At 35.9% G+C, this 144,179-nt stretch overlaps 2 protein-coding genes and 1 long non-coding RNA gene across 15 annotated transcripts; 2 read left to right on the top strand and 1 right to left on the bottom strand.

Moving 5' to 3' along the window:
* Nucleotides 1–4,546: 4,546 nt before the first annotated feature.
* On the top strand, nt 4,547–22,924 carry LOC5565118 (alpha-aminoadipic semialdehyde synthase, mitochondrial). The gene is made up of 6 exons (XM_001649414.3): nt 4,547–4,814; nt 5,115–5,261; nt 19,995–20,324; nt 20,389–22,339; nt 22,400–22,585; nt 22,649–22,924. Exons 1-6 carry the CDS (start codon nt 4,752–4,754, stop codon nt 22,762–22,764), a joined length of 2,793 nt encoding a protein of 930 aa, XP_001649464.1. The 5' UTR covers nt 4,547–4,751; the 3' UTR covers nt 22,765–22,924.
* A 25,278-nt stretch (nt 22,925–48,202) lies between these two features.
* Nucleotides 48,203–128,152, top strand: LOC5568233 (ethanolaminephosphotransferase 1). Of its 13 annotated transcripts, none has more exons than XR_002500702.1 (9): nt 48,221–48,409; nt 57,626–58,355; nt 104,637–104,889; nt 114,156–114,412; nt 114,482–114,636; nt 114,699–114,879; nt 115,582–115,830; nt 126,117–126,294; nt 127,899–128,152. XR_002500702.1 is itself a non-coding variant. In XM_021845914.1 (9 exons), the coding sequence occupies exons 2-8, from the start codon at nt 58,299–58,301 to the stop codon at nt 127,807–127,809; spliced, it is 1,215 nt and encodes a 404-aa protein (XP_021701606.1). In that variant the 5' UTR covers nt 48,221–48,409; nt 57,626–58,298; the 3' UTR covers nt 127,810–127,817; nt 127,899–128,152. The 13 variants fall into 13 exon arrangements, 12 of the variants coding, with proteins under 12 accessions (XP_021701600.1, XP_021701598.1, XP_021701605.1 ...); XM_021845914.1 differs by lacking the exon at nt 126,117–126,294 and adding an exon at nt 127,747–127,817; XM_001657873.2 differs by lacking the exon at nt 126,117–126,294.
* Nucleotides 108,802–110,382, bottom strand: LOC110676767. The gene is made up of 2 exons (XR_002500703.1): nt 109,278–110,382; nt 108,802–109,215 (listed from the first exon to the last, which is right to left on the bottom strand). It is a non-coding gene; the product is annotated as an uncharacterized LOC110676767 (long non-coding RNA).
* Nucleotides 128,153–144,179: the final 16,027 nt, after the last annotated feature.

The following is a 144,179-nucleotide window of genomic DNA, read 5'->3' as shown; positions in this document are numbered from 1 at the left end:
TCACATTAAGGGCATTTAACCCAAATGTAACAAATATGTAAAATGTCTATATCGTCTTATTAATAGAAAATCAAAACTTTGCCTTAAGAATAAGCTTTCGATATTCAAACAATTTTTCAGGCCAGCCATGTTGTATGCTGTACCAATGGAAATGTCGACACCGAAGTAGACAAATTCCATTCAATTATTCAACAAATCATTAATGAAACTGTGCCAACAAGAAGAAGAAGACATATACAGAATAACAAATTACCTGTGTGGTTTAGCCCACAACTAAAAAACCTAAAGAACAAGAAACAGAAAGCACATAAATTATACAAAAAAGAAAATTCTGCCACGAACTTACAAAATTATCATGACATATGTAACCAACTCAACTCAGCCGTTAACTCCGCACATGAAGAATATAATCGTAAGGTCGAATCCGAAGTCAAATCATGTCCTAAAAACTTTTTCAATTATGTAAACACTAAATTAAAAAGTAGCAATTTCCCTTCGCGAATGCATTTTGACGGAAACGTAGGTGAAAACTCTTCCGATATCTGCAACCTCTTTGCAGATTTCTTCCAAGAAGTGTATACCACCTACTCCGAAGAAGACCGCGACCGCAATTTCTTTTCTTTTTTCCCAGAAATTTCTAATAATATATCTATTGCAAAACTATCACAACAAGAAATCTTATCGGCACTAAAAAACTTGGACGCGTCAAAGGGAGCAGGACCGGATGGCATTGCACCCGTGTTCTTCAAACATCTCTCAGAAGAACTTACCATTCCCTTAGAACGCCTTTTCAACATGTCTCTAAATAATGGAAAATTCCCAGAAGCGTGGAAATCCTCGTATTTGGTGCCTGTTTTCAAATCAGGTACAAAATCTGACATACGGAACTATCGCGGAATTGCCATTATCTCCTGTATCCCCAAACTCTTCGAATCTCTCGTGAACGACAAAATTTTCCAGCAAGTAAAAAACCAAATTACTTGTAGGCAGCATGGCTTTTTTAAAGGCCGCTCAACATCTTCCAATCTGCTAGAATTTGTATCTTTCATTCTCAACGCAATGGACAATGGCAAGCACGTAGAAGCCCTCTACACTGACTTCAGTAAGGCATTTGACCGAATCGACATACCATTATTAATCTTCAAATTGCAAAAAATAGGAATGGAGCCAGGACTCTTGAGTTGGATCCAGTCATATCTATCAGATCGGAAACAAATAGTGCGCTTTCAAAATAAATTATCAGCACCCATTTCTGTAACCTCTGGAGTACCCCAAGGTTCTCATTTAGGCCCACTTCTTTTTATTTTGTATGTAAACGACATTTCCTTTTTACTTAGAAAAATAAAATTTCTTATATATGCAGACGACATGAAGCTCTTCATGGAAGTAAGTAATTCTAGCGAAGCAGAAGAATTCCAGAATGACATTAACTTATTCTTCACTTGGTGCAAAAAAAGTCTACTCCAACTCAATATCAAAAAATGTAATTCAATAGCATTCAGTCGAAAATATGTCACACCTCCAATCGAAGTATTTTTAGGAAATCAAGTAGTGCAGAAGTGTAAAATTATAAGGGATTTGGGCGTAATCCTAGACTCTAAACTCACTTTTGTAGAACATTATAATTCCATAATAAACAAAGCAAACAGCATGCTTGGCTTCATTAAGAGGTTCAGTAACAATTTTCAAGACCCATATACTATTAAACTATTGTATATTACATATGTAAGACCAATTCTGGAATATTGTCACCTAGTATGGAACCCGTACCATGTCGTACACGAAGAACGCATAGAATCAGTACAGAAGCAATTCCTTTTATACGCCCTTCGGAAATTGAATTGGACTGTACTGCCACTTCCGTCGTATGAAGCACGCTGCATGCTCATCAACTTGGAAACACTTAAGCAACGCCGGGAGTTCGCAATGATTCTCTTTATAAACAACATTATTTCAAACCGTGTAGACTCTGCTGCACTTCTTTCTCAACTTAACTTCTACACACCCTCTCGGCATTTAAGAACAAGAAAATTATTTTCAGAAAAATCATGCAGGACGCATTATGCTCAAAACGGACCAATAAACCGTATGATGCGTCAGTATAATGTACATTGCGAATTCATTGGCATTACTATGTCCAAAGAGCAGTTTAAAACACGATTAAAAAACAATAGAAGTAATCCATAGCATGTAAGAAAGTATTGTAATTATTGTATGTAGTCTACCTATGCTTGACGAAATAAATAAATAAATAAATATGGACTAGCTGTTGCAATACCAGAAAGAAAGCTCTACAGAGAATTTAAAATAAAATTTTGAAAATAATGTTATATTTGAAATGATATTTACTAATAAATAATAAAAAAAAAACCTTAAAAAGCATTGTGTAAAAAATCATGTTCGGCTTCATTGTGCCTTATACAGCCAAAATTTACCATATGCATACATATACAGCACATAACTGCATATTTGTCACATTGGACATTTTTGACGATTTCAGATTGATACCGTGGAACGTCTTCAAAACAACAATACTTCCGGCCAACTTAATAAAATCTGTGAGATTGTTCTAGAAAGAAAAATACCAAATTGTTTGTCGCATTGCTAAATATAATCGCATAACAGTCACATTGAGATTATACATGTACCTCATAATTTCTATCACATTTATTTTCAATTTGCGATATGAGCTGTACAAAATTTCAAATAAGTATTGTTAAGCTCTCGGTATTTTTTAGAAATTTTAGTTTCTTCGCATACTGGCAAAAAATACATACTTGGTTTTCCTTTACTGCCGTGAATCGCAAGTCAGTCCCATCTGCAAAAAGTAGGCATTGAGAAAACTGCCCATAACTGCATATTTGTAACATTCGACAAAAGTAGGCATTGAGTAAATGGAACACCAAGTGTGCATTTTATGGCAGTATGGGAGGACACTAAAATTTCTAAAAAATTACCAGGAACTCAAAAGTGCTTATTTGAGGCTGATATTTTGTACAACTCATATCGCATACTAGGTGAATTGTCAGAAAATAATTCTGATAGAAATTTCATTTCTATCACTTTACGAGGCCCATTTATAATCTCAATGTGACTGTTATGCGGTTATAATTACCAATGTGACAAAACAACTTGGTATTTTTTTCGGATTTTCTAAAACAATCTCACAGATTTCAGTAAGTTGATCGAAAGTATTTATCATTTGATGACTCTCCATGGTATTAACTCCATTTTGTCAAAAATGTCGAATGTGACTGTTTTGCAGTTATGGGCAGAAAACAGGTTGTGAAGTATCCAAACTCATTTTCCATACAAATATTCTAAAAATTTCAGACGAATAGAACATGTTCAAATCTAAATGAAACATTCAAAATTTGCTTTTCACTATGATATCTTTCCGAGAAAAATATAAAGATGATCAAAACACGGTTCATTTATGTGTCAAACGGTGCGGAAATCTGTAGTGGCACTGATATGTGGATATTTGCATTATAAGACAATTTGACTTGAAGTTTTTTTCCTAATTTTTTTTTGATTTGTTCATCTTATCTCATTAGTGCAGTTAAAAAAGTATTGAAAGATATGCAGAAAACTGAACTCAACTCAATTTTGACGAAAATGCAGATTCACGGCAGTTTAACTCAATGCCTACATTTGTTGAATGTTACAAATATTTATGCTGTTATGGGCATACGAGATAAGTTGAGAAAGTTGTCTTTACGTTTTGTCCGTTACTGTATGGACTGCACTTGAGCGAGAGAAGGCTAAAAAGGTAGTATTTTTCCATCGCTTCCCTTTTTTCGCACGGATTCTTTTTGTTCATGCTTATCACAGTTTGCGATCGTCACCATGGCTCGAAAAAAAAAGGAACCGATGGTGCCTTGCGTTGGCGGATGGCATTATCGAATGCGTATTTGTAGTATTAGCTCTCATATGAAGCTCTATCGATCTTCATAAACGAGTTTGACATCATATCACATCATTGTGTGCCGTGTCGATTTATGATTTCTGCTAGAATATCCCAGTCAATGGCATTTGAGCGGAGATCCATGCTCTCCTCATTAGAGGTTGTCCTTATAAAAGAAAGAGTCTAATGAAAATGTTATCTCGTAAATCATTTTATCATTTTGTTTGAACTAAACTTGACAAACCCTGTGCAATCAAGGACTTTGCAAACGAGCCCTCGGAAAATCGAACGGCATGGAATAACAAACATGTACAACGCAGCGTCACACAAATCGAGCTGCGCTGCAGCAGCTCTCGTAGGGTAGGTGTACAGGTATTTGCCACACTAAGGAAAACTAGTGATCTTGGATCGATCAAAAGATTTTCGAAAACTGTCAATATGTTTAAGCCTATTTGCACCATCAAACAGCATATAATCTCGGGTGACGAATACCGATGAATTTACCCTATAGGAGATAAGAAAAATCCGATTGAAAGCCATCGTCATCCTGTAGAACTGTGCAAAGGCATCGACTGGATCTCCTTATCTCCGTATTGCTCGGCGAAATGAAGGAAAGGGAAACGAGAAACACTTGCAGAACCGTTCGAGCAGAAGCCTATGGGTCGATCCTGGCGAGTACGATTACATACCTGCCATCGAAGTGCCTTACTGATAGCGCTCTCGCAAGCCATGCCAACCATCGAAACCAGTTCCCAGGCCGTGTCGTAGGAGATCTTCTCGAGTCCATACGCGGTGTGCCCACAGTTCACAGAGTCAGTTGTGCTGCAGCACTTGAACCGTTAACATGTTTCGAATTTTGAAGTACAGTGATACCGCATCTCTTCGGGTATTTTCCCGATCCAAACATGTGAGTGGAACTATTAATTGGGAAATATTCCCAAATTAGTTTGGAAGTGGTGTTGTTTTCGTGGTGATAGTGACTTTTTCATTTTGGTAAACATGTGATGAAGGATTCATTGACTTGGGACGTTTGAATACTTCAGGACATGCTGAACGCCACGTAGGCAGTTACTCACTGATTACGAATCCTGAGAACATAAGCAAAGTTATTATAGGTCAATTATTTAAGAACAGCAAGCAATCATCTCGTGATTGCAGTCCACGTGTTTCCAAGAAATCTAACAATCCATAAATCGTACTTTCGCAGACGGGCACAGTGATAGCGATTCGTCGCGAAGATCAATCAGTATGGGAACGACGAGCCTCCTTCAGTCCGGCAGGCGTAAAGAAGCTTATCAAACAGGGCGTAAAGGTGATAGTTCAGCCGTCCAACCGTCGGGCCTATCCGATGCAGGTGAGTTAAGTCAGAAACTATAAGCACGATTATTCTCAAGGTGTCATGTGGTCGGACTTGCGGGGGATCTGCTCGCGCCTGTTGATAAGTGTTTGGCTAATTGTATCAGTTCAAGTGTTCAACATTACTGTGGCGAGCGATAAGGCAGAATAATATGTTTTCTTCTTCCACGTTCCGCCATCACCGCCCCGAGGGCCAATAAAAGTGTCTGGGACGACAATACTGTTGGTTGTTGTTGTTGTTGTTATGTCATATGAAGGAAGAGCCATGGAAGCATTGCCTCCTGATAGGAGCATGATTTTTTTTTCTTATTAAAAGCAGCACTTGATGCGCAAAACAAGTTCACGTGTTTGCAAATTATTTCCATGCTCGCCAAGGCTACTCAGTAGAACCTGTTCACACACTTGCACTGCAGGACTCGAAAATGCAGAGCAATAGGCGTGAATGGAATGCATGTAGATTGGGAACATGAATTAAGTGTACAGTATTTTAACCAGTTGTAATTGAAAAAAGTTGTTCGAAATCTTGATCACTAAAGTTATTTCACAAATTTCACAAAAAATATCATTTTTATCATTGTTGGGTTGATTGACATAAAAGATTAAAGATCTAAGGAAAATGTCAAATTTTGTTCTTCGAACTTCTGAACCTTAGCAAAATTTGATTTCTCTAGATCTAATGAATTGCTTGATGTTATTAGTTAGATCTTACAAATGCTAAATATGATATTCCAATGATCTTTCAGGAGTAAATTTTAGATATCATTTCCAGATATTTTATCTCTTATATCTATCAAGTCAATATAACTATTAGCTAGCCATATAAAAATTGAATATTACTTAGCTCTTTCAATCTACTTGGGATGTGACCTGAATTTCTCTCGATATAAGTATACATTTTTTTAGATAATGTTCTCGCAAGTATCTTTGCAAATATTCCCACTCAAATAACGGATAAGGTACAGTGGGGTAAGTGGATCATTTGTCCATATTAAGCATAAATTCTTGAATATATTCTCACGTCCACACTGATACCACTGCAAAACTAGCACTACACGTGCACTAATACAAGCAAACTTGTTAGCCGCAAAATCAATTAATTTCAAAATTGTTTTCTGTCAAGCAAAAATCTATTATAACTCTGCCTAAAATCGAATAGTATTAGTTTTTTCAACACATACTAAAAATTTCAGTTCTAATTGACTGAATCACAATGAAAACAAATTATACATAAATACAGATATATTGGACATGGTACACTTTCCCAAGCTTTTTAACGGGATGGGGTAAGAGGATCAAGTATTATCATTATATCGTCCCCTTAATGCTACAACTAGAGAACTCGACCTATAGATTTTAGAGTTCAATTTGTCGAAACATAAATCTTGATTGAATCTGCCAGATATTCACAGATCATAGGCGTGTGATTCGAAGTAAACAAGTCAAAGATTACGTTTCAATCATATTACCTGTGATAATGTGAAACGGTCAAACTTTCAATGTTGAATAGTTCGAAGTTTGGATTTTTGAGTTATCTAGTTGTACCATCAAGGGGACGATATATTGGTAGACCGTTTACGCGAATTTGAAATAGTTTTAATATCCTCAAATGTTGTTTCCCTTTGACTTTTTCTATTCCCAGCTAAAATTTGTCAAATTGACCACATAAAATTTTAATTATCCACCCAAAAGTTTTTTACAGTCTTTCTGGTATGAAAAATAAAAAAAATAAATATTGTAAAATCCAAACTAAATATTTTTAGGTTTAGCTCAATTGAGAGGTTATTATTGTACGTTATTATTATTTTGAGTGCTCCTAATATCGATTAATCGGAACAAAAAAAATCGATTCAAAATCGCCCATCGCTCACTCTAAAAAAGTCTGCTTCTCAGTTTACCCGGGTAGAAGAGAATCGGAAATGAATATCAATTAAATATTAGAATATTTAGAATATTTGAATGTTAACATTTGTTTGTTTGAAATAAGAGTTACAATAACAAAAATAATAAATCAGGTAATATGGCAAAGAAGCTGAAAAAAACTCGTTTTGCTAAAAAACCAAAAACATAGTGAAGCTTTGTGCATAACTCTAGGCGGAAGTTGCAGAAAAATGTTAAGAAGGGATTTTGACAATGCCATTGAAGGAAATTTAATCATAAAAATCAGAGAGAGAGAGAGAGAGAGAGAGAGAGAGAGAGAGAGAGAGAGAGAGAGAGAGAGAGAGAGAGAGAGAGAGAGAGAGAGAGAGAGAGAGAGAGAGAGAGAGAGAGAGAGAGAGAGAGAGAGAGAGAGAGAGAGAGAGAGAGAGAGAGAGAGAGAGAGAGAGAGAGAGAGAGAGAGAGAGAGAGAGAGAGAGAGAGAGAGAGAGAGAGAGAGAGAGAGAGAGAGAGAGAGAGAGAGAGAGAGAGAGAGAGAGAGAGAGAGAGAGAGAGAGAGAGAGAGAGAGAGAGAGAGAGAGAGAGAGAGAGAGAGAGAGAGAGAGAGAGAGAGAGAGAGAGAGAGACAACGTTATTTTGAACTGCAAGATAATTCCAGCTTGCCAGCAACAATCAAGGCAGGCTTCGAGAAAATCGGTAGTTTCCTTTTGTTGTGCACCTTCGTTCTTTCCTGACAAACATGAAAAAAGGGCCACAGTTTTCTATGCACTAAATATTCATTTTCATTGGAAAAAGTAGAACGATGCGTTTTTCAATGCTTTATGTTCAATCAGATTAAATGGTGCTCACGAGACATTACTTGCGTTATGTGCATGAATTGATTTTCATTCGATTTTTATCACTTTTGAAGAAATACAAAAATGTGTTTTAATCAGTTACGCACTTTTTTCATGTTAGTCCAATGTTTGAGATCTGGGCTCACAGTGACAGTTCGTGACAGCGGAATCTCGGCTCACTATGACGTACAGAAATTTTGTATTGGTTTCTCCCTCCCAGGTTTTTATAACATAACGTGTTATAATTTTGACTGTTTAGTAGATAAAATAACAAAAAGTATAACACAATTAAACACAAAAAAATATAATTTAAACAAAAAAGTATCTTACAATGTTTCAAATGGAATAACATTTTAATTCATTCTGTTGTTTTCCGTAATTGCATTACAACAAAATTTGTTGTTTTCTTTACATAAATAATAGCGCAATTGAGTTATAATTCCCCCCATAAACTTAAGAACTCATAACAAAAATGAAACAAAATTTGTTATGTGTAGCGAATCTTGATATAATTGTGATACATTTTTGTTGTAATCCACTGATATGGCTTTATTTAAAGGTGCTCATTTGCAGTGCTGTGAAAAACTCAAACTCCCATTTCTCACGCTTGAGATTTTTCATGCTTGAGTTGTCAATCATTGCCTCGTATTTCCACATTATACTCGCACACGGCAATGATGTTTTCTTATTAGTCTGGTAGAATAACAGTAATCCTTTTTAACGTAACCACAACATTCGGGTTTCACGATTTTTTGACGGGTTTAATTAATGAAACATTTTTGATGGTTTGATTGTGATTGAGTGCATCAAAATCTCAAGCATGAGTTTCGAGAAGCAGATGTCTAATGAGTTTGCTCTCACGGGAGAGCTCACTGATTGAGATTTGAGTGTAAGTCTATCAACACTACACATTTGCACTACAGAACATTCACAAATGTGTACAACAAGTGTGCTGTTCAGATGGTGCTTGTACCTAGTACACGATGTTCCTGCTCATAGATTAAAAGGTGAATTGAAGGAGGCTTCCATTCCATTTGTAGTAGTTGTCTTGCTTTTTCTGAATCTTTGAAAGATTACAATAATAAAAACATAAGCTTTTGAAAATTCCCGAACTTGGCAACATCCCAGATTTGTCGAAATTAAATTCACGTCTTGTTGCCGAAACCGTATTATGTGGCAAGTACAATGTTACTTTATGCTCAGGAAAGCCAAGCAAATTCCCATTACGAAAAGATCCTAAACGGTCTGGAAATCGAACTCAGACATATTCAGGATGACTTCGCTTTGTAGCCATGGACGTTATCATTAGGTAAAGGAAGGCTCCTTAAAATATCTAGGAATGGATTGCATGCATTCAAAACAAAAGAATGTTTTGTTGACTTGGCATAGGCATAGCGTCTGGAACAAAGAATGTAATGAAGCTTTGGGAACTTGTTTCCTGCATTATTTTATTCGTCGAAACATTCAACTAGGAATTACTCTAGAGCCACATTTAGGTATTCTTCTAGAAAGTCATCGTTTTGTTGACGAATAGATTCTCATGCACATTTTCAACGTGGGGAAATAAATACTCACCCGTCAGTTTGTATGGCAGTCTAGTAGAAGCACGCACCTTGCATTCAATGCACAATCCAACAGTGTGCGTTACATGTGTGTTACTTAACCAACATAAGTTAGCTACGACGCAAATGTGGTGTCAAAATTATTTAGGTGTGAGTCTACTGGAAGGCAAAATCCTCAATAATAGTTACTATAACGATATATTAGAGAACATTTCTTGGGATACCTTGAAGAGATCGTCTTGGAACCACTAGTATATTATGTTTACAATTAGTATAATCGAATTCATTCTGAATCAAAACCAGCCACTTCTAGATTAATTTTTCTTCATAAAGCTTTGAAGGTTCCTCCAGGAGGACTCTTAACTCCTCAACTGCTTTCTGGAAGAATGCGTGGAGGTAATTCTGGAGGAGTCTTCCTACGAATCTCCAGAGCTCGTATGTAAAGTACTGGGAATCATATGAAAAAATCTGACAGAAATCCACAGATATTGGATCAACATTTTTTGAAGGATTCCTAGTATTTGAAGTATTTGAAATTAGTCTAAAAAAATCATGGTTGAGCTTCTGAAAAAAAAATCACAGGGCGACTTCAGCATGGAGCTTGTGTACAATTTTGTATACAAAAGTATTTTATGTAAAATTAAAATAAATGTAACATAAATTTACAATTTCTAATATTTACGTTAGGATCAGATGGAAGAATTTTCAGAGGACTACTTGGAGAAAAATGTGGTGGAATCGCTAGGGAATCCAATCTCTAGCGTAGCGGTTTTTATATCGTGCTCTGCGAAGTTCATCCGCGACAGTTTTGAAAATTTATATCAATACCTCGAAATAGCTCAATTTTTTGTTTGATTGATCGAATTTTCATTGTCTTTTTTTCTATTTTACTGTTCTTGAAAATTAAGAGGTGGTTTTGATTCTTCCTCACCATGTGATGTTTTTGACGTTATGGTGATGACACACACTGTATCTCGATCATTATTAAATTTTCAAGTAACTCGGATATTTTTACGAAAACGTAATGTTTTGGGCTAAGATTTTGTAATTAAAAATTCAAAATACTCTGTCAGGGAAATTTTTTCCATGCATTTAGTTTGGAACTATTATTCCAACCAAATGTGCTTCTTTCTACATGATTATGTACTTCACTAGGGTGATTCAAAAAAAAATGTTCGAAATCCAATCTGTTATACATTCTTTGCAAATCCCTTTTGAGCTAATTTTGTTTGGGATTTTTGTAGATGTTCGCAGGCTTTCAATCCCATATAAAGCTGAATACTACTGAACAAACTCATGAATATCTCTTCTCCTATCCGTCGGAGTGAATTGCTCTTCATTTCAGCTTTTTTTTATTATGGTTTGAAGAATGTTTTCCCACTATGGGATGATAAGTTGGTAATTACATTACAGTACTAACGTGTTTGAAACATTTTCCAATATTTCTCCATAGTAATTTTCATATAAATCTTCATCGTTTTTGGGCCACCTTTAAATCACCTCCTAGAAAGCGGAAAAAAATACAGAATACTATTTTTATAAATAAATTAAAAACCAAATTTAGTAGGTACTATACCATTTAACTCCACTAGAGTTTGTTTCATTTGACAGATACGCGTATTTCGACCTCAACTGTATAAAAATTGTAATTAGTTTGTAAAAATTGTATATGTGTAAAAATTGTATTTAGTTTCTTAATTGAACCCAGAATTATATCGTATGTTTTAAAGAATACAGTGGGATTCCGTTTTTGGCATGCTCCGTTTTTGGCATGCTCCATTTTTGGCACCTCCCGATTTTGGCAACAAAATGGATCCGTTTTTGGCAACATTTTTGAATACCATTAAAATTTGTAATTTTTTGTAAATATTATCGTGTCTGTTGCTTTATTTATCTGAATGGCAGGTCAACTACACACCGATTACATTCCAGATCTTCATTTTCGTTGATATTCCCCCAAATCTCATTAACTACTAAGGGCTCCCGTACGCGCTTATTTACTTCAGGATGGTCATTTGTCATGCATTCGCAACGTTTCATAAGGCCATTCATCTCCACCACAATCTCAACTAAAGATCAATCTCTTAGGCATTCCTATTAAGTGTCCAGCCCACTTGGGCAATATAGCAGCAATATTCTTAGCAAGATGCTTCGGAACCTTAGCGTTTTCCTGTAGATTACTTACGAGCACCTGAAGAATCCTATCAGGTTCTTGAGGGTTCATAACATGGATATATGTAAATATATGTTTTATATGTTTATATGTTTAGCTAAATAAAAACTCACTTCAAGTAAAAATAATAAAAGTTGTATGTGTATTCTACAAAATTACGAGTTGCATTTATGGATCATGAGATGTAGTTGTTTATGTTTGGTCTTTTGCCTGCAGTCAATCATTCATTATGAAATGCTTTACTTTATCAGAAACATTAATTAGGAATGTATTCTAAACTTACCGAATTTTGTAAAATTTTACGCTAAAGCCTAAAGTTGAACTGATTTTTGATGTTTTTCAATACCCAGGGCTTTTGATTTGTACTTAAAAACGTCTTTGTATGAATACAGTAACACATTTAATTTTTTTCGTATTCTTACACAGTTTTAGGAAAATGTTCAGTTCTTGTATAAAAGCCACTTTTGCGATTATTAATTTTACATGGCCCACTCATACAAATAGTGTACATAATACTTCTAAAAATCATTAAAGACGTTGAGGTGTAAAAAGCATGGATGTAGACCGTTTGCCACAATTAACATTTCGGCGCTATAGATCCATAGCATAGTACAATATTACGGAAAACTGCTTCGAAGTAAACCGTTCAGAAGTCTTTATGCCATATGGTTCTATAAGGATGATGTAATAACATTCTAATTATGTTTTTAAAACCAGTAGTTGAAAAATAAAATTTAAAATAAGGGTTCCGATTTTGGCACGGTTTCGTTTTTGGCAACTGAAAATTTCGACTTTGTTGCCAAAAACGGAATCCCACTGTACTAATGAACAAAACTAACAATAATTTCAATTCTCAAAGGTTATCTAATTTTTGAAGCTTTATAAGAGTAACATTCGTAAAGATTTAGCTGTTGGGTATACCGGTAATAATGTTTATTTAATTAGTTTTAGTATTGTTTCCACGTAAACCCAGGCCGAAATCAACCAAAAATGTGTGGGCCTTCCTTAGCCAGGTGTTAACGTCCACGGCTACAAAGAAAAGCCATGTCTTGGTTCGATTTCCGACCGGTCCAGGATCTCCTCATAATGGGCATTAGAGTATCATCGTATCTGCCACACGATAAACGAATGCAAAAAGGGAAATTTTGGCAAAGCAAGCACTAGGCTTGGAAGTGCTCTTAGAAGCTGAGAATTAGACATTATCTCAGAAGGGAAATAATGCCAAGCAGAAGAAGAAGATTGCAAGAGAAAAAATAGCACAAGAGGAATCCGACTAAGAAATTTCCGAACGTCTCAGTATTAAATACATCCAAGGATTTTGTACGCCATTTCTTAAAAATGTCGAGAGGTACCTGCTATTGAACTAGACAGAAATCTTACAAGCAATTCTCCAGGAGTGTTCCTATGATCGCTTTAGAAGTCCGGCAATAATCATATAAGAATAAGATAATAATCTGCACGAAGTTTTCAGAAGTCTTACTTAAATTACACCACGTGAAATTAGCGGTTCAGAAACATCTTTTTAGATTTCTCTTGTTGTTCTAGAATTCAATACTTATCCCCCAAATATATTTTTTCTCAAATATACACAGTTTCCGAGAAGCACCCTAAGGTTCTCCAACATACTGAACGCGTTAAAAATTGCCAGTTTTATGGAAAGTAGCACATTATCCCAATGCTACATGGAACTCAACACATTGATCGATAAAGACAAAAACTTATAATAATATTACTTATTCATATTTTTTCTGGTATCTCTATTGACGGATATCATGCAAATACTAAACCACGATAATCCTCTTCATCCCTTCAAACGATTATCGTTCATCGATAATGATCCATTTATCAGGGATTACTGCTCAACTTTCGTCGTACAAATTTCACCTTTTGAAGCACCTTATCGCAGAGAACAACTCACTTATCAGCTACTTCGAGGTGCTTGTCAACGCCTAACGACCAGGCCCATTTTCCCAAAAAGAAAAAGATAAGCATACTTACCTATTACTACGCGTTTTTTTTTCTTTCAAACAATCAGACAGATGAATGGTTGTATCCTAGCCGTAAGAAGAAGGAATGTCGAGACCGATGGCGATAAGAGCAGACCACTCTTCACTTTATTGCCCTTGACAGTTGCAGTACTTGGACCATTAAGAAATCGCATGCTTGAGTTTGTTTTTTCCTTCTTCTCTGTCATTGACACAGTGGAAAATTTTTGCCTATCTCGGAATCTCACGTGGTTCTTCTTCTTCTGTCGGGTGTGGGATCACTGCGTCCATTTTTTAGGACTATTGTGATATACCCTATTACTCTATGTACACAATGTTTTCCAGTAGCAAATGTGCCTCCGGAATACTTTGCGCATTTGACTGAACTTTGAACCATCTGCCATTGATGGGCAGAAGTCCTAGGTTGCAGTGTTGTAGTTCCCCCAATCTGGCGTGATCAGCCTAATAAAGCTAACCACCTCCCTGGGGGATGCGTTCCAAATATCAGCTGGCTGTAAGTAGTGCTTGCCAAATATTTTGAACCTACGATGGATGTGTGCACTGCAAGAGCAGAGAAGGTGTTGTGAGGTTTCGTCCGTCTCGTCACAGAAACGGCAATTTGTGTTTTGGACGACACCGATCTTGTATAAGTGGTATCTGCTTGGGCAGTGACCAGTTATTAGACCGATGTATGTTCTGAGATCCCTTTTGTTGAGACCTATAAGTTTTTGTGTTTGTGTCGTGTTTATTGTTACGAACCTTTTGGACTGATTCGCATTGGAAACTGTATTCCAATTTGATTGAATTTGATCGAACAACCAGTTGTTCAATTCCGTGTTTAGTGCAGAGTTTGAAATGCCAAGGAATGGCTCTGGACCAATGAACATATTGGTTGATCCATTCCTTGCTAGCTGATCGGCAATTTCGTTACCCTCTAGACCCGTATGTCCTGGGATCCAATATAGTTTAACTCGATTGCGTTCAGCTAGGGATTTCAGTGCAAGAATGCATTCCCACACAAGTTTTGAGTTGCAAGTGAAAGCCTTCAAAGATTGAAGCGCTGCTTGACTATCAGAGAAAATACATATGGTGGCATGTCTGTAATTTCTTTTCAGACACAGCTGCGCACATTCCTTGATTGCATAGACTTCTGCTTGAAATACTGTAGGCCACTGTCCAAGAGAGACAGAGATTTTGGTTTTCGGTCCGTATACTCCAGACCCTGTCAAATTATTCATTTTTGAACCATCTGTGTAGAATTTAATAGATCCCGGTGAAATGGTGGGTCCACCTCCTTCCCATTCCTCACGAGAAGGAAAGACCACCGTGAATGGCGAGTCATAGTTTACCACTTTTTCCATCCAGTCACTACATTTTTCAACAATAGGATTTATCGAAAATTCGTTTAATATACTGAGGTGACCTGTTAAGTCCCCTGACAGTAGGACTGTTGATCGTTTTAGCCGAAGAGCACTTTTCTCAGCATCCAGCTTTATGAATTGATCCAGCCGGGGCAGATTGAGTATAGCATCTAGGGCAAACGAGGGGGTACTACGAACTGCACCGGTTATGGCAATACAGGCAGTACGTTGAATTTTGTTCAGCTTAGCTCTAGCCGTAGCTTCCTTTGTCTTAGGCCACCAAACAAGGGACGCATAGGTTATTCTAGGCCGAACGATTGTTTTATAGATCCACATGATCATACTGGGTTTTAGACCCCATGTTTTACCACAGGTCTTTGAGCAAACCCAGAGTGAATTGAGACCTTTATTTATGATTGTTTGAAGATGGGTGTTCCAATTTAGTTTTGCGTCAAGTGTGATGCCAAGATACTTGACCTCATTTGAGTAAACTAATTGTATTTGGTTCAAGAAAAGAGGGTGGAGTTGTACCTTTCGTCTTTTTGTGAACGGTACAATTGTTGTTTTTGAAGGGTTTATTCCTAGTTTCTCTTTTTGACACCAGGAGAGTGTGTGATTGAGAGCAATTTGCATCCTTGATGAAATAACGCTGTCAAATTTGCCTCGTACAATAATGACTACGTCATCTGCGTATCCAACAACTTCAAAACCCCTTCTTTCTAAGCAATCTAGCAGTTCGTCCACCACTAATGACCACAATAAGGGAGATAGTACTCCCCCTTGAGGGCATCCCCTTGTAGCCATTACAGTAATGCGCGAATCACTCAGCTCAGATGAGATCTGTCGATTTGCTAGCATAGCATGTACCCAGGTTGCAATGCATGGGTCGAAGTTTCTCCTCAACATTGCCGAACCTATAGACGAATAAGAAGCGTTATCGAACGCGCCCTCAATATCAAGAAATGCTATAAGAGCGATTTCTTTTGCATTAAAGGTTTTCTCGATCTTGTTCACTAGCGTGTGCAGTGCTGAGACCGTTGATTTTCCGCTTTGATAAGCAAATTGGGATTTAGAAAGAGGCATAGTTTTCATAAATTTAGAATCTATATACTCGCATAATACCTTCTCCATGATTTTAAGCATTACCGAGGATAGGCTTATCGGTCGGAATGCTTTAGGGTTGGTTTTGTCCTTTTTTCCTGCTTTTGGAATAAAGACAACTCGAACTTGACGCCAATCATTTGGAATGTGTCCCAGAACTAAACTTGCCTTAAAAATCTCTACCATGTGTGGAATCAGTGTCTCTTCCTCTTTTTGGATAAGCGCTGGGAAGATTCCATCCATGCCAGCAGATTTGAATGGCTCGAAAGATCTCACTGCCCTAACAACCCTATCGCGAGTAAAAGCTTCTTTGGCAACCTTTATTGCGTCCCTTTTTGCTCCTGAGTCCCCTGATAGGAACCCGTGTGGAACTGAGACGTCAAGTCTGGCACCTTCAGCATTTAGACTCGTTTGTGGGATTGAATCAGGAAAGTGAACTCTTAGCATTTCACTCAGTGTTTCACGAGGTTCCACAGTGAGTGAACCGTCAGTCCTTTGAAGACTTCCCAAACCATTGGAGTGATCCTTCGAAAGAGTTTTATGAAGTCGAGCAGCTACGGGAGTTTTCTCAATGCTTTCACACATGAGAACCCATGATTTCCGTTTTGCTCGTCTCATTTCTTTGTTATACTCTGTCAGAGCCTTTCGGTATAGACTCCAATCAGAAGTGCGTTTGGCTCGGTTGAATTCCTTCCGAGCAGTTTTCCTGAGTTTATCAAGGTTGAAGTTCCACCATGGAACATCTCTGTTCGAACTAACTGTTTTGATCGGACAGCTCTCTTGATAAGCATTTAGAATTTTGTTTTTAATAGAATCCGAAGCTGCTTCTAACTGTATAATTGTCTGAATATTCGGCTCTATTATATAGTCTTCAGAACGGAGAATAGCTGAGTAGGTTTCCCAATCAGTTTTCTTGGGATCTTTAAACGACTTTTGAATCATTAGACCCCCTTCCCACTCGAAGACTATATGTTTATGGTCTGACATAGATATTTCATTAGAAACATGCCAGTTTTTTATTTTATCCGAGATGGATTGACTGCATAAAGTCAGATCAAGGACTTCTTGTCGTAAGATGTTTTCAAATGTAGGCTTATCACCGACATTGCATATGTCAATATTTTTGGAGGAAAGAAACTGCAAAAGATGCTCACCTCTGATATTTGTGTTTGTGCTTCCCCATACAAGGTGATGAGCATTGGCGTCACAACCGATGACGAAGGGGATGTTGTGTTTTTGACTGTAAGAGACAAGAGCAGCCATCTCTGGAGGAGGAATGTCTTCTGCGTCGCCAGGGAAATACGCCGAAACCATAATGATCTCAGTACTGCCCCTAGCAGTAGAAACCTCCATCCTGACCGCTACGATGTCCCTTTTGATGAATTCTGTAATTGGAAAACATTTAGTATCATTGCGTATTAGAATAGCTGCTCTGGGAGAGAGCTGGCTGTCATCATATACCAACCTACACGAGTTTAGTTGAATACCTTGTATTCGAGTTTTGTTGACCCATGGCTCTTGAATCAGTGCCACGGAAAGGTGTTCTTTTGTGAATCTCCTGCAAAGCACATCTGTTGCGCACTGAGCATGATGGAGATTCACTTGGAGGATTTTAATCATTGCTGAGGCGTTCCGCATTTTCCGGACGTTTGCCGTCCTTCTTTGGATGTTGCGGATCATCAACTTTTGATTTTGGGGGATGTCTTAGATTTTGGTTTTTGTCCTTTCCCTTACCTAGGCCTGCTGGCTTATCCCCTGTGGTCAATTTTACACTTTTGACATTTCCACTGCCCTTATTGGGAGCCATTGAGGTGACACCACTTGGGCCAGGAAGTGAGGTCAAATATGCATCTTTTCCATCAGAGGAAGACAAGCTAGTCTGTATGGTGGGAGTTGGTTGTGGGATGCTTCTAGAGGCCTCCTCAGATTTCTCTTGGGTCGGCTGTCCAGTTGGATTGTCATTGGAGTTTGGGGTTGTGCTCTTTACTTTCCTCAACTGTATTTCTCCAAAGCGGAAGTTGAGGATGAACTTGGATTGAATGAGTTTTTCCATGGACGGTCCATCTACATTAAAGACCCACACCACATGCTTGTTGTTAGGAGTGAGCCGTTGCATGACACGCCAGTTGTTGGTTATCAGATCGTTCTGACTCTCGATGAGAGCTTTGATACGATCATCGGTGTATTGTGCGCTTTGAGGGAAGAAGGCTCGAATCAGTTCTGGACGTTGAATCTTATCCTCATCCATTGCAACCACCTCAACGCCTTCCAGGGGATTTAATGCAGGTGTTATCTCCTTTACCCATTCCGCAGTCTCCTGATCCTTACAAATAAGAACCATATGGCCAGACTTGTAGATAAGGTTAGAGAACTTGGGCTTCATTGTCGCGTTCCGTTGTTGTTCAACCCGAAGCAGCAGTGCCTCCTGGAGAACGTCCAGCTGAGTCGTTGAAAGTTGGGTCGTGGGGAAGTCTTTTGGGATTATTCCGACTCTCCTGCGACTGGTAATTTCACCGTAGCTTAGACTAGTCTGTTTTTTATCTTCTGGTGGGGGTTTGTTGATCGTCGAGGCTGTTGAGCTGTTGGTTTCCTGTTGCCCAACGCGCTTTCTCGGATTCAGGTGTTGTTTCATCCGTTTCTGCTTATGTTCTTCTTCAGCATTTGTAGACTTGTCAAGGTCCTGCCGAGTGCGTTTCGAAGGAGTTGACACCATAGTCTCACCCCCCGTGATTCTGGATAGGGCCTCAGGGCGGCTTAAGCCACTTTGTCGGAGTGCTTCTAGCTGCTTCCTTTGGCTCCGAGTGATCTTTTTGGTGCCAGTAGGTTTTTGTTTGTTCGCGTCATCTGTTGGATGTTGATCGGTCTTCCCATCAATAGGACCCGAGGTGACGTTCGATCCTGTGATTGATGGCTGCGATCCTGACAAGTTTATTGTGACTGTAATTCCATCCTCTTCGTCGTCCATTGGTTCAACCGAAGGATGGAGTCCTGGGTCGTTCGGGAGTGTCAGAGGGAGGTCGGTTTCCATGTTTTCATGCGAACTACTGAGAAGCTCATCTTCGGTCAGTCCAAGCTTACCAAAAGCATTCTCTGTTTCCGTTTCGTCCGACTGGGAGAGGCAGTCGTCACCTTTTTCGAACTGAGGGAGGCAGTCGACACCTTTTATTTTGGTTTGATTATTTGCACTCATTTTTTGGTCCCACGAGTCGCTGGGGAAAGACGGTCCGCTGCATCATTGCCCCGCCCTAATGCAGTAAGAGCTACATACTGGAGAGTTCGCCCTGGTGCTCTCCAGGCTCCGTTAGCGATTGAGCATATTTTAAACCCCCTCAACCATTCATCCATCAGCACGGGTCGCATCACACCTTGGGATTGGGGTTACCTGATTAGTAGATTTTTACTACAGGATCAGGCAATCCGTAGTGTTATTCTTAGCCAGTTGAGACAACCACTACCGACACTACACGGCTATCTAGGCTGCTTGGGAAAGAAGATAACATTGAATATTAACTTCTATGAACGACCAAGCAGCCATCACGTGGTTCCAATTTGGCGCAAATTCTCTCGATTGGACGAAGGATGGGAGAAAAACATTTACCTACCGAGGTTCACTTCCTTCGTCTGTATGGTATGAGTGGTGTGTTTTTGAGTTGACTGATATGAAAGGATCACGAGGGAAGCTTATATCTAAGATAATGAACGGTGAAGGTGAAAGTTGCGGAATGAAGCGGATAAGAATATACTTTGCATGACACATTATCAACAAGGCTGATAACCGACTTTCACAGATTGCGGAAATCAAAGCTAGAGATTCACAGAGATTTCATTCTGATTGCAGGCTTATCTCAATGCTGGCGCCACTGTCCAGGAAGATATCAGCGAGGCGTCCGTTATCTTCGGCGTTAAGCAGGTTCCCGTGGACGCACTTATCCCGCAGAAGACCTACTGCTTCTTCTCGCATACCATCAAGGCACAGGAGTCCAATATGCCGCTCCTGGATGCCTGTTTGGAGAAGAACATCCGCCTCGTCGACTACGAGAAGCTGATGGACCGAAACGGGCAGCGATTGGTTGCCTTCGGAAAATACGCCGGAGTTGCCGGAATGGTGAACATTCTGCATGGACTTGGCCTGCGCTTGTTGGCGCTGGGTCATCACACTCCTTTCATGGTAATACTTTGTAGATAATTAAATATTAGAACCTTTGAATACATTATCGATTTTCCTATTCGAGCACGTTGGACCAGCGCACAACTACCGCAATTCTTCTATGGCTCGTCAAGCTGTTCGTGATTGTGGTTACGAGATCGCGCTTGGCATGATGCCCAAATCAATCGGACCGTTGACCTTCATCTTCACTGGATCTGGCAACGTTTCGCAAGGAGCACAGGAAGTTTTCCAAGAACTGCCCATCGAATACGTTCCACCGGAAAGCTTACGCAAGGTCGCAGAGCATGGCAGCCAGAACAAGCTGTACGCTTGCGAAATCAGCCGATCCGATCATCTGGAACGACGAGACGGCGGAGGGTTCGACCCCGTTGAGTACGATCAGTACCCAGAGCGATACATTTCAACCTTCAGTACAAACATTGCACCCTACGCTTCGGTGATCGTGAACGGCATCTACTGGGCAGTTGGTGCTCCAAAGCTCATCACCATTCCAGATGCCAAGAACCTGCTCAGACCTGCAAATACTCCATGGCTACCGACAAGTCGGGGAGCTCCGGCACTGCCACACCGCATGCTGGCCATCTGTGATATCTCCGCTGATCCGGGCGGTTCCATAGAGTTCATGAACGAGTGCACTACCATCGATAATCCATTCTGTTTGTACGACGCCGATCGCAATAAGGATCAGAAGAGCTTCAAGGGACCCGGCGTCCTAGTCTGCTCGATTGACAACATGCCCACTCAGCTCCCAAGAGAAGCCACCGACTTCTTCGGAGACCTACTTTACCCGTACGCTTTGGATATATTGCAGAGTGACGCATCGAAGCCCCTATCAGAGCACAACTTCTGCCAACCCGTTGAAGGAGCCATCATCTGCAGCAATGGAAAGCTCACTCCCGGCTATGAATACATCAACGAACTGCGCGAGGCAAACTACCGATCGCGCCATAAGACGGAAGGATCGTCCCTCGGTAAAAAGCGAGTCTTGGTCTTGGGAGCTGGCTTTGTGTCGGCCCCTTTGGTGGAATACCTTCATCGTGAGTCTAACGTCAGTATCAAAGTAGGATCCCAGATCAAGGAAGAAGCCGATCGACTAGCCCATCGCTACCAGGGAATCGAGTCAGTCTACATTAACGTTGAAGATGAAAGTACCAATCTTCAGAACTTGTGCGAGGAAAGTGATGTCGTGGTGTCACTTTTGCCTTACTCGTTACATGGACTGATTGCGAAGCATTGCGTTGCTGGTAGAACTCATTTGGTAACCGCCAGTTATTTGAATGACGAAATCAAGGCATTGGATGAAAGTGCCAAGGAAGCTGGAGTGACTCTGATGAACGAAGTTGGTTTGGATCCTGGTATCGATCACTTGTTAGCCCTGGAATGCATACAGGAAGTACAAGAAAAGGGAGGTCTAGTTGAATCCTTCGTGAGCTTCTGCGGAGGATTACCCGCACCAGAGCATTCGGATAACCCTCTCCGATACAAATTCTCGTGGTCACCTCGAGGTGTTCTGCTGAACACGCTTTCTGCCGCCAAGTACCTCAGCAAAGGACAAGTTGTTGAAATTTCCGGAGGTGGTGACCTGATGACGGCACCTCGTGACTTGAACTTCCTTCCTGGCTTCGCGCTGGAAGGCTTCCCCAATCGTGACTCCACCAAGTACCAAGACTTGTACGGTCTCGCCGGAGTCCATACTCTCATTCGAGGAACTATCCGCTACAAGGGCTTCTCGGACAGTATCAAACCAATGCAGCTGCTAGGACTGATTGATCCCAACCCCCATCCAATGCTGCATCCCCATGGACCAGAAATCACCTGGAGACAACTTATCATCAACTTCCTCGGACTGCAGGATGCCGACATGTTCTACGAAAACTTGAAGCACAGATTGGCCGAACGGGTGGGCAATACAGATGGCATTGAACAGCTAGGATTACTGGAGGACATCAAGGTCGTCAAAATGGGAACTCCTTTGGATACGCTGAGTCATTATCTGTCCGGAAAGCTTGCTTTTGGTAAGGTATTTGAATTTCAACTCTAATTCATTAAAGCTAATCGAACATTTCTTCAATCAGGTCCAACGGAACGCGATTTGGTGGTCCTAAGGCATGACGTGGGCATTCGCTGGAACGACGGTCGACGGGAGCACCGAGGAATCAATTTTGTAGCATACGGTCAACCTTCCATCAACGGAGGACACTCGGCAATGGCAGTAACGGTCGGATTCCCGGCTGCGATTGCGGCGAAGATGATTTTGGATGGTAAGGATCAACGATTCTTGTTGTAAAAATTCATAAATAACCATGTTCGATTATCATTTTCAGGTGAAATTCAACAGCGCGGCGTTGTACTGCCCTTCACATCGGATATCTACCGAACGATGCTGGCACGGTTGGAAAATGAAGGACTGGTTGCACATACGACGTCCAAATTTCTTTGAATTGGATGAATGAATATGGAATATCTCAGTATCGGTAACCCGTTTGGGTCATTGTTGTTCCCGGAATGATGATGAGTGGAAAGAAGTATGCATGCAAATGTATGTAATTGTAAATAAGTAAGTTGAATCTTTGAGATGAATAAAGAGTTATAAGATGGAACAGGTTATGCTCAGTTATTACTGTTACATGTAGTTCGGGTTCAGGTTAGGTGCGTGTGTTTCCAATTGAACTCGAGAACAAAGTACATAAGTAATAAGCGCATGTACATACCCAACGTGTTAGATGTTCGTTTGGGAAGGCTGCTTTGGCTTAGCAAATTCTTGTTTTAAAGAAGTAATATCTGTCTCAAAAAAAGTAATCACGATTTTCTCAAATTTCATAATTTGCATAGATTTTATTTGTTTGTGATTTTATTTCAAATCGCTGCACATAAAAGATACTTGTAAATTTCAATTTTCACTAAGAAAAGTATTCATTTCTTGTCTAATCCAACAATCAAAAAAATTCTTCAAAAATTCTCCCAAAGAACTCACGAGAAATACCCCTTGTAATTCTTAAATGAAAATTTCAGGTATTCAATCATGTGCTTTTAAACTTTCCTCTGAGAATTCATATTGGTATGAATTATTTCCAAACTTGTTTAGTGCTTCCTTCAAGAGTTCATTATCAGTTTATACTAAGTTCCACCTAAGATTCGCATCGAAAATCATTCCCGGGATTTGTAGTCATTATTCTATAGATTTTTTCTGAAATTTTTCTAGGTTTTCTAATCTTACCAGAAAATTTCTCAAAGATTCTCTGTCAAATTGCTTAAAAATTCTTTCAAAGAATCCCACCAAAGAATGCTTCATAAACTATTTTAAACAAATTCCAATTTTTATTTAAAAAACATCAGTTTGTTTAGGATTTTCTGGAACTACTTCAAATTTTCTCCAAGATATATTATAAAAAATGCTAGCAGTATCAACTTTGTCTTCAAGATCACCAAACAAGTATTCTTTCCACAAATTTATCAGTGAGTTCGATAACAGTTTTACCAACTTTGTCTTTAAGATTCTTTTTAAAGTTTCTCTTTAGATTCCTTCAACAGATCTATCCAAAAATCTCCAAAAATTATCCAAAACTTCCGGCAATATAAAAAAAAGATTCTTCCAGGTGTTGCTCTAAGGATTCGCCTTTATGTTCCACAAGATTTTCACAAGCAGTTACACAAGAATTAATTTGGCAAATGTTCTTAATGACTTTTTTTTGGAGAAATTATCCGCATAACTATCTGCATTTTTTGACAGAAAATTTTCTTCTTCATATTTCACTTCAAAAAAAATGTCTCGAGAAATTCCTGATGATATATCTCACATAAGAGCTTGAGTGCTCGTTTTTTTCGTATTTTGTAAAAGACAATGATTGGCAGTAAAACAGATGGATTTTTTACTGAAGGTATTTGTATCTAATGTCTAATGTTACGTCCTAACTGGGACAAAGCCTGCACCGCAGTGTTCTTATGAGCACTTCCACAGTTATTAACTGATAGCTTTCTTTTCCGATTGACCATTTTTGCATGTGTATATCGTGTGGCAAGTACGAAGATATTCTATGCCCTGGGAATCGAGAAAATTTCCTTTACGAAAAGATCCTCGACCAGCGGGATTCGAACCCATTTGTAGATGCTTATCTCAAAAATGTTGGAAGTATTTTTTAAATAATATTTTAAAGTCTTATGGTAAAATTCGTAATGTAAGATTTTACAGAATTTTAATCGTGGAGGAATTTTTTGCAATAGCAGGGTGGCCACAAAATATTCATTTTGAAATTCCCGCTTTTTTCCCGGTACAAATTTTATTATTTTCCCGGTGTTTTATTGAGGGGCTCAAACTGAAAAAAAAATCTACTTCAAGCTTTTCAATGGCATTTTAAGGAAATTTTTACGACCAATCGGAAAAATAATATTATTTGTAGAAGATTGGCTTGTTTTTGGCTTCCACACAATTAGTATAAAATGGAAAATAACTGAAAAAAACTTAAGTCTTTTTTCTCAAAACTAGGTTTCTGTCACTTATACCCTCATTTAGCTCAATTGTGCTATTCTATTCTTGGCACTTTTAATTCACTTTGACAGGGTTTTGTTTTAAAAGTTACCAAGCCCATGTTCCATGTTTACCAACAACTAGTTGTCCCGGCATACCTTGCATTGTCCAGTACCCAGTCAACATTTTGGTTGGTATAACTTTTGTTATATATCATTCTATATGAACTAATTGAATCGTATAGAATGCATGAAAAGACTATATACCTACCAAAGTGGAGGCTATATGCGTACTTGGCATGACTTTTTCAGACTTTCTGTGATCAAATATACGATGCCACAAAATTTGGATGAAAAAAAAAAAAGATTCCATCGAGTCTCGAACACGGGACCTTTGGATCAGGAATCGGGCACCTTACCACTATCCCACTAAGGGTTACATATCAGACGGGTGATTATTTGCCAATATTAATACATGTTTCATGTACAGCGACACATACTTTGTTGTTCTTTAAGGCCCATCGTCATCAGATACAAAGTTTGGGTGGTAATTTTTGCTAAGTTAGTGCGATTTTATACGATGCTTTCTGGATTGATATATGATCTGTCAGTTTAAATAACATAACGCGATTCTATTTTCCACTATTTACGAAATGTTTTGTTGTCAACACAGATGGTCGTTTATGAATCGTATTGGGGATTTAAATACAACTTGTATTAACATTGATAACGCTTTGTCTGGCATCTTGTGCGATTCTGATTTTGGACGCATGCATATGTGATTTTAGATGCACATTCTTATACGATACGTGGTTCACTGGGTAGGCCGTACAGCAGGCGTTCAAAAAAAAACCCTAAATTTGTGTCAAATTTATAGTATTCGTTTTCTCAACTTTCTCGGAGGATTTTGAGAAATATTATTCCACACGAAAACGTCCAACCCCTTGAGGAAAACAAAAGTGAAAGAATTGTTTAAATCGATCGTCTTGTACTCAAGCCAATTCGTGACATAAAAACACCATTCCATTTTCATTTATATAGATATGCCTGTTTTGTGCATCTTACTACAATGTTTAAAAGTATTTCAATACATAATCTTTTTTTTTATCTTCATAGAAATGAAGAGTTTAAGGTAAGGATCAAATAAAGCAAACAAAGCCAACGGTGTTGAATCATGTATCTCGACTTGTTTATACAACTTTTGGTCAATTAAGTAATGAATGACACATTAGAAGCTCTTATGAATGATTTTCAAGAACATTTGGATTTATTGATTTATTTAAAGCAACTAAAAAAAATTTTTGAGTGCTTAAACTGTCTGAAAGTAGTTTTCAAACTCTGATTCAAAACTTCGAGTCAGATAAGTTAGAGAAAAATCAAGTCAATAGTAAGAGGAAAAAAAATCATAAAAACCCAAGTAACACAACTTGTCATATAACTGTTTGAAATGCACGTTTTATACATGTTCGATTGTTATTTTCTAGTATTACTGACTTAATATCGTTCGCTTGTATAGCTCAAACAGCGCAAAAAATGGCGGCTTATATAACATCTTACTTATGCCCCGTAGTCAAAACAGAGCACGTATAATTATGTTCAATGGACGATTTATAGACGTATTTTTAACATAATAGAAGTATCGACTGAATCTCAAACAGCAGTTAGTTATATTAAGGAATCCTGTAAGCAATACATGCTAACAAAAGATGTGAATTTGGCAGCTACTTTCATTTGTTGTAATCAAGCTGATTTCAAGCAATATAACTTGCAAAGCCCATTTATATGACAGCAAGGTGTATCAGTTGCAATGTAGCTGTTTGCTAGTGATTGTACTTGCAGAAAGCATTTATATAACAAAACTTCTTATCATCAAGTTCAATAACGTGGAAATCAAAATAGATTGTACACATAAATAAAAAAAACATTTCTGGTTATACTTAGCCATCTTTTCCCAAAAAGTTATTTCTAAGTAATGATGTCGATGATTTTTTATTATTTGGTTTTATTATTTAAGAATGCATTATTTTCATTAATATGAGTCATGTTTCCAATGCGGTTCAAGATATACGGTGCAGTTTTTAATTTGACTCTCAGAAAAATCATGCGCCTTTGATGTAATGAAATAATGGAATACAAAATTATTGAAATTGCAGTTTTTTGTCAGACTAGTTTTGACTCACAAAAAAAAACAATATGGCACAAAGCTTATAGTGCTGTTTGAAAATGTTTGGAATACGTATGAAATATGAATTAGTATTACATTTCAATAACTGGATATCGAATCGGTCATATTAATTTCATATGATAATGTTTCTAATTTACAAAAAAAACACATCTGGATCACATAACCTAATGGAATTCAGATCCCTTATCTAAAGTTTGGAGTTTATCTTCTTAGCTATCATAGTTGCATATTTTTAATCGGTACTTTGATGTGCATTTTTTCTGATTCAACAAATCTTGCTTCAATAGTGGTCTCTGCGCTCGTGTACATACACGTTACATGTCACCAACACTACTTAAAGAGTGCTGGTGGAAAATATAAACAAAGATCAGCTGTTCCCAGCAAAATCAAACGGCGGTATTTTTCATCAACAAATTTGCGCACGTGTTCGTGACACCGTTCGGCGAGAGCTCAATTAAGATGTTGACATTACGTTCAATATATGTCTTGATGACAGCTTAACAACAGGTATGCGAAAACTCTTATAATATACGTTATTAAAACATCTTAAGAGCAAGTTCAAAAAATATTCTCGAATAAGCTATTATTTTGTTTTTGCGATAGTCATTATAACATCCAATTAACTTAATTATAGCTTCTTTTTCAAAACCAAATAAAACGTCAAAATATTATTTGTTTGTAAACAATGCAGTAATAATGATGGAGGTAAACAACACAAAAGCTTCCATTTCATCAAAAAAATATTCTTCGATTTTAAACCAATTTCGGGACTTTCAAAAATGGTAGAAATGTATTCGAACGGGAGTGTAGCGGGCTGTTGGTGAAAAAGTGGAAACAGTGATACGGCATAAGCAATAGTGTATGTTCTAGAGTAAAACTCGAGACGAGACTGTACGGTACCAGATTAAAAAACCATTAATGGAGCAAAACGCCTTTAAAACATTTTCACTTGTGTAGTACACCATTGTTTCCAGGATGCTACAGTATTTCAGTAAATAATTCCAACCTAACGAGGCTGTTGACCTGGCACATGTGAAAATACTACGAAAAGTGAGTTGTTTCTGTCGTGTCGTCTTTGAAGCTTTTACCAGCTGATCTTCCATTGCTATGGCGAGACAGGACTATCACAATTTGGGAAGAAAACACTGGCAGACGGGATTGGGTAAAAAATGATGCAGGTCAATTTGAACAATTATCTGAAGGCAATTCACTTTTATGTTTATGCATTCGGTAACCAAACAATCAAAAACAAAAATCTTTGAAGCTTATTTTTGTCAATGGTAATAAGTACTTATGAAGTTATAATAACGCTCATAGAACATTATTTTTACCAAGGCAATTGGTCACTTCTTGATTTAATGTGATTATAATATGCCTTAGGAAAACTATTTTCTAGCTTAAATATTACAAAAGTTGTCATGGATTTCATTTATAAACCTCTTATATAACATCATCTTCTACCTGCCACCTATAAAGATGTTTTTGGTGTTACTTGGGAATATGTTTTGTGAAATATTTCAGCTAATAACGCTGATATTACCTAAATTAATAATTTATATGTTAGGGAACATATTATTACACAGTAGTTTTTGTTTACTACATCAATAAACTTGCATGTTGAAACTAGATAAAATTTACAACATTAAATTTCTCCTGTACAAAGTATCACGCATGTACTCTAGCCTCTATCGTTGTATTAGTAGAATGTTGAAAGTCTTTTCATTACACATCACAGGTATTTTCCGGAATCTGTTTGATTTTCCCACAAAAAAATCATTTTTTTCGGTACGATGTCTAAAACATTGAAAATGGGGGTGAGATTGGGTCAAGCAAGAACAATAGTAAATGAAATTCCAAGTCCACTTTTTTGACATTCTACGGTGCCGGGTGTTCTCTTTTTTCATTAAGAATTGTTTATTCTTTCTAAATACAGCATCTCTGAAACATCAAACAAGTCTACTTGAGTATTCCGTGCATTGAATAACAATACAACGCATTTTGACAACTTCTCAAACCATCAATTGTGTTTCGTGCGCAGCAACATCGTAAATTTTTATCAAAAGGGTGTTTTTTTTTCTAAATTTGATTATTTGTCAGTATTTTCATATTATAGAAACATCTCATGGAAGTACAAATGAGTTGGATTGCTGAAATACTGGGATTATGACGTCAACTTCTGCCTGAAATTTATTGATCGTGGAATGTCGCACCGAAATTTAACTATTTGCGAAGGTTTAAAATAATCACTGTTTCAGTACACCTTTGGGGAAACTAAATGAGCCTCATAGCAATGGGGTGAGACTTTGAAGACAATTTGAGGGAAACACCAAAAAAATTTATGTAAACTTGACGATAAATGTTGGGTTTACATATTTTTTCTCATAGCTCTTCAATTTTCAGTATAATCTTTCTTTTAAGTGGGTTTATCATACTTGTGAAACATCTTAGATATCTTTTTGTCTTGTTTGCATCGTTTTTTATCAATATTTTTCAGTTGTGAATGGTTTTGAAATCATATTCTCAAAAACAAGTTATTTCAATTACAGTGACCCAATGTCACCCCCTCTATGGGGTGAGATTGGGTCATTTTTCATTCAGTTGTGGTGCCGCTGTGAATAAATATTTGTCTTAAATTTTTTGAACAGTTGTTAATGTACCATCAAAGTACATACACACCAAATTTGAAGTTAATTGGAGTTAAATTGCGATAGTTATTCAAAAAATAAATCGCACATACCGTTTTGTCTTAAATTCCGAACAGACTCATATTCCGAACACTCTGTTTTTGTATGGCGATTTGGTTGAAATGTTTCGCTGAAATATGTCACCAAATAACAAGGAAATAGCAGTCAATTGCACTTTCATTTTAACGTCTCCAATCTAATTTTTACCGCGGGAATAGTGATGATTCTCTAGTTTGAGACCAGTAGAACAAGCTCAGAGAAATTTATTTGCGAAATTATTCATTTGAACACGATTTATTCGTACTGTTCGGAATTTGAATCAAGGTGTTCGGAATATGAGACAGAATAAACACAGTGTTCGGCATTTGAATCAAAATGTTGTTCTACACTTTAACGTAAAAATGATACTAAAACTAATTAAATCAACATTATTATTGGTACACCCAACAGCTAACAGTTAGACTTTGCAAAGAAATTAAAATTTACACAAATATCAGCCAATTTATGCCAATCAGATGCATTTGAAGTCACTGTTGGCCTTAAGTGTTCGGAATATGAGTCAAAATGGTACCGTTTTGTCTCAAATTCCGAACAGACTCATATTCCGAACACTCAGTTTTTGTATGGCGGTTTGGTTGAAATGTTTCGCTGAAATATGTCACCAAATAACAAGGAAATGACAGTCAATTGCAATTCAATTTTAACGTCTTCAATATAATTTATACCGCGGCAGTAGTGATGATTCTCTAGTTTGAGACCAGTAGAACAAGCTCAGATGAATTTATTTGCGAAATTATCCATTTGGATACGATTTATTCGTGCTGTTCGGAATTTGAATCAAGGTGTTCGGAATATGAGACAGAATGAATACAGTGTTCGGCATTTGAATCGAAAAGTTGTTTTATTTTTTTCCGCAGATACGATACTAAACAAGTTTAAATTAACATTTTTATCAGCACACCCAATAGCTAACAGTTGCACATCGCGAAGAAATTTAAATTTTCACAAATATCAGCTAATTTATGCCCACCAGATGCATTTGAAGTCACTGTTGGCCTTAAGTGTTCGGAATATGAGTCAAAACGGTACCCCTTTTTGACCCATTGTCACCCCCAACGACGGTAATCAATGAGTGAAGTGAAACAGTTCTAAGAAGTATAGTGTAGCAAAGTAGATTATTTGTACAAGAAATTGAATCATTATTGTTTAAAAGTTATTTATGCATAATTGAATATGTTTAATGGCGTTATCATCAACCGTAACAACTTTCTACGACTAATTTTGTAGATTTAGAGCTTTAAGATTTTCATTCGAAATTATTTTCCCGGTGATCATCTAAAATTTCCGGTTTTTTCCCGTCTTTTTCCCGATGGATTCAAATTCCCGTATTTTTCCCGCTTTTCCCGTTTTTCCCGGTTTGGTGGCCACCCTGCAATAGGGTAAAAGCTCCGGTTTTGGCCAGTCTAAGAGAAAATGTCAATAAAAGTTATATGGAAAGCCGTATTTCTACTACAAATACGTCAAATGCAAGCTTTCAATCCCTATTATGTGTGTAAATAGAAAAACTGAGCTAAAACCATCGTTTCGCATCGAAAATACCACTGGTCAGTATAGGACACCAGAACCAGTTTTGGCCAGAGACCTAACTTCGGTTCCTAAATTGGCAAATCACATTGATTTCTCATGAGAGTGGCCAAATTAGGAGTACCCTGGCCAAATTAGGTGTATGAGAGTTAAAACTATAAGGAAAATGAATTGTTTTTCTTATGTTTTGAATCATGGACGATTAAATGAATGTAGCTCTATCATGTGAAAGTGATCTACTGAACACATAAGGTTTCATGCTGATTGGCTATGTAAAATTGTGTATAATCCACTATGGCTACAACTGGCGTATGGCCAAAACCGATGCTTCTACCTCATTTCATTTCATTTCATTTATTTAGTTAACATCTACACAGATAACACTGAATCAACAATTTCACGCCACAATACTCGGTTCGTGGCCGCATCTCTCCATCCTCGGTTCTGCCCCACGCTCGCCAAATCGATACGCACTTGATCCGCCCACCTAGCTCGCTGCGCTCCACGCCTTCTTGTACCAACCGGATCCGAAGCGAATACCATCTTTGCAGGGTTGCTGTCCGGCATTCTTGCAACATGCCCTGCCCATCGTATCCTTCCAGCTTTGGCCACATTCTGGATACTGGGTTCGCCGTAGAGTTGGACGGGCTCGTGGTCATCCTTCGCCGCCACACACCGTTCTTCTGCACACCGCCGAAGATCGTCCTAAGCACCCGACGTTCGAAGACTCCAAGTGCTTGCAAGTCCTCCTCGAGCATCGTCCACGTTTCATGCCCGTAGAGGACTACCGGCCTTATGAGCGTTTTGTACATGGTACATTTGGTGCGGGCGTGAATCTTTTTTGATCGCAGCTTCTTTTGGAGGCCATAGTAGGCCCGACTTCCACTGATGATGCGCCTCCGTATTTCACGGCTAACGTTATTGTCAGCCGTCAGCAAGGATCCAAGGTAGACGAACTCGTCGACCACCTCGAAAGTATCCCCGTCTATCGTAACACTGCTACCTAGGCGAGCCCTGTCGCGCTCGGCCCCACCAGCTAGCATGTACTTTGTCTTGGCCGCATTCACTACCAGTCCAACTTTTGCTGCCTCGCGTTTCAGGCGGGTGTACAGGTCTGCCACCTTTTCAAATGTTCGGCCGACGATGTCCATATCATCCGCGAAGCAAACAAATTGACTGGATCTCGTAAAAATCGTACCCCGGCTGTTAAGCCCGGCTCTCCGCATAACACCTTCTAGCGCAATATTGAACAACAGGAACGAAAGTCCATCACCTTGTCGTAGTCCCCGGTGGGATCCAAACGAACTGGAGTGTTCGCCTGAAACCTTCACACAATTTTGCACACCTTCCATCGTCGCTCTTATCAGTCTCGTGAGCTTCCCGGGAAAGCTGTTCTCGTCCATGATTTTCCATAGCTCTACGCGGTCGATACTGTCGTATGCCGCCTTGAAATCGATGAAAAGGTGATGCGTTGGGACCTGGTATTCACGACACGATGCTTCTACCCTACTCTGTAAATTTGTTGCGCAATTCCTGATGGACTTTAAGAAATCAGGAACCATACGTCCATAGTCAGCTCTCCATAGCTCGATATTGAAGGGACCATCGAGTTACAGAACACAAAATCAGTGCAAGTGCGATCCAAGGGACTACAAGGTAGCCATAAAAACCAACTTTTGCTAGGTTGTGTTGCTATAGGGGATTTTTTTTTATTACCGTACGGGTTTGGGCCGAAGGGTCTCAGATTTTCATGAATTTTATTCCACAGGCAGGGCTCATGGATATATGAATAAAAAAAATTGAGAAAAATTCAGGGTCGCCTATTTTTCTGGAAAACTCAGGTGGAAATTTTTTGTTTTCCCTTGACACTACTTACTTTGAAAAATCATAACTCAAGAACGAAGCATCGTAGAAACAAAGTTTTTATATGAAAATTTAAGCAAATTTTCTCAAAAAACTAAAAAAAATATGAACTGGAAAAAGTTTTCCACAAAATTTTCCACCGTTGGGAAAATTTGTAAAGAAAAGCCGGAAAAACTTCAATTCTAGTAACTTTTAGGATGTACTTTTTTTGTTCCTGAGTTATGGTCAATTTTGTGAAAAATGACCATATTAGCCTTTTCTTTGAAAACCCATATTTCAATCGAAGTATCAGAAAAACAAGGTTTTTTTTATCAAAGCAATTGCAAATTTTCTAAAAGATCTGAAAGAAACGATATGGGATTGGTTTTAATGAAGTATAAGTCGGATTGGATTATATTAATGTGGTAAAATCTTAAATTGCGTTTTTTTCGGTTGTATATTTTGGATCATGGGATAATTATGCGTATAACGGTAGTTACAATAGTCGTTTGTGTATAATTCACCAGCCGGTGAAGAGAATACTAGTTTCACTTAAACTTTACTGTGGAATTAGGTGAAGTTAAAACACCTGTCTTTGAAGTAATTGGTGGGAAACTTTTAACACTTGGGTTTTTTTAGGGAAGCACAACTGATCAGTCTAAGGTGTAAAACAGAAGAGAACCTCTTTGGGCTTGTTTATTCTTGATATGAACTTTGACAGCAGTGTTGCCAGTTTCTGCTGACTGTTTTATGGGGTGCTGAATACACTCCTAAATGTATTCAGATAAAGAACAAAATTAAGATCAGTTTGAAATATTAGAATACCGTATTACGGGGTAACATTGATAATATTTCTTGGATTTCAAATTAAATGTTTGAGAATTCATTTAATCTGATAATGCATATGTTGCAAGTTTTTATTTTTAAAACAATTACTGGCACCCATCGCTCGTGGCTATATACTGTATTGTTTTCTGAGAGATTTAATCACGTTTAAAAAAAATTTAGACGATTTTCTGATTTAGCTAGTATGGGGTAACATTGATCACCCATGTAAACAACGTTCGGTAATATGAAGGTCAAACTCTCACACTTTTAAAGTAATTTTAAAATAAAAAAAACGCTCTGTATTGTGGAATACGCCTAAAGGTAGGCAATTTCTTAAGAAAATTCAACATACTTTAGGGTAATTTGTTAATTTTGCTTTACTGAATATGCTCATGGAAGTTTTTACAAAGTAACCGTTTTCGGCGATGCCATGTTAAGTAACAACCGCATTTTCTCTGTTGATTATTGCTCTCGCATAACTTATGATCTCGCCCTAAAAGCCATTGATAGCCATGTGTGTAGCTTGTTATTTCTGAGGATTTGAATAGATTTACTCGTTTTTTAACAACTCTATGGTAAAGATAGGATCATTATCTACCTGCCAGTGGTATTGGTTTGGATGTTTATACATTCATTTGCTCAGAAACAACGTGCTACACACGTGGTTACCAATGGCTTTTAGGGCGTTATCCCAGATTATGCGAGAACTCATGTGGGACATAAATCTTTGGTAGTGACATTCATAATCATGGAAATCATTGTTTCGAAATATTGGAATACTTACGCATGAACAAAACTCAATTTTCGCAAAAACCACATTTTTTATTAGCTCAATAATAGACGGAAACAAGCACCATTCATGCATTGAAAATTATACATCGTATTTCAATACTAGCTAAGAGATTCCATATTTTGGTGGGTAAGAAGTGTATCGAAAAGTAGTCGCAAACATTCAAAACGGTATATCTCAGAGTATAGTTCATCTTTTTAAAAGCTTTTTTCACGCAAATCTTCATCATGTCATCAAATATTGAAGCAATATTGAAAAATATACAGTCTCAATATAAATACAACAAGGTTTATAAAGCATGGAAAATAAAATCTTGCACAAAATTACATTTTTGAAGTGTCTTCTGGAGATTCGATGGTTTGTATTGAACAAAATGTATATCAAACAAAATAGGATGAAAAGCTTATTCTATCGGAAAATATGTTAACTTCACACAGCACTTAAAAAGAAGTTCAAAAAATAAATTATTGCTCTTAAAAAGCTCAATTATTGGAACAAGGTCGGTTTTATAAAGTCACTTTTGTTTAATAAACTTTTGAAGCTCTGTCGTATACATCGGTAATTATATTGAGTGGTTCTCCGACATTACCCGGAAAACCATTACCCGGAATGCAATTTACCGGAAGACCATTAACCGGAAAACCATTTACCGGAATGAACCATTTACCGGAAAACCATTACCCGGAAGGACCATTTACCGGAAAATTATTTCTATTTCTCGTCTTTTTCATTAACGTCCTATTAACCGTTTTGCGGTCATTCAGGTCAGTATTTTGACTTGAAATATTTAAAATGATCACCAACGATAATGGACAGGGGACGTCTTCCTTCAAAATACATAAGCATCGAAGAGGGGTCTAAGATATCTTCATACTTGATCATGTCAATATGCACCATCTTCATATATTTGCATTTCATGGATAACACTGCGGAACACGTTTTTGTCTCAAGTACCAAAATACCGTTATTAACTAAGTTAAGAGTTGCTGAGTCCATTGCCGTTTTCAGAAATATCATAGCACGTCTAGTTGTCGAGATATTGACTGTTGAAAATGCAAAATTTGACTGTTTCATCCAACTTGCATGCAAATTTGCCAGCTTGTACGGCAATTTATTTGCTTAATTTGTTACATAACTCAAACTTCATGTATAAAACAATAATTATCAACAAAGTTCATAATATTTTCGATGGTAAAATGTTATTTTTGGTGGTTCAGAATAGTGTTGTATTTTGCCATATAAGAGAAACGAAGAAGTTTATATGCAGACTGCAAGCTTGTTGAAAAAAATCGATTTAAACTAAATTGTATCATGAAATTTCAACTAAATTGTATCTAAATTGAAAGTTTAAGTCCTATTTAGAATGTTTGGTAGATTATATTACAGAAAAGTTTCATAAATCATACCTTAAATTTCATGTAAACATCAATAAAACCAGTGTTTTATACAACTTTGGCGACCTGTAGCTAAAAATTGTGACGTGCTGGAACATTTCTGAGAACGGCATCTGATTAAGGGACCCAAATTCTACTAGAGACACATTATTTGATCCTTGAGACACGCAAAAATGTCATTTTTGTTATGCTGTGTAGTTCACCCTTCTTTTAAAAATAAACTGTTCTTTCAACTTATATTTGCAGCTTGTCTTGGCTGAACTGGTTAAATTTGGTTACAATTATGTAACTTTACTTTTGACATTCGACCGTCGGTTCTCCAAGTGTTCAAATGTTAATTAATAAGCAATGATTAGATTTTTTAACACGAATGGTTGTGTTACTTTTCGCCGAGTGTCAATTCACCGAATGTCGTTTCTGTAAACGTCAACCAACCGGATGCAAATCCTTTGTATATCCCTTTTTCTAGAATGACCAATTTCGGGTCATCTGATATTCACCCTTCTTTATTTGGTTGGCGATTCTTTCGAGTTCCACCGATCTCGGCATTTTGAGCAAAATGTGATAGTCGAAAATGACCAAATATCTTCTTCTAATGATTGCTTACTGTTCTTTCTAGTATATTATCCTGGCATTGGATTCGGGGTACAGGCATTCAGAGTTATGACATTCGTAGAAAAATAGCACAATCAAGCAACTTCAAAGGAAAGGTAGATCTATTGAGGTTCAATACTTCGGAATCCATAGACTGACGTCACAATGGCGTATAGTGTCCCTACTCTCAATCACCAAGACACTCTTAGTTTCGTCTAGATTTTTTAGATTTCCTCAAACTATAAAGGCTCCCCTAAATCAAAGCGATTTTTTTACAATGGCAGCGACATGCACATTCGATGCATGCACTTTTTTCATTTTTTGATATAAATATTCAAATTTGATTCTAAACTGTTATTTGAAGGGTATAAGAAAACCATCATAAATCTAAGCATTTTCAAATGCTGATATGTTCCATTTACTACAATGCACCCAACCTTAACCGTTAGGCGATTTTTACGACTTATATTGACCTCGTTAATATTTGACATCAAATATACATAACAAACATTCTTTCTATCTTTGCCTGTAATGTTTAGTTTTATAGCCTAAACATGAAGACATAGTTTTTCGATCTATAGGGAGCCGGATCCTATTTTTGGCACTTTTGTTTCACTTCGACAGTGGGGTTTTTTGAAAGCTACTAAGTTCATATTTGGCCACAATGTGCGTCGTACTGTAGTGCCTCTTTTTGCAAAATTTAAGATAATTTGGCTGAGAAAAACCTGTGGAAGTGCCCAAGTAAGTCTGCATCCTATCAGGCGATTCTTTTCTAATAAAATCCCAAATAAAAGACATGTGCAATTAAATTTTGGTATCGTAATATTCGTTGCGGCAAAGTGAAGCTATTCAGAAAGATCAAGCAGAGGTTGGTAGAATTGAATACCGCCGGCTCAAAATTATTTCTAGTTGGCAAATTTGACGACGTTTCAGAGCTAGAGTACTTACATACTTGTCAAACGAATGCAAAAGTGGTCGATTTACATAAGCTCTCAGCTATTAACAGTGTAAATGCTACTAGAATAGCTTTGTCCCAGTTGACTCGTAAAGCCGGCAAGAAGAACAACATATTTGGTCCATAGCTGTTTGAAGATGCCTTTTGAAAAAGTGTTTATAGAAACCGAGGAAGTCAAGAATGTCCATGTCGATAATGGAAGATTTGGCTTTCCGGGTAATGGTGCATTCCGGTAAATGGTACATTCCGGTAAATGGGTTTTCCGGGTAATGGTACATTCCGGTAAGTGGAATTCCGGTAAATTGCATTCCGGGTAATGGTATTCCGGGTAATGGTATAGAATTATATAGAGTAACATTTTTTACTTACGTTACTTCATAAATATGCAAAGAAACTTTTCCAATCAAAAAACAATTTTTTATTCGTTACAATCGTTCGATATTACCATTAACGTGTAGAAAGAAAAAATCAATAAACGAGGTCCATAAAAATCGACTTTTTTTGATTTTTGTATTTGCTCTCAAATGATGTTAATGAATTTTTCAATATATTTTTTACACTATGTCATAAGAGTTGTGGCACAGAATATATTTGCATAAACAAAAACCATTTTTTCCTAAAATTTAACACATTCATTAACATATCAATTTTTACAGAGGTGTGCAAGATTTTCATCGACATCTGTTAATAATTTGCAAAATTATCATGCAAAATGCCATTTTATTGAAACAATATCACCGCATCATAATTTTTAAATACATTGTAGACCATTCTTATCAAAAAATTGTTTGTAGGTTCAACCCATTATTTTTGAGACTGTTTTGAATGTTGGCGACTACTCGAGTTGCAATGAGTACTATGAGTAGGTTAAGTACAATTGTTGCAGTATAGGAAGGTAACAACTTGTAATGAAATTCAAAAGAGTGAAAAGCAGCTCCGTAATTTTATTTACACGATAGAGCATGAAATAAACCAACTAGATAAAAGTATGAAAAACTCATTGAAAAAGCCGCTAGAGTTCAATCACTATCGTTGTACTAAGCATCCATCAAGAATCGACATTGAAACTATCATCAAGTTTTCTGAAATCCACGTGCAAACAGTTGATTTCACTTGAGAGTTGGTCTTTAACCTTAGTAAGGACCTTGGGTCTTTTTCGACCCATTTCAAAATTCAAATCAATGTAACTTTTGATTGAAATAACCTAGCAATTTGAAACTTTCTGACAATTATTTTTTTGTGGGAAATTTTGTTTTTGCGGAAACAAAAGTTTTGAATGACCCCTAGGGGAGCTTCCATAAAAAAAGTTACAAATTGTGACTTAGGGTCGTTTTCGACCCGAAAATTCAAACAGCTCGCAAAAATCAGTGTGTTGACCGAATTTAGTTCTGTTGGGCTCAAATGAAAGGCACACATGTTTAGTTTCAGAAACCCTCCCGGAGATCCGGATTTGGTCACTGTGGCCACCGGGAACCTGCTACATATGAAAAAAGTCCCTTTAGAGACCCTTACTTTGACGACCTGTAGTTTCGTAACTAAACAAGTAATCTGGACCGTCCTCATATTGTTGAACAGGTATTCACGTGGACTGTGAATAGAGATTCTCAAATCGCTTAGTTATTCATACCCGGTTCCGGAAACCGGAACATCCGAAAAGTAAGCTTCTATCGCAGTTCTGTATATGTAATTCACATCGGTGCTATTCGGTTGATGGATATTTTGGCATAATTTTTTTCTGTAATAAGGAACCAATTGCCGGCGCACATTCACTGAAAAATTCGGTCCAGTAAGGTTAATGCGGGGGCCCACATAGCCGTAGCGGTAAACGCGCAGCTATTCAGCATGACCATGCTGAGGGTCGTGGGTTCGAATCCCGCTGGTCGAGGATCTTTTCGTAAAGGAAATTTTCTCGATTCCCAGGGCATAGAGTATCTTCGTACCTGCCACACGATTATACACATGCAAAAATGGTCAATCGGCAAAGAAAGCTCTCAGTTAATAACTGTGGAAGTGCTCATAAAGAACACTAATCTGAGAAGCAGGCTTTGTCCCAGTTGGGACGTAACACCAGATAGAAGAAGAAGGTTAATGCGGAACCGGTTCCTGGAGTCCCGGGCGGTGGCCAATCTGGACAATTCGTTGAAATTACTCAGGTTTGAACCTCAAAACCAAATGAATTGTGTCCAATTCTTTACGATTTTTTATGTTTGGATGTATTTTGCCGAAAGAATGAATGAATGGTTATTCTGGTCCTTTTGGAGCACCGGAATGGCCACCGGGAAACCTGTAATATGGGACCACAAAGTTTTAGCACCAAAAGTAGGCATGCGACGGCTCAATCTTCATAATTTTGCATTCCTGTGACTCTGCTAGTTCAATTATTGATGAATTACCACTTTGGTTCTTCTGGCCCAGCGAAATAACCCAGGAATGGCCACCGGAAATACCCGAATTGTGGGACATTTCAGTTTTTGTACCAAAACTAGGCATGCGATGGCTCAATCTTCATGATTTTGAATACCTGCCACTCTGCTGGTTCGATTATTGATGAATGACCACTTTGGTTCTTCTAGCCCAGCGAAATAACCCAGGAATGGCCACCGGAATTACCCATATTGTGGGACATTCCCGTTTTTGCACCAAAACTAGGCATGCGGCAGCTCAATCTTCATGATTTTGTATACTTGTTACTTTGTTAGTTCAATTATTGATGAATGACCACTTTGGTTCTTTTGGCCCAGCGAAATTACCCAGGAATGGCCACCGGAAATACTCATATTGTGGGACATTCCCGTTTTTGCACCAAAACTGCATGCGACGGCTCAATCTTCATGATTTTGAATACCTGTGTCTTTGCTAGTTCAATTATTGATAAATGACCACTTTGGTTCTTCTGGCCCAGCGAAATAACCCAGGAATGGCCACCGGAAATACTCATATTGTGGGACATTCCCGTTTTTGCACCAAAACTAGGCATGATCTTCATGATTTTGAATACCTGTCACGCTGCTGGTTCAATTATTGATGAATGACCACTTTGGTTCTTCATCAATTGTGTGGGACATTTCAGTTTTTGTACCGTATTGTGGGACATTTCAGTTTTTGTACCAAAACTAGGCATGTGACGGCTCAATCTTCATGATTTTGCATCCCTGTGACACTTCTATTTCAATTTTTGATGAATGACCACTTTGGTTCCTCTGGCCCATCGAAATAACCCAGGAATGGCCACCGGAAATACCCATATTGTGGGACATTCCCGTTTTTGCACCAAAACTGCATGCGACGGCTCAATCTTCATGATTTTGAATACCTGTCACGCTGCTGGTTCAATTATTGATGAATAACCACTTTGGTTCTTCTAGCCCAGCGAAATAACCCAGGAATGGCCACCGGAAATACTTATATTGTGGGACATTCCCGTTTTTGCACCAACACTAGGCATGCGACAGCTCAATCTTCATGATTTTGTATACTTGTTACTTTGTTAGTTCAATTATTGATGAATGACCACTTTGGTTCTTTTGGCCCAGCGAAATAACCCAGGAATGGCCACCGGAAATACCCGTATTGTGGGACATTTCAGTTTTTGTACCAAAACTAGGCATGTGACGGCTCAATCTTCATGATTTTGCATCCCTGTGACACTTCTATTTCAATTATTGATGAATGACCACTTTGGTTCCTCTGGCCCATCGAAATAACCCAGGAATGGCCACCGGAAATACCCATATTGTGGGACATTCCCGTTTTTGCACCAAAACTAGGCATGCGACGGCTCAATCTTCATGATTTTGAATACCTGTCACGCTGCTGGTTCTATTATTGATGAATGACCACTTTGGTTCTTCTAGCCCAGCGAAATAACCCAGGAATGGCCACTGGAAATACTTATATTGTAGGACATTCCCGTTTTTGCACCAAAACTAGACATGCGACGGCTCAATCTTCATGATTTTGAATACCTGTCACTCTGCTGGTTCAATTATTGATGAATAACCACTTTGGTTCTTCTGGCCCAGCGAAATTACCCAGTAATGGCCACCGGAAATACCAATATTGGTGGGAAATTCCCGTTTTTGCACCAAAACTGCATGCGACGGCTCAATCTTCATGATTTTGAATACCTGGGTCTTTGCTAGTTCAATTATTGATAAATGACCACTTTGGTTCTTCTGGCCCAGCGAAATAACCCAGGAATGGCCACCGGAAATACCCATATTGTGGGACATTCCCGTTTTTGCACCAAAACTAGGCATGCGACGGCTCAATCTTCATGATTTTGAATACCTGTCACGCTGCTGGTTCAATTATTGATGAATGACCACTTTGGTTCTTCTAGCCCAGCGAAATAACCCAGGAATGGCCACCGGAAATCACGTGCTTAGAAAATTAGAAAAATTGAGCCGTAACATGTCTAGTTTTGGAACAAAATCTGAAATATCCCACAGTAGAGATAACACCAATGGTCATTCTTGGGGTTTTCCTGTGGTAATAATGAGCCAGAGTGGTCATTCACTTATAATTTAACTAGAAGAATCACAAGTATTATAAATCATGAAGAATGAGCTATTGTATGCCTAGTTTCGGTACAACTATTTAAATATTGCATAGTACGGGTATCTAAGGTGTAATTCTTGGGTTATTTTGGTAGTACAGAAGAAGCAAAGTGGTAATTTATCTATAATTGAACTAAAAATGTCACAGGTATTCAAAGTTATGAAGATTGAGCCTTCGTATACCTAGTTTTGGTACAAAACTGAAATGTCCCACAATACGGGTATCTTCATTGGCCATTCCTGAATAATTTAGGTGGTCTCGAAGAGCCAGTGCCAGGGATTGAATCCTGAGAAAATTGAGAGAATCGCTCACGTATCGCTCTCTGTTACTATCATAACATGCTGCACATTATGAGAGACTGTTTATCGTATACTGCTACAACTTTGATCAGATTGGGGGGATAGTAGTGTATGATAAAACCCCTCTAAACATGCTCCAAGCCTGGGGGACACTATTGCTATTGGAAGTTCGTGGATTGTTTATCGTGCCAGTAAAGAAAAATACCTATCCCCAACGGTAAACAAGCGAGTAAAATGGGTTTTATCATTGCTCTCTCTTTGGGGCTCTCGCTCGCTGCTTCCATTTATCAGACTTGTTACACCTTGCGATACAATGACGATCGTGGACCGCAACAGATGGGATGTTTTTCTTTGCTTGCTTTGATCGTGCTTCATACTCAAATGAGAGCGAATTCTGCAAAGCCTGGCCAGTGCTCATTCAGCTATAATTGAATAAGAAGAGTTACAGGTACTCAAAATCATGAAGAATTAGCCGTCGCATACCTAGTTTTGGCACAAACAATTAAAAATTCCACAATACGGGTATCTCCAGTGGTCATTCCTGGGTTATTTCGGTGGTCCAGAAGAACCAAAGTGGTCATTCATCAATAATTGAAATAGAAAAGTCACTGGTATTCAAAATCATGAAGAATGAGCCATCGCATGCCTAGTTTTGGTACATAATCCTAGATATCGCACAACACGGTTATTTCCGCTGGCCATTCCTGTGTTATTTCGTGGTAACAATGAGCCGGAGTGATCATTCATCAATAATTGAACTAGAAGTGTCACAGGTATTCAAAATCATGAAGATTGAGCCGTCACATGGCTAGTTTTAGAAAAAAACTGAAATGACCTACATTACGAGCATCTCCGGTGGCCATTCCTGGGTTATTTTGCTGGGCCAGAAGAACCAAAGTGGTCATTCATCAATAATTGAACTAGAAGTGTCACAGGTATTCAAAATCATGCAAATTGAGCCGTCACATGCCTAGTTTTAGAAAAAAAAAACTGAAATGACCTACATTACGGGCATCTCCGGTGGCCATTTCTGGGTTATTTTGGTGGCCCAGAAGAAGCCAAGTGGCCTTTTATCTATAACTAATGGTCCCGGCAAACTTCGTCTTGCCATCAAGTAGACTGTTGAAATACGCTATGGATCGTCCCATACAAAATGACAGTTCCGTTCACGCTCGTTTTTTCGACTTTTTTGTGATTTTTATACACACAAACACGTCGGAACCCTTAACGAACAAAACGGAGAAAAAATCATTCAAATCCGTTTACCCGTTCGGAAGCCATTTCGTGACATACAAACACCACTCCATTTTTATTTATATAGATTAAACTAGAAGAGTGACAAGTATTCAAAATCATGAAGATTGAGCCGTCGCATGCCTAGTTTTGGTACAAAAACTGAAATGTCCCACAATACAGGTATTTCCGGTGGCTATTCCTGGGTTATCTCGATGAGCCAGAAGAACCAAAGTGGTCATTCGTCAATAATTGAACTAGCAAAGACACAGCTATTCAAAATCATGAAGATTGAGCCGTCGCATGCCTAGTTTTGGTACAAAAACTGAAATGTCCCACAATATGGGTATTTCCGGTGGCCATTCCTGGGTTATTTCGATGGACCAAAAGAACCAAAGTGGTCATTCATCTAAAATTGAACTAGAAGTGTCACAGGTATTCAAAATCACGAAGAATGAACCGCCACATGCCTGGTTTTGGTACATAAACTTATATGTTCCACAATACGGGCATCTCCGGTGGTCACTCCTGGGTTATTTCGGAAGACTAGAAGAACCAAAGTGGTCATTCATCAATAATTGAACCAGCAGAGTAACAGGTATTTAAAATCATGAAGATTGAGCCGTCGCATGCCTAGTTTTGGTGGAAAAACTGAAATGTCCCACAATATGGGTATTTCCGGTGACCATTCCTGGGTTATTTCGCTGGGCCAGAAGAACCAAAGTGGTCATTCATCAATAATCGAATTAGAAGTGTCACAGGGATGCGAAATCATGAAGATTGAGCCGTCGCATGCCTAGTTTTGGTACATAAACTGAAATGTCCCACAATACGGGTATTTCCGGTGGCCATTCCTGGGTTATTTCGATGGGCCAAAGGAACCAAAGTGATCATTCATCAATAATTAAACAAGCAAAGTTACAGGTATTCAAAATCATGAAGATTGAGCCGACGCATGCCTAGTTTTGGTACAAAAACTGAAATGTCCCACAATATGGGTATTTCCGGTGGCCATTCCTGGGTTATTTCGATGGACCAAAAGACCCAAAGTGGTCATTCATCTAAAATTGAACTAGAAGTGTCACAGGTATTCAAAATCACGAAGAATGAACCGCCACATGCCTGGTTTTGGTACATAAACTTATATGTTCCACAATGAGGGGCATCTCCGGTGGTCACTCCTGGGTTATTTCGGAAGACTAGAAGAACCAAAGTGGTTTTTCATCAATAATTGAACCAGCAGAGTAACAGGTATTTAAAATCATGAAGATTGAGCCGTCGCATGCCTAGTTTTGGTGGAAAAACTGGAATGTCCCACAATATGGGTATTTCCGGTGGCCATTCCTGGGTTATTTCGCTGGGCCAGAAGAACCAAAGTGGTCATTCATCAATAATCGAATTAGAAGTGTCACAGGGATGCGAAATCACGAAGAATGAACCGCCACATGCCTGGTTTTGGTACATAAACTTATATGTTCCACAATACGGGCATCTCCGGTGGTCACTCCTGGGTTATTTCGGAAGACTAGAAGAACCAAAGTGGTCTTTCATCAATAATTGAACCAGCAGAGTAACAGGTATTTAAAATCATGAAGATTGAGCCGTCGCATGCCTAGTTTTGGTGGAAAAACTGGAATTTCCCACAATATGGGTATTTCCGGTGGCCATTCCTGGGTTATTTCGCTGGGCCAGAAGAACCAAAGTGGTCATTCATCAATAATCGAATTAGAAGTGTCACAGGGATGCGAAATCATGAAGATTGAGCCGTCGCATGGCTAGTGTTGGTACAAAAACTGAAATGTCCCACAATATGGGTATTTCCGTTGGCCATTCCTGGGTTATTTCGATGGACCAAAAGACCCAAAGTGGTTATTCATCTAAAATTGAACTAGAAGTGTCACAGGTATTCAAAATCACGAAGAATGAACCGTCACATGCCTAGTTTTGGTACATAAACTTATATGTCCCACAATACGGGCATCTCCGGTGGTCACTCCTGGGTTATTTCGGAAGGCTTGAAGAACCAAAGTGATCTTTCATCAATAATTGAACCAGCAGAGTCACAGGTATTCCGAATCATGAAAATTGAGCCGTCGCATGCCTAGTTTTGGTACAAAAAACTGAAATGTCCCACGATACGGGTATTTCCGGTGGCCATTCCTGGGTTATTTCGCTGGGCCAGAAGAACCAAAGTGGTCATTCATCAATAATTGAACTAGCAGAGTCACAGGTATTCAAAATCATGAAGATTGAGCCGTCGTATGCCTAGTTTTGGTGCGAAAACTGGAGTGTCCCACAATATGGGTATTTCCGGTGGCCATTCCTGGGTTATTTCGATGAGCCAAAAGAACCAGAGTGGTCATTTATCAATAAACGAACTAGAAGAGTGACAGGTATTCAAAATCATGAAGATTAAGCCGTCGCATGCCGAGTTTTGGTACATAAACTGATATGTCCCACAATACGGGTATTTCCGGTGGCCATTCCTGAGTTATTTCGGTGGGTCAGAAGAACCAAAGTGGTAATTCATCAATAATTGAACTAGCAGAGTCACAGGGATGCAAAATCATGAAGATTGAGCCGTCGCATGCCTACTTTTGGTGCCAAAACTTTGTGGTCCCATATTACAGGTTTCCCGGTGGCCATTCCGGTGCTCCAAAAGGACCAGAATAACCATTCATTCATTTTTTCGGCAAAATACATCCAAACATAAAAAATCGTAAAGAATTGGACACAATTCATTTGGTTTTGAGGTTCAAACCTGGGTAATTTCATCGAAATGTACAGATTGGCCTCCTCCCGGGACTCCTGGAACCGGTTCCGCGTTGACATTACTGGACCGAATTTTTCAGGGAATGTGCGCCGGCAATTGGTTCCTTATTACAGAAAAAAATTATGCCAAAATATCCATCAACCGAATAGCACCGATGTGAATTACATATACAAAACTGCGATAGAAGCTTACTTTTCGGATGTTCCGGGTTTCCGGAACCGGGTATGAATAACTAAGCGATTTGAGAATCTCTATTCACAGTCCACGTGAATACCTGTTCAACAATATGAGGACGGTCCAGATTACTTGTTTAGTTACGAAACTACAGGTCGTCAAAGTAAGGGTCTCTAAAGGGACTTTTTTCATATGTAGCAGGTTCCCGGTGGCCACAGTGACCACCGGGAGGGTTTCTGAAACTAGACATGTGTGCCCTTCATTTAAGCCCAACAGAACTAAATTCGGTCAACACACTGATTTTTACGAGCTGTTTGAATTTTCGGGTCGAAAACGACCCTAAGTTACAATTTGTAATTTTTTGTTAGGGACTAAGGAAGGTTAAAATAAGTCTTCCAGCGATCGCTATTTAAAAGAACGTCCATCAATCTTTCCAGTTGCTAGCTGAATCCTATACCTAAAAAGCCAAACTGCACTATAAATAGACCTTTGATAAATGTGCAGAGGGGTTTGAATGTCGTAAACATCTCGTAGCATATTAAAACTACTAAATCATTCCCAACTATTAGTGGTCGTTGAATTTGACGCTATTTTGTGTCTCCGTGCTCGGTGTGTTTCCTCCAATTTTAAAGGACGGTATACACGACAGACATATGCCGAATGAACTCCATTTCCGACGTAAATGCTGTTTGAATAGTTGCACACAAGCAAATACTCCTTATCAAATGATAATAGAGACACAGCCTACGGACACAGCGGAAACTGTGGCACATCTGCTAGATAGACTGTCCAGTTCATCATCGTAGGGGAAGATGAAGAGAGAGAATGAGACCTAACACAGCGCAGGAACTTATAAATGTTATGTGTGCGTCTCTAGAACAGAAGTTCCCAACTTTTCTGAAATGATTTGTTCTTGAAATCGAAGTTTATGGGAACAAAGTAATCTGCTATATTATAAACATTGAATCAGAGGAACTCAGGTTCTAGGTCATGATCCACTCGGAAAGTTCGAGTCTTCAGCAAAGTTGTTCAGAAGCTTGAAAGCAAGTTGAAGTATGTGGCTCTATTTGATTGGCAATTTTGCGAAATACGGTGCTAACTTATTGGTTTTTAAAAGAATAGGAAGATTTTAATTGAAACTAAAAGATTCAGATGAAATTTACTACTGCCCAGAATAGACAATATTTGTTTGTTATAATATGTAAATTGTAAATGGTTTTTGATTTCAAATTTCAGACATTTTATGTGAAAAAGAATTCATTAATGTTATATTAATTGTTTTCAATTTCCCACCTCCTCCCCTAATTCGGGGGCCTGGGGCATTTGCCTCCATTGTCTTTTCATCGAATCCGGGCCTCTTTACAATCGCTTCGCGTCCCCCAAAGAGAAGTCCTCATGAACTCCTGGAGGCCCGCCGACCACCGATTGAGAAACCCTGCTCTAGAACGTATGATGGTTGACCTATACACCATACAATACACACAGCAAGGCTTATAAGTCGGAAAAGTGCGCTTCCAAACTTTGAACTTGGGAAGCAGGCAAACATTTGCCGCCGGTCAGTCGATTCAGTTTCTCGAGAACTCCACAACCGAATGGGTCGTTTGAACGCTTGGTAAAAGGTGAAAACTGTTGAATTCGATCCGGGGTGTTGAATGGAAACAGGAGTGCGGAATTCGCTTCGTGGAAAGTGCCAGTGTTGACTGGATAGTTGAATTTAAACAATTGGGTAATTTGTTACGTCTAGGCGTATAAGTTCGTGGGAGAGAAGACTGGGAGACGCGTCGCGCCAAATGACGAGCATTGCATTTCGTATCGTCTAGTTAATCAGATTATCGGGTGAAGCGCGTGTGTGTATACAAACAATACCCAGTGTTGGATCTATTAGTTAGTGGAGAATGAAAACGACAGGGAATACTATAAATAGGAAACAGGGAAACCTTACCTAGATGGAAAGCAAAGTGTGATAAATATTACGTTCGCGTCAAAGCAAGTGTCTAGTAGAGATGTGATGTTAGAATGGTGCTACCTAGCATGAGATGTTTGATAGACAGTGGACAGGAGTCGTTAACAGGGAAAACTTTTTTTCACTATTGGGATATAGAAGACTTCTCATCTAGTTGAACAACAACATGATGACTTGCTTATATTCTGAAAGTATTCTGGACTTTAAATGGTTCACTTTATTATATGAAACATCCCACGTCAAAACTTTGGAGCTGGCTAATCAGAAGGGCTTCTGTTTAAAATCTGAATCGACATCAATTTACAATTCCTTAACATTTAACCCCTATATCGACTGCATCATTTATTTACCATAAACATATTTAGATCGCGGTAACTTTTTTTTCCAATATGATTGCACTTTTTTTTTTTGAATCTGTGCTGATTTTGATAATTCATCATTTAGTTCCAGAAATATTTAGAAATTCCTTAGCGGACCTACACGTGGTTATAACCTATGTAAAATCTCAGGCGCAAGAAGTTTTCTCATAGTTGGTAACTCACTTTTTAGAACAATACTTTGAATAGAGAAAGTTGTGAAATAATGGAGTTAATTTGTGAAACTTTTTTTGAGTAATGAACATTTATGTTTATAATATCTCTGGCCGTATAAAAGTAATACATTTTTTTTTTTCAAAATATGAAAAATGTCACTTGGTTCACTCTGACTTAAGGCGAAGTAGGCCGTCAATGAAATTTGTACGCGTTGTTGATGATTGTTGCTAATTCATCTCACGATTTTGAATCAAAGAAAATCGGTTGGTTTGGCACTGTCACAGCTGAAAAAGTATCAGCATACTTTATGCATGTTAGCGCGTACAGTGATACTGTTTCAAGTCAATATAAACTATCAAGACTGAGTTTTATCACTTTAAAATGCAAGATGATAAGTCATCATTGTTGCCAAAACGAATGACGGGCTACTTAGCCTTAATGTCGACCAATTCAAATGAATACGCCTCAAAATGTGACTGATTTGTAGCTGCCGAACAGATTTGCCTGCAGTTCTTATAGGAAAGCTGTCGAAGAGAATGAGGCTGTCGACAATAGTCACACTGACAAGAGTTGTTAGAAGCATTGTAAGAACGTTTCCAAGAAACTTTTAACAAGTCTGTCGGTGTAAATCGATAGAAGATTAAGCAGCGCATAAATGTAAACAGACAAACACGTAATTTGTCTGTTGATGTCGTACACACTCAATCACGATTTGCTTGTTCGGTATTTTTTTTATACTGGGTACGAATTGTAAGTCATAAAAATACCGAATTTTCAGCTTTATGATCGAAAACTTCTGAGGTTCAGTAATAATTTTAACTTTTTACTGAACTACGGTAGCTGTCAGACCCAATTTTGCGGCGAGCCTCGTTGGATAAATGTACAACTCGTGGTGAAAAAGTCATCATTTTGTAACTTATTGCATTGATAACTATTGTCTAATCAGTTTACTTGGATCAAAAAGAGTTTCTTAAAAAAGGGGCTTACATCATCAAAAAATAATGTTATTTATGATGTTGTCTAAAAATGAGGCAAAATTCGTTTTACGAACATTCGTTTCGCGATGCAACATGGATCAAGTAAGCATAAAACCGCAGATAAACAGACGTCACACTTAAAACAAATTTCATTAAAATTCATCGCCTAGTTTACATCATCATCATCTGGTAAACATGTTGCACGAAACACTGTTTTGTGCAACAAGATCTGCAGATGGCGGTAATGTGAAACGTGAAACATGAAGAAAAACTATGCGCGCGCCTCTGGATGTGAGGTTTGAAACATAGCAAATTTGAAATCATCGTTAAATAAGTGATCAATGAAAATTTCTTTAGTGTTACGTACACTCCCTTGCAAAAATTTGGGTTCACCTCCTCAAAAACATACAAAAGTGTTCTGTCCATATCTCTGTGATTACACGTTCAATTGAAACTCTCTAAGCCGCATTAGAAAGACAAAAAGTTATTCTTACTTCGTATGTATTTTTCCAAAAACATTTTAAGAATTTTGTATACCGTAATCCGGGGTAACATTGATAAGTTTTTGGGATATTTCTCAATTTTTTCCTTTGAAAATGCAAATGTCGCAAGTTTTATATTTTTAAAACAAGTACTGGCACCCACCGCTCGTGACTTCATACTTTATTTTGGTTTCCGAAAGGTTGAAGTTTGTTTAAATAAATGTTTTAAGTCATTTTTTTATTTAGCTGATATGGGGTAACATTGATTAGAGTTTTCAATTTTCCCGGGATTTGACTTCCCGGGAAACGGGAAATAAAATTGTCATTTCCCGGGAAATCCTTAAAACCTGTAAATTAAGCTAATTTGATGCAGTTCTTTGAATTTTTTATATTTAATGTATATTATGGGCTTAACTCTACTTATGACCAATTAGCTTATTGTGACTTCCAGCTCAAAAACATTCCTCAAACAAATATATGACTTTGCTGTCGGTGTTGATGACATTGGGTGCATTACAGAGTTTGCGATAGAAGCTTTGAATAAGTGAACAAGCAAATTGTATTTATTCTATGTATCGGGTAGAGGAAGACGAGTAACTAGATATGCTAACTGTATAAAGATTGTTGGTAAAAATGCGGATACTTGTTTCAATTATTCAATCACTCTGTGTATTAGCGACAAAATGCTACTCTCGACGATAATGACACTGAACGTAAAACTTTGCTTCCATACTGTACAGATTCGACCACATGTTCTTTCCACGAAATGTCGGTTCTATCAAATGTCTTATGTTTTCTCATGAAATTAAACCTTTTCGACCAAATGTACATTCGACGAAATGCCCGTTCGACCAAATGTACTTTCGACCAAACTTCATTCGAATAAATGTCATTCGACCAAATGTTATAGATTCGTTCAGGTGAACCCAAACTTTTGCACGATACACCACTTTTCATATTTTTTCGCCAAAACTTCGTGAGTGATCTTCAAAAACTATGAGATTACGACACTTTGATTTAACATTTTGGTCGATCCAATGCAGAGGAAATTAAATATGATTTTTCAGTGTGTTTTTTTAAAAAATGTCACAACTTTAAGTAAAAATTTAGTATACAAAATTCAAACAATGTTTTTGTAAAAACACATACGAAGTAAGAAAAACTCATTGCTTTTTGAATGCGGCTTAGAGAGTTTTAATTGGATGTGTAATCACAGAGATGTGGACTTTTTTGACCCATTCTCACCCCCAACGTCGGTATAGTATTTTTGTATGAATTGAAGATCTTCTGCTACAATTATTGAACTGCTCTGCAGGCATCACTGGATAAATACAGTAAAATTGTTTGTACTATCTCTCAAGCTAGATGCAGCAATGTTGCCTGTTCAGAAAATGAGAAATGTTGAAGAATTTTCGATTGAGTATAAATTAATGACAAATTTTGAAACGTCCAATTTGAATTCGGTCTTGCGCAAAGTTGTAGCTGATGAATGTATCTAACAGTATCAGATAAATACTCAATACACCTCAAGAGCACATAAGCAAATACTATGACCGATTAAATAAATTGCTTGCCTGTCCCATAGTAATTCCTTCAAAACATTGAACGGCTTGGGAGAACTCTCAAAATTTGAACTAGACTCTAATGAGCGATGCGAAGTAAAAACGATATTTTGAACCACCCTTTTTAGTATTGCACTTTTATGAGGATCTACACTGTTTTGATTTTGTATGGGATTTTGACGTTTACTGGCCTTGTCATCCAGTAATTTTATGGAAGAGTGGAATAGAGGGATTGATTTTTGTGCAGAGCCCCATAATCGAGAAAGAGTGTCATCAGAAAAAAAAAACCGTTTTGCGGAACTACAAATCCTACAGGTGAGGTACACTGAGGCAAGTTAAAATGGCTGAGGTTAGATGAAATGGAATGGTATCATAGTGAAGTTTTGTTATGATGAGAAAGCCAACTACATAAAAAATAGGTAACAAATGAAACAATATTTATAGGGAAAAATAATATTATCATTATTTAATCTTGCTCCACCCGTTTTACTAGCCCCAGTGTACCTTACCTTAATCTGTTAACATTTTTAAGGCAAATTATAAATTCATGTAAGGTAATTAACAAACTGAGGTCATATAGCACAAGTTATATCGATGCTGGTGCTCCATTTGTAAGAAATGCAATCTTGAGGCACAAAGATCAATTTCACCTGATTTGACAGAACATGGAAAAATGTTGAATTCGTTTTTATAGACAATCGCAGTATTCTTCAAAGAAAGTGCCCAAATTGTGTAGAAAAGTTGTTTAAAACTATCCAAAAGTTCATCTAAATTGTGTTATGTTTCAAAAGCTATACTATTCGACAGTTAAAGTTAGCCATAACCCTAGACACAAAGTGAATTAACATTTTTCCCATTTGGAATATCTTGTGGGAGAAATCGAACATTTTTGTATGAATTCGTAAAGGATGCTTAAATGAATTTGAAGAGCAGTTCAGAGTAAAACAAGTGAGAGTTTTAAGAAAGTTTTTTTTTTTCAAATTAATCTTCGGAGAATTTCCTAACGGAATTTTGGAACATTTATTGTAATAATTTTCAAGGAATTCCAGTATTTTGTTGTTAACATATTTGAAGTAGATCCTGCAGAACTTTTATTGAGAAATTCCTGGAAATATCGTTCCAGTATTCCGTTTGTAAATTTAGGAAAATGTTAGGGATATTCTTGAAATGATTCCTTGCATCCGAGACAGATTAGTTTGAGGAATTTTATTTGAAGATTTTGGAAATATTCTTAGAGTTTTTTTTATCACTCTTGAGAAGGCATTGATAGACGAATTTCTTGAGAAATTTGAATAAAACTAATTTCATCCTTGGAGTTCCTTGAATGCAAGTTTTGTTGGAAACCCAAAAACAAATCTTAGAAAAATTCCAACAGGGATCACTGATTTGAGTCCTGGATGAATATGTAGTAACATTTGGTCAAAAATAGATTAAATTCCTGAAAAAATATTGAAATAAAGTTAGTAACAAAAGTAAGTAGTCAAATACTGTTTTACCATACAAAATGCTCAAGTTTAGGGATCTTTTTCTCAGCTTATACTGGTGCGAATCGGCAGAAGGGCGATCTGCAACAAATTCATTCTATTGCTGTGATATTTAAAAAAAATACAAAAGACAAATGAGAGATTTTCAAACTTAATTTAAAAACTGGTTTGAGGGTCTTAACGTAGTGGTTAAGTTTGTGTCTACAAAGCAAAGCAATTCTGAAGGTATCTGGGTTTGATTCCCGGTCAATGCAGAATCTTTTCTTTGACTTCCCTGGAAAAAGAGCTTCATCGTGCTTGACACATGCTATAAGGTAAAAAGGTGTAATACGCCCCCCCTTAAGGAAAAACTGATCTAGCAGTAGCAAATGCATCACTCCTAAAGTTGTTTATGTCAATGCGTTGCTTATTTAGTTAGTCAAGCTCTGCATGCAACTTTCTCTTTTCAGGTTGCATCTAAAAAGTGTACTAGATGTTTTTTGTAAACCGTACCAATGTTTACATTTCAAAACAACCCGGACAATATGCCCCTCCCATAGACAAAAGGTCCACAGCGTTGTAGAAATGTTCCCAAGGAGAATTCCACAACTTGCTAAGCATAAAGGGGTCCATTAGGAGTCGTCTTCCGGTAAAAGTTGTTGTAATAAGTACAATAGTAAAGGAAGGGCTTCATTAACGGCAAGGCTTGCTTATCGGACGCATAATTTTACGCCAAAAACCTGATATTCGAGATTTTTAGAATTTCTATTGACTGTTTATACTTCTCAAAGAACATATATGTGCAACATCATTTATTCGCGAACAGTTAAGAAATGTAATCATATTTACGTGTAAAAGAAGCCTCAATTCCGTGAAACTTCAGAGGGGCGTATTGCCCCGGTGGGACGTATTACACCGAGTTACCCTAAGAATACGAAAATGACAGCTTTTTGCAGAGTAAGCTCTCAGTTAATAGCTGTAGAACTTCTCTAAGAACACTAATCTGAGAAGCAGGCTTTGCCCAGTTGGTACGTTAATGCCAAGAAAAGAATAAGAATAAGAAGTTAAGTTTATTCTGAAAAGTTATGTTACTTTTGAAAATCATTAACTTTGCTGAACACACCAATCTCCTAAAATTTACATTTTAAAATTAAATCTCTTACTTCTGACTACAGACGAAGGATCATTCGATAAAATTTTAGCAAATACGTGCTACTAGAGGCTAAGGGAATTCTGAATGTAACTCCTGGACAAATATCAAAAGGAATACCTGAAGAGATTTTACAAAGAGTGTCTGGCAGTTTTCTTGCAGATTGAAATCTCATGAATACAGTCGGACTCGATTATCCGGAGTATCGATATTTTTTCACTCCGAATAATCGAATCCTCCGGATAATCGAATCACTAAAAGAAAATAAAATCTTCGATAAAAGAACTCAAATATTATCTGTTTTTGTTGTTAATTTATATGATGCAGGGACGTAGCCAGAAATTATTTATAGGAACATTAGGGGTCTTGAGAAGGAAAAAAGCATACACAAAAAAAAACCTTTTTCAAACCCCCCTTTTCTTACCTTCGTCCAAAACTGATAAACCATTCATATCAAAATACTAAATTATCTCAATTTTATACATTAAAACTGAAAAACAAGAATATCAAAAAACATTTTCCGGATAATCGAGTCTAAAATTCCGGATAATCGAGTCTAAAATTCCGGATAATCGAATCCCGGTTAATTGAGTCGCCGGATAATCGAATCCGACCTGTATTCGGAGAAATTGTTAAACCAATTCATAGTATGCTTAAAGGGAAGAAGCAAGAATTCCTGTAATAAGGCGAAAGTATTCTATAATCATTCCTTGCAGAATTCTTCGAAGAATTCCTAAATGATTTTTTTTTCGGATGCAGCTTTGCTGGCATGATCCTTTGCAGAAATATAGTTTTAAAACAGATTTTTGGCGGTTTTCCTATAAGATGTTTCATATTGCCTGTTTTTTGAAAGATTCTGAGATGTTCCTAGTATTTTTATGACGAAATTATGATTAAAAGGCTGGAGACAATCCAAAAGATTAATCCAAGCCAGGCTTCTTTCACTATTCTGGATACGTCCATGGTAGTTTCATGAAATAAGAGGTCCAGTTGTCACATAGAAAGATACCTTTGAGTTTTAGCTATAAGCAAATATTTCACTTGAATTTAGATGAAACTTATATTTTGATTGATTGATTATATACGATTGAACATTTTTTTGGTTTTCTTTTTCTTTCTGACTTTAAGTCCCAACTGGGACAAAGCCTGTTTCTCAGCTAGTTTTCTCTTACGAGCACTTTCACAGTTATTAACTGAGAGCTCTTTTGTCAATTAGGCGGCATCCATTTATTACGTAACGCTAAAATTGGAAATTTTCGACCCCCTCCCCCCTCCCTCCGTAACGCTTTTTGTATGGATTTTTTGAAAATTTTGTATGAGTCGTAACGCTCGAGCCCTTGCCGCCTTAATCGTTTTTGCATTCGTATATCGTGTGGCATGTACAAAGATACTCTATGTCCTCGAAAGTCGGGATAATTTCCATTGCGAGAACATCCACCGGTGGGATTCGAACCCACAACCATCAGCTTGGTCTTGCTGCATAGCTGCGTAGCGCGTTTACCGCTACGGCTATCTGGGCATCTCTGGTCTCTCGATATGGAATGGCACTAATTCTCAATTAATCCCTTCCAATACTGGACCCATATTGCTATACGTTTTCGTTAAAAATTCTCACTCATCACATCCCACACTTTGCCACTTGATTCGATAACAGAGCGGTTATCGTTCCAGAAGGCTATTAAATAATGATTATGCGGCGATAATTACAAGATACGAACCGCACGCGTTACGCTTCCGAGCGAGTCACTGCCGTGTTTTCCCAAGCTGCATCAAACGTTCGATCGATTCGAAATAAATCATACGATTTGTTTATCAAAAATGTATGGCTATCCGACTGAAGTTTTCTGTATTGGTTCTAGATCTGTGCGCCAACGTCGATCAGCATCGCACCGCTATCAGCTACAAAAATAACATTTTTTAAAATTCTTTATTAGTATCATTCCAATTCCATTAATTTATTATATCTAGGTGTTCTGTGTTAGGAAACACGATTTTTGTCTCAAATTATTAATAATTTTATTCGACATTTGTTCCAATGTTTCAACATTGGATATTCTGTATAACTTAATAGTACTATACCTAGGAGGGAGCTTCAAAATCATTTTCAAAATTTTATTTATTTTTAGATTTTCTGTTAATAAGTGGATACAGATTTTTTATATATTTTTAACATTTGGCTTGAATGCCCTCTATGTGATTTAAGAAAGTTTATTTTTTCACCTAGCTTAACTTTATCTGAACAATTTATTGGAGCTCCTCTCTTTCGAGACAAAGGTTTCAAATAAAGAGCTTTTGGTTCATGTGGGAATACTATTAGTAGAGTTTTGGAAGTATTAGGAGAAATCTTCCGTTTTTGCAAGTAGGAAGAAAAAATATTAACTTTTTTGCAATCGACTACATATGACACGCAGGTTTCGTCCAATGGCGAAAGGCCTGTGTCATCCGCAAACAAAGATTTTTGACACTGAAGTCAGTCAGAGTCTTTCAGACTTGGAGTTCTGATAATTAACCTAAAGTGTACGATTTGATCGATAACTTTGGATTATTCTAACAATGTATATTGGAAAATTAAAGTTTTTTAATTTAACGATCAAGCCTTCATGTCAAACACTGTCGAATGCTTTTTCTATGTCTAGAAGAGCTAGACCAGTAGAATAAAATAAATTTTCTATGTTCAATTATTTCTTCGCCGATGTTCGCCGCCCCCGATTGAAAACATTTCGACGCACAGGTCTAATTGGTGCTTGCGTTCCTATTGAAAGGAATTCCTCAACAGTTCAACCCGGCTAAAACATCCCATCACTCATTGTAGGGTTTCAGTTTAGTTCAGTTGTGGAGGGGGCTTTGGACTGAGCGGATCACTTTTTGTGTACAATCAAACGAACTCATTGACGGCTAAGGTGTTCCATTAGATAGAAAAACTATCTGAGTGTTACTGTAAATTTCCACACAGGAACTAAACAATTCAATTATTAAGGTCACGAAGAGATAGGCCAACGACCTACATCGTATACTGTTATAGTTCGCTGTAATCGTACAGACAGACTTAATTTCAAAAAAATCTGAACGGAGTAACGACATCAGATGATATGTGCCGCCGTCGTATTCTTATCAATGAACCATATGACGAACGAGTGTAACAAATAAACGGCAATTCCAAAACACGCGGCCGGTGGTAATTGAAGTGTTAGTGTGAAGTTAACTTCTCAGTACAAAATCGTCGAAGAAGTTGTAATCTTCCTTGGGAGGGAAGTGTGATGGTGCAGCAGCACATCTTGTGGTCGATGTTGGAATCATTAGAAACGGCCCCCGTCGATTAGTGGTATTGGTTCGTGCGGAAAAGAAGGACCTTTCTTTCGGTGGTGTTGCGTGGCCGAGCGCGGACGTCTTACCGCGTGGTGATCTCGACTATTTCGCGCCGTTACTCTACGTATTCTGCGGGTCGCTTTCGCTCAAGGATCAAATCGTAACATCCCAATCCCAAGATGCTGGGAATCAAATACCTGAACGAAGCCCACCTGAAGGGTTTCGAGAAGTACAAAGTAAGTATATAAAAACAAGACATACATCTACATCTCCCAACACTTCGTACAGAACCGGAGTGAAATCAGTGCGCAAAAATAGTGTTCATTACTTTGCAAGCTCTATGTAGAAAAAGCAAGTGCACACTAAATCACAATCATGATTACTATACTTGACGGGGAATGCAAGTGCCTTTAGTGAGGCATTTAAGATCAACAACTGTCTAGTCAGGGAGTGCGGACAATCATGCCGTTGAGATTGTGGTTCAATTGTACTTACACAGGGGCAAGGTAATCCCCCAGTCGGTATGGGTTGATAAGCCGGACTTTAGTTATTCGCAAGTGAGAGATGATTGTTAGGCCGCCGGTAGTCGCGCAATCTGTTCAGCGAACGGCACAATGTGTGTAATTACAAGTCTTTAGACTCGTAATGTCGAATGATGATAGTTTGGTGAAGGACGCTTGTGATATAGCCGCGGAGGTGATAGTCCCCAAACTATTCGAAATAACAAAGTAGGGGGCCTGGGGTAAGAAGGACACCTTAAGATATATAGGTTCAAATCATGGTTGATTAGCACAATTTTTGAAGACTATACCAGTGTAGGGGCAAGCTCACCTCTTGTTCTAAATGATGTTATCGATGTATTTCAAAAATATAAGAAACACATGATGATTTGAGATTTTTGAAAATGTCCCTTCTTATGAGGTTTTTAAACGAGGCACGGGGCAAGAGTGCCACTCATATGGGGCAAGAAGACCACCAGAGCAAAATGCCACAAATTTTGTATATTATTATTTCCCCGCCTTAATGATAAATTCTAGAGTAAGTAAAGATAAAAACTGAGGGATTTAAGTTGACTTATCTATCTATCTATCTATCTAAGCGCTTGCACAGCCAGTATTGAAAAGCATCCTGGAAATACTAGAAATAATTCTTGTATTTTCTTGTCGACATTAATATTTGCAGCATATCGATAATATGATACAAATGTTAGAATGGCCAGGCCTACTGTGCAGACTTGGGTTTGAAGATAATTAAAAAAATCACAACCATCAGGTTATTGACGAATGAATAACATGATGAGCGAAAACTTTTCAAATTTACAAGAGAGGAAGCGGAGACAACCGTACCAACCGTTTCATTGAGGGGGAATTGGTAATCGTTGGAAGTGGCGTAGCTAAAATAATTAATGCACACTCCATTGCTGTTTGTTATTCTCTCCTTGGGATGGGACACAGATATTTCTTTCGTATGCCCTGGCTCGAAAGCCTTGGTTAAAGCGCCATTACTCGCTCTCTGTAACGAAAAGAAAGCTATCTGATCCCTCTCCCATTATTCATCCATTTAAAATAAACGTATGTAAAATCCCCAAGTTTACTAGAATGTTGAAAAGATAAGGATAAATTGGAAATCTCTCACCAAAGTTGCAGCTCAGCTATAATCCGTATGCCACAGCAGTAGCGAAATTCATCAGCAAACCCACAACAGAATGCTGACAAATTCATGCTTGAATGGGTCTTTTAGCAAACACGCATTTAATTTTTCACATAACGAACTTACTCACTTCAAACTTATTTTCATTCCGCTTTAGTTCAAAATTGTTTCAGAAAAACTTCTTCTATGTCTTCTTGTCACATATTTTGTTAAGTGTCATATACTCATAATTTACTTAAAACCGTAAACTTATCAAAGCAGCCCATCGCATTTGAATATAAGATTCCTCTTTGTGTCAACCAACACACCATCACCTTGGTAACACGTGGTCTGCATCAATTTTTCTCATTCCGGCAGGCAGCGGGAAACCTTTTCGTTTGCCAAGTCTTTCTCTAACAGTTCATTTAGGCAAAACATTACTGATTGTAACTCAATGTTTCTTCAATCTTAATATGTTCCCTAGTTTCACTTTAATTTCATACCCATTGATCATTACACTAAACTGGAAAGATATTTCGTACTGCAACACACGCGTCGACCAACACTTTCGGATGAATTTTTTACTCAATTTTACTTGCTTCTACTGAATATCAGGCCACATACACCAATGGTAAAACGCTAAATTCACTAAATTCAATGGGAGATCTTCCGCCGTCCGCGGTTAGAATAAATGACCAGCTGGAATTCGGCTAACTGTGGATCGCAATGGACCAGTGCACGAGTTCACTAATTTGACGTTTGAGCGGTGCCGAATTCACCAGTTGCCATGTTCACGTAAATAACACGGCACCGCTCAAACGTCAAATAGTGAACTCGTAAACTGGTCCATACGCGAAACGAAGAAAAAGCACGTAAGCTGAAAAAATGCGTCCGTACACGCGCACAGCACACTACGATCTTCACAGTTTAAGGCGAAACTGGATTGGATTTCCATGTTCGGCTTTCACGATTTTTCGTATTTTTTTGGTTCATTATTTTCAAAATCGGTTTTCGTCGAAAGATAGAGGAAGCTTCAAGGTATCTTCTGAATTTTTATCCTAGTGGAAAATGTTTTCCGTTTTCGAGATTACCATTTTCCTGTGAAATTTTTTTGATTTCCCCTGAGCCAACTTTTGGCTTTGCACGCCGATATCTCGCAAAGTTGATATGGAAACGCAAAATTTGGAACTCGTCGAAAGATGGGGAATTTTACAAGGAAAATAATCGCCGAAGACACTATATGTGGAAAATGCGTTTTTCGCGAGATTACCATTTTTCTAGGGAGCGTTCCACGGAAATTTTCATCACCCAGTAGTATCATACGCATGCGTGTATGTGTAAAACAAGAAACCAACAGCAGATGACCGGTTTGCTCGGTCGATTACGAACGGCACAAAACGGAGAACGAAAATCATCAAGGACGGGTGGGATATTTGAACAGATTCCTGCAGCAGCAAACACATTTTAGCCATAGACTGGCGGATTGATGCAATGAGAGAGTTGGCATCATTCCTTCTGTCCTCGTTTGCCTGTTGCATCCGTACAACCGTTGTCAATTTGTTTGGCTCTACAAAATCCTCATTCGCAAGTCTATAGAAATAGTGGCTATACTCGCTATTTGCATTGCGTTGAAGCGTGAGCGTAACTTCTATTTTGTGCAAATCGATTTACTCTGTAAAGGATTTATTAATGTGAGTATCAATAATTTGCAACAAGTTTGTTCATGGTGGATCAGATTAGATTATATTCTTAGAAATTCAATGGCTATAAATTCAAAACTGTTAGTTTTGAGTACAACCAAGAAATACATACGAGAAGCAAATTGTTTCTAAAAATGGAGGAACTGTTTAGGACAACGAAAAATACTGAGATTTCCTTTCAACTTTTGGTCGATTTACAAATACTGGGGATCATTTAAGTAACATAAAACAGTCTGAGAATAATCGGATTTTCTATGTTTTTTTTCTGGATTAGTAGTGAATGCTCAGGAATACTGAACAAATGATTCTGGCAGTGACATATATGATTTTTGCAAATATAAAGAAATACTGGAAAAGTTTATTAACGAATTTTTATCACATAATTATTATTATGTGCAACATGGGAATACTTCAGATTCACTGTGAATTTCTTCAATCTTTTCCGCGGACCTCTAAAAGTGATTGAGAGATCATCAGCACCGAAAGCTTTTGAAAACTTTTGAAATATTCATTATGAATCAACATATACCTTTCAAAGACTCACCTGAATGTTTTGTCTGTAACCCACCACAGGCGATGCAAGAATTCTTCCAACACTATTCGAAGTTCACTAAAAATCTTACCAAGAGTCATTCAAACATCTTAGTAACGTTTGATAAGAAATTTCTAAATGATCATACCACAATCCAACAAAAATCAGTTGGTTGAGAAGATTTCATCAAAAACTACCAACAGAAGTTTTTACAAGAGTACCCACAATCAAGATTAATCCGAGAAACGTTGTAAATTTGTTTTACAAGATGTGAAATATTTTTTGGGGTTTACCCAAGGCTTCTACAAAAATCCGCAAAATCAAAATATCTAATGATTCCATCTCTGCAAGCTGCTTCGAATATACTAAAATACTTTTCTAATGAGCTTTTAAGGAACCAAATAACAGCCATTGGAATAATTCGTAAAACTTTTCATCATAAACTCTACAAAAATCTTGTTCGATATCCGTCAAGAATTATCCTGATGGAAATAGTGAAGAATCTCATTTTGTTTTTTTTTTTCAAATCCCGTCAATATCGCTGAGGAACTGCTCAGAAGCTATTCGAGGATCTCACCAAGAAGCTGGTGAAATCTGATGAGAATTAGGCCAAGGAAAATATGCCAGGAATTTTCTAATAACAATGCTATAGCATCATTCTGTTTTCTAGTTTGCACTAAAAAAACATGCAAATTTTGTGAGGTAAAGTTGTACTGCGCATCCCGATAATTTGAACGATACTCAATGCAAACCATCGGGGCTTATTTTTAATTTGAACTTGTAGTTACCCTAAGCACAACGAAAAAACGTGTTTGTTTTGGATTCTGTGTCCTGTTTCACAACGTTCCATTTCTCTTCAACCATTTTTAATTTAAACGATTGATGGGGTCTCCCTTAGCCGAGTGGTTAGAGTGCACGGCTACAAAGCAAATCCATGCTGAAGGTATCTGGGTTCGATTACCGGTCGGTCCAGGTTCTTTTCGTAAAAGAAATTTCCTTGACTTCCCTGGGCATATAGTATCATCGTACCTGCCACACGATATACGAATGCGAAAATGACAACTTTGGCAAAGAAAGCCCTCAGTTAATAACTGTGAAAGTGCTCATAAGAACACTAAGCTGAGCATCAGGCTCTGTCCAAGTGAGCACGTAATGCCAAGTAGAAAAATGATGGGATCGAGTCCTTTTAAAAAACGATCACTTGCAAAACAGGCGATGTTAAAAATTCCTCTTATTTACTTATCAATTCAAAAATGACACTTATTTAAAACAGCTTCGCGGACCCCCTGAGAAATCTGCACGGCCTCCTAGGGGTCCACAGCCCACCGGTTGGGAAACTCTGAAGATGATAGGAAGGATAATTTTGACATTATTTTTAAATGTTACAAAAAATTACAATATTTTCAAATTATTGGTACCTAATGAAATCTTCTGAGAGTAATATTGAGAGAAATAAATATGGAAGTGTTAAGATTATTTCAGAGTTATTTGAAGAATACGAGATTATCTTTATTTTTGATGTATGTTTAAAACTATAGGTTAGATATTTGGGGGATATAAGAATGTTTTAGGCTTATGAAAATTTTTTGAATAATTTTTAGTTGTTTGTGAATAACGTGGTGTTTTTAGAATATTTTCGGATGATTTATGAATGATAACAACTCTTAGGATAATATTTACAAGATATAGGAACGCTTGAGAATTACATGGGACTCTCCGATTCTTGATTTTTTTGAGGAATACAGGTATTTAGATTTTGTTAACTGGTGAGAGGACGAAAAATCTAGGAGAATATTTGAAAGGAATGAGAACATTTGAAAATATGTTTCAAGTTATTTAAAGAAAGCGGTGTATTCTGACAAAATACCTAAAGATTCGGTGAGTGATTAATGCGTCTGGAAAAATATTTTAACGAATTAGAAAGATATTTCTGAGATTTGTCTTAAACCCTTTAAAAATAATCTAGACATTTGTTTTCAACATTCAACTTTGACCAAATGTTTCCAAAGAATCTTTTAGAATAAGGACTCATCAAATATTGAAAAATATTCTTAAGGTTATATTTGAACCTCAATTCGCTCAGAAGTATTTTCTGAATTTCTTATCAACAATCCAAGTTTGTCCGGAAATTTCATTTTTTAGCCGACAAAAATGGGTGAAAAACTTGGTGTGGAGCGAAAACAGTTCATGTCTCAGTTATTACAATGCAGCATCACAAACAAAAGGCATTTTACCCTTGTTTCCAGCTCGAACACTGCTATTTTTTGCAGTAATATATGACGCATTGTTAACTTTCGTCAAAACATACAATACATACGCATTGAGTTGAAAATCTCTTGATTTTGCGCACTGATCCGTAATATGTCACAATTTGATCCATAATATGAACGTTGATCCATAATATGGTTTTCAGAAACCGATACAATTTTTAATTTTTATGCAATCCTATGTAAATATTATACTCAAAATAGTTTACTAACCGAAATTCCAATTTGAAACGATTCGATTCGTGCTTTTGAATTACCATTTTAGGTTTTCCATGTTGTTTCATTGAATTTTATAGGTTGGACTCCACACTATTTGATCCATAACTGTGGGGTCATGGTATTCATCAAAAAATCAATAGCAATTCTTGTAAGCTTCAACAAATTCACAAATATTCTATAAAAAATCTCATTCTCCTTCAACATTCCCAGATTGTACAAACATTTTATCAGAATTCTAAAGAAATCACCAATAATTAATTAACAATTCAAGTATATTATGTAACCTTCAATAAGTTCAAACAATAAATTAAAGAAATAATTTATGATAACACTTCTTCATTTCCAGTTTGTAGTCAGGTAACGACAAATTCCGGAAATATATCTGAATCGATCATAGATCACGAAAATATTCTCTCTGAAAGTATTTTATATAAAGACGGATAAACAGCGGCTAAAAGCTATTTTTTCCTAAAAATATTCAGGTAGTTATTATTTTTTTATTTCTAAATAGACGGTGAATAATTTAAAATTCTTATAGATTGTCTGAGTAATTTGGAAGTGTTAATAGCAACGAGAGATTTCTTAAAAATTCCTTAACTAGGAATTTTCAAAGATAACCAGAAATATCTGGAATTTTGCTCAACTTATTGAGCACCATAGACATCTATAGGAGAATTTCTGAATTGTTTGTAATACTTGAAAATTCCTAAAGAATGCCCAGGCAAATCGGGATTGTTGATGGTAACAAAAAATTGCTTCTTGAGAACAATAAAATTATGTTTGCATCATCCATATTTTTTCAATTGCTGTTGAATAATTTGGAGATTTGAGATAATGTTTTAATTGAAAATGTTGAAGGATAACGATCAATTCATAGAATATTTCTAAACCATTTGAGGATAACCGAGATCCCTGAGAGTATTTCTGAATTGTTGGAAAATACATTGAAATCATGAGAGAATGTCTGGACAAATTGGAAATGTTGAAGGATAACCTGAAGGTTAACATAGACCTCTAAGATCTTTTATGAAAAGTTGGTAAATACTCAGATAAGAATGACGAGAACTTCTCAAAATATTTCTGAATATTATTTTCTGAATTGTTGAAAAATAATGTTTAACTCTCGCTCTGGACTAATCGTAAATGTTGAAAAATAACAAGAATTACCTAGAATATATATGAACTAAATGAAAATCACAGAAAATGCAAAGCTTATTTTTGAATTTTAAGTGAATATTTTGGAATTCATGAAGAATACCTGTACAAATTTTGAATTATCGTGGATTTAAGTGATTCCTAGCATATTTCTTGGCTAGTTGAGGATTCCAGGAAACTTTGAAATTATGTTTAAACATGCAGTATTGATTTCGGATTGTTCGTAAATACTTTGGAGGATTGAGTGAACGTCTGAAAAATTGAAAATGTCGAAACATAACCAGAAATTCATAGAATATTTATGAAATTATTAAGGATGCGTAATTCTGAAATGTTGGTAAATATCTTAAAATTATGGGAGAATGTCTGCGCCATTCGATAAAGTTGAAAGATATTTAAAAAAATCAGAATATGTTTAAGCTAATTGAGAACCACATAGATCTTTGAGCATTTATGAATTGTTGGTTAATACTTTGAAATTCAGACAAATTTAAAATGTTAGATTCTTAGGTTATTTCAGAACAAAATATAAAAACAAAGAATTCCAGGGATATTTTTGAATATTTAAGATGATTGTATAAATGTTGATAAATACTTTGTAATTTTGAGAGAATGTCTGAACTTATTTGGAAAGTTGTACATAACGAGATATTCTTAGCATATTTCTTAACCAATCAAGGATTGCAGAAATGTTCAAGCATATTTCTGAATTGTATTTACAAACTTTGGCAATCTGAGAGAATATCCGGACAAAATGAGTATGCTGAGAGGAAACATTTTTGTTCCTATTGAGGATTATAGAGAACGCTGAGTGTATATTTGAATTGTAATTTCTAGACAAATTAAAATAGACATGTCATGTAAATGTCTGGACAAATTAAGAATATTGATGATAACGAGAAATTCGTAGAATATATTCAAACTAATTACGTTACACAGTGATCTCTAAGAGTATATCTAAATTGTTAATGAATAATTATTAGGAAATTCTGAAATAATGTCTGGGCACTTAGGGACTGTTGAGAATAACGAAAACTTTGTAGTATATTTGTGAATGTATTAAGCATCACAAAGAACTCTTTGATTATTTCTGAATTGTTGCTCAATATTTTGGAATCCTGCAAGAAAAACAAATACTGATGATAACAAGCAATTCCTAGAGCATATCTGAACTCACCAAGGATTTCAGAGAATTCCTGGATTATTATTGAATTGTTGTTGGATACTTTGAGAATCTGAGAGGATGTCTGGAAAAAAATGTTATACGGAAAGATAACGAAGGATACTCATGTAGATTCTGAACTCATTGAAAATAACAAAGTTTGCTTAGATTATTTTTGAATTTGCAAGATGATTTTTCAATTGTTGATGAGTAACTTGAAATTCTTAGAGGATATCTGGAAAAAATAGGAGTATTGAAGTATAACGAAAAAATCCAAAAAGTATAACGAAAAAATCCAAAAATATTTTTTAATTAATTAAAACGCAAAAAAAACTCATAGAGTATTTTTGAGTTGTTAATGAATGCTTTGAGAATCCTAAGAGAATATCTGAAAAAATTTGGGGACGTTAAGGGATTGCCAGAAATACTTAGAATATATCTGAACTAATTGAGGACCACAGAAACGTCTAAGCGAATTTTGGAATTGTTGTTGAATACATTAAAATTTTGAAAACATGTCTGGGAACATAAGAAATGCTGATGATGACGAGAAATTTCTAGTATCTTACTGAACTTATTCAAGATCATAAAGAACTCTTGGACTGTTTCTGAATTGCTGGTCAATTCCTTAGGAATTCTGAATGAAATTTTTTACAATTTGGAAATGTTCATGACCCTAGACTATTTGTAAATTTATAGAAGATTTCAGATAATGCTGAATTATTTTAAAATTGTTGTTGAATACCTTGATTATCACAGAAATTATTTCTGAATTGTTGATGAATAATTTGGAATCTTGGGAGAATGTCTGAATGAATTTGGAATATATAAGCATTATCAGAAATACCTAGAATACTTCTTAGCTTATTTAGTATCACATGACTCTCTGAAAGAATTTCTGAATTGTTCGTATGTCTGCAAAAATGTCTGGGCACGTATGGATCTTTAATGGTAATTAAAAATGTCCGGTATATTTCTGAACCTTTGATTATTATTGAATTGTTGTTCAATAACTTAGGCATTTATTGGACAAACTGGGAATGCAGATGATAACGAGAAAAATTTTTAGAAAATTTTTAAACTGATCGAAGAATTTAGAGAATTTTAAAATTATTATTAAATTGTTGTTGGATACCTTGAGAATCAGAGAGAACGTCTGAAAAAAAAATATATTTTGAAGGATAACTAGAATTTCCCAAGAAATCTGACCTGATTGAGCAGAAATCTATGAGAATATTTTTTGAATCGTTGTTGATTACTTAATAATTCTGGGAGAATGTCTGAATAATTTGAAGTGTTGAAGTATGACCAGAAATTTCCAGCATATTTCTAAATAATTGGAAGACTATACAGAACTATTAGATTCATTCTGAATAATTGGTGAATATATTGGAATGCTTGGAGAATGTATGGACAAATTTGGAATATTTACGGATAACATGATTCCTAAGTTGTTTCTGAACACAAGAAAGATTACAGAGAATCTCAAGTTCTCTTGGAGTTCTGAATGTCTGAACTTATTTGAAATGTTGAACATAACGAGACATCCCAAGAATATTTATAAACTAATTAAGGATTGCAGAAATGTTCAAGGATATTTCTAAATTGTTGGTAATTTGAAAATCTAAGAGAATATACGGACAAAATGGGAATGTTGAAGGAAAATTTCAGATCCTATTGAGGAGTATAGAGAACTCTGAAGAATGTCTGGACGGATAACTAGAGATTCGTCTGTTAATTCTGATCTAATTACTCTGAAGAATTACCTACAATATTTCTAAGCTGAATTAGGACTACAGAAAGCTCCGAGTTATTTTCTAATTTGTTAGCAAATAATTTAAAATTATGCAAGAATGTTAGGACATGGAATGTTGCTGAAAAATTAACAGTATATTTCTTAATTTATTGAGGATCTTAAAGAACTTTTTGATTATTTCTAAATTGTTGTTGAATAACTAAGAATTCTGAGAGAATGTCTGAATAAATTTGGAGTGTTGAAGGATAACCAAAATTTCTAGAATATTTCTGAACCATTTGAGGACTACATAGAACTAAAATATTTCTTATGAATTATTGGTGAATATATAAAAAAATCTTTTAAAATGTCTTGACAAATTTAGAAAATAAACGTATAACGAGATTACATACTAATTTGTTTCTGAAATCATTGAGGATTACAGAGTTCTTCAAGATAACCTTTGAATTCGTAAGGATTATATCTGATTTTTTTGCAAATGTTTCCGAATTCTGAGAGAATGTTTAAAAATGATTTGAATGTCGAAGGATAACTAGATATTCCTAGGATATATCTGAACAAATTAGAATTACACAGATCTCTGAGAATATTTTTTAGTTGTTGATGAATACTATGAAATTTAGAGAAAATATCTGAATAAATTTTAAGTATGAAATGATAGCCAAAAAATTTTAAAATGTATCTGATTTATTTTTGGCTTACAGCTTCTTCTTCTTTCTGGCGTTACGTCCCCACTGGGACAGAGCCTGCTTCTCAGCTTAGTGTTCCTATGAGTGCTTCCACAGTTATTAACTGAGAGCTTACTATGCCAATGATAATTTTTTTTATGCGTATATCGTGTGGCAGGAACGAAGATACTCTATGCCCTGGGAAGTCGAGAAAATTTCCAACCCGAAAAGATCCTCGACTGGTGGGATTCGAACCCAAGACCCTCAGCTTGGTCTTGCTGAACAACTGCGCGTTTACCGCTACGGCTATCTGGGCCCCTTGCTTACAGGCTTACAGAGAGCAACAAAATTACTTCTGAATTGTTGATATATAGTTTGGAATTTTGAAACAATGTCTAAATAATTTGAAAATGTTGATTTCTCCTGGAAATTCTTGAAATATTTCTGAACCAATTGAGGAAAATAGAGATCTCTGAGGCTTTAAATAATTTTTTTCAAATATTTTGAGATTATGAGAGAATTTGTGGAAAAATGTAAACTTATTGTGCAACACAGAGGAATTCTGAGCGAATGTTTGAACAAATTTTCTGAAAATTTGAAGGATTATAATGAATTCCTAGAATACTGCTTAACTAATTGAGGATCACAGAGAGCTATAAGAATAAGAGCTATAAGAATAAGAATTTCAGAAGGATGGATGGAATTTTTAGAACTTACATATAAGTTCTCTTTGATTCTCAATAATTTTAAAAATAAACTAAGAATATCTCATCATCCACCATCCACCATTTATCATTGAAAATATGTCTCGACATTCTTTAAGAATTTAGAGCTATTCATTAATAAATCAGAAATAATTTAAGAAGTCTCTAGAAATCTCAATTAGTTCAGAAATATTTTAAGTATTCTTTCAACAGTCCTAATTTGTTCAAACATTTCCTCTATATTGCTCCAACGTATTTACCAACAATTTAGAAATTCTGTCAGAGTCTCTTTGACCATCTAGTTATTTGCAACTTTCCCAAATTGTCCAGATATTCTATCAGTAAAACAAAGAAACTACCAACAATTTATACTCCCAGAGGTCTATGTGATCCTCAATTCTTTTGAAATAAATTATAGAAATTTCTGGACATCCTTCCACATTCCCAATTGGTTCATACATTTTCTCATAATTTCAAAGTATTTTTCTAAAAATCATATATACCCTCAGAGATCACTGTGATACTCAATTCTCTCGAAAAAAAAAAACTATCTTGAAATTACCAAAATATTCTTATAGTTCTCTGATCCTCAATTATTTAAGCAATATTCTAGGAATTCATGATATTCCTTCAAAATTTGAAATTCGTTCAGATATTCTTTCAGACTTCCAAAGTATTCAAAAATAATTTAGAAATACTTTCACAGATCTCTGTGTTGCTCAATTAGTTTAACGTTTGTCCACAAATTTTCTCATAATTTCAAAATATTTTCCAAAAATTAATTAAAGTCTAAGAAATCTTTGTTATCTTCAATTGATTCAAAACTATTCCAAAAAATTCCAGCGGAATTCAACATTCTCAATTTATTTAACAATTCAACAATTCAGAAGCAATTATGTTGCTCTCGGTAAGCCTCAAATAAATCAGATACATTCTAATTTTTTGGTAACTTTTATCACTTTAAATTTTATTCAGATATTCTCTTTAAATTTCAAAGTATTCATCAGCAACTAAGAAATATTCCCAAAAATCTCTGTGATCCTAATTTGTTCAAATATATCGTAGGATTTTCTCGTTATCCTTCGACATCCAAACCATTTTCATACATTCTCTCAGAATTCGGAAATATTCACAAACAATCCAATTACAGTCTTGCAAACTCAGAGGTTATCTTGAAGAACTTTGTATTCCTCAATGATTTCAGAAACGAATTAGAAATCTCGTTATTCGTTTATTTTACAAATTTGTCCATACATTTTCCAACAATTAGTTCTCTGTGATCCTCAAATGGATCAGACATATTCTAGGAATTTATGGTTATCCTTCAACATTCCAAATATATTCAGACATTCTCTCAGAATTCCAAAGTACTCAATAAAATAACAGAAAAATTCTTATAGATCTTTGCTGAATTAGTTTAGATTTTTTAAAGAAAATCTCGTTGTCCTTCCAAATTTATCCCGGCGTTTTCTCATATTCTCAAAATATTTAAAAATAATCTAAGAATTCCCTAAAATCTTCAATTAGTTCAGAAATACTCTAGGAGTTTCGCGTTATCAACTGCATTCCCAATTTGTCCAAAATTTCTTCCAGAGTTCCAGAAATAATCAAAGAGTTCTTTGTGATCCTCAATAAGTTCACAAATATACTGGAAATTTTTCGTTATCAGCAACTTTCCATGAGTACCCAGACATTTTTATTGAATTTTAAATTATTTACTAGCAATTCAGAAAATAACTGTAGTCCAAATTAAGCTTTGAAATATTCAAGGTATTTTTGATAATTCTTCAACATTTAAAATAAATTCAAACATTCTCTCAGGATTCCAAAGTATCCATCAACAAAACATAAATAATATCATTTATTTATGTGATTTTAAAATAATTCCTAAATATTCTAGGAAATTGTAGTAATACTTCAATATTTTAAGGAAAATCTTATTTGTTCACATATTTTCTCAAAATTCCAAAAGTATTCATCAGAAATTCTAAAAAAATCTAGTACATACAAAAATAATTGTAGAATTCTCTACTTAGTTCAGAATTAACATTCGAATCTGTAGTTACCCGTCCCGACATTCCACAAGAATTACAAAATATTCACCAATAATTCATAAGTTTTATTTTAGTTCTCTATAATTCTCAAATGGTTCAGAAATATTCATGGATTTTCTGATTATCCTTCTTTCAAATCTGTCCAGTTGTATTCCAGAATTGAATGTATTCATCAACAATTTAAAAAAAACGTCATCATGCCACTTTTGTCTAAGCATTTTTCAATATTTTCAAAATATTTACCAACAATTCAGAAATTATCTTTTAGTTCTCTGCGATCCTCAATGAGTTAGGGAATATTCTAGGAATTTCTCGTTATCATCAGCATTTCCAATTTGTTCAAAACTTCTTTCAGAGTTCCAAAATATTGATCAATAATTCAGAAATATTCAAAGAGTTCTTTGTAATCCTCACTAAATTCAAGAATATACTACAATTTTCAACATTCCCTAACAGCATCATTCCATATGTGCCCATACATTCTTTCAGAATTTCAAAGTATTCACCAAAGATTTAGATGTGCTGTTAGGGATCTCTGTTGTATGCAATTTGTTTGAATATATTCTAGGAATTGCTTGTTATTATCAAGATTCTCAATTTATCTAGACATTTTCACATAATCCAAAAATATTAAACTACAATTCATATATACCCTCAGGGTTCTCTATACTCCTCAATAGGATCTGAAATTTTCCTTCAATATCCCTATTTTGTCCGGATATTCTCTCAGATTTTCAAACTACCAACAATTTAGAAATATCCTTGAACATTTTTGCAATCCTTAATTAGATCAGAAATAATATTGGAATGTCTCGTTATGTTCAACATTACAAATCAGTTTAGACATTCAGAATTCCAAAGTATTTACCAACAATTTAAAAATATACTTAGAGATCTCTGTGATGCTGAATTTGTTCAGATATATTCTAGGAATTTCTCGTTACCCTTCTACTATCAAATTACTTTTAGACAATCTCTCATAATTCTGAAGTATTCGCCAACAATTAAAAAATAATCTTGCATATTCAAAAGTAATCTTGAAGTTCTGTTCTGTCTTTCATGAGTTCAGAAACAACTTAGAAATCTCGTTATCCGTATATATTCCGTATATATTTTGTCCATACATTCTCCAAGAATTCCAATATATTCACCAATAATTCAGAATGATTGTTTTAGTTCTCTTTAATGCTCAAATAATGTAGAACTATTCTAGGAATTTCTAGTCATCCTTCAACACTCCAAATTCATTCAGACATTCTCCCAGAATTCCAAAGTAATAAACAACGATTCAAAAATATTCTCATAGATTTCTGCTCAATCAGTTAAGATTTTTTAAGAAATTCTCGTTATCCTACCATATACCATTGTTTTCGAACTTTCTCTCTGATTTCCAAAGTATCGAACAATAATATAATAATAATTTAAAAATTCTCTAAAATATTTGATCAGTTTAAAAATTTTCTAAAAATTTCTCGGTATCATCTGCATTCCCAATTTGTCCAAAAAAATCCTAAGTAATTGAACAACAATTCAAAAAAAAAATAAAATCGAAGAGTTCTTTGTGATCCTCAATTAGTTCGGAAATATATCGAAAATTCTTAGTTTCCATTAACATTCCATCCGTGCCCAGACATTCTTGCAGAAATACCAACAATTCAGAATTTCGCTCAGATGATACAAAATAAGCTAAGAAATATTCTAGGTAATTCTGATTATGTTTATATTTTCCAAATTTATTCAGACATTCTCCCAGGATTCCAAAATAATTCATCAACAATTCAGAAATACTTTAATTTATTTCTGTGGTTCTCAAAGTATTCAACAACAATTTAAAAATATTTCAGCATTATCTGAAATAATCTATAAGTTTACAAATAATCTAGGATAATCAGCATTTTCAAATTGTCATTCTCTTAGGATTCTCAAAGCATTCATCACTAAGTCAGAAATACTCTATGAGGTTTTTCTGCGTTTTAATTAATTAAAAAATATTCTAGGATTTTTTCGTTATACTTCAAAACTCGTATTTCTTTCAGACATTCGCTAAGAATTCCAAAGTGCTCATCAGCAATTGAAAAATCATCTTGCAAATTCAAAAATAATCTTAGCAATCTTTGTTATTTTCAATGAGATCAGAATCTCAATGAGACTCCCTCGTTATTTTTCCATATTACATTTTTTTCCAGACGTTCCCTCAGATTCTCATAGTATCCAACAACAATTTAATAATAATCCAGGAATTCTCTGAAATCCTTGGTGAGTTCAGATATGTTCTAGGAGTTGCTTGTTATCATCAGTATTCCAAGAAATAATCCAAGAGTTCTTAGTGATGCTTAATACATTCAGAAATATACTACAAAGCTTTCGTTATTCTCAACATTCCCTGAATGCCCAGACATTATTTCAGAATTTCATAATAATTATTCATTAACAATTTATATACACTCTTAGAGATCACTGTGTAACGTAATTAGTTTGAATATATTCTACGAATTTCTCGTTATCATCAATATTCTAAATTTGTGCAGACATTTCCAAATAAATCAAAAGTGTTCAACTACAATTCAGATATACTCTCAGGGTTCTCTATAATCCTCAATAGGGGCCTTCCTTAGCCGATTGGTTAACGTCCGCGGCTACAAAGCAAAGCCATGCTGAAGGTGTCTGGGTTCGATTTCCGGTCGGTCCAGGATCTTTTTGTAATAGAAACTTCCTTGACTTCCCTGGGCAATGAGTATCATCGTACCTGCCATACGATGTACGAATGCGAAAATGGCAACTTAGGCAAAGAAAGCTCTCTGTTAATAACTGAGGAAGTGTTCTTAGAATATTACGCTGAGTGGTCGGCTCTGTCTCAGTGGGGACGTTAATGACAAGAAGAAGAAGAAGAGGAACAAATGTTCAATAAAAAATTTCCTTTCAGCATTCTTATTTTGTCCGGATATTCTCTCAGATTTCCAGGGTTTGTAAACACAATTCAGAAATATCGTTGTACTTTTCTGCAATCCTTAATAAGTTCGGATATATTCTTGGAATGTTATGATCGTTATGATCAACATTCCAAATAAGTTCAGACATTCTCTCAGAAATCCAAAGTATTCATCAACTTTAAAACAATAATCTTCAATATTAAAAAATATTCCTGGAATTCTCTGTTTTTATATTTTTATTCTGAAATAACCTGAGAATCTAACATTTTAAATTCGTCCAAATTCCAAAGTATTAACCAACAATTCAGAGATCCATGCGATTCTTAATTAGCTAAGAACTATTCCGGATTTTTTTAACATCTTGCGATATTACCAAATTGCGCCGACATTCTCCCATAATTTTAAGGTATTTTCCAACATTTCAGAATAACGCATCCTTAATAATTTCAGAAATATTCTTTGAATTTCTGATTATGTTTCGACATTCTCATTTTTTCAGACATTCTCTCAAACCTCCAAAGAACTAAAAAGCCATTCAAAATCAATACTGCATGTTTAAAAATAATTTTAAAGATTTCTGTCATCCTCAACTATCTAAGAAATATCTAAGGAATCTCTTTAATCCGTAATAATTCAAAATTTGTGCAGACATTCTTCAAGAACTCCAAAATATTCATTAAATAATCTTTGCATTTTCTGTGATTCTCATTTAGTTCATAAATATTCTAGGTAATTCTTGTTATTTTTAAACAATTTTGGGAAGTTCTCGTTATCCTTCAAAATTCCCAATTTGCCCAAATATTTTCATAGCATTCCAGAGTATTGACCAACTATTTATAAAATATCTTGGGGGCCTTCCTTAGCCGTGTGGTAAGAGTCCGAGGCTACAAAGTAAAAACCATGCTGAACGTGTCTGGGTTCAATTCCCGGATGGTCCATTATCTTTTCGTAATGGAAATTTCATTTACTTTCCTGGGCATAGAGTATCATCGTACCTACCACATGATGTACGAATGCGAAAATGGCAACTTTGTCAAAGAAAGCTCTCAGTTAATAACTGTGGAAGTGCTCTTAGAACACTAAGAAGAGTAGCCGGCTCTGTCCCAGTGGGGACGTTAATGCCAAAAAGAAGAATAAAATATCTTTGAGGTCTATGTTAACATATTCTTTCATAATTTCAATGTTTTTGTCAATTCAGAAATACTCTCAGGGATCTCGGTGATCCTCAAATGGTTCAGAAATATTATATGGTTTATCGTTATCCTTCTACATTCTCAATTTGTTTAAACATTATCTCAAAATTCTAAATTATTCAACAGCAATTGAAAAAATGTGGATAATGCAAAAATAATTTTATTGTTCTATGTGATCCTCAAGAAGCAACTTCTCGTTATCATCATATTCTTCTTCTTTCTGGCGTTACGTCCCAACAAGGACAATGCTTGCTTCTCAGCTTAGTGTTCTTATGAGCACTTCCATAGTTATTAACTGGGAGTTATCTCTGCCAATTAACCATTTTTGCATTTGTGTATCGAGTGGCAGGTACGATGATACTATATGCCATCAGAGTCGAGAAAAATTCCAACCCGAAAAGATCTTCGACCGGTGGGATTCGAAACCACGACGCTCAGCTTGGTCTTGCTGAATAGCTGCGCGTTTAAAGCAACGGCTATCTGGGCCCCTCGTTATCATCAACAATCCTGATTTGCCTGGGCATTCTTTGGGAATTTCAAAGTATTGCAAACAGTTCAGAAATTCTCCTACAGTTATCCTTGAAAATGTCTAATTTGTTGAAACATTCTCCCAGGATTTCCAAAGTAAATTGTTGATCTTAAAAATAATCTTGCAAGTTCAATTTCTGTACTCCCAAATTAGTTGAAAAACAAGGAATCTGGAGAGTTATTTCCTGAATTGCTAGTAAAGACTTTAAAATTCTGCAAAAATGTCTGGGACTTATGGAATGTTGCTGATAACGAAAAATTTCCAGTATATTTCTGAACTTATTGAGGATCACAAAGAACTCTTTGATTATTTCTGGAACTCTGGAAGAAGTTTTGGACGAATTGGGAATGCAGTTGATAACGCGAAATTCCTAGAGCATTTCTGAACTAATCGAAGATTTTGGGGAATTCTTAGCTTATTTTTAAATATTTTGAGAATATGAGAAAACGCCGAAATAAATTTGGAAGGACAACGAGATTTTCTTTAAAAAATCTAAACTAATTCAGCAGATATCTATAAGAATTTTTCTGTTTTTTTATTGAATACTTTGGAATTCTGAGAGAATGTCTGAATAAATTTGGAGTGTTGAAGGATAACCATAAATCCCTAGAATATTTCTGAACCATTTGAGGATCACAGAGAACTAATTGTTGGAAAATGTATGGACAAATTTGTAAAATAAACAAATAACGAGATTTCTAATTCGTTTCTGAAATCATTGAGTAATACAAAGTTCTTCAAGATAACCTCTGAGTTTGCAAGACTGTAATTGGATTGTTTGTGAATATTTCCCAATTCTGAGAGAATGTATGAAAATGATTTGAATGTCGAAGGATAACGAAAAAATCCTACGATATATCTGACCAAATTAGGATCACAGAGATCTTTGGGAATATTTCTTAGTTGCTGATGAATACTTTGAAATTTAGAGAGAATATCTGAATAAAATTTAAAGTGATAAAAGATAACCAAAAAAATGGAATGTATCTGATTTATTTGAGGCTTATCAAGAGCAACATAATTACTTCTGCATTGTTGAATTGTTGAATCAATTGAAAATGTTGAATTCCTCTGGAATTTTTTGGAATATTTTTGAATCAATTGAAGATAACAAAGATTTCTTAGGCTTTAAATAATTTTTGGAAAATATTTTGAAATTATGAGAAAATTTGTGGACAAACGTTAAACTAATTGAGCAACACAGAGATCTGTGAGAGTATTTCTAAATTATTTTTGAATACTTTGGAATTCTGAAAGAATATCTGAACGAATTTCAAATTTTGAAGGAATATCATGAATTCCTCGAATATTGCTTAAAAAAATTAAGGATCAGAGAACTATAAGAATATTTTGGTAATTTCAAGATAGTTTTTTTTTTCGAGAGAATGCGTAAACAAAATAAGTATTAGGAAGGATAACGCGAAACTTCCAAGATATATCAAAACAAATTGAGGCGTTGTAAAATGTGTTTTACCCAATTGAGTATCACAGTGATCTCTGAGGGTTTATATGATTTTTAGAAAAATACTTTGAAATTATGAGAAAATGTATGAACCAATTGGGAATGTGGAAGGATGTCCAGAAATTTCTATAATTTATTTCAAAAGAATTGAGGATCACATAGACCTCTGGGTGTATAAATTGTTGGTAGTTTCTTTGTTTTACTGATAGAATATCTGGACAATTTGGGAAAGTTGCAAATAACTAGATGGTCAAAGAGACTCTGACACAATTTCTAAATTGTTGGTAAATACGTTGGAGCAATATAGAGGAAATGTTTGAACAAATTAGGACTGTTGAAAGAATACTTAAAATATTTCTGAACTAATTGAGATTTCTAGAGACTTCTTAAATTATTTCTGATTTATTAATGAATAGCTCTAAATTCTTAAAGAATGTCGAGACATATTTTCAATGATAAATGGTGGATGGTGGATGATGAGATATTCTTAGTTTATTTTTAAAATTATTGAGAATCAAAGAGAACTTATATGTAAGTTCTAAAAATTCCATCCATCCTTCTGAAATTCTTATTCTTATAGCTCTTATTCTTATAGCTCTCTGTGATCCTCAATTAGTTAAGCAGTATTCTAGGAATTCATTATAATCCTTCAAATTTTCAGAAAATTTGTTCAAACATTCGCTCAGAATTCCTCTGTGTTGCACAATAAGTTTACATTTTTCCACAAATTCTCTCATAATCTCAAAATATTTGAAAAAAATTATTTAAAGCCTCAGAGATCTCTATTTTCCTCAATTGGTTCAGAAATATTTCAAGAATTTCCAGGAGAAATCAACATTTTCAAATTATTAAGACATTGTTTCAAAATTCCAAACTATATATCAACAATTCAGAAGTAATTTTGTTGCTCTCTGTAAGCCAAAAATAAATCAAATACATTCTAAAATTTTTTGGTTATCTTTTCACACTTATAATTTATTCAGATATTTTCTCTAGATTTCAAAATATTCATCAACAACTAAGAAATATTCTCAGAGATCTGTGTGATCCTTATTTGTTCAGATATATCCTAGAAATATCTAGTTATCCTTTGACATTCAAATCATTTTCAAACATTCTTTTAAAATTCAGAAACATTCGCAAACAATTCAGATATAATCCTTGCGAATTCAAAGGTTATCTTGAAGAACTCTGTAATCCTCAATGATTTCAGAAACAAATTAGTAATCTCGTTATACGTTTATTTTCTAAATTTGTCAAGACATTTTCTGAGAATTTTTATTAATTCACCAATAATTCATAGGTAATATTTTAGTTATATATAGCCCTCAAATGGCTCAGAAATATTCTAGATATTTCGGTTGTCCTTCAACACTTCAAATTTATTCAGACATTCTCTCAGAATTTCAAAGTATTCAACAATATTTTATAAATACTCAAAGATCTCTGATCAATTAGCAAGATTTTTTTTTAATTTTTCGTTATTCTCCAAATTTATCCCAAAGTTTTCTCAGATTCTCAAAGTATTTAATAATAATCTAAAAAATCTAAGAATGTCTCGTTACCATCTGCATTCCCAATTTGTACAAAATTCCATCCAGAGTTTCTTAGTTATTCAACAACAATTCAGAAATAATCAAAGAGTTCTTTAAGATCCTCAATAAATTCAGAAATATACGGTTAATTTTTCAGCAACATTCCATAAGTGTCCTAACATTCTTGCATAATTTTAAATGATTTGCTAACAAATTAGAAAATAACTCGGAGATTTCTGTAGTCCTAATTCAGCTTAGAAATATTGTAGGTAATTCTTCAGAGTAATTAGTTCAGAATTAACAAACGAATCTCTAGTTATCCGTCCAGACATTCTTCAGAGTTCTCTATACTCCTCAATAAGTTCTGAAATTTCAGAACTCCAAGAGAAGTTGAGATTCTCTGTAATCTTTCTTGTGTTCAGAAACAACTTAGGAATCATGTTATCCGTAAATATTCCAAATTTGTCCATACATTCTCCAAGCATTCCAATATATTCACCAATTATTCAGAATTATTATTCTGGTCATCCTTCAACACTTCAAATTATTCAGACATTCTCCCAGAATTCTAAAGTAATCGACAACGATTCAGAAATATTCTCATAGATTTCTGCTCAATCAGCTCAGATTTCTTGGGAAATTCTAGTTATCCTTCAAAATATCTTTTTTTTTTCAGACGTTCTCTCTGATTCTCAAAGTATCCAACAACAATTTAATAATAATTTTAAAATTCTCTAAATTCTTCGATCAGTTTAGAAATTTTCTAAAAATTTCTCGTTATCATCTGCATTCCCAGTTTGTCCAAAAAATGCCTAAGTTTTTGAACAACAATTCAATAATAATCAAAGGTTCAGAAATATACCGGAAATTTTTAATTACCATTAAAGATCCATACGTGCCCAGACATTTTTGCAGACATACGAACAATTCAGAAATTCTTTCAGAGAGTCATGTGATACTAAATAAGCTAAGAAGTATTCTAGGTATTTCTGATAATGCTTATATATTCCAAATTCATTCAGACAGTCTCCCAAGATTCCAAATTATTCATCAACAATTCAGAAATAATTTCTGTGATAATCAAGGTATTCAACAACAATTTTAAAATAATTCAGCATTATCTGAAATCTTCTATAAATTTACAAATAGTCTAGGGTCATGAACATTTCCAAATTGTAAAAAATTTCATTCAGAATTCCTAAGGAATTGACCAGCAATTCAGAAACAGTCCAAGAGTTCTTTATGATCTTGAATAAGTTCAGTAAGATACTAGAAATTTCTCGTCATCATCAGCATATCTTATGTTCCCAGACATGTTTTCAAAATTTTAATGTATTCAACAACAATTCCAAAATTCGCTTAGACGTTTCTGTGGTCCTCAATTAGTTCAGATATATTCTAAGTATTTCTGGCAATCCCTTAACGTCCCCAAATTTTTTCAGATATTCTCTTAGGATTCTCAAAGCATTCATTAACAACTCAAAAATACTCTATGAGTTTTTTTTTGCGTTTTAATTAATTAAAAAATATTTTTGGATTTTTTCGTTATACTTTTTGGATTTTTTCGTTATACTTCAATACTCCTATTTTTTCCAGATATCCTCTAAGAATTTCAAGTTACTCATCAACAATTGAAAAATCATCTTGCAAATTCAAAAATAATCTAAGCAAACTTTGTTATTTTCAATGAGTTCAGAATCTACATGAGAATCCTTCGTTATCTCTCCGTATAACATTTTTTTCCAGACATCCTCTCAGATTCTCAAAGTATCTAAAAACAATTTAATAATAATCCAGGAATACTCTGAAATCCTTGGTGAGTTCAGATATGTTTTAGGAATTGCTTGTTATCATCAGCATTTGTTTTTCTTGCAGGATTCCAAAATATTGAACAACAATTCAGAAATAATCCAAGAGTTCTTTGTGATGCCTCATACATTCACAAATATACTACAAAGTTTTCGTTATTCTCAACATTCCCTAAGTGCCCAGACATTATTTCAGAATTTCCTAATAATTATTCATTAACAATTTAGATATACTCTTAGAGATCACTGTGTAACGTAATTAGTTTGAATATATTCTACGAATTTCTCGATATCATCAATATTCCAAATTTGTCTAGACATTTTCACAGAAAACCAAAGTGTTCAACTACAATTCAAATATACACTCAGGGTTCTCTATAATCCTCAATAGAAACACAAATGTTTCCTCTCAGCATACCCATTTTGTACGGATATTCTCTCAGATTGCCAAAGTTTGTAAACACAATTCAGAAATATGCTTGAACATTTCTGCAATCCTTGATTGGTTAAGCAATATGCTAAGAATATCTCGTTATGTACAACTTTCCAAATAAGTTCAGACATTCTCTCAAAATTACAAAGTATTTATCAACATTTATACAATCATCTTATATATTCAAAAATATCCCTGGAATTCTTTGTTTTTATATTTTGTTCTGAAATAACCTAAGAATCTAACATTTTAAATTTGTCTGAATTTCAAAGTATTAACCAACAATTCATAAATGCTCAAAGATCTATGTGGTTCTCAATTAGCTTAAACATATTCTGATTTTTTTTAATATCTTTCAACTTTATCGAATGGCGCAGACATTCTCCCATAATTTTAAGATATTTACCAACATTTCAGAATTACGCATCCTTCATAATTTCATAAATATTCTATGAATTTCTGGTTATGTTTCGACATTCTCAATTTTTCAGACGTTCACTCAATCTTCCAAAGTATTTACGAACAATCCGAAATCAATATTGCATGTTTAAACATAATTTTAAAGTTTCCTGTAATCCTCAACTAGCCAAGAAATATGCTAGGAATCTCTTGAATCCGCGATAATTCAAAATTTGTACAGGCATTCTTCATGAATTCCAAAATATTCACTTAAAATTCAAAAATAATCTTTGCATTTTCTGTGATTTTCATTTAGTTCATAAATATTCTAGGTAATTCTTGTTATTTTTCAACATTTACGATTAGTCCAGAGCGAGAGTTAAAAATTATTTTTCAACAATTTAGAAAATAATATTCAGAAATATTTTGAGAAGTTCTCGTTATTCTTATCTGAGTATTTACCAACTTTTCATAAAAGATCTTAGAGGTCTATGTTAACCTTCAGGTTATCCTTCAACATTTCCAATTTGTCCAGACATTCTCTCATGATTTCAATGTATTTTCCAACAATTTAGAAATACTCTCAGGGATCTCGGTTATCCTCAAATGGTTTAGAAATATTCTATGAATTGATCGTTATCCTTCAACATTCTCAATTAAAACATTATCTCAAATCGCCTATAGATGTCTATGGTGCTCAATAAGTTGAGCAATATTCCAGGTATTTCTGGTTATCTTTGAAGATTCATAATTCTTTGAAACATTCTCCCAGGATTTCGACAGTTAATTGTTGATCTCAAAAATAATCTTGCAAATTCAATACTGATCTTAGAGTATTCTGTACTCCTAAATTTGTTGAGAAACAACTTAGGATTCTCTCGTTAATCGTTAACATTCCAAAGTTGTCCAGACATTCTCTCAGAATACTAAAATATTCAACAACAATTCTGAAATAATTTACCAATTATCTGTGATTCTCAATTAGTTAAGAAATTTTTAAGAAATCTCTCGTTGCTATTAACACTTCCAAATTACTCAGACAATCTATAAGAATTTTAAACTATTCCCCATCTATTCAGAAATTAAAAAAATAATAATTACCTGATTATCTTAAGGAAAAAAAAAGATTTCAGCCGCTGTTTATCCGTCTTTATATTTTGAAATACTTCAGAAAGAATATTTTCGTGATCTATGATCGATTCAGATATATTCCAGGAATTTGTCGTTACCTGGCTACATCCAATTTTTTTATCTTGAGACTTTCTCTAAGAATACCAGGTATTCAACAACAATTCAAACATTTTTTTATAATTATTGGCGATCCTCAGGATTTCTTGTCATTATCCGCATTCCCAATTTGTGCAGAAATTATCATAGAATTCAAAAGTATTTACCAACGATTCAGAAATATTCGAAGAGTTTAATGTGATCTTCATTTGGCTACGAACTAATCTATCAATTTCTGGTTATTCTTTAACATCCCCAATTCATTCTGAGATTTTCTCAGTATTCCAGAGTATGCATCAACAAATATGAAGCATTGAAAAAAATCAAAAATGACCTAGAAGTTCTCTGTAATCCTCAATTAGTTCAGAAATAACCTAAGAATCCCTCGTTATGCGTCAACATTCCAAATTAGTCCAGACATTTTTTCAGAACTCCAAACTATTCACCAATGAATCAAAAAAAAAAAGTATTGAGAAACAACTTAGAAATATATTGTCATATATATTGAGGTGTTCGGTAACCAAATCCCACTCGCTCTACGCGCTTGTGTGTAAATGAAATTGATAAATATGGGTTGTGAGAAGCGTAGGGCAAATATGATCTCAACATCGATGTTACTAAATCGATTTAAATTCAACATGTCGAATCGATTGACCGATGTTTGCTCCTAAAATACGACCAAATGCAATTACGCACGATTTTAATTCTTGAGATTGATAACGATTGAAATAAAAAAATATATATGAAACACTTACAGGCTAATTCAAAACTAGGTTATGATTTATCAAGACATTTAAAAATTCTTATCAATTTCTTCCTCTTGAATCGAAACAAAAAATCAAACGAAGAAAATCGATTCAATCGATTTTTGTGCTCCCAACATCGATAAAAAAAATGGATTTTCGGAACATCTATTCAAAATCACCAAAGTTTTAAAAACTTCAAAATAATCTTATAGTGCTCTGTGAAGTTCAGAGCTTTTCTTCCCTTTCTAATTATCCTCCAACATTCAAATATGTCCACAAATTCTCTCAGATTTCCTAAGCATTTCAATCCAATATTAGCTTAGCTTAGCTTAGACTGACTACACATATCAATGGTTGCTATTCCGTGATTGACCGGAGTCAGTGAAAATGCACAAAGAATCAACTAGAAGTTCGGCTGGGATTGGCCATAATCTTCTTCAGTGTGCATAATTCAGTGCCTCTATTTATACAGGGTCAATAACGGCGCCGGCCACGTCCTTGCAGTCAGGTGGGATTGGGAGAAGGAATGTTAGTGTGTAACCTTTGCTATTTGGAGACCGTGTTTGCCTCTGCATCTCCACAAAGGTTACTGGGAGGATGTTTGTTAATGGGGAGGATCGTTGGGTCAAAGGATTCACTTTGATAAGTGATTAGACCATGATAAATAGTTTTTTGTCAAATATAAATATGCTTATATGAAAATATAATATTTTCATTTGATATGAACAATTTCTATGTAAAGGAAAATTATGCCGACACTTGAGGTGACGAACCATTCAAAGTTTGTTGAACAAATACCTAAATGTAACATTCCTACAGCTGTCAGGACGAAAGCATGTGTTATTATATTTTACTTATTTGAAAAGAAACAAAAACTCGATTGGCTGGAACATCATAAAACACTCTTATTATTATGCCGACACTTACAGTGGCGAACCATCCAAAGTTTGTTGAATAAAGTGAACCTTTCGCAAGTCTACACTTGTAGTGTCGAACCATTCAAAGTTTTTTTTATAATTACAAAAATAAAGATAAAAAGAAAGGGGTGTTAAAATGTTAAACATAAATAATTAATGAATTAGAGTTTATGTCGACACTCACAGTGACGAACCATTCATAGTTTGTTGAAAAATCATATTTACGTCCTACCGTTGTATCGATTAAATGTGCAGTCATACATATTTTATAGATTAGAAATAGTAGCATGGAACGAGCTCACCAATTGATCCGTCATCCTTGACTGAGCAGCAACAATCCACATTCAGCTTAACTCGTTTGCTCGGCTATATAAAAGCACTCAGAGAAAATAGGCGCACGACCCGAGAGGGAAAACAACTGACGACTGCTCGGGCTTTCTTGACGCACTGCCAAGGAGCAATCGTCAAGGTCGAAGATCAAACAGAACTAACCGATCGCGGCACTTTTTCACTTTACTCGACCGACGCGCGATATGTTTGATCCTGCCCTCGTCAACCGCTCCTGCAGAAGCAAGCGTCAAGGTCGGAAGATCAAACAGAACTCCCTAAGCATTTCAATCCAATATTTCAGAAATACTCAATGAAATCTGCTTTGAAAAATCAGAACAAATTGAGGTTAAGAAATATCACATATTTCCAATATGTCAAGGAAATCTCCCAGAATAGCAAAGCATTCACCAACAATGCAAAAATAATCTGAGAGTTGTCTTTGGTTCTCAATTAATTCATTTTATGTTTCAACAATCTGATACTGATTATGAATGAATGGTCTTCCCCGCTATTCTATCGAAAGAAACCGATGGCAAAACGAAGTTTTTTTGTGGAGTAGCTGAAAATCGAACCCATGGTCACTAAAATTGTATGCAATAGATATAAAAAAAAATGTTGCTTACATTTCGTTTGCCCTCAAATTGTTATTGTTTTTTTTTTCAATTTTTATCAAACGTTTTGCAATACTTCTTACAATTTATTTAATACTATTGAAATGCCTATATAATTTCAAAGCCATGTAGATCGAATTTTCGATCCACAAAATATAGTTCATCTTCTTCTTCTTTATGGCATTACGTCCCCACTGGGACAGAGCCTGCTTCTAGCTTAGTGTTCTTATGAGCACTTCCACAGTTATTAACTGAGAGCTTACTATGCCAATGACCATTTTTTGCATGCGTATATCGTGTGGCAGGTACGAAGATACTCTATGCCCAGGAATGTCAAGAAAATTTCCAACCCGAAAAGTTCCTCGACCGGTGGGATTCGAACCCACGACCCTCAGCTTGGTCTTGCTGAATAGCTGCGCGTTTACCGCTACGGCTATCTGGGCCCCGAAATATAGTTCATATCTATGCTATATAGTTCGTCGGAGATAACAATTCTCAAAAACTCATATCTATGACTATAGAGAAATTGACTGAAAATTAAGATATTTTGCCCCACTGTGACAGGCTACCAAGGTCGTTCAGCCTAAACTAAGTTATTTCAGTTCCTTGAGTAATTGTTTTGTTAATGTCCACCCGATTATGGCATTCTTATATTTTCCGTTATTTGAATTACACGCGATTACAATACTCCCCATAGCGATACTAGGATGAGCTCACTACTATCAAGAAAATTTGAATTTGAAAGCTGGCTATGTTAATCCCAACGGAAAAGCCTCCAGTTTCGCCTTAAGGGATTAAAGTTGACTTATAGTTAAAAAGTAATTTTACGAAATTAATTAAGTTCTCATCTTATTTGACTGTAACAACAATAGTAAAAATTTTAAGAAATCATTTTGAATGTCCAAAATGGTTTATTTTGATTTTATTTAGTAGGAAAAATTGATTCAATGCAATATTAAACAAGAAAAATAAGAGTTCATTTGATTTTATATGAGAAAATTGCGGTGTCCCTTTTGCCCCATAAGACATACTGTAAAAATTAATGTCAAAAGGACTTTTTCGGAAAAAAAATCCTCACAGCTATGATAAATAATTGAAAATCATCAATACTGTGTGGAAAAATCAATAGGTTTGTGTTTATTGGGAGTCAAACCTTGTTTTGCAGTCTCACATTCTTATAATATTTCGCATTTTTCACGTTGGTGAGTTAAATACATTTTTCTAATTTTTTGAACCAAACATTTTTAACTGTAATATTTACAGAACCCTCAATTAGTACTCAATTTATTCTTATTCTGAGTTAAACATCAAAAAATTGATTTGAACTACGTGATATTAGAGGTGGCACTTTTGACCCATGTCCCCCTATTTGCATTATTTGCCGTTGTGCTAGAACTTGTTTACTTGATGAAACATCTGTCTATAAAAAAGCATCGGAAAAATAGCATTTAGGGTGCCGGCACCAATGGTTGTAATGTACCAGTAGATTGGACTATGGAATAAAACGTACATTTTTCGATAAAAACGACTTGTGTTATTTTTGGTGGATAGATCGCCTCTAGTTTAGTCGATTTGCCAAATTTCAGCTTTTTATTCTATCCAAAAGTCATATAAATAATCAAGTTAACGCAAAAAAATTTGCTCCCTTGCACCAATAGTCGCCGTCGTGTTTCAGTAGTGGATCAACGGATGGAAGCAGTTTTTAAAATGGATGTATAAAAATGAAGAAAAGTCCCAGAGATGATCTTTATGCTTCATTCGAAAGATATTAATTGCTGTTTTGAGGGAAAAATGTAAAACCCATTTAAAAATTTACCATTTTGTTCAAAATTCCTTGTATCATTCCCGAACGTCTACTACTGGAGCACTAGCGCAACTACTGGAACACATGTACCAATAGTGGCTCAAGCGATTTTATGTTAAAAAAAATAGTTTTATCACTCTTTTTATATTTTTCCCATATAGTAGAGGTTGAAATCTTTCTGTTGACGCCAAAAGATCTCTGTTAAGGGTTTTCGTTATTTTATTATGATTTTCTAAAGCTTAGGTAGTCCACTAATGGCACCGGCACCCTAGTTCGATTCTTTAGACAAGTTCGAAGCAGCTTCTAGCCCAGGCTCTTTGATTCAAGTGAGAAAACAAGAGTGTCACCAACCGTGGTCAGTTGTTCTGAATTTGGAGGATTTAGGCAGAATATCTTGGACTCCATTAGGGGAATCAAGGTCTCCTTCCAAATTGCAAAGAAAGGAAACTGTCAAGTTTTGCCGGAATCTCTCAAAGATCACGAACCATCCTAATAGATCACCGCAAACATCCTAAAGAGAAGAAGCACAAACTTTTTACCTATGGCGACAAAACTGAAAGTTTGTTCCAGGTCGTCTTGAAAGGTCTCCCAAGTGACTAGAGATTAAAAATGGAATAAATGATTTACTTGAATTTTCCCAGTCCAAGTAATCATTATGCAAAAGAGAACCCAATATGGTATTCTTCAGAAAGGCATTTTCCAATAATATTATTTAGTTCATTTTAACAAAAGTGATCTAAATAATATGCAAGCTTTAGAAATCAGTCGAATTCCAACAATTCCAGAAACCTGGAGGAAATTTAAAGAACCCCACTTAGTGCCATCGGTGCCAAAAGTGGGGTCATGGTACAAAATATTGCCGCATGGATGCTAAATGCATGATTTGCGGAGGTTCTTCTCACGCTAATGACGTCTGTCCTGTGAAGGAAGATACTAAAAATTCTGTTTGCGTAAATTGCGGGGGCAATCATAAGTCTAACTTTTGGGATTGTCCTTCGAGTAGACGAATCGTCGACGCTCCTGCCAGGCAGATGAACGGTAACGTTTTTCTTTTCCAGAATTCTCCAAGCTGAATCTCAAACAATCTTATTTTTTCAGATATATATCGCTTGCTTAATAATCATACCAATCAGGTAAATTATAATCATGCTTATTCACAAGCTAATTATTCTTCGGGTAACTGTTTGAATCTTTTAAATTCTAATGGCTATATCCAAGTAAATTCCTATGCCAATGTCGTCGAAGATAGTTCCATCTCCGTCCCTTCTAATTTTTTTCCTACGGGTATTCGTTCAATTTTTTTTCAAATCAAATTTAAACAACCATACTTATCAACGGAAAATCCTAACAGAAAATGTACCTTCTTCTAGTAACATGTCTTCCTCTGATTTTGATTTTTTAAATGAACAATTGAATCAAATGATTGAGGCAATGTTGAAAAGCATCCTTATGGCTGAAGCAGTCCAAGTTGGTGTAAACTTTACTAACAAAGTTGTTACTGGATTTCTATTAACAAATGGATCCCAATATTTTCTAAAATGTTTTGAATTGGAACGCGCGTTCTATGAATGGTTGAGAGGGCGAGCTGTTAAAAATTTAACAGTCAATAACAAACATGTAGCAGTCATCTTACTTACTTGATACTTCATGGGCTACAATTCGCTACGATGAATCTGTGCCGAATGGATGAGTCTTCTCCACTGGGCTCGGTCCTGGGCCAATCGCTTCCAGTCGCCCTGAACGTTAAGTGCTCTTAAGTTTTCCTCAACTGCAAAAAGCCATCGTGTGTGCGGCCTACCAGGAAGTCGGCAGCCTCGTCCGGGTTCTCTGTTGAATATTATCTTTGCTTGTCGTTCTTCCGGCATACGCTTGACAATATCCACCTCTTTATACACTTGGTACAACTCGTGATTCATGCGACGCCGCCAGATGCCGTTTTCTAGTTTACCGCCGAGTATTGTTCGCAGCACTTTACGTTCAAACACCCCGAAAGCTCTCCGGTCGACTTCCTTCAATGTCCATGATACATGGCCATATAGGACAACCGGAAGGATCAGTGTCTTGTATAACACGAGTTTTATTTTCGTTTGCAGGCTACGGGACTTTAGCTGGTAACGGAGCCCGTTGAAAGCACGACTTGCAGCTGCAATACCTCTTTTCACCTCGCGGGTAACATTATTATCGCATGTCACTACTGTTCCAAGATATACAAATTCTTTCACCACCTAGCACCATGTCGCTACCACTAGCACGTCTGGACCCACGTTGACCACCAGCTATCATGCACTGTGTTGATCGTGAGCCCGATCCTCGCTGTCTCCCTCTTGAAAGGCACGAACGCCTCTTCCACTGCCCGACGGTCAATCCCTATAATGTCGATATCGTCCGCAAAGCCAAGGAGCATATGAGAACGTGTGATAATGGTACCGCTTCGCTGCACACCGGTTCTCCTGATAGCACCTTCGAGTGCTATGTTAAACAGCAAGTTAGGAAGAGTGTCACCCTGTTCCAATCCATCTAAGGTTACGAACGATGACGAAATCTCGTCCACCACCCGCACACTAGATTTCGATCCATCAAGCGTTGCACGAATCAGTCTAATCAGCTTCGCCGGAGAGCCATGTTCGGACATAATTTGCCACATCTCGTTTCTCTCCACTGAATCGTACGCTACTTAGAAATCTATAAACAGATGATGAGTCTGCAAGTTGTACTCCCGGAATTTATCTAGGATTTGACGCAGGGTAAACATTTGATTCGCCGTTGATCGACCCTCTCGAAAACCGTCTTGGTATTCGCCGACAAAGGACTCCTCATACGGTCTCAATCTGTTGATCAGAATTCCAGACATGATTTTGTACGCCGAGTTGATGAGTGTTATCCCTCGGTAATTGGCGCACTCCAGTCGATGCCCTTTCTTGTACAAAGGGCAAATGAGACCTTCCAACCAACTAGTAGGCATTTGTTCTTCCTCCCATATCCTCGAAATGATACGGTGAAGGAGTTCGTGCAGCTGCTCACTTCCGTGTTTGAGAAGTTCGGCCGGGAGCTCGTCCTTCCCAGCAGCCTTGTTGCTCTTCAGCCCATTGATAGCTTTCTTTACCTCATCTAGCGTTGGAGGTTCCACAGCCTGTTCATCGTCATCGATTTGAATTCTGCTATCAGATCCACTTCCGTTATCTCCGTTCAACAATGACTCGAAGTACTCTTTCCATCTGGCGGCTACCATTGTTTTATCCGTCAGCAAGTTTCCTTCGCGGTCGTTGCACATGGCGGGAGACGGCGCTGTTTTTCTCCGCACACCATTTACGGATTCGTAGAACCGTCGCATGTAGTTCTGTTCCATAGCTTCTTGCGCCTGAGCAATTACTGCCTCTTCATGCTCCTTTTTCTTTCTGCGATGGATCCGTTTTTCGGCTGCCCTTGCTTCCTTGTACCGCTCTCTGCTCTGACGGGTACCAGACACCAGCATCCGGCTTCTAGCCAAATTCTTCTCGTTTGTCATTCTCTGGCACTCCTCGTCGAACCAACCGTTCCTTGGTCTTCGTTGAATAGTTCTTACCACTTATCGCGCTGCTGTGCTCACCGCTTCGTGGACTGACTCCCACAGATTGCCGAGGTTGACGCTTTCATCGGTTTCGCTAATCCGCTCGTCGAGCTTTTGATAGTAGTCCGCTGCTACACCATCTGCTGACAGGCGTTGGATATTGAAACGATTGACTATTTCTAGAACTCGAAACGACCCTATCAGCTCCACTTTATTATTTACGAGTCGACATACATCGATAGTAATCTTGATGTTAGCATTTCTTTATATTGACAATGCTCTCAAAACATTAACAAATTCCATTGTTGAAGCAAAAGGCATTGAGGTACCAAAATGTGAGGTAAAATTCGAATCCGTGATTATAGACGATGACCTTAAACTCTTGATTCGTCGTAAAAACGTGAGGAGAAGGCAATTTCATTGCCCTCGCGATCATGCTATGAAAATTATATAACAGGATCTGCAAAGTGAAATTGAAAGCACTTTACTCAATTAAGGTGAAGATGAATCTGGAAAACCAAACATCCGGTTAGGCTGAAAATGTATTCGATTGTTCACCACCAGCGACTAACAAATCGATTAAGTTTTCAGCTTAAACGGATGTTTGGTTCTCCAGATCCGTGCTCTTTTAAATTTGAAGTTTGGCTTCGATTCATCTTCACCTTAAGAAACAAAAATTTTGAAAACAAAATTGGACCCTGGCTCTGAGGCCTTTTGGAAATTATCTAAAATTAAAAAAAAAAAACCTCCGAAGCCAATTCTGTTAGATTTTATCAAAAATTTTGGTCCCTTTTCGCCACCTACGTTGATTTTTAGATGGTTGCGAATTTGGAAACGCCATGGCGAAATCTGATGCAAGGGAGCTATAATTTTAAGGAAAATGATTTTCTTTTTTTCTAGCAAATTTTGAAGCTTGAAAAATTCTGCTACAGTAGTTTCTAGATTTTATCACTGTTTGTTTTGATATCACTTCATTATATCACTCTCGATTTAAGCACGGTTTACTGTTCGAATTTATCACGTCACTTTAATTGTATGAAGTTCTGAAACTTGCTAGCTCAATGAAAATAAGATCAGGGTTGTTTCTCCAATTGGAACGAAGTTCCCTTTTCCCTACACTCTCTCAAAACGTCATTCATTGATCAATGGAACACGAGCAAACGGATCACTTGTTCACAGTGGGGGAATGCAAACTCAAAATTTGTACTTACCAAGTATTTCAACTATTTCTCTCAAAGGCTGTTCGAAAACTCAAATTTTCGACAAATCAAAGGAAGACGAGGATTGATTGCTCCCTTTTGAGCACGGGGAAACGAAATCAACAAAATATAGCTTATTCCCTCAAGGATGCGCCTCTTAAGAGAAACAGCGACCACCTTATCAACTTAATACATTATTGGTTTCATTTGCCCAATAGGGCCCTATCTGACGTCACAATTTCTAAGGGAGTACTTGCCGAGGGCATTGTCATGCCTTGGTGCGGATCCTGGTCGCTTTGATGCATGCAGAGGTGGTTGCAGGGTGGGTTGACGGAATGTGGTGTCTTGTGGGTGCCTAGCAGGTGAGCGGATGCTCCGACGCTGCTATCCTAGCAAAATGGCCGCCGGTGCCGCAACGTTGATGAATGGTGCGGATTGCGACGGTCTAGCGGGGGAGCTGCTACTCCGAAACTTGACAAACGTGCCGGCGGGGCCCATGCGTTGATGAACGGGATGGCTTACAGAGGGCGTCGGTTCAAAGCGGCGATCTTGCAGTCACAGGTCTGGGAATCACGGTATTGCGGCTCAAAGATGGAGTATTGTGGGGCACGGCCTTCAATTGTCTGGATGCCGTAGAAAATGGCCGACACTAATACTCCTATCGGTTGGCTGGGAACTTTTCTGCCGAACTTCACAATGGCTAGTGGTTTTCCAATCGAGTGCGCAAAATAGCCAACCTTGATGACACCGGAGATTCCTGCGGAAATACCCGGAACTAGTTCCGGAATGATGAAAAAGAAAAAGGCCCTTGATAAGGACCTGGCACATGGCATTAGTCTCCTCCCTATTGTGACGTCATTCTCCCTGTCTATTGACTCATTCTTCTTTTAAACCTTTTAATTACCTTTTTTCGATTTTGCTGATCACAATAAAGATTTTAGCACAATAGCAATTCTTAACAATAGCGAACTCGATTTTTGACGTACTACAATAGAAACACTTATTATATAACTATTTACAATATTTAGTGATAATTTACACCAACCGTACTATTTTCTTCGCCGTATTATTTTAACTGCCGTACTATTTTTAGGTTTTAACTTTTTAGCACCTAGGAATTTTTCTATACAAAACACATAATTGAGTTAATAAACTACAGTCATCTCTCCCTTACTCGATATTGAAGGGACCATCGAGTTAGGGAGGTATTGAGTTATAGAACACAAATCCAGTGCAAATGCGATCCAAGGGACCATCGAGTTAGCCACGAAAACCAACTTTTACTATGGTTCTCTTACTCGATATCGAGATACGGAATATCGAGTAAGGGAGAGTTAACTGTATTTAAACGCCATTTTGGCAACGCTCCCACCTGGAGAAAATTTAGAATTTATCACGCCGCGCACTACCATTTCGTCCAATGGTTCGAACAGAAAAGATGGTTTTTCGATGTCAGCCAAGTAGTTTTAATCTAATTGTTGAACATACGGAGGGCAAACTTCGTACCAAATCCGAAGTTTGACATTTTAAATACCTCCTACCTTGGGGTTGTAGTATCTTGATAATTTACATAACGACCCCTATGGACCTATCCACGGTCTTCTTTTATTGTCGATTTTCTTTTTCTTTTCCGCTCTAAATGCGGGCCATGTTTACATAAAATGACATCCGGACCAACATCCAGTGAAGGAATGTTCACCGGATGAACATTGAGTGGATTAATGCGCTGCGAAATCGTTCATTTTTTGTAAACATGGCCCGCAATAAAGGTTTTCTTCCCGCTGGAAGTTGCAGCGTGACGTCATCGTAGATTAGTTCATGAGTGATTTTTTCTGCGTGTAGTGAGCAAGCGTTCGCTTCGCTACGCGTAGGCTGCTGACAACAAACTAGGGAGTTAGAGATGGAATGTTGAGGAAATTAGAACGTGAGTGTTCCACCTGTCAGATTGACCCATGAGAGCTGCCACTCACTTCTTCTCAAATAGGATACACGGAAAACTCTACAAATATTTTTTCTTTGTGCTGGAGGCAACAAATAGGAATATTGTGACCACCAGTTACAGTTCATACATTTAACATTGAAAAATAACCCGAAACAATTGTCATATATCTGTTTGAACCGTATCATACGAGCTTTTCATTTCATTCTCTCCATTTTTGTAATAAAAATCTCAAATTTTGATGGAAATTATATGGCTGAAAATTCATTTTCATTTTATCACGCTTCGGTATATCACGCCAATTTTTTTTTTTGGTCCGTGATATAATCGAGAAATTACTGTACATCCTTTCGAAATGATTCAATAGACCTACTTTATATTCATCGTTTCAACAATTATCATCTAACCTTCAAATGCATAAACAATCATTTTTTGCGAAATTCTTGTCCGAGTTTTTTTTCTAAATACATAAACAATTCTCATTTTGAGTGATATCATCTGGTGCATAACTTTCAGATACGGTTTTTGAAGAAATCAACTTTAAGGAAAATAATTGTTGTAGCATATTTGTAGTTCTGTGTTAAAATTCCAGCTCAACTACTCATATAAGACAAATTTACATGCTGAATGGTGAACCTAACCGCTAAATTCACCGCTCCGTGGTATGGAGACAAAGTGACTTAACGACGTATCAAAACAAAAGACTACTTGAGTCGATTTTGCACTGGTACAAAAACGTCGCAAGTAACTGAATAAAAGGGCTTAACATTTTGTCATAATGTTTTGTGAGAAACAATAGAAACTACCTAGTTTTTGAACGCAAGCTGACTGTTTGCAAAATTTAAGCGAAAAAAAAGGTAAAATAGTGATTCATTTTAAAACAGTTTTAGAAGACAAGTTGTGATTCTTTTAGATTTTTTTTTTCAAAACCGTATGAATGTTACTTACGTCGATTTGAAAAAGAAATCGCGAAAAGTTTTTTTTTCCCAAGAGTTACTCCATAATTTCTTTTAGTAATTTATGAAATAGTTTATAATAGCAAGCTTATGTAGCCCTAGACAAATCCCTCACTATGGGCCAGACATCGAAATTTCGCGACAAAAGTCCAAATACCTTTTGTTTTAATCAAATGAATAATTAAGACTATTTGATTAATTACATTATTTTATAACACTTTATAGAGGTGAATTTAGGTTAAACTAAAAACTTGAATTTCAGCCTATCTTCAGATAATTTTGTTTGAGGGGAAAAATAATTGTGTGTACATTTTTGGGAAGCAAATTAAGCGCAATTCATATGTTTGTTATAAAAATAATGTAAATTTTAAATTTTACCATTGATTTTACAATGTACCAGTAATATTTACAATATTTTTAGTCATCTGATACCAAAAGTTTTTGCATGTAATTGCGGATAGCTAACATACATCGGTTCAAGTACATGTGATAATTTAGTCGAATATTTAATCCTGTATTTTCAACTTCGCTGCTGTTCAAGCAATTAACCCTCTAATACCCAAATTTTCATTTTCGATCTAAATATCATTTTAAGTTATCTAAAATCGTTCTAAACACGTTTTGGGCAATGATTTATTTCTATTCGCAAATCTATGGATTTTGGTTTTTGATTTTTCTAATTTTTATTTTTGAACATCCCTATCCTTTTTCATTTTTTCTTGAAGCCTCTTCTAGTTACTGATTTTTGGCAATAACACAAATTCAAATATTTACAATACTTATAAAAATAATAATTATTTTTCTGGGATTTTTTTTATTTCCCGTGTAACTAACGGAAAAACAGGTTTGAAAGTATTTCAAACTTGTGTGTGTGTTTTTTCTTGTGTGATAGGTTCATCCTTAAAAAATATAAAAAGAAACGTTACATGTTAAATGAACCCCAGGAATTTGTAGGTTATATAAGAATACAATTTTTCGAACAATTTCCAAAAATGCAAAAAAGTTTAAAAGTCATAAAAAAAACTTTTCTTATATGCGTGTTATGAGTAATGGTTTAAGCCAAAAATAAAATCATTCTGAGCTACGAAAAAATACACAAAATTCCAAAGTGTACCCCGTCTAAAGGCGGGGTTGGGTATTAGAGGGTTAAATAAGTTTTATTGGTACAAACATAACTATAGCAATCATAATTCACTACTTTTGAGCAAGGGTCTGTTCATGAGCTTCGTGACATACAGGAATATAGTTTGAGTCGGTTAAAAATTACAAAGAACTTTAAACTTTCCAGTTTTCTTTGAGGACAATTTTTATATGGTACAGAGGCATTTGTTTGAGGCTATCAATGTAACGACTTATGCGTGGATTCTGGACAACTTCCAGGTAATGATAACAGTTGTTTTGAAGACTTATGAAACGGCTGAAATGGTTATATGTCTATGTTTTTAAACAAATCACAATGACTTTTTTAACTTAATAAAGATATTTAGTAGATTTTTTTCTAAAAAAGAATCATACAACCCTGCTTGTCATTTTTCAACCAGGATTGAATCATTGATGTAACATTTTAGAAAAATAATAAAAATCAAATAGATACATTGAAAACATGCCCGTTTTTAAATTTGATGATTCATTAAGAGTGTATTGATATTTCCTAATAGATTATGAAACAATTAAGCAACCTCATGTACTTTCTTCTTATATTACGTTGGAATATCAGAAAAATATAGTATAAAATATTAAAGGAATATAAAAAGCAGCACCAAATGGCCAGGTCAAAAGTCATAAATGAAGAAAATTAAAAAAAATAAAACAAAACGTTCAAATCCTTTTAAGGCGAAGATGAATCGAAGCTAAACCTCAAATTTTCAGTTACCACTAGCTAGTGACCAAACGATTAACTTTTCAGCATAAACAGATGTTTGGTTCTCCAGATTTATGCTTTTGAAAATTTGAGGTTTTCTTGTGTTTGTTTTTTTTACAGAACATTTATAAACGAGTTCTAAGGTGATATTTTTTTGAAAAACTCTTGGAGGAATTTATCGAAGTTGCACAGATATCCAATGTATGGAGTTTAGAAATAACTAACCATTCCATTTTGCACTAATCTACCCTGAAATTCATCCTTTTTTTTCGAGAAAATAGGAAGATGATACTTAATTCTGATTCGGCTCTACCCCTATAGAAATTCATGTTTTTCAAAAGGTTCACTAACCCCTTGGGATCTGCGAACCACATGTCATTCTTTGCTAGTACCCTAGAATTTCAAGAACACGAGTTATCACGTGTTCATTGAAGACGCTTTTTAAAGATTACCGATTAAAATAAATTGAGTTACAAATCTTTCACCAAAATTTGTCTAAATTTGAACATTTAACAGTCTATCATATCAGCAGTTTGACATGGCGCACACAGATTGCGCAAAAAAGAAACTTTAGTTCCGGCTGGCGGCGTCTGTCTACCATCTTAGGAACTGGATCGCTATCAGCGAACCCTTCCTTTCGAACCGCGTAAAATATAATCACGTGACCCGATGACCCGGCCGGCTGTTGGTAAATTTTATTAAGCTTTGTGCCAACCAGCGAAGCCACACATGGTTTTTGATTTCCATTTACCGCACCGCGGAGGCGCATCGACTTATTGTTATACGAATCAGCTATACATATTATTAATATTTGCACTTTTGCTAGCGGGTAGACGTGATGGATTCAATCATATTCAAATCTCTGTTTAATAAACATAGATCTACCATTCACGGTTCATTCTTGGTGCCGTCATTTTGAATGAACAGAGCTATGAAAATAGAAGAGTTGTTTATATCCCGAGTAGAGTGCCTGTCAACAAGAGTGACGTCCATGTTCCAGTTTTGACAGGTCTTCTGCTCGATTGGAACGCGAATTTGTATGAAAATGACAGTTCGCCACTGTTCCAATTTTGACATTGACATTGACGCTTCCTTAAGCAGAGAAGCCTGTGTCATCCGCAAAAAATGATTTTTGACATCCATGAGGTAGCTCAGGTAAGTCATATGTGAAAATGTTGTATAATATTGGTCCAAAAATGCTGCCTTGGGGAACACCAAATCTTAAAGGAAGTCTTTCAGATTTGGAGTTCTGATAATTAACCTGAAGTGTACGATTTGACAGATAACTTTGAGTTATTCTAACAATGTATGTTGGAAAATTAAAGTTTTTTTTAATTTTACGATCAAACCTTCATGCCAAACACTTTCGAATGCTTTTTCTATGTCTAGAAGGGCAAGACCAGTAGAATAGCCTTCAGATTTGTTGGAACGGATCAATTTTTTTACACAAAGTTGATGAGTGGTCGAATGTCCATGGCGGAATCCGAACTGTTCATTGGCAAAAATTGAATTTTCGTTGATGTGGGCCAACATTCTGTTCAAAATAATCTTTTCAAAAAGTTTACTGATGGAGGGAAGCAAACTGATTGGACGATAGCTAGAAGTTTCTGCACAACCTTAGCATTTTTCCATTTGTCAGGAAAATATGCCAACTGAAAACATTTGTTCAATATATCAACTAAGAATGATAAGCTACTTTCTGGAAGTTTCTTGATGAGGATGTAGAAAATTCCATCATCGCCAGATTTGAGCTTTCATATTTTGAATTTTCCAAATCAGTCTCCCAGGAATTTTCGAAAACGTTCTCTTGATTGAGAATCTGTCGACTCCTGAGTAACTTAATTTTCTATTGGGCTAGTAAGTCCTAAATAAAAATTGTGCGCGCTTTCAAACTGCATAGCAAGTTTTTGAACTTTTTCGCAATTAGTTAGTAATAGTTTGTTTTCCTCTTTCGGTATTGGCTTCTGATTTTTTTTTCAAAATTTTTGATAATTTACAAAAGGGCTTAGAGCCAGGGTCCGATTGAGAAATCTTATTTACAAAATTTTTGTTTTTTAATTGTGAAAATTGTTTTTTAATTTCTTTCTGCAAATCCCGCCATATAATTTTCATAGCAGGATCGCGAGTGCGTTGAAAGTGCCTTCTCCTCACGTTTTTAAGATCAAGAGTTTAAGACCATCGTCTATGATCACGGATTCAAATTTTACTTCACATTTTGGAATTGCAATGCTCCTGGCATCAACAATGGAATTTGTTAAAGTTTCAAGAACATTATCAATATCAAGTTTTGTTTTTAAAGAAATGTTAACATCAAGATTAGAGTCAATATATATTTCATATATAATCCAGTCGGCTCGAAAATAATTGAAAGTGGAGCTGATAGGATTGAGAATCGCTTCATGGGATATTTGAAATGTAACAGGGACATGATCAGAATCAAAATCAGCATGAGTAACTAATTAGCTACAAAGATGGCTAGAGTCGGTTAAGATCAAATCAATCGTAGATGGATTTCTAGAAGAGGTAAAACATGTAGGGCTATCAGAGTATTGAATTGAGAAATATCCTGAAGTGCACTCATCAAATAAAATTCTGCCATTGAAATTGCTTTGAGCATTATTCCATGACCGATGTTTGGCATTAAAGTCACCATTGACAAAAAAATTGACTTATTGCGAGTCAATTTCCGCTAGTCAGTTAGGAGCAAATTAACTTGCTGCCCAGAGCATTGAAAAGGCAAATAGGCAGCTATGAAAGTATATTTAACAGACTGTGTTTCAACAGAAACACCTAAATTTTCAAAAACTTTAGTTTCGAATGACGAAAACAGTTGATGTTTTATACGCCTATGAATGATGATTGCAACTCCCCCACATGCCCCATCAAGTCGATCATTACGATAAACAAAAAACAATTAGGATCTCTTTTGAGTTTAGATCCAGGTTTTAAATACGTTTCGGTAATAACTGCTGTATGCACGTTATTAACAGTAAGAAAATTAAACAGCTCGTTCTCTTTACCATTCAAAGAACGAGCATTCCAATTTAAAATATTTAAATTATTATTTGGATCCATTAGAAAAACGTAATCCAATCACAATTTGTATAGTGAATTTTACACCTACTTGGACTACTTCAGTCATAGTGGTGGCTTTGAACATTGCATCAATCATTAGATTCAATTGTTCAGTTAGAAAATGAAAATCAGAGGCAGACATATCACTTGAAGTGGGTACATTATCTGATGATTTCTTATTAGAATTTTCGGTAGACGAAGAAACGGAGTGGCAACTCCTAGTTTTTTTTTTTTTTTTCGTTTGATTTGGCGGTAGTTTTTTTATATTTGATTTGAAACAAGTAGAATGGGTACTCATAGTACAAATAGAGGAGGAGTTCAAATTACCTGCTACGATATCGGCAAAGGATTTCCCGTGGTTAGACACATTCGAAATTGAAAGATTCGAACGGATACCTGACGGATTCAAATTAGTTTGTGAATGAGCATGATTATGATCTTCCTGATGGGTATGATTCATGATCAAGCGATCGTTAACTGAAAGATGAGCATTGTACTCTACCAGGCAAATTTTGGAAACGATCGTTATCGTAACGGATATTATCTTTCATCTGCCTGGCACGAGCCTCAATGACTCTCTTGCGCGAAGGGCAAGACCAAAAATTTGACTTATGATTGCCCTTGCAATTGGCGCATGTGAACTTATCGGTATCTTCCTTCACTGGACAGACGTCCTTGGCGTGAGAAGAACCTCCGCAAATCATGCATTTAGCATCAATGCGGCAATTTTTTGTTCCATGACCCCACTTTTGGCACCGACGGCACTGAGTGGGGTTCTGGTAATTTCCTCTAGGTTTCTGGAAAATGTTCCCATGTCACACGGACATCGAACATAAGTTTTGCTTTTTCTAAAGCTTTAATATTTTTCAGGTCTTTTTTGTTAAAGTGAACTAAATAAAATTCTTCGGAAACCTCTTTCCGAATAATGCCAGATTGGGGTTTTTTTTTCATAATGAATACTTGGACTAGGGAAAATCCAAGTAAATCATGTATTCCATTTTTGATCTTCAGGTGACTTATAGTCACTTGAGAGACCTTTCAAGACGACTTTAAACAAACGTTCAGTTTTGTCGTCACAAGTTAAAAAATTTGCTTCTTCTCTTCAAGATGGTTAAGAAGAAGTTTGCGATCTTTAAGAGTTTCCGGCAAAACGCGACAGTCTCCTTTCTTTGCGATTTGGAAGAAAACCTTGATACCCCTAATGGAGTTCAAGATCTCCTGCCTAAATCCCCCAAATTCAGAACAACTGATCACGATAGGTGGCACTCTTTGCTTCCTCAGTTGAATCAAAGAGCCTGGGCTAGATACTGCTTCGATTTGGTGTTCGGAAAATTTTTCTAGAGCATCGAACTGATTGCTCATTTCGATACAATTATTCATTTCACCCTTGAAAGAAAGTTCGCATTCCGAAGAAACGTCCTTTCTTCCATTCTTGCCACGTTTAATGACAGTTTTAAATCTCACTTTTTTGGAAGGAAGCTGTGAATTCAGAGATTCACTCTTCCTTTTGTTTGTAGTTGCAACCATGTTTAGTGAATCAACGAAAGAAGACGAGACCTCCTAAGAGGTTTTTTTTCCAAGACGTTGTCCATGAAGGATTACCACCGCTAGCTTTCGCTAACAGGCTCAACGAAAAATCGAAGATACGGGTACAAACAACCCAAGTAACAATTTCAGTTTAACGAATTACTTCCAGGATGCTATAAATAAAAGCACATAAAACCACGGTCAAGGAACTGTTGCCTTCATCGCATCTCCCAAAACCTTTTGTAGGCTAGAACGTGACTAGTTGGCCTACTCTAAAAGAGGCTATGAAGTGTATATTTATGTCACACAAATGAAGCAAAATAGCATTTATGGTAGCCATTTTGAGGCCGCCTGTTCTACATGATTGTTGCTTCATCTTGAAAATTATTTTATCATAACGTCGCTCTTGCTGGATTTATTGCAACGTAAACAAAACAAAATAAAATTGAAAACTCGTATGTGATAATTAATTTCGTAGTGCTTTAATTTGAAGTGATTTATTTTGATATAGTGCTCAAATCTTTAGTGCCGAGTTAGATTTACTGTTAAATGTGATGAGAAAGAAGTCATTTTGCCTGTGCCCCCTCTGAAAGTGGTATATTTGTAGTTGTTTAGTAATTTCTAAAATAAATCGCCAGATGGAGAATTCAACATTTCTTGGTTTGATTGGGCAGTGATGGTGCTTTAAATAATATTCAGTCAGTTTAATCATCACACCATAGCATCTTATGAGCGAATTCATGGAGATAATATGATTTGAAAAAATAAAAAGGTGGCAACCGGAGTGAAATTAATATGGCGGAACCATAATTGATTGATTGCCATCGACAAATGCTGTTTTGTCATCATAAATACACACATAAGTGCACACTGTTATGTTTCGGCATTTGTAGATGTAAAATTTCCTTATAAAATGCTTTCAACTTTTTTTCCGCTATTTATGGTAACTAAGCAGCTTTCAACAAATTTTACAGTTTGGGTATGCTATTATGAAGAATATTCACAAAAACAATCAAAACGGACATTAGTTTGCCGTTTTTTCGTCAGGAATAAGTGTTTGCAATGCATCGCAATGCAACTGAAGAACCCAAACACTGATTTGAGAGGTATAAATAAGGTATGTTATCAAGATTCAAGTGCAAGTCAATCAGTTTAAAACCAGCTTTTATGACATCAAGGTGTATTATATTACTCTTTTATCACAGCAGTCACAAATAAGTGTCATTCAGCCAAAACTAGCTGTTTAAATGAGGTGTTATATGTTGCAATAAAGCTGGTTTTGTAGCCACAAAATTTTAACTTTATTGTTTGTCTCAAAAAGGTTTTGAAAACAACTAAGAGCTGACTTACAAAATATTAACTTCTAGCAACGTTGAATATCGCCTCTAGCTATCATAGCATTCACGTAACTGCCATAAAACATTAATAAATCCACATAAATGCCAAATTGCTATAGAATTGTTACTTGGGAAGGATCGTAAAGGAATCAATGGTAGAAAAAATGTATTGAAAAGTACTGTTTCAGTAGCACTGAAAAGTACCGTTTTTGATTTTAGCACAGAATAAAGGTAGTTGAACTGTAATGTTTTGTTTTCGCGTGTTATAGTCCGAAGATTCATAGAGTAATGTGGCTAGCTAATGGTATCAATCCGGGATTCCCACATTTATCATGTGTGATTGTTATGGTTATACTCATTGCTCTCAGCATATCATGGATTGTTTTATGCTAGAAAAAATCCAAGTTTCTGCAACGAATTGATGCACTTTTAGCAAACGTTCGCAAAAAAGCCACAAAGCTATTAACGTTATTCAATCAGTAACATCGCATGTGGTTCCAATTAACGGTTTTATACCCAAAAGGGAAAAAAAATGAACAGAGAAGTGATTCAATTAATGGGGCTTGGTTCTAGCTATTATTATGTGCACAAATCGAAGACTCAACATTTAAATTGACAGCGATGGCTACGTTCTTACGGTTATCATGGAAGAGAAGGAATGTTAGTTGTTATTAGAGACCGAAGAATCTTCTGCATCTCCACAGTTCTCATGGGAGGGATATTGGGTTAGAGGAATTAAGGACAAAATTCGAATCTTCGACAAATTTCAAATCTTCGAATGCCAAAACGTCTAAAGGAGCAAAACGACGAAAGGGAAATACGTCGTCCAAGAAATTTTCGTTCCCATCCAATTCTCTTTTTCGACGTTTTGTCCCTTCGATGTTTTGGCATTCGACGTTTTTGAATTGGACGTTTTAGGCGTTTTATCATCCATTGCACACCAAACAAGTGTTCATCGCTCGCTCACGCAAGAGCAAGCGCCGCGATCAAAGGATCAAACACTACTCTATTTGGATTCTGGTATGCTGAATCTCTGAAGCACAATTGATTAATTTACCCCAACAATGTTGAGGAAAAGTAGTTCCCTTTTACGCTTACTTCTACGACAGCATGTCAAGGCTGTTGTTCTCGTCAATCCAGAATCGATGAGCCGCGCACATTCCACGCCGTGACCTTTCCCTTTCCGTAATCACCACGTCGCGATAAGACTATTTTTGCGCATTGAAATGTCGGGAGCTCCAATAATAATAACAATACAATATTGTTTTACATTTCCTCATTCCGGAACGTCTCCCTATCGTTACAGTACAGCTGCGTAGACAACAGCATACTCAGCGTCCATGTGATGCACCCCTTCTGGAACTGGCTGGTGCAGTTCTGTCCCAGATGGGTCGCGCCCAATTTGCTCACATTCACCGGGTTCATGCTGACGGTGGTGAATTTCTTCCTGATAGGATACTACGACTATGGATTCATGGCGGCGAGCCAGACTCCGAATCCGATTCCCGGCTGGGTGTGGATCGTGGCGGGAATCAACTTGTTCGTGGCGTATACGTTAGGTAAGTGAAAGCGAATTGGACACCAAAATACTTAGGCCTTTTTTCTCAGACAAACAGACGAATTATCATTATTACCTACTTATCTAATAGTGGCTTTTTGCCCTTTACATTTTGCCATTACAAACGGGCGTAACACTTCTATCAATTTTACCTAAACCAAATTCAGCAAATACACTTTCATAATTGTATAAGTGGTTCCGGAGTTATTGCGGATTATCTAGGGGTACCAAAACTGGTCATATCATCCATTCAACGATATCTCTAGATTCTTATGAGCTAAAAGGTTAGTGACTTTGGCAAAGTTGTTCAACAAATCAAGGGCCATCTGTCGGTATTTGATTGAGACTTCATCCACTAGAAGGCGTTAGTGACAAATTATCTTTGATCTCCTGTACGTCAAGTTCTTGATAATCTAGAATACCAATTTGATTCTAGATTCAAATTGTTCTCAATTGTTTGCAATCACCCCTAATCTTGTTAACGATCGAATGCTCTTTCGATCGAAAAACGTTTTGTGTTCTCGTTAAGGCCAGTACAATCAAGTGTTCTATGGATTCGAACGAATAGGATTCGATCGAAAATTGGATCCGCCGTAAACAAAAATAAGGGTGAATAGTATACGGAGAACATATTTTACCTAAAATTTGAGTTTATTATATCCAAAATTAAGTATATATCAATTATTCTTTCAATCCAAAATCTATTGGTATTCTCTTTCTTCCTCACGAAACGGATGTTGTCAAAAATAGAGAGAACTGCATCTATCCAATGCGGATACTTGCCCGGGCCTAGAGGGTCTTGACCGGGAATTCCCGAAATATCAATATAAACAGTTTAAAACTATTTTGCAAGGTCTGTATCCATTTTTTACCCAATGACAGTGAATTGGAATCACACTACTTTTTGAAAAAAATATGCAATAGGGTAAGTGTACCAGTTATGGACATAGTGGTTCCCTATTTCGCCATACGTGATAACTTTATTGTCTTCAAATTTTGAAAACTTATGTGTGTTGTAGTAGTTAGATTTAAGATATATCTTGATGTTAAAACATTCAAAAATATTTAAAATGTGAAAGTTATCAAAATTTCACGTATGGCCAAATAGGGAACCACTATGGCCATAACTGGTACACTTTCCCTATATGGCTGTCGAGAGCAGATTCAAAACATATTTGTTAGGATGTTTTGCTGGATATGTAAGCTATTTAGAAGGCTTGCAGGAATCTTTATAATCTCTCATATGTATCACAAAGTTTTGGATGCTGTTCAAGTGAAAGTAGTGGGTTTTAAGATGAAAGAACTGCCAGAAGTTTCACTCGACATATTAATCTAAACTATGTGTGATGGATTTCGTAGAAAGCAAACCTCCATGAGTCAATACAGTCATACCTCGAACCTCCATGAGTCAATACAGTCATACCTCGATAAAACGAAACCTCTTTATAACGTTACCTCTTTATAAAGTTACTCGACATAACTTAACTTTTGCCTCGATGTAACGTAACTTGTTTTGGTTCCCATTTATTCGTCCAATTTTTATTATATACATGATTTATGAACTAAAATAAACATTTCGCATTTTTGTACATTTGTATATTGTAAACATCATTTTTATCTTTGTGGTGTTTACGCTCCAACTGGAACCAAGCCTGCTACTAACTTCAGTTTTCTATGAAAACTTCAATAATTTTTGATTTATACTTTTCATTCAGTGTTGCCGTACTACGCTGCCATTGTCAATCCATTTAAATTTTAATTGATAATATTTTTTCTAAAAATGCTTAAGGAAATATTTAGGTATAGCTTTGAAAATTTCTACAGACATTCTTCAAATGATTTCCCAAAGAATTTGATGTTTATCCTGGAATTTATCCAAGGATTTCAACTAGAATCATTCCTAGGGTGCCTCCAGCGATTCCTTTGATAAATTCTCCATCTCCATCTTGAGCCCTTCTGATATCAATTTATAAATCTTAACACATATTCCTCAAATAATTCCAACAGGGATCTCCCAGAAAATCCACTAGTGAACCCTCCTGATATTAATGTATGAAAACTTCTGAGATTTTCTTAAGAAATATTTCCAGGGATTCCACCAGATTTTTTTCCAAAGTGATTTCAAAGATTCGTCCAAGAGTTCCTTAGAACATTTGATCAGTATTGAATTAACGGATTCCTGTCTCGAGTATTCCCGGAGGAAATTTTTCAGAAAATTCTCATTGTGTCCCACTAAGAAATGCTTCAAATATTACTCCAGGAATTTCTCCAAAATATGTTCAAGAACTGTTTTTCACCAAGTAATTTCTCCAGAATATTAAGCGAATTCTGCTATGAATTCTTCAAACCATTCAGTCGAAGAAACCTTCAGTACCCGGAGTTTCTGCAGGTGTTTCTATCCAGAGATTCATCAATAATTCCAGCAATTTTTCAAGAATTCTTCCAGCGGCCCTTTTAAAGAATAATCCAGTAATAATTCGTGGAATACTGGAATCCATAAACCTGAAAAACAATCTTCTCGGAATATCTCCAGCAATTTCATTATGCATTTCTGCAGAAATCTCCTAGTACGTACCCAAGAACTATTATATGTACTTCATAAAATTCTTTAAGGAATCTATGTGGAAAGAAATCCTTCTTTGATAATATCAGGAATGTCTTCAGAAAGTTCTCTCTGATTTTTTTCAGTGAGTTCTCCTCAAGTGTTCGTTTAGAGATTTTTCTACAGATTTATTTTATTTCAATAAATATGCAGAGATTCTTCCAAAACTGAATGTTTACCCTAGAACCCCCAGAGACTTCTCCCAACAGGTATTCGTTCAGAAAATTTTTCTTGGAAAATCTCTCAAGGATAGTTCTGCTTTTGGATGAAGTTTTATAGAAATTCTCTTATTCTTTGTATTTGTAATATTTCCTGTTCTGGGATGTGATATGGATGGATCACACTACTCGTGATGACAGTCGAACTAAGAATGCATTTATTCAGACTCCAACTTAACTCAACTTAACCTACCGAGTCCTTCTTTGTGGTGGCGGACGTGACCCTTTTCGCTGTCTCAGCATAGTCGCGTTCACTCCCCGGGTGGTCATCGCCCGGTTGGCCTGACCGCGATTATGCTGAGTTTTGTATATATATTGAATTGCTCATATTGTTTAATCAGCGCGTTGCGCCGATATTGGACTCCAGGGCCGCATCCACCACATATTGAATAATTCGTGGAAAATTTATTCTAAAACTCTTCCAAGAAACTACAAAGAATTTGTTTTGAGAATTTTACTTTAAATTTCTCATAATAAATCTCTTGATGGTCCATAGTTGCCTGCTATAAATGTTCATAAACTAATGAACATGACCTTTTTTTTAGATCCTTGAAAGATCCCATCTTTGAATTTCTTTTTGAGTTTCTCCGAGAGTTCAAGAATTCATCCAAAGATTTTTCCGGAGTACATTTCTTTAAGGATTACTCTTATAGAAACGTAATAATAAAATAAAATAAAAAATAAACAAAAACAAAGTGAAAAATATTGAAAAATATATATGTAAGAAAGATCGAAAATACCTGCTAGGTGAATAATATCAATTTTAGATTCATCTTCTCATAAAAAATACATGTTGTACGAAGTTAAAACAAAAAAAAAATATTTTGCTTCGATATAACGTAACGAAAAAAAATCGAATTACGTCATATCGAGGTATTACTGTATTGAAGAAACAATCGATCAATTTATGAATCAGAAATAGTTCAGAAATTTGATAGCGGGACTATAATTGCAAGGCAGAAAGTTTGATAGTATGGTCACGTGAGTTCATATTGAGTTGAGGAACTTTGACTCATGGAATTTTTTTCCGTGTTTTCATGCGAAAGTTTTTATGTTCTTGAAGGAAATGTATTCAGGAATTAGAAAAAAATAATACACACTTAGAAAATATCACCGACTCCGGTAATTTTTTTACTGAAATAAAAACCGCTGAGCGCTCGGTAAGAATTACCGAACAATCCGTAATTTTAATCGATTCGCAGCTGTCAAAAAATTACAATATGCTCGTGATTTACCGAGCGAATTGTTAAATGAATTACCGAACGCATTGTTCGGAACAACAGGCAGTCGAAATAGAAAAGGATGATCGAAAAAATAAAAACAATTAATTGCATATTGATATCAAATGTGATTGATTGATTTATTTCGCGTATTCATTTTTTAATCAAAAACTGACTTCTTTGCAACTGTTTATCACTTATGAACAAAACCGCCACTGATTCCGTTATGGGTGTTTATACTTGATATGCGACGATGCCATCCGGAAACATAATTTGGCTGCTGTATACTAAAACGATACATTGATGTTAAAAATTAGCTTTTTAATGGAAACTGTCAGGTCATACTTACGGAAAAGTAGTACCGGGCGCTCATCCTGCCGTAGTATAGTTTTTTTTTTTCCAAAAACAGTGTTTATAGACAGAGTTTTAGACGGTATCGTATGCGATACCATCGTGTTGATTAGCACTTCTAAACAAATATGGCTGACTCAGAAATTTCTAGTTACCATTCGTTCGGTAAAGTATTGAAGCAATATGAACTGAAGTACGGTAAAAACTTACAGTCTACGGTGAATCTGAACGATTTACAGTTTTCCGGTAAATAAAACGACGATTTCGGTAAAAGTTGTTAAATATTGTTTTGATTTTTTTAGCTTATTCAAGGGTGTTCGGTAAATCTCGTCTGTAATACCGAAACATCAGTTAAATATTTATTTACAGTACGTTTCCGGTAAAAAATATTACCGAACAGCGAGAAAAAATCTAAGTGTGTAGAACGAGCAGCACTAACCTGATATAAACGTGAGAAGGATAGAGGGATAATCTTAACATCTATAGCGAAATTGTCACGAAAGCATTTCGAAAATTATGCACAACATATCTCATACAAAGTCCCGTAATAGAAGAATGACATGTAATTCAGTTTACACTTGTATATCGAATAAAACATTTGAACAGAATAGAGTAAGGGAACCTTTCTTGCATTTTTTTGCAACAATAAGTATGTACCGTCAAGTGCATCTTACGGCCAAGTTTCAGATAATTCGGTCAATAAAAACACCGGATGGTAGTGAATCATGGAGCCCAATTAGTTACTTTAACTATTGAAAGTATTTGGATAGAAAAAGAGTATTCATCTGAGAACAAATGTAAAAATCCCACTCAATGTAGGGTAAATATCTATTTGGGCACTTTCATGATTCACTTTGGCATTGTTCGAAATTTTGCAGTATTGTGCTCTGCAAGAGAAATCCACGGAATGCGTTTATCTAAAAATCTCGATATACCGTCGCAGTAATAATAAAAATCGTCAAATGTTTCAGATTTTCAACTTTGCAACATTTGCATCCTTGCAGAACGTAACAATCCAAGCCTACTTGGAATTTGACGTTGCGTTTGAATTGCAGGCATATTATCTGCGCGTTACCACCGCCGCTGGATGTGGATTTAAAATAAGCGCCGCAATAAGAAAAACTTCAATACGACGCATATTGTAGCAAAATATGAGCTTAGAAGCTTAAAAAACCTTTGCCGAAGCGAAACAAAAGTGCCAATAATATTATCCGACTCCCGTATTACAAAAAAAAGATATTTCTTTGGAAAAAATGTGGAAATACAGACAGAATTGAACATATTTTTCAAAGCTCTAACATGTATTCCGGCTAAATTTTAAACTTCAGTGAAATTTAGACCGTTTTAAAGAAGTTTTTAGGAAATTTGGGTTTATCCCGGGATCTCGGGAAACCCCGGGATTTAAAATATAAAAATCATGTATCCCTGGATTTTTTCAAGGCCAGGAAACAAGACCCTCTAAAAAGAACGAATGAAAAGTATTATAGTTTTGCTACATTTGATGCCAACTAAATCGAAGTTAATAGAAATCGACAAAATCGCCTATCATGTAAAAAAGGGTATTTGAGTGAATTGGATATATACGCATTCACATTGTTTTAGAATTATGATGTTTTTATGAGTTTTGTTACTTGCAAAAAGCTGAAAAACAGCAGGAATCAGTTTAATGTTTTGATAATTTAGAGTAGGGACATCATTCGCCATTGTGACGTTCGTTCAGCTTTCTATTCCGAGATGTTGCACCGATTCCGAGATTCGGCACCGCTCAAACATCAAATTAGTGAACTCGTGTATCGGTCCATAGGCTACTTGATGAGATTCACGATTTAAAACTCCTGTAATAAAAAAGCTATGTGATTTTTGCGAAACTCAAGCCTACTACTATTACCCAGCCGTGATTATAATCAATAATAAAAACTTTTTATTAAAAAGAAGATATTTGGATCATTTTCGCCTAAGCACATATTGCTAAACAAAAATGACAAATGATCAAATCGTGTGTATCTACTAGATTTGGGGTTGCTGAATCCAATGCCGTTCTCAGACACGTTCCAGCACGTCACAATTTTGAGCAACGTGTCGCCAAAGTTGTGTAAAACACTCGTTTTATTGATGTTTATATGAAATTTGAGGTATGATGTAGCATTTTTTTTTTGGTGATCTAATGCATCTTGCATGCTTGATAATACTTCAACTTTCATATTATTTTTTTCCTGTTCGGAACATAAACCACTGCGACCAATATTTGATCTATTGTAGTATATCCCGTGTCCTTTGTATAGTGCATGTCGTGTTACTTTGTCACTATCGAGAAGTGATAAGGTATTCGTTTTTTTTAGAGTTGTCATTCCTAACTGGATCACAGGAAAGGATTCTAATTGAAAGGTTCCGCTTTTTAAACCCTTCGAAGGGTGTGGTGGGTACACTCTCCGCAGGCGCGCCCCTTTATCAGTCAAAATCGGATCCCTTGATAAAGTCGGGAAGTGACACCGATATTGTCCATGCATCAGAATCCTAGTCCTTACTTCTTCAAACTAGAGAACAATAAATAAAAGATTAGAAAACAACTTGTTGATTTCGACTCATTTTTATCCTTGTCTTAAGGTCATTCTCGGCTACTGGAAAACCGAGACTTGTCACTTTTAACAAGGTTTAAAATGTAACAAGGACTAATACTGTTCCTTTGATTACTATAGCATCCTGTTCTCTTCGTTTGAAGCAGTCAGGACTAGGTTTCATTGGTAGATCTTTACCCCATAACGCACCACGAAAAGGTGATCTACCCGCGTTATGGGCAACTTTCATATTAGATGTGATTTAGTTTGAATTGCATTTTTGAATTTATATTAAATCTTATTCCACATGCTTGCTGTCTCCACACAAAATTCATCGTTTCTCTTATATGGCAAAATACGACACTTTTCCAAACCATCAAAACACATCTTTTGGGCATAGGAAATTTTATGAATTTTGTTATATTGTTTAACACATGAGGATTGTATTATGTTGCAAATTAAGCAAATAATTTGTCATACAAGCTGGTACACTTGCATGAAAGTTCACTGAAATGTCAAATTCTGAATTTTAGACAGCCAATATCTCAAAAACTAGATGTGTCATGATATTTTAAAATGGTAATGATTTCAGCAACTCTAAATAAAATAAATAGTGGTATTTTGGTGCTTGAGACAAAAAAAAGTGTTCCGCAGTGATATTTATTAATATTCGGACGCTTGAAGAACTGACGTTCGAATGCTAAAAGAAAAGAGGCATAGTTGGATAAGATATAGTTAGCCAGTTCTATGTTATGCAAATATTTAGAGATGAAGAAAAAATCTTAGGCTCCTTTTCGAAGCATACGTATTTTGAAGGATGAATTTCCGCTGTCCACTATCTTCTATCATAGTCATTCCAAATAATTTTCACTCAACATTGTAGAAACATGCTTTCCGGGTAATGTCGGAGAACCTGTAAAAATAGGTCAGGGACGCAAATGTTAACGTGGATTAGTTATTGAATAAAAAAGTAAACAAAGATAGTCTCTGAATGTTAGATAAGTCCTTTTAAAAGTTACGAGAGAATTCATTCAATTTTCATCGTAAACTATCCATTTCTGTTCCGAAAGCGATAGATTCAAATTGAAAACTATGTTGAAAAAGAAGAATCGGACAATTTATATTTAAAAATATAATTTATAAATATAAATAATTTAGATTGGACTTTATTATGTTTGTTTTAACTAAAACATTTCAAAGGGTTCTTTTTTATTATTATTTTTAGGCCTAAAAACTAATTCACGCTCTCTAATCAAATTCTAACTGGAATGCTGTTAACCAGTAGTTTGGTTGTGGATTCTATGTGTTTACATACCCACAATCAAATTCACCACAAAACCGAAAACTAACTTTCGATTGTATGAAAAATTATAGATCAGTTCAATGTAATTCGTTACGATTACCAGTTATTGTATTAACCATATAAATCGGTATTATTTTCCTATATTTTGCTGATTATAAGGAAACTTGTGTTTATGTTGGCTGTGACTGTAGTTACTAGCACCACTTAAGGATAAATTCACAATTATATACCGACAGATGGCCCTTGATTTGCTCAACAACTTTGCCGAAGACACCAACCTTGTAGCTCATAAGGATCTAAAAATATCTATTGAATAGATGATATGGCCAATTTTGGTAGACTAATAAGCGGTTTCTTCACCACCGCTTAGGCCCTAAACCTGGTTTAATCGTATGGATAAACGTGGTTTACGGCTTAAGTGAAGGTGAAGAAATCGGTCCTAAGGCAATCCGCAATAAATCCGAAACAATTTGGGCCATACTTTCAAATTCATCGGACCTTAAACTAGAAGAGTTTTCGGGACATCCTGGAGGAATGTTTCATAAAATCAGTTAATAAACAAAAAAATATGCAGATTTCCGTGTATTTTTAGTTTGTGAAAAGTATGTTGGCTGGGTGAGAGTTAAAATTATTCACCCAGCTTACGTAAAACGTCAATCACAAATGATACGCGCGCCTCTGGCTGTAAGGTTTGAAATGTAAAATATTTAAAAGTTGACCGACGACAATTTCGCGAGTCTCACGTTTTTTGTCTGTGCTTTTTCCATGCTAAGGTATAACACACAATTTCCGTTACACTAAACGATTCTCTCAATTTCTCTATGTTTCAAACCTTACAAGCAGAGGCGCAAGCATTGTTTTCCTTCGTGTTTGACGTTTCACACTAGTGCCTTCTGGTGGTCTCTTTGCACAAAACAGTATTTCATACAACATGCTCACCACAAATTTGTTATAAGTGTCACGTCTGTTTGTCTATGGCAAAGGGATATTCAATTCTAAGCACAATCATCTGTTACAGATGGTATTGATGGGAAACAAGCCCGGCGGACGGGTACAAGTGGACCCCTGGGAGAGTTGTTCGATCATGGTGTAGACTCCTACTCTACGCTGCTTATTCCGGTGTACGTATTCAGTTTGTTCGGAATGGTTGATCTACCTCCCATCCGAATGCACTTCGTGATGCTCAATGCTTATCTCAACTTCTATCTACCACACGTGGAGAAATACATCACCGGAGTGATGTTCTTGCCTTGGGGATACGATTTTCTCATGTGGGTATGTATTTGGAGGAAGAAGATCGTGTACCAAAATTAGGATACTGATGTTTCAGATTGCTAATTGCAGGGTGTATCGCTAACCATGGCTGCTACCGGTATTTTTGGACCAGAGATCTGGCAGGTTCCAATCTTCGGAGTCAAACCATGTGTGATGTTTGAAGTCGCCTTGTACGTGTCGGGTTTGCTCACCAGTCATCCAATTATTGCGTACAACATCTACAAGTAAGACTAGCTGGAGATGAATTCAGTGAAATCCTTGAACTATGACGTTTTTATCTATGCAGATCATACCGGGACAAGACGGGAAAAATGCGCCCATTTAGGGAAGCAGTCCGACCATTGGTTCCTCTGTTCTCCCTAGCCATTGTCAGCACAATTTGGGCATTCTTTTCCCCTAACAGTATTGTAAACCTGGAACCAAGGATGTTCATCGTTCTCAGTGGGACAGTGTTTTCCAACATCAACGTAAGCATTCATGCTCTAAAAAGCTACGAGATTTGATCTGCACCAGCAAAAATTGAATGTCTCTCAATTGCCATCATTACTCATTAGGATGGCCCATAATTATCAAACTACAAAAATGTTAAGTTACACCCCCCGAATTTGTTTGTTTGGAACCTCAGAAGCTACTGTGAAAGTTTGAGCGAAATCCTTTAATTCTAATGGGGGGCTAAACGTGCTTGAAATTTTTGTGGGGGAAATCGACCATATATAGTGTTTCAAAAACAAAAACGATTTCTGAACTGCCCTAATAGTCATAGAAAATGACTGGTAAACACGATTGAGTTTGGTTTTGTGATAATACCCGTGTAGTAGAATCTTCTTGTCATTACTTGTACAAAATAAATCATCGACTACAGCACAATCTACAGTCAAAAATGTATGTTGAACAGTTTTTCCAATAAATATGGTCGATTTTCTTCATGTACATTTCAAGTACATTTAGACCCCCCCCCCCCCCTTTTCCTCTTTTAGAGTTAAGGGATTTTACTCAAACTTTTACAGTGGCTTCCGGGGGTCCAAACGTACAAATTTGGAGGGTGTAACTTAAGATGTTTATAGTTCGAGTTTTTTCATATGAAAATGGACCACCCTTTAACTCATATTTCTATTTAACTTTTCTAGTAGCATCTTCCACTTTAATTCCTAACTCTATTCCCCAAACAGTGCCGACTGATCGTAGCCCAGATGACTGACACGAGGGCGGACCTCTGGAATGGGCTTCTCAACCTGCTCACGGCGGCAGCCATCGTTTGCGTATTTCCCTATCCACTCCTAGGAATCGCCCCGCTATGGGTCGAGTACGAACGGAACGTCCTGTACGCTCTGGTTCTGGTAGTGACCGTGGCCCACCTGCACTACGGCCAGGGAGTGGTGCGGGAAATGTGCTCCCACTTCCGGATCCGGTGTTTCAAAGTAAGCCCGAAGGTCTACGCGCTAGATAGTACTAATAAAAATGGCCGCCATCCTAACCCGACACATCGTAACCCGAGCGCTGAAAACGGTCCCACGGACCGGAAGAAGCGAACGTAGATTCGTGTAGACATTTGCGTAGAATTTGGTAGAATGTCTGTGTGGTGTGACGACCCGCTAACAAGGCTGAGACCCCATCCAAATCTGATCGATTGCTCTGTTGTGTTTGTTTTTGTTATTTATGTGTCAACGGCTAGAGATTTATTTTTAGTAATAAATGGATTAACGAATAACGTTGCTTGCAGATCTTTTTTAAGTAACTCCTCAACTAAAGCTATAGATCAACATTAGTCAGATGCAATTTTATTAGGTTAAACTTGAAATGACTCAAACTTTGACAACAAATGTTTCGTTTTCATTGTGCATTGTATTTTTGGAATTACGTACATTATTTTTTTGTTTTGTTCCTTTTATATTTTTTGAGTATTTGGCTTTTTACTTGTGATTGATTAAGTATTTTAACATATATTTACCGTTTTATGGATTAGTATAGCATTTTTATAACTGTTTTTTAGACTTTGACTCCTTTTTAGGATTTTGTGGAAGACTTTAATTGAAAACTAGATGAGACATCAAAATGGGTAGCCACTCTAAATTATTCAGCAAACCTATTTTAAAACATATGTTAAACCTAAGCAGGTTCTTTCAAGATTTTTTTTCAAATAGCCTTTCCTGACTGTTTCCTGACATAATACCACCAGTGGTCCACCACCGATACTTGACTCTCCACATAAAGGCAACACAATACATATAGGAATAATATCCCTACTACACAACAAGGTAGCAAAACGAAAAGTTCAGCAAACTAATGACTTTTCAATTATGATTTAATATTTACGGCCAACCAGCCGAGTGGAAGTTTTAACAACTATCGAAAAACTAAACATTACACATACTTTGCAATTGAGTTAAGGGGGCAGGATCCGTCATTGATTTCAGAATTTTCAAAAGCAGTTTTTTCGTTCAAAATCAAGAAAACTCACAGGAAAATGTGTTCACTGTATTCTATTCTCCAACCGAAACACAGTGAACATATTTTCATTGAATAATTTTTGGTTTTGAACAGTAAAACTGCTTTTGAAGTTTTGATGATGACAATGATTACGATGACGGAGCGTTTAACGTTAAATGGACAAATTGAAGTTAAATTTTCCCAAAAATCTCACGTCCTTTCGGTGAAAATCGAAATCACGGTTCCCTATTAACTAGACAGGACGCGTCCCAAGTAACATTCAAAGCTGAATAACAGTGTATTAAGCTAACATAAGCTTGTGGGTGTTTTATTCAACAACTTGAATTTGATTTCAACTCGAGTTGAAATTTGTTTTCTTGTATTTACATAAACGTATAGATTTGAATCAAAATCTAATAGAACTGGCAGACGAAATTTTTATTTATTTCGATGCCCCAAATGATTGTACCCCGATTGGCATAAAGTCGTTTGGCATAATGATTGCCTTAGAATGAATATCGACATTTTCGAAGCTTTTACCGAAATCAACACCACCGAGCCCATAGCAAAAAAATTTCGTAGGTTCTCAATAAGCGTGGTGGTTGTTCAGAGATATGCCAAGCTATGGATGTCAACAATTGTAGTCACCCAACACGCAGCAACAAAGACTCTGTCATTTCTTATTCTTGTGACAACAATTTTATTCCACAACATCAGTTTATCACCACTTGAACAGAATATGACAATGATCGATCACCACGTGCGCAGCGATTTTCTGGGCTTCGCATTGCAATTTTCGAGAACGTTCTCTATATTGGTAAACATTGGCACATTATCGAAAAGCATGCATACAACAACTTTGGTTTTGTGTTTAAAATAACTGATTAATTGCGAGGTTGCAACAATGTTGGGCCTTGTGATTGTCATGACAATTTTGCTTTTGATTATATCCCAATCCGCAAAAGTATTGATAAACGGGTTGTGAGCGAGCTTGCTTTGTTGTTTGTTTTTCGTCTCCTTTTGACGAAAATTTGATTCACTGGTAGTGACATTAGAATGCATAACGGAATACAAAAATTCTCAATACCCCAGAACATAGAGTATCTTAAAGCTTGTTGAGATATACATATTTGAAAATAGTAAATTGGCAAAGATAGTTCGCAGTTATTAATAAAAGGAACGCTCATAGAATATTTCGCGGCAAATCAAGTTCTGTCCTAGTTCGTACGTAACACTTGATGAAAATTTTAAAAGCTCCAATCCAAAGATCTATTATTGCAGCATAATATAAAAGCAGCCTATATACGAGAGCAGAATATTTTTCGTTTAAAATGTTTACGGCTCTAACGCAAAACAAACGATTCAATATGAATTTTAATTTTGTAAGTGTACATCGAAAACACCGTCTATTATCGAAAAAAGGGAAAATTTGTGATTGAAATAATATTTTTTCCAGCTTATCTCAAAAATAAAAATATGTTGAATATTGGCATGTTCTAAAATAATTATCGTTCTATCATGACGTCTTGCAAGAATTGATAAAACAGCAAAATATAAAATGATGATTATTTAATTTTACTAAAACTAAATAATAACAGAATGAAGAAAACAACAGAAATAAAAACAGAATGAATATAAACAACAGCCTATTTTTAAAAGAAAGCAAAATTTATTATTGAACCAATAGAAGAGTGGACGCCAAAAAATATTGCGGCATAATAAAACAAAAATACATAAAAAATTGCGATCAGAACCATCGAACTGGTTGTGCTACTTTTCCGCAAATGTCATTTCTTCGAATGTCGGTTCTCCGAATGCCAGTTCCCTGAATGACCCGTCTCCCCGAATGACCGGTTTCCCCGAAAAGTGGTGCAGTTTAAAAAGATGCTATAATAGTCTCATTGGCTGTATAGTGAACGAGAAAGAACGATAAGCAATCAAAAAAAGGACATATTCTTTCATTCTCGGCTATACAAATGTTGACAAAAATTCTGAGGACGGTAAAACTCGAAAGAACTGCCAATTAAATAAAGAAGGGTGCATATCAGATGGCCAGTTCGTTAACCACCCTGAAATGTATAAAGTTACGACAATTATGAGTATCAAAAACTTTTCGGGGAAGCCAATTAGGGAACGCGATATTTGGGGAACTGACATCTGGGGAACCGACATTCGGGGAAAAGTAACATAACCCATCGAAGTAACTGCAGTAATCGATTTCTCTTTTCTCTGATAACTTGAACAGATCAATGTTATCGATTGCCGCCCTTTTGTCAGTCAGAATTAATATTTGAAAGAAGGGTAATTTCTGGATATATAATAAAATACTATTGACAAAATTTTTCCTAATATGCTTTAGTTTATTCAAGAGCATATGATTGTTGAATTAAGTGTCATTTTGTATCAATAAAAGTCTGATGTAATCAGAAAGATTCAATAGAAACGTAAAAGCGAATGGCATCTTAAGAAATTCTTGGTTTCAGACTCATTATGCCAAACGACTACTATTCCAAACGACCATTATGCCAAACAACCATTCTGCCAAACGACTTTATGCTTTATGGTATAAAGCCGTTTGCCATAAAGTCGTTTAGCATAACGGTCATTTGGAATAAAGTCGTTTGGCATCATGATCGTTTGGCATAAAGTCGTTTGGCATAATGGTTGTTTGGCATAATGGTCATTTGGCATAATAGTCGTTTGGCATAATAAGTCTGGAACCAAGAATTCCTTAATATAGCATTCGTTTTTAAGTTTCTATTGAATCTTCCCGATGATGTTTTGGAGTCAATCGATACAAAATCACACGTTATTCAACAATCATGTGCTCATGAATAAACTAAAGCATATTAGGAAAGTGATTGCCAAAAGTATTTTATTATTTATCCAGAATTACCCTTCTTTCAAATATTAGTTCTTCTTTTGAGTTTCGCATTGGAATAAATTTTTGCACTGAAGATTTTGATATATTTAGCACAAATTTACCCTTCTTTCAAACAATATTTGTGTTTTTTTCACCCCCGATTTTTTCACCCTTTTTGACTCGGTTTTGTCTACCCCCGAGTTTAGCATCCTTTTTTTCCGATTTTGTCAGTTTAAAATTTATATATATTTTAATTAGACAAAATACATCTATACTGGAAATATTGGGTGCATAAAGTCAATTATGACCTTGGCCACGTCTATACAATCATCTAAAGATCGAATTTTTGAAATTTGAAATTCCTAATAATTATCCAAGGAATTTATCAATGCTACCTTGGATTACGGTACATGGACAATGGAAGTAAAAAAAAATGTTTATATTAACAAACTCATAAGTTAAAATAAAACTTGAAACCAGTCGTTGTATCCCGATTTTGTCAACCTTAAATGCAGCTTGGGGCTGACAAAATCGGGACATTACTGTATTCCAATCGCAATTTTTCTCTTCTTTCGATAATAGACAGTTAATTACAGTTTATATTGAATCGTTCAAAAGTGTTGCCACAAATATTTTCTTTCAAAAATGTGTTGTGCATTTGAGTTATGCTGTGAGAAGATTTTTTTTGCGTTAGAGCCTTGAACATTTTATACGAGAAATAATCTGCTCTCGTACATAGGCTATTTTTGCATTATGCTGCTATAATAGATCTTTAGATAAGAGCTTTTAAAATTTAGCAAATAAATTTCCCCTTCTTTACCAAGTAATTTGCATCGAGTGTTACCTCCAAACTGGGACAGAGCTTGATCTAAATCGAAATATTCTGTGGACGTTCCCTTGATTAATAACTGCGAACTTTCTTTGCCAGTTTACTTTTTTCAAATATGGATATCGCAACAAGCTCGAAGATACTCTATGTTCTGGCATATATAGAAAATTATTATTTCAAAAAGATCTATCACCGGACCCGTCACGAGTTTCATTTAGGTATTCTCTCTAATGTCACTACAGTTTTTGACATTCATAGCTTGCAATATCTCTGAACGAACACCACGCTTGTTGAGAACCTACATTTTTTTTACTATGGGCTCGGTGGTGTTAATCTCAATCAAAGCCTCGAAAATGCCGATATTCATTCATATCATTATGCCAAACGGCCATTATACCAAACGACCAATATGCCAAATGACCTTATGCCAAATGGCTTTATACTAAACGACCTTATGCCAAACGGGGTACAATCCAAACAACTTTATGCCAAATGACCTACCACCGTTTATTTTATCAAAATGAACAACCTTGCCGAACATGCCAAGTCTCTAGAACTACGTTTCTGTTCAGGGGGTCCGCGGACCCCCGACCAAATGAAAAGCTCGCTGAAACGTGCACTTTCCAGCGAGCCGTTTTTTTGTTGTTACCAAGATTGAGAAGCAGTGCTCTAGACCAGGCCTGCCCAACTTTTTTGAACCGCGGGCCAAATCGCAGAAACAATTTCGTGTCGCGGGCCACATTAAAAAAGACAAATATTCGCATAATGTCTGACAAAAGTGAATAAATGAAATTCATAAAATGTAACACAAATCAGTGAATGAATTAAATTCCATTTGAAGAAATCGAAAAACAAATAATTCCTGTTAATCATTCTGCTGGATATTGTGAGAGTTTCTTTCAAAACTATATAGTAATCGGCAGAATATATTCAAGAATCTACCCCAAAAAATGTGTATTCTGTGAGAAAAATACCCAAGATTTTATGAAAATCATACTTCGAATTCTGTCACAATCCGACCCGATATGTGCTAAAATCCTGACCAAGCTTCGATGAAAATCTTGGTCAGAAATTTCAGGATTTTACAAGATTCATGCCTAGGATTCCTTCGGAATCTCACTCAAAAACCATTTCGAAATGCAACCAGGAAATCTTTAAGAGTGCTAAAAAGTATTTCAAAAGTAAGCTGCCCAAAAATGTATTATAAATTCGCTTAAGGTTCTAGCAAATTCTTGTATAGTATATTGTAATTTTGCCCACGGTTTTAGAAAATTATGTATTGAATTCGCTGAAAATCCAGGCTAGGAGTCTATAGAATTCTGGTGAAAATTCTGTGAGAATCTCACTAATGTTTTCCGTAAAAGCCGTGTCCAGAATTCTTAAAAAAATCCTGTTCAAGATTTTGTAAAAATCCTGTCTTCTTAATCCTTTCAAGGAATCTGTGTGAATAACGCCCAGGTTTTGGTAAAAAAAAATTCCAGATTTCTTTGAGAATAGTAGCCTATGATTCAGTGAAATTATGTGTGAAAACTTAGCCTTTTGCCCAAGAGTTTTGTTCAGACTGCATTTTTTTAATGTCGAAGGAAGTCATGGTAGAAACATTGTTGAAACAAACAGAATTTTTTAGACAATTTATTCATTTTATTCATTTTTTCAACATATTTGAGATTAAGAATTTAAATCATTCATAAAATTAAGTAGCTGAGAAGATTTGGAGGAAGCAAAACAATTGAAATAAAATATTAGGTTGAAACTAAATCGGAAATTAAATAGTTCTGGTATGTTCTAACATCGGGTTAGTAAGATAGTCAACGGGCCAAATATGAGAAGAATCTTTCAACTCTCCGCGGGTCGCACAAAATGAGATCGCGGGCCGGATGCGACCGAACGTTAGGCAGTGGGCAGTGGGATTGTGTCACCACCTATGCGGACGATTTACAAACTATCCGATTATGTCAGTAGATGCTCCTAGTTGTTGCAAAAAACTTTGCCGAAGACACCAAATGCCGGAAATGTTTCGTTACCGAGTTGTTTATTTTTTCCCGCCAGATTGCGTCCCTGGCCCATAGTGCATTGTTGAAAAGTTGAACCCCAGTGACGTTTCTGACGGCAAGGTAAACGTCAAACTTGATCAAATGTGTCAAGGCTTAAGTTTGGACCAATTTTTAAAATTAAAGTTTAAACATGATATACCCGTTATTTGACAGTGGCAAAACACGCTCTGTCGCGTAATTTAATAAAAACAAGATTTTGTCAAAAATGTTAGGACCTATTGAACCATATTTATAAATTTTCGTTTGCCAATCTTGCCTGAATTTACCCTCAGACTTTTCCTTATTTTTTTGGTAAAGAGATTCCTTTACCAGAAATTTCACTTGACAATTCTCGATATAGATCCTGTTCGATTTTGTCATGATTGGATTTAGGCACAATTAGCACGTTTCGAACAGTTTTCCGACATTTGTTGCGTTTTGGCATGAACAATAAATAATTTCCACTAATTGGTTAAAATCAATGTTGTTGGATAACTTTTCCATCTAATTGACGATAACATGTGTTACAAAAATGCAGCACAAATGCAGTCGTTCTATTCGGCACGATACGTTTTTTAATAGGAGAATTTACATATTCTAGGCAGTCTAAGTCGACGCCACGATTTTTTTTAATTTTATCGGACATAAGCATACAAATCACGTGTTTGTTTGTTTGCATTTATGCGCTGATAAATCCTCTATCGATTCACACCGACAGAATTGCTAAAAGATTTTTGGAAACGTTTTAACAACGATTCGAACATCTCTTGTGTGTGCGATTATTGTCGGCAGTTTCGTTTTCTTCGGCAGCTTTCCCATAAGAACTGCATGCAAATCTCTTCGGCAGCTCCAAATCAGCCGCATTTTGAGGCGTTACTCGCCAACGGGAAGCTGACAGAGCAAAGAATTATCAGAATGTTTTCAGTTGTGTGTTTTGATAGATGCCGATAATAGTCGAATGGTGACGAAGCCGTAAAATACTTTAACAGCTGTTCACTCAATTGTCTGCCACTGCATCTGAATCAAGACTTATAACTCTTATGATTAATTTTTTTAGTAAATAAATATTAGCATTGGATTTTGTGAATCACTGAATTTACCATATTATTCGCCTAAGGGTAGGAAAATTCCTCATGGGAGGATAGCTAAGCTAAGCTAAGCGAAAGGGTCATGCGCAAATAACGTTACGCTACAAAAGGGGGCGAGGTGGTCGAGCCAAGCCTTACAAAATTTTCGGAGGACTCATACAATAAATGTGACTAAGAGGGAGGGAGGGGTCGAAAAAGATGAAATTTAGCGTGACATAATTTGTGTACCATCCCTAAGGAACTAAGCTCAGGCAATACAGCTAGTATATAGGTTATTTGAATAGTGTTTTTGCATGAACTTGGTAATAGTTGATTGTTTGGAAAAGATCTTTCCGACGGTTCATATATTTTTTTCAACTTCCCTAATTTTCTCACGGTGTAATCAATTGGAGTTACAAAGTAATGTTACGTAACAGAAATTGTAATGATAAAAATGAATTTGAAGCTCCCTTTTCATTCGATGAATCCCTGTGAGTGATCAACTTAACCTCACTGATCAACTTCACCCCGAATACGGTACACGTTTTACGTTTTTGGGCCAAACTCCTTGTCAAACTAGCTCACTTTACAAACAACTATGATAAAAGACTGTTAAAATTACTATATAAACTAAGATTTTTTGAAATTTTTGACGAACATTTTTTTTAATAAGATCAAAATTACTTAAAATACAACTGCATTCATAGTTTTGCAATACTTTGATAAAATTAGGGTTTCAATGCTAGTAATGGACCCCTTAGTAGCTGAAATTCATTCTAGACGCTTTTCCGCAATGATATCTCAGACGCATATACGTTTTGTGGAGTCTAACAACAAATTCAATGTCTTTACTTCATAGTACGTCTATAAAACATACAAAATCATTCGATTTTTCCAGCGAAATATGCATTTGAAAAACTGTTGTCCGAATGCCTATTATGGACCCTCCCGGGGTCCATAATAGGATTGTTTACAAATTTGACGTTGCGTATTATGGACCCTCCATTTGATTCCCATGTAATCCGGCTAGCTGCCGACGAGCCTATTATGGACCCACCTGGAAATGCGTATTATGGACCCTCTTGTGTGGTTTCATTTACAAAACTGTTCAAATATCTGTATTTATGCGTCTCAAACCAAATATTTTGCCTGAAACTGCTGACTAACAATGTAATCGAAGTTCCCCCGGTGGATTTTTATAGGAATAAAGTTGCTTTGAGTGTTAATTTTATGTTTTTCTGTAGGGGGTCCATAATACGCAAAGGGTCCATAACCGGCATCGACTCCCTACTTTACTTCATACCTATGATCAACTGACTAAAAAGGTTTTGCCACAAAAGCAGTAACGTACACGATATGGATTAGGACTGTTCACTATTTTCAAAAGTTATTAGATAGGGGAAAGTGGGGCAGTTTAGCCACTTTAAGGAAAAGTCGATAAAATGCTGAAAATATTACGGAAACTTTGGATTTTTGCGTGATTTCCAACAATTCTCATATCAATATACTAGATCTGTATGATTTCCGTTGTCTTATAAAATTCTCGAATAAATGAGAGTTTTTCTCAAAATTTGTAATTTTTTGAGTCGATTTTTTTCGATGGGGTGAAATTAGCATCCTATATTTGGTTGTAAAATTATCCCATATAATCTAAAAATGCAATTATTTTTTTCACTTCACTTGAAAGTTATTATTATGTATAAACACTACGTGTAAAAAGTTTAAATTTAAAAAAACATTCTAACATTCAAATTTCAAATTTGAAAGAGCCATTCGGGGCAATATGGGCAGTTTTTTCGAACTTCATTTATTTCTTTTTCTTTGAGTTTTGAACAGTGACTTGTAGCGTGTCTATTGCTTCATTTCCTTGCCAGCTTTGGGGTGTCATGTTATTTCAGATGAAATTTAAAGAATTTATACAGTTTTCAAGGAGTGCTCATTGGCCCCGTTGGCCAAACCGCCCTGACTTCCCCTATTGACTGATACTCATAAAAAGGTGGCTGATTCAAATTTCAGGTATCTCAATGATATTGCAGTGCTATTACAAAATATGTTTTTTAGTTTTCTTTTAGATTTAATAATTTGCCGAGGTAAGATGGGTCATCTAAGAAATGGCACCCAGTAGTTATTTTTATAAAATCCAACTGTTTCTATTTGAAATTTGAAGTGAAAATTTGAAACATCTATAATTTTGATATGATTTCGAATGTTTTTGACTTTTAACTAATATTCCTCTGCTGGAGGAGATTCCTAATTCAAACTACACACTAACTTTAAGGCTCTCAGCAAAACCCATAATCCCGCATGTCGCTAGTTGTATTGTGTAGTGTATTTGCCTAACTAAAGGCGATTTGCGTACCAATTCGCGTCAATCGACAGCCGAATTAACACACTTTGTTTTTACTTTCAATCATGTGCGAATGCATTCATCCTGCAACAACCCACCAACAACTCACCACCACACATACCACCAACCACCAACCAGATACCAGCATATGGTAAATCATCAGCATTACTAGGCTACTAAAAACCAAACTCGAATCTCAGTTCGCACATTTGCGCGTTGTTCGTACCACGAAGACACCTCGGGGAATACCTACTACCACCATCACTGGGGCGCATATGGCTGATAAGCCGTTCACAGTTCGTTGCAGTATTTTAAGGTAAATGTTTGTGTTGAAGAAGTGCATGCGAAACGCCGCGAGAGCTACGCTCTCGCATAACCCCTACCGCGAAACGAATGACGGACACTTGCTAACAGTGCCTGATATGGAAGACTATCTGTTGGTTCGGGTAATAGACCTTTCTTCACGGAATTTTGTTTGAGTAGACGATTAATGGAGATTATTTCGTAAATTTCTTCAAATTATGTTTATAATTTGTTAGATTTTGGGATTTTGTATCATCTCAGGAACCCTATGTAGACATTTGTTCAATGTCCATACAAAAAGTAGAATATTGAAAACAACAAACTAATAGAAAAAACTTTGAAATTAAATAAGATCACTTTTCATTTGTATTATTTTTGTACCATTTTTTAATTAATATCATATATTCAATTGTTTTATTGCATCTAGAAGTACAAATCGAATGAGGAGTTACAAAAAATATACAACTCGTTAATTGATTTACAACGCAATTGGAGATGCTCTTATTATTGGCTTACAAAATATCTAATTCTTATAAAAAAATATATCGGGAAAAATATGTGTATGCCTTAAGCAAAAAATAACCAACATTAGTTTATCTAAAAGTAGCTAATAAAACAACTTGAAATACGTAATAGTTAGACATGAAAAAACAATAAAAAACAATATAAAAATTGAAAATTAGCATGTAAAATTTGAATATTTTCCCGGATATGCTAGGAGCGAGCATTACAATGTTTTCCAAAAAATAAAAAATAAATCTACTGGGACTAATTTGAATAAATAGATATTCCCTATCGATAAATCGATAAACATGAGCAATGATAAATTGAAAACTAGCAATTAAAAATTAATCCATATTCCTATAAAAGTTAAATTTTGCAATAAAAATTAAAATAAGTACTAAAAAAAAAATTACTCTGATTCTTAGCACAGCACGATTATTTCAAGAAAACATTACTAAGTAACACTAAATCGCCAAAAAAAAAATTATAAAAAAAACTCTTAAAATTGAAAACAATAATGCAAGCGAAAAACAAATAAATGTAGCACCAAAAAAAAATTGCCTATAAAAACTGTTAAAATTGATTGGTTCTAAAAAAATTTGAGGTGCTATTTTTTATTTATCTTTAAAACATTTCTACTATTCTTGTACTATTTTCTTTTTATTTTAATTATCACATTCTTATATGCACTGTTTATGGAAAAAAATAGTGATAGTTATCCTTTTATAGGGCATGATTTTTCCCATGTAAATATAACTTTTTATTTTTGTACGAAAGATTTGCCCAAAACAAAATAAAATGTAAAATATGTTTAATTGTGAAAAAAAAAACAATAAGCCGTTCAAATTACAAATAAAAAGGGTTTGAATCGTGACGATTATGTTTCACGTCCATGGCCTCCATAATTTTAAAAAATAACATCGTGAAAATTTGCCTAATTTAACTTTTCTCCACGGGAAAGGTCTATTACACCATTCATCGACTACCAAACTACCACAATCATCGCAACCGAACAGTCTTCTAATACCAAATGTGAGTGTAGACAGTTTTTCTTCTCTGAGAGAGATGCACTTTGTGTAGGAGAGTAATATTTGCATCGGTTTTTCGCGACAGATAACAACCCCAGCTGCTCTTGTTGCCTCTGCTGAGACAGTACCTACTACTAATGGTGGTGGACCTCCTACTGCAACCCACGACGAAATGATTGAGATTGAATTGTGAACGACCGTTGCGGCAGTTGGGAGTGAGTGTGTGATGATATCTCAATTGGAGGGCTACTAGAGAAGTACTGACCGTATTTGTAAGTACGTGATCACTGTCGAGATTGTTTGCGGTGCCCCGAGACAACTTCGTGGAGTGCAACCAAAGACAAATTAAAGACCTTCATGTCCCTTGCAAATGCCTAAAATTTTATGGCTCATAAGGTAATCTAGAATGCCGTGAAAAGTGTACTGCGATGTGTCAAACTTGGGTACCTTTTGCACTACCGAGGGACCAAATGCAGTACTAGAAGTGGTACCCAATCTAAGCGCGAGTGCGACGGACCTGGTGCAACGCGAAACGAGATTACTTAAATTTGTAAATACTAGTGAAAAAGTTATAAATCTATACAGATAAAGCAAAGAAGATGAGTTGTTTGTTGAAAGAAATCCCAGTCGTGTTTGAAGATGTTATCAGAAGACATAACAATGAAGAATGTTTGAATACGCTTCTTCGATAACAATACTCTTAGGTCAGGGTTTCTCAATTGACGGTACCCTTAGGAGATTATGGGAACATAAACACGTTGTTAACGTCGTTTATACGTGTCGTTTTTCTTGGTTGATTACCGCAAGCATATTTTTATACCACAAAAAAAGATATCGCAGTAGATTTTTTGTTTGCTTTTTCGAAATTTTGCACTATTTTTTTAATGTTCTTAAAAAACTCTTAACTCCTTGGGGGCGCGACGAGTAGTCATACATACGCTTTTCAAACCAATATTTTAATGAAAGTCATTTATAAAACATAAACCTCAAGACAGATCCAGACAGCCTCTCAAGCAGAAAACCTTATCGATTGGTCACAACCAGTAAGCGAGCATTCGATCAAGCCCTCAGCCCGATCCGCTGTCCGGCTCTCCAGACCCGTGCACCCGAAAATTTGAGGTCCATCCAAGATGCATTTTCACCTTCTGCTTGGGCTTTAACGAAACACTGCCCAACAGAACGCGTGCAGAATAACCGTTTAATTTTCGCTGGACACTTTTTTTTCACAAACTGCACCAGCCGAACAAAGTAATTTGCGGAGACGATAAAAACGTGACAGATAAATTTTCAACACATCTGTTCGCGCGCGCTGCCTACTGCGATCTCCTCACCATGTGATAAATGATCAAATCGATACAAACTCTAAAAATAGAAGAGTTTTTGTGATCTCGTTAAAAATTAATGCAAGATCGAAATGAAAATTTCACGATTGATTTTTTTTTTCAAAACGATTGATTTTTTTTGTGATAAAATATGCTGCTGAAAGAGAGTTTAACAAATGTGAGGACATACTTTTTAATTAGGATTTATCGTTTACGACTAACTAACAAGCCGAGTGTAAGTTTGAACAATTACCGTAAAACAAAACATTACACATCCTTTGCAATTGGGTTGAATGGACAAATTAAAATGAAATTTTCGAAAAAAGTTACACGTTTTCTCGGTGAGAATCGAACTCATGAATTCCTGTTCGCAAAATAGGGCACGTTACCACTACCGAAGACAAATTAAAGACCTCCATGTCCCTTGCAGTTGCCCAAAATTTTATGGCTCATAAGGTAATCTAGAATGCCGTGAAAAGTGTACTGAGATCTGTCAAACTTGGGTACCTTTTGCACTAACGAGGGACCAAATGCAGTACTAGAAGTGGTACCCAATCTGAGCCCGAGTGCGATGGACCTGCCCCTACACAACGAGAAGACTCACGGACGCAAACGTCATCCTGAATTTGATTTCAATCAATAAGCACGGTTGGGTGACAAAACGTCGAATGCCAAAACGTCGAAAGGGCAAAATGTCGAAGGGGCAAAACGTCGAAAGGACAAAACGTTGAAAAGTAAAAAAAAATCGATGGAAACGAAATTTCTTGGAAGAATGATTCTTTTCCGAAAGAATAAATAATTCATTATGTGCTAAACCTTATTCTAAGCATATTTAATCGACCCCGATGTGAAAAAATTAAGCCTGGCAAACAATTTTGAAAATTTGTAGTTTTTGACGTTTTGTCCTTTCGACGTTTTGTCCCTTTCAACGTTTTGGCATTCGACCTTTTGGCTTTCGACGTTTTGTCTTTCGACATTTTGTCCCTAAACCCTCTTTCACAAAGCACAGTTTCTTTAAGAAGAGTTTGATGTCCACACAACGCTTTCTATTGTATATGCAATGTCTAGCCCGAGAGCGCATTATTTATTAGGTATTGAAATACCACTTACTACTCACTAGACCTGTTCATATTTGAAAAAATGTCAGGAAATCTACCGGTCAACCAGTATTCGGAATTCTCATGCTAAGAACAATGTCTGGTCAAATTTTCAGCTCATTTGATAAAGATTTCAGTATGCTTCAAGTTGAAAATGTGTTTTTGGGCTTATTTCAATCCAGCTTTTTACGCTGCCTTACTATAAACTTTGAATTACCCCTTTCTGACATATCTTGGCAACACTATAATTTTTATGGTTGGATCTAAGTAAGCTTTTTTAAAGTTGAAATTTTTCTGTTGACAATAAAGAAATGTCAAAAATTTGCAGTTCTGATTTTAGCAAATGGATATCTATAAACTTTAAATTTACTATTTTATAATAATGCTTTGATTATTTCAGGTTGAAAACCATAAGTAGCAGAGTTAATGGTTCGGATCAGGGCCGCATTTATGGGGGGACCGAGGGGGCCATGGCCCCCGGGCCCCCACATTTCAGGGGCCCCCACAAATCATGACAAACAAATTTGGAGATAAATTTTTACGAATAGTTAGAATCAATGCAATACATAGTACATACTTTTTTTTGGATAACATCATATGATTTGAAAGATTGAATGTTAATTTAAGAAACCCGGAATAATGGGCGAAATTTATGCATCAATTGTGAGTTTAAATGAAATTACTAAAACAACATATTAGAACATTCAGAATGGAATTTTTTCTACTTCATGAGAAACAAGAAGATTCGAAAAATATTTGGATAAACAAGTAGAGTACAATCCTTTTGCTAAAATTTCTAACGATTTTCTAACGTGACTTTTCCAACTGTAACGAAAGCTTTTTCCAACTGTAACGAAGTTTAGGACTAGGTTAGAATGCAATTTATAGATCTTCAAATCAAGTTGTTAAATAATTAAAATAATTATTTGCAAAATCACACACACATTGCATAACTGGTAGTGTTCAAGGCACTTAACTTTAATATTGGAATTTTAGAGACATCTAGCTTGGAGAAAGAGGGCAAGAAGACACTAGACAGGGAACAAAAAGAGACCGAATATGAACCAAATATGAAAAACAAAAACAAAAACAAAACGTAATCTAATAGGAACCATAAAACAAGAGTTTGATTTTTCATCATAGAATCAGAGCAGACATTTATCTTCTTTTGTAATTCCACGAGACATTACGACAGTATTACTGCTCATATTACCCATTGTTAATTTCTTAAAAATTTAGGGATTTTCCGATGATTTCTCCAGAAAACTATTGAGTGATTATTTCCCGTGGAATTTCTCCAAGATTTTTTCTAAGGAATTCTTCCAAGCATTTTGTTTCGGATATCTCAAGAATATATTCAGTTACAGAAGTAACTGGAGAATTCGGTTGAAGGATTAGTGACAAAATATCTGGAAGAACTCCTAGTATAGTTTTCCCTGAAAAAAATACTGGAGATAACATCCTTGGAGTCTTCAAGGATTTCCGGGAGAAAATCCTCTAAGCATCATTTAAGAATCACTCGACGACTTTCTGGAAGAATTTATAAAGCAATCTCTTAAAGAATTTCTAGAGATATCCCGGTCGAAGACCATGAAAGTATTCTAGATGAAATCTGTGGACAGATCACTTAAAGATTTCTTGAAGTTCTTGATGAACCTGATGATTAGCCACAACAAAGTCTTCCATTTTTTACTGCAGCCTTTAGAATTTTGCATCAGGTTTTACTGTAGCCAGAATAAGGAAATTAAGGGGATACACATACCATTTTGATTAAACTGGAGATCTTAGAGACTTTCCATCAAAAATTTACTTTTTAGAGACTTGCATTCAAATGGAGACCCAGTTTTTAGAAAAAGATCTGTAACCAGCCCCAAATCACTTTCTCCATCTCCGAACTGTTAAATAATCTGCATGTTCAACAACTTCAATATTCATGTTCATATTCAACAGGAATAGAATAATCATAATTTGAATTGAGGTATCAATAAGGAAGGAATCATCAAAAAATTTTTTATAGTTGACAATTGAACCCCAAAAATATTGAATTTTACCTGAAAAAATATATAAACATGACATCTAATAATGAAAACCTTACTTAAACCTTGAACCTATCTAATGTATTCTAATGTATCAAAATGTTTTTTTTTCTGGAAAAAGGGCCCCCACTAGACAATGGCCCCAGGGCCCCCACATTTGTAAATCCGGCCCTGGTTCGGATGGATGTTGAAGAGAAAAACTGGCATTACCAACAGTGTTGTTAAGTTAAAATAAATTTGGAAATGATTTCTCCATAGATCCATACCATATTATCCATTCTTCATACCATTTTATTCATTGAGGCTTCTGCTGGAAGAACTACGTGTTTCGTCCAGGGTGTAACCAGGCCCTACCTTGTGCTTCTAAAAGGGACAGACGAATAAACGAACATTTCTCCTCTAACTTCAACTGATTTATTGCCTCCATCGAGAGGCATTGCTCCTGCTACAACTTACGTTACAAAGGTGTAATGTGCCAACAGGCTAGCATCACGCAGCCCAATACAAGAGCTTCGAATCAATTGGGCTGCTTGCTGCTAGCTGGGGGAGAAAGCAGCGAAATTATACACTGCCGCGCTGCTACGGCAGCTGAATGCTCCTAGCATACAGTGAATGGGAGATGTCGTTGCGATGTGACCGAACACGACGTGTACCAGTAAACTAACTTAAAACTTGGAGGATCTTCAAAAACAGCTCAAGGAACGGCCATGGCGGTTACACTAACACGGTCATAGTATTATGAAATTTGCTCTGTTCTCACCAAATCGTACCAACAGAACGAGAAAATCAACTATGACCTATCCCAAAATATGTCACCCAAAAAATGTTGGACAAAGCCACTTATGTTTTAATGTTTTGAATGTTTAAGCATAATGCGTGATGTATTGATGACGCTGGAATTAGTGGCGTAGACAAGGACAAGAAAAACTCCTTGAACATCTCGTAGCACCCCATTCGGTACAGACAATTTGCATGGATTACAAAATTTTGGCGGCCCGCCTTTTCTGGTCGTAATCGAAAATTTAGAACAGCCGATCTTATTTCTTTCAATTTTGTTCCAATTTCTATTGGTTTGGTGTAGCAAATTTTCCCATTTCTAGATTTTTGGTCCTACGGTGCTTAAAACGATAATATAAAAATTATTTACTGATAAGTTTTTAATAAGCTGCCCGCTGGTAGAAATGGTGGCCGATAATAAATACAGGAAAATTTTTGACATTTCAATAAACAATCTGAGATCACTGCCTACTAAGATCAAACCAAAAAATCTGTAGACAATAAGTGCCAAAATCAAATCACCCCCTGCAGTTTTATAGCTAGCATAAAAAGCTGGATGTTTGAAAAATCATAACTAGCATGTAGAAAATCAAAACCACTTGCTATTACCACTATTTGAAAGCTAATTGTATTCTGTTAAAGTTTGTCGAACACGCTAATAAGATTAAATTGAGTTTTAACATTGTTTGATCCAAATTTGTACTCCGCAGTACCCAGAAATTACAGTTTTCTCAATATACATGGTATATAAAACATCCATTGGCATTATTTTTTCAGGCCCTAGTCAACGGGAATCAAACAGATTACATGCTGCTAGAGGCAATAAATTACAATAAATGCCCAAAGATCGAGCACCGCATCGCAACCTGATGATTGTTAAATCATGCATGACACATGTATCGGAAACGAATGAATTGAACAAGTTAGCATTGCTTTTTCTTTCCGAGTCATGATTGTTTTGATCGCATTTCACTGATCATTTAGAACGATTTGAAAACAATCATCATCATCGACTGAGAAAAGGCAGTGCTAACGTGTTTATTTTTTGAATTCTTTGAAGCTCACGGCGGTGCTCTTGGCTCACCCACAGTGGTTTTACAAATGTGCTTCAAAATTACTTATTTTTAACAATTTATTTTTGTAAGATAAATGGTAACTTTAAACGGGATTGACTTTTAGATATGCATTGTCATCATGTCTGGAAATTAAAAATCCGAAATTTTCATGCAGGCATGCTTTTCAGTGTAAACACTTCCCGAAAAAAGAGATTTTCAAGAACCTTGAGATACAAACCTCAACCAAACTATGTTAAAACTTGCTCCAATCATAAATCGTGTTTGACTGGGGAGTTTCCAGACATTTTTGAAAATATGAATAGGTCTACTACTCACCAATGACGTGCTGGCTGAGATTTGTATAGTGCGGACTTCCAATGGGTCGCGACATTCTCAAACGACGAGTTACGAAAGAGGACCACGTGATTATTGTGTTGAAAACGAATTCAGGTTAACTTCTGCGTCCATGAGTCCTTTCGTGGTGTAGAGGTTACGCGCCCCAGGAAGTCGTGAGTTCGATTCTCACCGAGAAGACATATAACTTTTTCGCAAGTTTCACATCAATATGTTCATTTAATCCAATAGCAAAGTATATGTAATGTTTAGTTTTTCGGCAGTTGTTAAGTGAAAAATCTAAGAATCCAGTGATGGCTGACTTGCGCCCCTGCTCGTGTTTATAAAGGCACTAGTCTGGAAAAAAAATAGAGAGCCAACAAAGTTGATCTTCTTATTTTAAGCTTTCTGCAAGTACACAAGACTAAATTGCAAGTTGTGCTTTCTTCATTAGATTTATACATTTATACATTCGGTAATTAAAATGTGACCTTTTTTACAACGTAAATACTGAAAAAAATAATGCATTTCATTCGGTCAATTAAAGCTTGTAAGCCTAATTATACCATGTATTCAGCTTAATCTTTTATGAACTTTTCCACTGATATCTTTTGTAGTATGAGCCTTGAAGACCAATAGAAAATTTCTTTAAATATAGAAAGCAGCTTACAGAATGATGCTTGTTAGATACCAAAAATATCCTAGAAAAATTCGTTGGGGATTCTGGAGTTGTCCTTGGAACTTTCAAGTAGATCTTCAGTAGATCATTCAAATCATGTGATTTCTAGTTTTTTAATGATTCACAAGGATTTTTTTTTAATACCTTCGACAAATTTCTGGCGGGGATTTTTGGTAGATTCCAGTGGATCAATTGTCAACCAACACGCAGTGGCAAAGACATTGTCCTCTCATATTTTTGTTGCAACTATCTTATTATATTATATCAATTTATTACAACTCAAACTGAATATGACACTGATTTCTCACCGCGTGCGTAATGGTTTTCTAGCCTTTGTATTGCAATTTTCGAAAACTTTTTTCATGTTGGAAAACACAGCTAAATTATCGAATAAAAACCACAGAAAAAAATTGATTTTGTGTTCACAATGCCTGATTAACCCCTCTACCGGCAGCTTCATTTTTCACCGCTAAAAAAATATTCAAATCGCGATAACTATTTGTTTCTCGATAATTTTGCACTATTTTTTCACAAGCTCTCAAAAAGTTGCAACAATGTTGCCCCCTGTGTTTGACAATTTTTCTTGAGATTGTATCCCAATCCGCAAATATTGAGACCAAGGTTCCTTGAACCTCCCATCAATCTAAGCAGTTAGTGGGTGCGAGGTGAGGTCAGCTGCGGGAAAGGCAAAAATGACAGCTGGCGAGCTGGCTAACTGATGAGTATGTTTGCATGTATCGTTTCTATGGGATTATTTACCACAGAAAACAAATCCTACTGGTGAAGTGAAAAGTTTCTTCTACGCTCCTGCGTGGAATTTCGTGTTTGAAAAGAAGTAATAAGCTTATTTTGAACTTGAAATCTTGAACACACGCTCTGCACCACATACGAGCCCGCCGCTTCCGGTTAAACAGCTCGAGCTTCAGGAGCGCTACATCCAAGGAACGGTGACGCATGGAGGTGTGATGTGATGAAATGTGATGGTCTGGGGGTGTTTTTCATGGAGTGGAGTAGGAAGCCTCGTGAAAACCGACGGAACAATGACGGCAGATTCCTACATCAACATCTTGCGAGAAAATCTGGAGGTTTCGCTGATCCAGACGGGCCTTGAAGAGAAATTCATATTTCTCTCGAACAACGACCCGAAGCATACTGCCAAGAAGACCAAGTCTTTCTTCCGGTCTTGTCAGATTAAACCGCTGGAATGGCCTCCCCAAAGCCCAGACCTCAACCCCATCGAGAATTTGTGGGCGATTCTCGATGCCAGGGTTGACAAAACTGGTGTTACCAACAAAAATAATTATTTTGAAGCCTTGGAGCGCGCCTGGGAAGAACTAGAACCACAACACCTACAAAACCTGGTGAAAAGCATGCCGAAGCGCCTCCAGCAAGTCCTTAAGGCCAAAGGAGGACACATTAACTATTAAATTGCTTTTTATTTTTCTTAAATCTTCTTTTCTGGGGCCAAGAAGGAAGTGGGCACTTTATTTTGTCACTATTTTTTTTCAATACAAATTGATTTTCTTTTTCATTGAGTAAAATTCTTTTTTTTATCAAAATTTCGTAAGTGCAACTTTAAAAGAATATTAATAATAAAATACCAAAAAGATTAAAGTGTGTTAACTTTAGTTTGAACCAAATCAATGAGAGAAATTCGAAAACTGGTAAGGTGGGCACTTTATTTTGCCTATCAGTGTACAAGGTACTCCAATCTACTTTATAGTTTCTCTTTTGAAAATGGCCTATGAGTGTTTGTATGCAATTTATTTGAAAAATTCTATTTCCGAAACTTTTGAATTTAGACAGAAATGTTCTAACGAGAAATTGTAGTGACCGTTTGGACTGCAAGAAAAAATATACACTGGAAAAATATTTTATTTGTGTCAAGAAAAAATAAAAAATAAAGCTAATATTTTAAATTACCTCAACCCCCATTTTTAATATTTTATAAGTTTTCACCATAAAATCATGATAGGAAACAGATGTTCAATAGTATTAGGATTCTAATTGTGTCAGCAAAACGTGTTTATTTTGACAAAAATACAAAATTGGATTTTTACACCAAATGTTGTTTTGAGCAAAACTTTTTTATTGAAAATTTCTGCATCATGAAATTTTGTCCCAAGCATCCGTATCCTATCAAGATTCTAAAATAGGGATAGAAATAGGGTTTTTATGTAATTTAAAATTGAAGCTTTATTTTTCTTTATTTTTTTCTGATAAAAAAATTAAATATTTTTTCAGTGTATATTTTTTAGTTGAACAAGCGGTTCACTACAACTTCACTATAGATTTTTTTTTCTTAAATCAAAGGTTTCGGAACCAAAATTTTTCAAATAAATTGCATGCAAAAACTCGTTGGGTAAATCGTAGGACATTTTAAAAAGTTTTTCTTGAATTATAAGAAATTGAAAATGGCATACTGGCGTCTCATTACGTAAACTGATAGAGATCAATGAAGTACTGATTTTCTCGAAATTATTTTATTGACCATTGCACGAATTTTTAGATTCTAATGAAATTGTTCATTTGCTAGATACAATTTGCACACACACATTTCCTTTGAGAAACTACTGTTTCCTGGATCCAAAATAATAGAATCATTGCCTTCGGAATCAGATTTGTTTCCGCAGATTCAGGACGGTAATCGATTGGCGATTCGGCATTCCTACTAACGGAAGAACTTTCAGCAACTTAACCTTAGTCGTTGTGTGAACCCTTCATCTAGACTCTAGAAGTGTTAATTCTTCCGATGGCGTTTCTGGCAATGTTCGGATTGCATTCCTAGACCGAGTGAATTTAGTTTACCAGCGGATAAGTCAATTATGTTGGGAGTCATGCACAAATTATGTAACGCTCCAAAGGAGGGGGAGGCGGTCAAGCCAAGCGTGGCAGTTTTTACCAAATTTTTGGAGCCCATACAAACGAACGAGACACAAACGTGTTGGGTTTGAAAATGTTAAAATTTAGCGTGGTACAGTTTGTATTCCATCGCTTATGCTAATCGTTCGCACAAAATAGAAACAAAGACGAAAAAGTTTAGTATCGAAGCATGCTGTAAAACTGTAATGTGAGTGTAGGTAGACTACTGTGCAAAAATTTTCTGCACAGTAGTCTAATAAAGTGCAAAATGCTCAATATAATAACTCAATTTCTGAGCGTTTCAAAACAAAAAGATGAAAAAATTATGATCAATTTGCCCTGGATTATGGTACCAGGAGTACTTATTTTAAGAATAAAAAACTTGCAACATTTTCTTTTTCAAATGAAATTTTTAGAAACATCTAAAAAACTGATCAATGTTTTACATCGCATTTTAGCTCCAATAAACTTCAAATTTGGTGTGTATGTTCTTTGATGGTACATTGACAACTGACCAAAAAATTAAAGAAAAATGTTCAATCACCACTGCACTACACGTAAATAAAAAATGACCCTATCTCACCCTTTAGATGAAGTGACATTGGGTCATTGTAATTGAAATAACTTATTCCTTCAAATTGTCTTCAAAGTCTTATCTTCATTGCTATAAAGCCTACTAATTTTCCTCGAAGGTGTACCGGAACCGTGAATATATGGGACCTTCGCAAATAATGAAATTTCGGTGCGACATTCCGCGATCAATAGATTTCAGGCAGTTAGCCAAGTTGTTGACGCCATAAACCCGGTATTCATTGGCGTAGGAATAGGGGGGGGGGGGGCAGGGGGGCCTGGCCCCCTCCAGAATCATGCAGGCCCCCCCAGAATTTTTGATGACAAAAAAATAAAACAAAACCGATTTAAGATGACGCAACATCTTCTGAAAGTATGTACATGACTCTTGTTATTAACAAAAAAAATCGCTTCAGTAGTTACGTTATGTAATGTTGTATAACTATATTGAGAAAACCTCATTTACGTTACACAGCATCAGCGCGGCTGTTCTGACTTCGGTGAATCGTGCGACAATCGAAAGCTTACCGTTCGGCTGTCGATCGATTGATTACTTTAGAACCAGTTTCTTGTTACATGCGAGAAGCGCAATTTTTCGACATGTCCTTTGCAAAAAATACCGTGGTACCAGAAAGCGTCAATATCCTGGAAATTTGATTCTCAAAATTCATTTTTTTCTGCATAATCCAAATAATGCTGTTTCAGCATAAAGCAGCATATTCACTGCATCCTGATTTATCATGTTTTTTCATGATACCCCGCTCGAGTTGTCCGGTGATAATGATTTCACTTATGAGAATTCACTAAAAAAATCCATACATCCATACATCAGAAAATAAAGAATTGAAAAAAACAGACACAAATTTTAATCTAATCTTATCTAATCTAAGCACTTACACAGCCAATATTGAAAAGCATCCTGGAAATACCTAAAATTATTCAGGTATTTTCTTGTCAGCATTAATATTTGCAGAATATCAGCGATATGATACAAATATTAAAATGGCCAGGCCCACTGTGCAGACTTTGGGGTTGAATATAATTGAAAAAAATCTTGGCGATCAGGTTATTCACGCATGAATAAACTGATAGCCAAAATATTTTCAACTAATTAAAGGATGAAACGGGGACAACCGTACCAACCGTTTTCAATTCAGGGTTATAGGTAAAGTCGTTGGGAGTGGCGTTGCTAAGAAAGTTAATACACACTCCTTGTTGTTCTCTTGGGTTGGGACAAAGGCATTTCCTCCACATGTCCTGGCCCTAGAGCCTTAGTTTAAGCGCCTTTGCTCGCTCTCTGAAACGAGATAAAAAATTGTTTTGCCCCTCGTTATACACAAATCGCAACTGTCTCCCATAAATTTAAAAACAATTAAAGTATAGAAAAACAAATAAAGTTTAAAATGGAAATCTCTCACCAAATTCCTCAAGCAGCGTTTACAATCTGAAGGCATTGGTGCAGCTACAGAAGCCTTCTGATGAAGTTTAAACTGCAGCACCAGCAGTTGAACCTTTCTTTATAGGTAATTTCGGTCCCTTCTGTGGTTAGCTTCACTTCAACACTGAATTCAAATTCCAAGTAACTGCAACCGCGAGCCTCCGCAATCTTCATGACATTCAGCTCCAAAATTTACAGCCCATCTTTCATCTTTCGCTCACTCGTAACTGAAGACGGTAAAATCATATGCTTTCCTTTCAACTTCTATCGCACACTGCATTGAAAATTTCCGAACAAAGAAACTTATCGTACACGATTTATTACTTTTTTACTTGAGAAACGCCTAACTTCACTACAACTTCATGCTTGTACGCAACACGATTTTTCTTACGTTGATCGGCCGATTAGAAATTATCAGAGAACGAAAAAAATCGTGACAGAAAACGAAACGCAGCCAACCTCGCGCACAGCTTGCTGCGATCTCCCTAAAAAAAAAACAGACACAAATTTTGTCACAAAATTACTCAAAATACTACTACGAAAATTAAGGTTTAACTTTCAAGCCGAAAAAGTTTTCCATCAGATTAATGGCTAAAAACAATGTAACAAAATCGGCCATAATGTTATTCCAGCAATAAATGCTTTCTGGATTTTGATACAATGTTCGAAGTATTTGCATGATTAAATTTTTGCTTAAACTATATTATTTCAAGAGAACTTATTGTTTCAAAAATTATTTGATTAATGCCCAAAAGATTTGTAGCAAATTGTTTTTCAAACAACTTTTCGATATTATTCATAAAGTTTCATATATATAATATTGAATGGTGGCTTCAGAACTTTTGCAAATCTCATGGAAATTATTCAAATAATATTGTGGGACTTGTTCATACCTTCAACGCGAATTCCTCCTGGTGGACATCCATTCCTTCTATGTTTATTTTTTATTAGCAAGTTGCTTCCGGAATACGTTCCCGGATTTGCCAAAAAAATGTTACTTGTGTCAAATTTAATGCTGGGATATTTCACTGAAAGTTATACTAGAAATTCTTCTGTGAATTTGTTTCAATGTTTTTCCCAAAAATTTTATTACAAATTCTTCTGCGTCGCTCATAAATGGTCCAAAATACATCACAAGTTGCGTCAAATGCTTCTTTGCTTTTTTTTCTAGAAATTTTGCTTTAAATCCCCGGTTGATTCATGAATTGGAAAGAAAATTGTTTTTGAAACATCTCCTGCCTTCGAATCTTCAAAAGAAATTTGTTGAAATACCCCAGGAAAACTTTTGCTTCCAAAGTTAGCACAGCGGAAAAGGAATTTGTAGAGAAACATGCAGCAAAATAACTGGGAAGGGGGAAAGGATATTTTAAGATATTCATAAAGATTTTTTTATTGATCTTTCCTAAAACATTTCCATAGAAATAATTTTACCAATAAAAATTCCAAATTCGCATATTTTGGTGCGATACGAGGCCGGAATTTCTAGAGGCTTTCTGGCAGTATTCTAGAAAACCAGAAGTCAAGGAAGGATAGATTTCAAGGATAATTTCTAAAGATGATTCTGATGGAATCTTAAAAAGGTAAATTGTAGGAGTTTTGAAAAAATTCAGAATTTTTTAACGAATGATTCCTGATTTCTGAAAGTTCATTAGGAATTCCTCAACAAATTTTTAAAGTAATGCACTGTACTTTAAAAATTTGTTGCTACAGTCGACTCTCCAAATCTCGATGTTCTACATCTCGATATCTCTCCATATGTCGATGTTTTTTCCGGTCCCTTCATTCTGCATAAATTTTCACTCTCCATATCTCGATATCCTCCTTATCTTGATACCTCCCTATCTCCATTATCGTTCCCGATTTTCTCTCCGTATGTCGATATGCCCATTATCAAAGGTTACTAGACTAAATTTAAGGGATTCAAAACAATTTGCGAAGACGAAATGACATCTGTTTGTTTTTGATTTTCCTAGTAACAGAGTGATTTTCAATCTAGTTTTCATTAAAAATTTGTTCTAGGTCTCGATCTCTCCCTATCTCGATAGTCCTTTCGATATCGAGATGTGGAGAGGCGACTGTATATTTCCGGCAATATTTCCGCGTTTAACTTCTACTGTACTACAAAATAATCGATAATAGACTATTCAAGTTAGTTTGTTTGATATTTCTAAAGGTAGGAAAACATTGTTTTTTCCTACATCAATATAGTATCATGACACTTCGGAGTTATTACAAAATATTTTCTAAGATTTTGATTATGAATTTTACGACAGGAATGTAGTATTTTTTTCCGAATTAAATGTCAGCTGCAATTATTAAAAAATACCTACAAAGTTCTTGCAAATCTTTATTGTATGTGTTTCTTCAGAAATCTGATATGGAGTGATTCGTAAAGGAATTTGTAAAGCCATTCCTAAAAGTATTGAGATATTCAGGGAGTAGTTTTCGAACCAAAATATGGAGAGTGGATAAATTTTAAAATGTTATTTATGTAAGAATCATGAGATTACCAATAAAAAAAATGGAATTATTTCTAGAACCTTAAATAATACTTCATGGAATTTCAGGAGATTTTTTTTTGATAAGTTCAAGAACAAATTGCAAAATCTTAGTAAATCGATGAAACAAATTTTCAAAAAAAATTCTTTCAAGAATTTTCGGAGGCTTTTCTTTTGGGAATTTCGTGTGTGCGGTTTGAAGAAAAAAAATCTCTGGAAAGTACTTGGACGAATCTCTGGTATTTTGTTCGGGAGAATCTTAGGGAAACAATGGTTTAATTCTCAAAGACATCCCTGAACAAATTACTCGGTAAATCTTTGAGTATTTTCGTGGAAGAGTTTCTGAAAGAACAGTTCAACGGTTTCCACTAGAAACTTTATAAGAATGTTAGATTTTTTTAAACATTTCTTATTTAAGCAAAGCAAAGAAAATTAAACAAAAATGCTGAGGAGGTTTTGAAAGAATGGGGGATGTTGCTCCTTGATTTTAAAGAAATATAAAAAATGCAGGTAGTTCTGCGTTGATGATAAATTGGCTTTTCAGTCTTGACAAAATTAAAAGAAAACTGTTATTTTATTTTGTCCAACGTTTCGGTCCGTTTGGGACCTTTTTCAGAGACTCAATTTTAACAGTTCCAAACAGAGAAGTTTGGATATTTTTTATTGTGATTTTTTCAAACAGAACTGTAGAGCTTCAAATGCAAACTGTTCTGAGGAATTCGTGGAATGAATCCTTGCTTGGTGATCTTGAAGACATTTTTGGTGATTTTTCTGTACTATTGATAAATACTCAGTAATTGATTAAAATCCTAAACAAATTAATAATGAGCAACTGGAGGACACTTTAAACTAACGGTTTAAATATAATAAGTACGTAGAGGACCTTCCAGGAGAAATAATAAAAATAATTTCTAATGCATTTTCTGGCAGAATTCTTCAAGTGATTGTTTAAGCAATGCGATACAGATTCTTCTTGAATTTTTCTGGTGAGATCAGAAAGTCTGGGAATAATTTCTGTGGAAAGCCCAGGACGAATTTCGTGAAAACTGGTAAAAGAGTTCTTGAGGAAAGCACTGAAAATTATGAAAGTAATTCATAAAGAAATTTCCGTTGGAATTCTAAGAGGAATCTATTCAATGAACATGATTGAATACTTGAACAATCTTGGAAGAATCACAAAGGACATTCCTTTTAATTTTTTCGCTATAATTCTTGAAGGATAACAAAAAGAATGAATTTGTATATTTAAATATACCTCCCTAGGCCCTCTCCAGAAAAAAATCCTAGCTACGCCAATGCCGGTATTTCCGGGATCCTAGAACTCACTTGTACTTCCGTGAAATGTTTCTACAATATGAAAATACTAATAAATAATTGAATTTGAAAAAAAATCCATTTGATAATTTTCGATGTCGCTGCGCACAAAAAACAGTGATTTGAGAAGCTATCAATATGCTTTGCATTGTTATTCAATGCACGGAATCCACAAGTAGACTTGTTTGACGTTTCAGAAATGCTGTATTTAGAAAGAATAAACACATCTTAATGAGGATAGACACACGGCACCGTAAAACGTCGAAAAAGTGGACTTGTGATTTCATTCACGATTGTTTTTGCTTGACCCAATCTCACCCCCATTTTTAATGTTTAAGACACCGTATCGAAAAAAAAATAATTTTTAGGGAAAAATCAAATAAAT

Source organism: Aedes aegypti, chromosome 2 (genome assembly GCF_002204515.2).
Source record: "Aedes aegypti strain LVP_AGWG chromosome 2, AaegL5.0 Primary Assembly, whole genome shotgun sequence".
Lineage (NCBI taxonomy): Eukaryota > Metazoa > Arthropoda > Insecta > Diptera > Culicidae > Aedes > Aedes aegypti.
Note: the sequence above shows the minus strand (reverse complement) of the source record. Positions and strands in the feature narration are given on the sequence as shown.

Coding starts and splice junctions, on each gene's coding strand:
- LOC5565118 (XM_001649414.3), top strand. CDS start 4,752: ATGTTTCGAATTTTGAAGTACAGTGATACCGCATCTCTTCGGGTATTT. Junction 22,340..22,399: donor GTCCGGAAAGCTTGCTTTTG/GTAAGGTATTTG, acceptor TTCTTCAATCAG/GTCCAACGGAACGCGATTTG. Junction 22,586..22,648: donor GGCGAAGATGATTTTGGATG/GTAAGGATCAAC, acceptor TATCATTTTCAG/GTGAAATTCAACAGCGCGGC.
- LOC5568233 (XM_021845908.1), top strand. CDS start 58,299: ATGCTGGGAATCAAATACCTGAACGAAGCCCACCTGAAGGGTTTCGAG. Junction 58,356..104,636: donor AGGGTTTCGAGAAGTACAAA/GTAAGTATATAA, acceptor CTATCGTTACAG/TACAGCTGCGTAGACAACAG. Junction 104,890..114,155: donor GTTCGTGGCGTATACGTTAG/GTAAGTGAAAGC, acceptor CATCTGTTACAG/ATGGTATTGATGGGAAACAA.